Source organism: Mytilus trossulus, chromosome 5 (genome assembly GCF_036588685.1).
Source record: "Mytilus trossulus isolate FHL-02 chromosome 5, PNRI_Mtr1.1.1.hap1, whole genome shotgun sequence".
NCBI classification, from domain to species: domain Eukaryota; kingdom Metazoa; phylum Mollusca; class Bivalvia; order Mytilida; family Mytilidae; genus Mytilus; species Mytilus trossulus.
The window spans coordinates 32,238,666-32,382,844 of NC_086377.1; the positions used below are offsets into that span (position 1 = coordinate 32,238,666).

General features: G+C 32.1%; 2 protein-coding genes across 6 annotated transcripts; both read right to left on the minus strand.

The window, feature by feature from the left end:
- Positions 1-10,349: 10,349 nt before the first annotated feature.
- On the minus strand, positions 10,350-107,316 carry LOC134718764 (NAD(P)H-hydrate epimerase-like). Of its 5 annotated transcripts, XM_063581463.1 has the most exons (6): positions 107,255-107,316; positions 105,427-105,541; positions 22,422-22,530; positions 20,761-20,871; positions 13,025-13,286; positions 10,350-11,522 (listed from the first exon to the last, which is right to left on the minus strand). In XM_063581463.1, the coding sequence occupies exons 2-6, from the start codon at positions 105,531-105,533 to the stop codon at positions 11,293-11,295; spliced, it is 819 nt and encodes a 272-aa protein (XP_063437533.1). In that variant the 5' UTR covers positions 105,534-105,541; positions 107,255-107,316; the 3' UTR covers positions 10,350-11,292. The 5 variants fall into 5 exon arrangements, with proteins under 5 accessions (XP_063437533.1, XP_063437535.1, XP_063437534.1 ...); XM_063581465.1 differs by lacking the exons at positions 105,427-105,541; positions 107,255-107,316 and adding an exon at positions 85,266-85,363; XM_063581464.1 differs by lacking the exons at positions 105,427-105,541; positions 107,255-107,316 and adding an exon at positions 83,320-83,452.
- A 20,161-nt stretch (positions 107,317-127,477) lies between these two features.
- On the minus strand, positions 127,478-140,615 carry LOC134719583 (GATA zinc finger domain-containing protein 14-like). Its single transcript, XM_063582578.1, has 2 exons — positions 140,490-140,615; positions 127,478-128,801 (listed from the first exon to the last, which is right to left on the minus strand). Exons 1-2 carry the CDS (start codon positions 140,571-140,573, stop codon positions 127,962-127,964), a joined length of 924 nt encoding a protein of 307 aa, XP_063438648.1. The 5' UTR covers positions 140,574-140,615; the 3' UTR covers positions 127,478-127,961.
- Between the last annotated feature and the right edge of the window lie 3,564 nt (positions 140,616-144,179).

Sequence of the window (144,179 nt, forward strand, 5' to 3'; positions counted from 1 at the left end):
GTTGAAGACCGTACGGTGACCTATTGTTGTTAATGTCTGTGTCATTTTGGTCTTTTGTGGATAGTTGTTTCATTGGCAATTATACCACATCTTCTTTGTTATGTATTATTTATCTAACAAAAATTATTCAAACAAATATGAGGTATGCAATGATCTTTTATTATTTTGTTTATCTACTATTTCAGCCATTAAACAATAAGATTTTGGTCTTTATCATCACCTTAAATATAAATGTCAATATTACTGTGTTGATTAGATAAATACTTACAAGATCTTAAGTGGGTCTGATTACTTTGTTATAGTATACGGACAATAAGTAAAACTAAATGTTGATGAGTTAAAGCAGCAACCATTTGATTTTCTGCGGGGGGCTATGGATTTTTTTGGAATAAAAAGTTTGTTTCCAGTTTTTGGAGAAAAAAAAATTTGTTTTTGAGTCTGAGAGAAAAAAAATGTTTGTTTCACCCTCAGCTGCTACTTTATGTAATTTTAAAATTGAAAGGAAAAAAAATGGTTTTCGACTTGTCGCCATTGTTCGTTATTTAAATTTTCATAATAAAAAAAATCAAAGTTGGTATCATGCAAAATAGAAGTCATAGATGAAAGCAATTAAAAGACATGCAGAAATTTGTTGTGTTACCCCTACAAATCTCTTTAGAGTGAAAATTAACAGGCCACAATCGTCAGAGTATAAACATACGTCATGCTTTTGATTTGTCTCGTACATTTGTACATATAAGGCATACTTGTATAATACATTTATAAGAACGAACTTCGATTATCTCCCGTTTTACATAAACATTGACTGAATGCATTATGGTTACAAGAGCTCAATTTTTCGTAATGCATTTTCCATAGGGTACCAGTGATGTCACGTATTTTTTTTCTCACGAAAACTGAACAAACTAGGAAAAAAACGGGTAGCAGTTCCTGCTACTAGAATGCCAGTGGGGCATTACAACCAAAACCTATTGTATGTTCATGCGGCAAAATTATCTTAAAATGCAGTTAAAAAACATCGTCTTTTATTTTTTCTTAATAAAAAAGAAATATTTTAAATGGATTCGACGTGTAGAAGTGGAAGATATTTAAAGTATTTTGTTACATGCGAATCTGATTTTCAAGATTTTTATAAACAACTGAATGGGCTTTTGATTAAAAGTCATTCCAATCCTGTATCATCGAACCAGAAGCCGTATTCTGAGTACCATCTTAAATCAAACAAATAATTGCGCTCTTGAAACCTTATAAGTTTGTCTGATTGGTCGTAGATAAGTTAGTAAAGTATAACAAACAAAAACATCCGCAAATTGTAGTAAATTTTATTTTAATGCATTTAGTCTTAAGTCTCATATGGACTTTTTTGCACCTGTCCTAAGTCAGGAATCGGATGTACAGTAGTTGCCGTTTGTTTATGTAATTTATACGTGTTTCTCGTTTCTCGTTTTGTTTATATAGATTAGACCGTTGGTTTTCCCGTTTGAATGATTTTACACTAGTAATTTTGGGGCCCTTTATAGCTTGTTGTTCGGTGTGAGCCAAGTCTCCGTGTCGAAGGCCGTACATTGACCTATAATGGTTTACTTTTTTTAAAATTGTTTTTTGGATGGAGAGTTGTCTCATTGTCACTCACACCACATCTCCCTATATCTATATGCATAGACACAATGAATCCTACTTTATAATATATATATATACGTGGCTGTATAGGTAAATGAAAATAAATGCACTACAGATGGTCCAATATTTGACCCACTACTTTATTAAAACATCGATTATCACAATCCAAAATGATACGGAGAATAATTCCTTTGTGGTAGTCGGCTTCATTATTAATATACCCACCACTGCATTAATTTCTCCTCGGGATTCCGACCACTGTCCGAAGTCAGAACTCATTCGGACCACTGTGTGTGTGGTGTCAGATCCGGATACCCGGTGATAGTAATGCGTGGATTAAACTTTTTTTTTTTTATCAACTTCTAGTTCCAACTTGCATCTTTCAAATTGAAAAGATGATCAAAAGTGAACTTAAGATATTAGATCATGGGTGTTACATGTATATTTGGTAATGCTTCATATTTACATCTTGTGGGAAAAAAATGACCATAGTCCCTGCATTTATTTGCAAAAAAATTTTAAAAACAATTTATCTGAATTAAAAAGTTAAATCCAAATGTCTTTTTCCTACATTTTTTTCAAAAATCGAAACAATTTTCAAATATTTTTTTTTTCGATTTTTATTTTTTTAAAATGGACGCGTGCACATTTTATATTTGGGTATGGGTTTATAAACAATAACTCTGACCGGAGACTATTGTCTTACTGCATAATTAGTTGTAATGTGTTCGGGGATTGAATTATAGACTAGAATTACAATGTATATATCAAATAATGTCCATCTCCCTCTGCGAGTTGATACAAAGGTCTCTTTCTCCCAATATACGTGTGTAATAGCTGAAAGCTATAATAAGTAAATCCTTTAACATAACAAATTATAAATTGTTATGTAAATACGGCATGTGGCTAGGAATCATTATGGATAAATGACTTCCGCCGGCGGCATGTTGCCTATCTTGTTAATAAAATGATTATCGCTAAATGAAATCGATGTAAACAATACATTGTTCTTTCTATGTGAAATTAAAAAAAAAATGAAATATCGATTTCCATTCGAAAGAAACGCGTTTTTGTCTTCATCAGGTACAAAAGAAAGCAAAAAAAAAAGAGTTTACAATGGTAATATTCAATCATTGGAGAACTAATTTACGGAACGATTACTGGAGGTATCGGTAACTACAAATGTAGTAGTCCAATATCAGCAATATACACACAGCAGGAGTAAAACGTATAATGCAGGAATTAAATTGTCCGAGATTACTCTGACGTCCAATGGCTGTTTTTCCAGACAAGCTGTGGCGTTTTGGAAGAGCTATACATGTACCATCACAAGTATTAAACATATATATATATACGAAACACTTTAGCCACCAGTGGCAAGTATTTGATATACATTGTAGGACGTAACAGAGGGACGAAAGATACCAAAGGGACAGTCAAACTCATAAATCTAAAACAAACTGACAAAGCCATGGCTAAAAATGAAAAAGACAAACAGAAAAACAAAATTACACATGACACAACATAGAAAACTAAAGAATAAACAACACGAACCCCACCAAGCTTACATGGTGACATTATTTTTACGTTAAACTCGTTGGCGTGCCCCTGGATAGCCTCCTTATGGTAAAGCTTAGCACCTTTTCTATACATCCCTACATTTGTATTTAGTAAGTAGCAGCATAGTATTTCGTGATTCGTTGTATCGTCCCACTTGGTAAAAACAAAGTTTTGGATTTATGTTTTTAGGTGGTCCCTAACACTACAGGGAGATAACTCTGTAAAATCAGCAAAACGTTTTAATTACATTGTGTTGTTAAGGGAATATTAAGCTTCTCAATGATCAAAATTAGTGTTTGTCAAACTGCTATATAACCAGTGTATTTTTTCTGATAAAACGGTTGGTTCAAATTTGTTCACATTTTTATATTTTTGTCAAAGGGTCAAAGTAAATACTTTGTCGAAATTTTAAGAAAATTAAAAGAGCCAAATCAATTTTAGTTAAAGTGTTAGGTACCACCTTAAACATGAAATATAACATTTGCCATTGGATGGTGTAGACATATTCACAGATAATTAACATGCGCAATATAAAACAAATACAAATTGAAGGTAGAGACATTGATACACCGGAGATTCTAGGCATTCATTAATTATTCAACATACTTAGCAATATAGTTACATTATTATCTTTGTTTAGTTGTGATGGATTGTTGTTTTTCAAACGATCGCGCGATTTTGACATTTCAATTATTTGATCTGTGCTTTAAAATATTTTTTTTTACGTTTGGCAATCACGCCGAACATTCCAAAATGTAATGAAACTTGTCGACAATATCACCGACTTTGGACACGAACACATAAGAGTTAAAACGAGCCATAAACGTCATCTTCACGTTAGACATGTTTTTTTTCCATTCAAAACACCTGTATATCAATTAATTCGTAATCGCTAATTCTATTACGTTTACATACAAACATGCAAACACACACACGCACATACAAATGTCGACTGTCCTCTATTGTTATATCATTTAATATATAACAAGTCGTACATACTGTTAATTAATGATTGATGCTTTAATAAGGACAAAAAAAGTCATGCCACGTGTGATTATTAACATAGTTTATTATGTCATAATCCCGGTCAAAGTCCGCTGTTGTCTAGACGACTGTACATTACATGATTGCAGCCTCTGTACAAAACAATCAGCCTCAATTCTCCCTAGTAACACGATTCATTATCATCATATATAAACACTTGCGTTCAAATAAGGAGATAATGAAGTTAAAATCTAGATACAACTGGACACTGGTCAATCAACTTTGGTATATAAGGGATGGAGAAGGCGATTGATGTATAATGACGTCTATAATTAATTATATATATACAAACGACAAACGCAGGTTTTTGAAATAAAAAGCGTCTTGTAAACTTTCCTTTGTCAACATCAATGAAAAATATTAAATTAAAAGTTGTTTTCGTTTTAAATTGATATGAGAAGATGTGGTATGAGTGGCAATGATACAACTCTTCACCTAAGTCCCAATTTATAAAGTAACGGCTTCTTTACAAGTTAAAAACTTTAGACTGCTTTGTTTTATCCTTATTTTAAAGGGTAATGTGTGTGCACGTGGTTGTTGATCTAGTATTGAAAATGTAGTACATTTAAGGGTGCAATCAACAGTTTTTTTCTATGACGTTATATTTTGAGGGACCATCTATAATTGACCCTTAGTGGTGTTAATGTTAATGAAGATACTTGTATAAAACTAGATATTGTTAGAATCAGAATTTTCTCTAGTTTATAATGAAATAAAAATAAATTGTACTTTTAATAGTACCAAAAAGTTTTATCCAGAGAAAATGGGAAAAACATTGCCTAATCTATGCATAAAAAACATGAAATCAGGCCATGTGCACACCCATGCAGACATGATACATGCACATTTTTCATATTCAAAACTGTATGAATTTCATAGGTGTTTACCTGGTCTTTCTAAAAATTTAAGCTTCAGGCTACGTTCGCCTGCTCCGAAAAGAGCTACAGTGGGTGCAAATAAGTTTTGCACTTTTCACTGCCAAAAAAACAGGATGTTTACAGTTTGTCTCCCCTTAAAACATGTGTATTTAATCTAATTTTTAAAAATTATATTTTAATCATTCAACCTGTTTTAATTGAAGCTAATTAACTTATTTTTACAATCAAATATAAAAACATGATACTTTTTTACCAATTATGTTGATAAAAAGGGACTTCCCTCCAAGTCTATTTTTAGTCGGGGAATAACCCCTAGTTTTTTTTTATACGAAACTGTTTATAGCACCTTAAGGTGGTACCTAACACTACAGGAACATAACTCTGTAAAGTCAGCTAAACGTTTTGACGACGTTGTGTTGTATATGTAATATAAAGCTTCTCAGTGATCAGATTTGGTGTTTGTCAAACTGCTGTACAACCAGTGTAATTTTTCGGATAAGATGGTTGGTTCAAAATTTTAAAATTCTTAAATTTTTTGTAAAGGGTCAAAGTAAATACTTTTAAAAATAAAACGAGTCAAATTAATTTGAGTTAAGGTATTGGGTACCACCTTAATTCGATGTAGATGTAAAAGCAAAACAGTCAGAAGCGGATTCAGAACTTTTCATAAGGGGGCCCGCTGACTGACCTAAAATAAGGGGGGGGGGGCTCCAGTCATACTTCAGTGATTCCCTATATAACCAACCAAATCCCCCCTTGAGTCCGCCTATGAAACTATTCGTAGGAAAGCTTGCGATTGCTATATATATAATTTGTCGTGCACTTGCATTCGGTGTCGTCAGGGCAGTGGCGATTGTAGAAATCAGCTTACTCATCACATTGTATAAAATATAATTGCATTACGATAAGGATGATGGTTAAACTATAAATGTCAATGCCCAATAATTGAAGTTTTCTGTTGTAAGTGGAACGTAAACTCAAAAAACAAAACAAAACAAAACAAAACAAAACTAAACAAAACAAAGCAAAGCAAAATAAAACAAAACAAAACAAAACAATAATAATAATATTGCTAACAGTGTCACAGTGTTACATAAAATTTAATGTTTTCTCAAAGCATATTTTTATGAGAAATAGACAAAAGTTTCAAAATACTGATATGCATGTACCCACAGTTAAATAACCATAACATGTATTAAACATATATAAGGTGTGAAAATCTTTACATTCTTTAAATATTTAATTTTACATGAAATAACAAATTCCTATCCAAACAGTATGCAGGACATTCTATAAGGAAATGAAGTTCATCTATCACTTTATTTGAATCGCATTTTGTACAAATTATTTGATAAACTTCACATTGAGAGTATCTTCTTGTTTTAATCTTAAGATAAAATCCTGAATATTGGAATAGCTTTTCTCAGATAAAGTTATTCAATATATTCAAATGATTTTCTTCATACAGTGATGTTTTAATAGATATAGGAAGATGTGGTGTGAGTGCCAATGAGACAACTCTCCATCCAAATAACAATTTATAAAAGTAAACCACTATGGGTCAATGCACGGCCTTCAACACAGAGCCTTGTCTCAAACCGAATAACAAGCTATAAAAGGGTCCCAAAAGTACTAAAAACCACTCAAACGGGAAAACCAACGGTCTAGTCTATTTAAAAAAAATCAAAATAATTATAAAAAATATTCTTAATTTTCCTTGATTTCTTCTCGTAGGATACTTTTTGAACTACTAGGTAAACAGTTTTTGCATTTGAATTTAAAGTTACAAGGCAGATCAATAATTTTTCATTGGCGTCTGTCACTTTTATATATTAAATATTATGATGTTTATACTCTAAATCTTTTGGTGTCTGTATGCTTATACTTCTGAGAATCGTGTTTGTTTGTAATTCACATAATTATGTATTTCAATTGGCTTTCAAATCGATTTGAGTCAAGTCTGTTACATATTTCATTGTTATGTTTTGTTTTATAAAAAAAATTGGGAGCACAAGTTCTCAATATGATATTGTTCTTGTACTGCTTGACCTATTTCCATAAACAATACTTCATATATACTATCGCTTTCGTGCTTACATTTCTACAACAGTATACTGTATTTTATAGTGTAACGTTCTTTAGGGTTTAAATAATCAGTTACAAATTTCATATCTTTTAGATAGAAATCTAGGATAGTTTAAGAAAAATTGTTAAAATTTCAAAAAATTCAAACCACAGAGTGAATGTAATGTTTTCTGGCAGAAAAACACTAAGTCCATTTATAAGAAAAACACAGAAAACAGGATTTGTTTTTTTTTACGAAATTTACTTCTTGATACTATCTAATGATCATTAATAAGCTTCTGTCTAAGTTTGGTAGAAATCCGGGATGGTTTAAGAAAGTTATTAAAATTTCAAAAACTTTAACCACAGCTTGCATCTTTGTGGACGCCACCGTCGACGACGGAGTGAAGGATCGCGATTTCTTGTTTTTTTTCGACAAAAGCCGAAGGCACGACAAAAAAAATGCATAGTATATATTTCTGCTGTATTTTATGTATGTTTTATATAAATTGACATCATGTACACGTCTGTGTTTGAGGAAAATAAAGAATGTGTTGCTATTGTTACAATCTGTAGACCCTTGGCATAACTTTCACACACCTCACATCCTTATGCCCACGTCACACTGTCCCGATTTTTACGCCGATGTCAATACGTTTATGGAAATTTTCCAGATCAGGACTGATCGTATCCAGATTGGGTTATTTGTAGTGCCATCTTTAACCATGGTAGAACCATCGGCCACTTTTTCTAGCCTTCGAGGACAACTTCAAGAAGGTGCGTCCGATGTTGAGGGTTCGTATTGAGTTCGTATCACCATCCTCACCATCGTGATTTCACCTGGAATGGATATTTGAACATCGTATTGCATTCGTGTTTCCATCATTTCCATCGGACAGTTTTGACATTACGATGTCTTCACGAATGAATCACGAAGTTACCCGATGGTCTAACGATGGCGACACGACTTCATGAAGACCTTGTAATCCCGTCGTGTTGCCATCAAATAAAAGTACGAAGGCGACAAGATGGCATTACGACGGCAATAAATCCAGCTAAATGTAAGTTAATTTTTGCGCTTAAATACATTTAAAGTGCCATGCGCTATATTCAAGGAGAAAAAACAAGTCCATCTGCATGACCTTGACCTTTGGCCTTGAACGTAAAAAATGTCAGATCATTGCAAGGAGGAACAATATACCAAATGTGGTTAACATCGTTTGAGGCAGAAGAGTGTTCACAAGGGTGCCTTCGGCATATAATTTAAATGCATCGTAAGCTGTACACGACGTTTTTAGACATCGTATGGCCATCGTGCCATCATCGTAATCCATCGTGTAGCCTTCGTAATCCATCGTGTAGCCTTTGTGATCCATCGTGTAGGCTTCGGCTGAGATATTAAGCTTAAATAACCTTCTTCGGTTAACCTTCGTATGTCCATCTTTTAATTGCTATCGTATATAATTTCGGCACCATCCTATAGACTTCGTTATTCATCGTACTTGCTTCGGTCACTTTTTGGTATTTCAACGAGATCGGGATCAACTTCGTACGAACTTACAATTTTCGCATTCGGGTGTCCATCGTATATAAAAATCGGGACAGTGTGACGCGGGCAAGGATGTTCGCTCCTCTGTTAAAAAATAACAAGCTTTTTAAAAGACTATAATTATAAATTGATTGTATATAAATAAAGTAAAAAAAGTTTTAAAAAAATGAAGGGTCCGAATGCTTGTTTTCGAGATATAAGCCATTGAAAATTTGGCGGGAAATAATTCTATATAGACTTTTCATATATTTAACATTGGCCCCTTATTCATTGCAAAAACTATGAAAAAATAACAAGAATTTTATAAAATTTTGAAAAATGGCCTTTAAAACTTTATGTATTTAAATTATGAAAAGAAAAGTAGGGGTTAGTGGGCAAAATATTTTAATGACAATACATGGATAAAACCAGAGGATTCCGAAAATCTGGCAAAAAATAAAAAAATGGAGGAGCAAACATCCTTAAATATTTCTTCGCTTATACATAAGATGCTCCATGATCAATACTACCGTCATTTCAGTTCATTTATAATTGTATTGTACATCTCACACGCTCACTAATTGCACATCTTATTAGGACAGAAAATCATTTAATTCAATTGACGGCCTTTAGCTTAAGTGGGATATAAAATGATACAGTGAGAATTCGACATGACAATTTTATTAACTATGAAGTTATTCTCAGTACTTTATGCCAGAAGTGATATATAAACCAATATATAAGAAGAATTAAAAAAAAAGTGCGGATTGCTTTTTTTAAATTTTATTAGTGAATACTTTTGATTGTAACCATTCGTTTTGTATTTGTATATGATCCAGTCTCTTCGTATAATCCTGATGGTATTGTTAATATAAAAAAAGAAGATGTGGTATGATTGCCAATGAGACAACTATCCACCAAAAAACAAAATGACACAGACATTAACAACTATAGGTCACCGTACGACCTTCAACAATGAGTAAATCCCATACCACATAGTATGATAATCTGAAATTGTTGTATCTTCTTAGATGTGACCTACATTTAGAAGTGATTTTTGGATGATCGTAATTTCAGTTGCGTGCGTTCTCTTTTCCTTCTCGTACCTCTCTTTACTTTTAATCTTATTGAATAAATTTAAAAGTTGGGTTTTGTTGTCTTCTGTAAACGACCAAACCTCGCTTCCGATATCTTGTTCGACTTAAACTTTCGAGTTCCAATTCAAAGTCCGATTTTTTTTATATAAAAAAAAATTTTCCACCATCAATCAATGTTGAGACATAGCAAGAAATCGAGTTTTACTGTAGAGCATTGATGTTTCTAAAGTGTACAATGTTAAGAATGAACCGATATCCCCTGTAGAGTGGACACTATCTCTGATATATTGATCATAAAAAATGGGAGTGAACCCAGGTGCTACAAAAAGCGAAGTAGGTTCTGCATCTATGTGGCATTCGTCGTGTTACGGGTAAATATAGGTACTAGGGTCGTGTAATAAAAACGATGCGTGTAATATTACTATATCTTGCATTATATGAATCAAATAGAAGATATAGCTGTAGACTTTAATTTTTATTATTCTTATCGTTTATTCATCATTTTAGACCAGTTAAAACAGAAACGTAGGCAATATTGGTAACAAATAAGGTAAGTGGTCAACGAGAAACATGTATTTATGAATAACAAAAATCAACACAAATGTTTACTGAAAAGTGTCAACAATTTTTCTTATAACATAACTGCAAAAGCCAATGTAATGTTTACTAACACTGCTTTCTTTAAACATATGGTTATACACATGCCCATTGATTTTCTACTTTCAATATTGGGGTTAATGTTTACATCGTTAACAGTGTTAACGGTGTGACATGTTGAAATGTTCAACATATTGCACTGGTAGAGATGCGGCTTGAAGATAAACTTATGAAAACTGTTCAGTCCACTCCCATACCTGCCAACTGTTCGAAATGCCCATGGGGGTTTTGCGTGCAAGATGGCTGACTTAGTTTTAACTTCAAGGGGGCCTGCAATTACATTTTAATGTTGTTTTTTAGCTTCTTCATACCTTTATAAGCCTAAAATCATTGTAAAATTAATTGTTTTGTTTAAATTGTGGACAAAATTGCTCTTTCAAAACTTCAATTTGGGAACCTCCATGAGGGAAATCTCCCGCTAATAGTGACAGTTGGCAGGTATGCACTCCCACACCCGCTATACATCAAAGCTTATAAAGATGTTTCTTGAAATAATGCAGTTACGATCATCACGTTGACGCCAGTAATACACCAAACAGCTTAGTCATGTCAAAATATACTTCGCATTAATTCTTATCTCACAAAGTAAAATATATGACTTATAGAATTAAAAATCAGACTCCATCTTATTTCTGCATTTGATTTATAAACAGAAGATGGATGAGATATATGGTGAGTATATTGTACAAATATTACAATTACAATACGAAATTTTGATAAAGGCATAAAAATTTCAAAGGGATGCCGATTAAGCAATGCCAGCACTGAGTTATTGTACTGTCATATCTCAAATCAAAATACATGTATCATTTCACATAGTATTTACGAATTATAGTAATAAATATCAGTCACTCCCGTTTATTTCGGCATTTGATTTAAGTTCCACCACACATTCTGTACCGGGGTAAGGTGGCAGATTAAGTTCATATTTCTGAGCAAGAGATTTGGGTATAAATCGTCCACCAAGATAATGTGTCTTTCCGTTAAACATTTTAGCACACAGCTTTGGTGCAGTGAGTGATATCAATAACTCTGGTTTCAATCCATCTTCGCACCCTTTCTCAACATCCCAACCTAAAAAAACAGGAATCATAAAAATTACATCTATTTGTTCGCAAAATACAGTTTAAAACTCGTTAGTTTTCCCATTTGAACAGTTTTACACCAGTAATTATTTGGAGCCCTATAAAGCTTGCTGTTTGGTGTGAGCCAAGCTCCGTGTTGATTGCCGTACCTTGACCTATAATGTTTTTTTATAAATTGTTACTTGGATTGAGAGTTGTCTCATTGGCACTCATACCACATCTTCCTATATCTATAAGTACCCGTTTCCTACATCGTTACAGAACACAAAGCCTAAGGTTATGTAGGTATATAAATTGATTTAAAAAAACAATTATTTTGTATAAAAATCTTGTCTTTTATGTATCTTTATAGTCCAAATGTAAGTCTGCCTTTTTACCAAAAACGCTAGTAAGGAATAACAATGCGTTGTAGAATAATGATGGGATATCCATAAAGCGGAAGCGGAAGTAATATGTTTGTCGTTAAGGAAGTTAATGTCTAGTTGGTTAAATCGCTTGAAAATATCTGAATTCTGAGACGGAATGTAAAGTATTCTTCAATGTTATTACGAGGATTGTACAATGAGTTATATCCTTATTTTAAACTTTAATCAATATTGTCAATACTTTGATCATTATATACTGGTAAGAAAAGTATTTCGACCTGATGTTAATCTATACCAAAACATCTATTAACATGTTTCGCTTTGTAAAATCTTTGTCAAATAAACTCATTATAGATACCAGGACTAAATTTTATATATAAACCAGACGCGCGTTTCGTCTACAAAAGACTCATCAGTGACGCTCGAATCCAAAAAAGTAAAAAAAAAAAGAAAAAAAAAGCCAAATAAAGTACGAAGTTGAAGAGCATTGAGATTCAAAATTCCAAAAAGTCCTTAAATGTTACTGTTTGAAAATCGAGCTGATGTAAGAACCCTACAAAAAAACCTAACTTTTACGTATGTTTCGTATTGTAATATTACAACTATCATTAGCTATATATATAGCCGGACAACACAAGTTGTGAGTTTAAACACCTTTTCGGTAAGGTGCGCTAAAATTGTCTGATTCATGCAGAAAGTAAGTAATTTTGTCTCACTGACTCACTCACAAATTCAAACTGGTTGCAATGATAAACACCACCAATAATTTAAATATATATACATTGTACACCTGTATGTCTTGCTGTTCGGTGTGAGCCAATGTCCGTGTTGAAGACCGTATTTTGAGCTACATGTACAATGGTTTACTTTTACAAATTATGACTTGGACGGAGAGTTGTTTCATTTGCATTCATACCTAGACTTGCTACATGTCCCTTCCTAATGATGTTTTTTCTTTTTTTTTCAATTTTGCCCCTTTAATAATTTTACTGCAATAACTAGGAGATTACAGTTATACTGACATCTGTATTTCTCCAAGGGCAATCAATAGGCTGGCACTTATCAGTAAAGGGAATTGTAGAAAGTCTAACTCATACCACATCTTCTTAGATCTAGTTATTCTTACCAGATGGAACATCTATACTAGCTATGGGTACTTCAACGTTCTTGAGTGTTTCTAGTACGCTGGCAAAGTCTGACCGAGGTGGCCCTTTAAAGCTGAAGCCAAACAGAGCATCTACTACCAAGTTGTATGAATCACTGATCAGAGAAGCTTCGGATGGCAGAAATGATAAGAAAGGCATATCCATTCCCTCACACTGCTTAACTAAGCTTTGGAATAAAGGTTTGTTTGGACGTTTGGGGTAAAATATCGACGGTTTATATCCCTGAAAAATAAAAAAAAATGATCAATAGTTAGCCTGGCTCTTTCTTTTATCTAAAACTTTTCAAGGTAGAATATTGTAAACAGTTTTACCTTGAAAGTCAGTAGACTAGCAGTTCTATATTGTTTATATATGTCCCGAATATACATATAACAATAGTGTTACATGTATCAAGTAATTGTGTGCATAGCAGGAAGACTAAAAGTTTCAAAAACTTGTATGTTCATCTCACCAGTATTCACCAAGCTTCAAATAAACTCATAATAGATACCAGGACAAAATTTAGTATATACGCCAGACGCCGGTTCGTCTATAAAAGACTCATCAGCGACGCTCGAATCCAAAAAAAAGGCCAAATAAAGTATGAAGTTGAAGAGCATTAAGAACCAAAACTCCTAAAAGTTCAAAAATGAATTATGTCCTATCGAAGCTAACAGTTTTGAAAACCTGAATTCTTTCTCGTTGGCATTCATCTCATATACTGCAACCATTATAATATATTATGTAGACTTCATCCAGTTAATGTACAATCAATCAAGGCTGTATTTTTCTCTAGGGCTATTTTCATATCTTGCAACAATTAAACTGTATTGAATATACTTCATGGAGTTAATATACAATAACTTCAAGTTGTATGCGATGAATTTGGACACTTCGTTGCTGTATTTGGCAATATAAAACAACGGGCCATCAATTCAATATAGATTATTAGTACGAATGCAAACACTCGTCCGTCTAAATTGACAAGATATTGAATTTTTCTAACTATAACTTCCATATCATAACACCCAAACATGCGATGATTTCTTATTATTCTTCCCAAATGAAACATTAGTATTGTTAATTATCTCACACAAACAAAATGAGAGGAGACATTTGTAATAATGTTGCTTATCTTTCCTCTTTTTATTGTCAATTTGTATCTGCTTCTACCGTACCAGACAGTACACGGGGGCAAACAGAACGGATATTGTTAATAATTCAAGTAACCTTAATTAGTATGGATGAAATAAGGTTGTAATTTGTATGTTAATTTTAGCCAATAAGTCGGGTTTAATACAGGTTACTTATATCTTATATATCTTAATTATTCATATAACTGACTATTCTATCAGTTTAGATAATTATCTAATTGTGTTTCTAATCAACCAGCAGTTGTCCGCCCTCACAAACCACAAAACACCCTGTTTGTGACTGTTTCATTATGAAATGTCAAAACTGGTGCATGACATTAATTATCGAAAGCAGCACTAAATCTTTTACATACATATGTTTGGTAAACTAAGAACTATTTCATGCATGAACTCTATAGGAATATTTTTTGTTTAACACTTTTTACAATGTAAAAGGAAGATGTGGTATGAGTGCCAATAATACTACTCTCCCCAAAAATAAAAATGACAGACAGAAATTAACAATACTTATTATAGAATGCAATTAAAGTCTCACCTTTTCTTGCGTTCTCAGTTAAAAGGGGATATGTTGGCCATAAAGTGGTCAGTTCTCGAAATATAATTCGAGAAACGTAGGCAGATAAAGAAAACTACCAAATTCGTTTGTAACAAACGTTTAATTAAAGTCCTAAGAGCAGAAGCTTTCAAAATATACATATACAGTATGGTGCTCTACTGATTGAGAAACAATTAAAGCACACTTAGTAATTTGGAAATTTGTCATGAATAATAACAGAATTATCCCTATGTTGAACAGATATTTGTTTACAGGATCGAGTCTTTTTTAATGCAATTCCCTTGACGACAAAGTAACTGGATTATATGCGTTGTACATTAATGTAACGCTTCTGCAAAATAAGGGTAAAGGTAAAAACTTGTCTTTAGAACTAACACATGAGTTGTTACCTGAAACGACGATTTTTAGTATTTAAATCCTCGATGGAGTGTATGCTATTTCCTAGCTAACACAACAACCACTTGACAAACGAAATGCGTGTGTCAAACACGATCCGTGGGGTTACGCTCTTAATGGCAACATACAGTCATCAATCACAGACATATGTCCTTACAGTATGCCAAGCTGTTAAGGCTGCCGAGTATTTTAAAAGTATTCATAAATAAATCATGACGAGCATACATATGCCATCAACATCAAATAATACAATTTCCCTCCAAACATAAAATTTTATACAAGACAAAATTAGCTGTCTATTAATTTTGAAGTTTAACATTTTAAAACTGTGAACGGTGCAATGAAAACGAGATGCCTTTTAAAATTCATAAGTCAAGGAAAAAGTGACAATATCGTCGCCGTTTCAACAAATGAAAGAGTATGATAAATAGAACAAAACACTATATAATGAACTAACAATTGAGCAATTCATCCCTATCAAAAGCAGAGTTAACTTAGGTGAACATGAAGCACAGTAGTGATGTTCAAGCAAGAACAAATTTGATGACAAGTCTCATTCATTGATGTAACAATCGACGATTAGATGACGGGACGATATTAGGAATTACGACAAATTGCACATCTCCGTGATACACTTGATCAAAGTTATTATTTCGATTTAAGTAAAATGCAGTTTAGCATATAGGATTAAAATGCAGTTTAATATGGGATTATATTTACGACAAATTGCTCATATTCGTAATGTAAATTATCATAGTTTTGTTTCGATTACCATCATATAAGTGCAATACATCATCGTATTTATCAAACATAATTTATATATTTGATAAATAATCTATGGTTGCCATATTTTGAGAATTGATATATTCCACTTAACTAATATATTACATATCGGTATCAAAGGAGATTCAAATTAAATGTTCATGGTATAGAATAAAAATTCTGTCGTGACTCAAATTCCCCAATGATTGACTGTTTTTCTACTAAATATTCTGTTGTAAATATGAAGATTTAATTTGTCTGGCAAACTATGAGATGATTAGAAACATCAAAAAACTTTTGACATATGAAATCCACTTCTGACAAATTTGATACCATGCAGAAATTGGACTGACAAACGTTACATCACTATCTCAATGAGCATCCGTTACTAAAATGAACTTTTGTATATATTTTGTTTTATTTGTAATTTCTTGTTATTATATTATATACATTAGAAGATCGAATAGCATTGTTTAAGACGAAATGTATCTTCAAGGCGTCGTCTTTTCATTAGTAAATCCCAATTGCGGAAATAGTTCATGACATAAAGCAAATTCAAAAAGAAAAAACAAGTTGCTTTCTTTAAAAAAAGAAAAGCAATACATGAACCTAAGACCGCTCACTGCCGGGTCATCAAAAGATTGTTGTTGAATTGAAATAATTGACTGTGAATATAAGAAGCCAGTTGAAAGGATATATTTACAGCTTCTATTTGAATAGTTATTTTAAAGCTCGACTATTTCATTTATTACTTGGGAATGTACATAATTTTTCCGATGATAACCCTTTGGCAAATCATAATTACTACTAACCGGATGACTTACGCAAATTGCACAAACCTACTCAGTTTGCTTTGTACATTTGTAATGTGGAATTCTGGATGCATTTATTTTATCTATCATATCTTTATATTTTTTCCTACATGAATGCCTTTATATTCTCAACTCGTATTTGAAGCTGTCTTTACTCATGGAAGATGCTGTATGCGATGAAACCTGTGGCATGCAATAGATTTGGACCTCTTAATATGAAAGACTAATTTTGGTCTCATAAAAAAATCTCAAATTTTAAGGATTTCCTGATTTTACTTAAATCAATTCAAACATTCTACTGGGAAACTTAGTTTTGCCTTCTTAATTCAGAAGTTTATGAATACCTGTACATACTTTCAAAATAAGTTTTAACCAAATTATATAAAAAGGTATGTATATATAAAAAGATACCAGAATTAAAATGATGTACGCCAGACACGAGTTCAGTAGATACAAAAAAAGCATCAGTGACGCTCGAATGAAAAAAGTTAAAAGGCTAAATACATTACAAAGTTAAGGAATCTATTCATTGGGTAGACAATCCTTTAAATTGGCTTTTCGAAAAGGTCAAAGTTAATAATAGGACAGTGACTCAAAAAAGAAACAAAAGAGAAACAACTCGAGGTCAGAATACTGTTAGAAATGATCACCGTTTCGAAAGTCACATATGAAGCTCTTTCTGCCGTGTCCTGAATTTAGATAACAAAAACGAAAATAAGCTATCACGAGTGAATTTAATACTATTTTATACTAAAACGGTATGAAATAATCAACATTATGGTTGTAATTAAATTTTGTTGTGATTGTTGTAAAGTTGTGAGTTGCAAGGATTTAAAACCATGCTTTATGAATTGAAAACACACAAGTATTTTTATTCACGACTGTTTAAAATTTAGATATTTACTTTTATCTTATTTTCCGTTTTATGGATATATTACAAAACAAAAAAATAAATAATAATTACTCATAAAACCTAAATACTAAAATGGTATGAAATAATTAACGTCGAAATATAATGATTAATTGTTTATAAACATTTTTTTGTAGGTTGAAGAATTTATTAAGATTAAATTTTTATGTTTCCTTTACAAATGAATTCTTAAAAATACCAAAGCAGAGTATCTTGTAATATAAAATACTTATTTCTTAATTGCAACTCTGAAAATATTATGATTTTAATCATGATTGTTAGTTTCCTCAGGAACATAAATACAGTTTATATTTTGCATATATTTCTTTGATTCTGATTGAATTGAATACTTTTGATAAGATCATCTTTCTGTTTTTCGATCAAATATCAATATGTTAACCAGATTCTTCTCTCCCGTAAGTCTATGATGAAATACACACTCAGTATCCCGTGGTTAAATCTTCAAACATAATTAATTCACATGTTATTGAGACAACATACAGTACCATGTTATAATTGACCCAGATACAAACAGTGTACAATGGTCGTTTTAAAACAAATATAATTGCGTCGTCATGGGTCATCAAGGGACCATATCAAAGACGTAGCTACATGTAACAACCTGTTAATACCTGTATAAATGACCGAAAACTTTCTAGACGTTCCGAGAATTTTATTCTGACTTCCGGCCGAGAGATATCGAGTGGCCCATAGACACATCCAAAACTCACCAATATATAAGCATGAACCCCTGAGGGGGTTCATGCAAAAACAAACAAATAAATCACAGCGAGGTAAAGTAACGTGATTCCAATTTACAGACAAACTGTAAAACCAGTCGTTATAATTCTTTGATTTTAGACACAGTGTGAATGCGAATCGTCAAATGAAGTAACTTCAAAGCCAGTAAACATGTCATTTTGTCATACAAATGCTGGCAATTATTGATATATTCTATACAAAACAATATGTTTTGTAATAAACTAAGGAATAATAGTCACAAAGGATTTCCGATCTAATACACACGATACACACAATACAGCTCTAATTTCTGTAATGTATGATGTATGTTAATTTGTGTAGTGATATATTTGTTATTAATTGTATTGTTCTGCTCGTGTCTTGTCTAACTGGGAGCATTCGACAGATCTCATTATTCTAATGAATCCCAGGGTATTGGAATACAATCAGCTGCTATTTTGATCACATAAAAAGAGACCCATCCTTATGCATTTGTATTTGTAGCTTCATTACATCTTCACATAGATAAAACGTTTATAAAGCATAAGTAAATTAATTGTAAAGCATGGAATGATCCTTTAAGAAATATCTTTCATTGAAATTCAAAAAGATCAACACAAAATCAACAAGAGTGCACACACTGAAATGTCTCGCCTTCTTTACTAATCATTGATATTATGTTGATAGTCCTAAGTATAAAGCTTTATTACAACTGTCACATAAACTTAACATTAACCAAGACAGCTTAACAAAGACTAATGAACCATGAAAATGGGGTCAAGGTCAGATGAACCATGCCAGGCAGATATGTAGAGCTAACAATGCTTCCATACATTAAATATAGTTGACCTATTACTTATAGTTTAAAAAAAATAGACCACAACATAAATACTTATCACTGTGCAATGTGCCGTAAAATTAAGGTCATGGTCAAATAAAACGTACGGGACATATAGATCATAAAATATTTCCATACACCAAATATAGTTCACCTTTGGCATATAATATTAAATGACATCTGCCCGCTAGACATATACACCTTACAATCATTCCATACAACAAATATAGTAGACCTATTGCATAAAGTATAAGAAAAACAGACCAAAACACAAAAACTTAACTATAACCACAAAACCATGAAAATGAGGTCAAGGTCAAATGAAATCTGCCCGCTAGACATGTACACATTACAATCATTCCGTACAACAAATATTGTAGACCTATTGCATAAAGTATAGGAAAAACAGACCAAAACACAAAAACTTAACTATAACCACTGAACCATGAAAATGAGGTCAAGGTCAGATGACACCTGCCAGTTAGACATGTACACCTTACAGTCCTTCCATACACCGAATAAACTAGTCCTATTGCTTATAGTATCTGAGATATATGGACTTGACCACCAAAACTTAACCTTGTCCACTGATCCATAAAATGAGGTCGAGGTCAAGTGAAAACTGTCTGACGGGCATGAGGACCTTGCAAGGTACCCACATACCAAATATAGTAATCCTATTACTTATAATAAGAGAGAATTCAACATTACAAAAAATCTGAACTTTTTTTTCAAGTGGTCACTGAACCATGAAAATGAGGTCAAGGACATTGGACATATGACTGACAGAAACTTCGTAACATGAGGCATCTATATACAAAGTATGAAGCATACAGGTCTTCCAGCTTCTAAAATATAAAGCTTTTAAGAAGTTAGCTAACGCCGCCGCCGCCGTAGCCGCCGCCGGATCACTATCCCTATGTCGAGCTTTCTGCAACAAAAGTTGCAGGCTCGACAATAAAATCATTTGTAGTGAAAATCAAAAGGATAGGTTTGGTAGTTCCCAAATGTGTCTACTCTCGGCTTTAACGTGTATTTAATTTATTATGCTGTTATAAAGTGGTTTCGCTCAAAACGGACTTTAAAAACTAATTGACACATTCCTTCCTAATTTCCATTCTTATTTTTATTAAAAAATAATATTTGCTTTTATTTGTTTTGTTCGGTATATCATTTCTCTAAATGTAGCATTTGTTATATCTCATAATTTTATTGAGTTCCAGGGTATTGGAATAACATTATCTGCCGTTCTGATCACATAAGCAGAAACTCATCCTTATAAATGAGACTTGTTTTCAAGAAACATTACTGAATCCAAACAAAAAAGAAAGCCAACTATGATAGGTGAAAAAAATTCGCAATGAGCAAAGTTTTGTGCCTTCAAGGCCAGGGGTAATCAAACATTTTCTACATACAAAAATGTCTGACATTGCATTTTGCTTAGGGACTTTTCCTCGTTGCTCGATATTTTTTTTTTATTTTTCTCTTTGTTGTGCATGTTGTGTAATAGTACAAATTGTATACATTTATGTATGTATATATACGTACAAAAAGCTTGAGATGTCGGGCTGCCACCAAGCCGTCACCACCATTGTTTCCGGGTCCACAACACACAAGTATGGCACCACTATCTCTCGTCATTTTTTCTAAGGCAAAAGTCTGTAAAATAATGTGTGACAATTGCCATGAAATTTAAAAAACAACATATTACAGAAATACTTATTGTATATTTTGATATTGGATACAATTTGATTTGAATGTCTGTAACAAGTGTTAAACAATTCGTATTGCTCATCTTTTAACTTTTCTGAATTGTTGTATATGACTAATAATAATTACATGTTGTTTTGCAGGTGTTTTATTTCTTATAGTCATGTGTCCATTCGACTCATTGTTTTCTTTGTTTTTAATCACCGTGTTTCAGTATTGGTTTCAATTCAATAAGTTGTATAACACTTGTATTCGTGTTGTTAAATCTTTAAATTTCAGTGAAATGATTTGTTTTTGTTCATTTCGGTTTTTTTACTTGGTGCCATGGTGTTTGGTATTTTCCTCCCGCGGTAAATTAAAACATAATCCTTCTTTTTTCTCTTTGTTTTCAATGTATCAAAAGTTTGATGTAAAATATCGTATTAAACAGTCAAATTGAGAACATTGTCCCATTTAATTAGGATCAAAAGATTACTTTTTCTCATTTTGTTTTATACGTTTCATTCTGTTAAAATACTAATAAATCCATACTTGAAAGACTTCAATTTTATATAATAGTACCACGTAATTAACCAACGACTCCTCGTTATTGTTTTTTTTTATTTGTAAAACTTCATCTCTCAATTTACAATACGTAGTACTGAATCGGATTCAACATCGGCCTCAATTAATCAAGATTATACGAAGACAAATACGATTAAAACTCACTGATGAAATGGAATATGTAAATTTTAAATCACGTGTTAATTGTCTTGACATTTTCTCGATGCTGTAAATCCAGACTCCATAGACATGTTGGTTAAATGCTAGGTATAATAATATTGATTAAGTTCTTTTTGAAGAGGGTAAATGCCGCAACACGTGAGACGGAGTTGAACAATGAAGAATTAAGGCAAAATGTCTACAATGTTTTTCAGAACAATTAACACTGTTGACATAATTCTCTTGCAAATCTCTCGTCAGAAGTGCGCATTGCGGTAAATGAACTCATTACTACATGTACTTATACAGTCTAAACAATCTGTTCGTTTGAACGCAATACCCCGTTTTGTCAACATAAGACTGATCAGTGACGCTCGAATAAACAATAACATCAAAAGTCATATTAAAGTAAGAAAATTTAAAAACAAACTATTTTCTCAATTAATATTGTTAGGGTTTACAGAAAAGAAGATACTGTAGTGTGATTGCAATAACTACAATTGTAACACAACGGTTGTCACATATGGAGCAGGATCTGCTCACCCTTAGGGAGCACCTGATATCACCCCAATGTTTTGGTGGGGTTCACTTTGCTTAGCCTTTAGTTGTGTACCATCATTTATTTGTTTGTCTTTTTCTTTTTACCATGACTTTGTCAGTTTAATTTCGATGTGTGAGTTTGATTGTCTCCTCTTTCTTTTTTTAAATAAAGGAACTATTAGTTGTTTTGCTTTGGGTTTTTGTGTAAATGGAAAACCAAATTACCATTTATTCATACAAATCGTAAACTCACTAACCTTTGCTATCGCCACAGCACAACTATACCCAGCCAGTTCCATTAGCTGATCCACACTAAAAGCATACTCTGTAAATAATTCCTCATCAATTTGCTGTGCTTCTTCTTGACTGTAAAAAAGGACTGTATAATTTAAGATAAATGTTAAATGAAACCTAAGTTTATTTTTTACAAAGGAGGTTACATAGATTGAAATTCTATTCTTACATAAACAATTCTTAAACCAAAGACTATATGAAAGGTTAGTCAGACATGTTCAAGAACGGACAAAGAACACTAAATCAATAGTCTTTTGAAGATAACATTTGACCATGTTCATGTTGACAAACTCTAAATTAATTGCAGTCTAGGGATAATAAAAATATCTTTATTATATCTTTTATTTGTAATCATCATCATCAATATTGTGCTGATATTATGATTAAGTTTTTTTTAATTTGAGATACATGTATATAACCAATTAGTCGCCGATATGTCGTTTAGTTATGGTTAATGTCATGAATTAAAGTCTTTTTCTAAACTTAACAACTATTGCCGTGTTAGCCAATATTGATATGCATATAACTTTCAGTTTGCCGTAGTATGTTGAGGCAAATAAGTTCAAAGAGCGTTACATATAGAAAAAAGTTGAATAAACAAATCCTGCCAATATGCACATCTACATAGTTTGTCCTTATTATATAAAACGTTTCATGAATTATGTTGTTTGTTTTCAGAGAAGTTGCGATGCCAATTACAGGACTAACGAATTGACGAACAGACATAGAGACAGATATATATACAGACGGACAGACAGATGTACAGACGGACGGGTTTCAACATTATACCCGACGTTGGGTATACAAATCTTTGGATGAAAAATATATAATTGTACACTGAAATATGCGTTAAAGTTGAAGGTTTGAAACCATACAAAGATTAAGATTGACTGAGCAATGACATAGACATAGAAAAAAAAACAACCAAAAAAACTCATTAGTCAAAAAACGACTACGACTTACAACAGTTTACCAAAACATACTTATGTCTGAGCAACACAAACGCCTCAATAATCGGAATGACATTATGAGCTATGGATAGATTAGCAAACTTATTTCTCATAATAGATGGTCTTTTGACATTTTGGTTAAGAAGGAATATTCAAGATTATGTCAAAATCTATATGAACAAAACTAAGTTAAATATTCAAATAAACGCTTCAAAACTGCATAATCAAATTATATTCGTTATTCATTGATTTGTCATACATGTCATAAAGGAAGTAGTTTTAGCACACATATTCTTAATTTCATGATATTCAAATGTTCTGGAAGTCTAACATCAATCATTTTGACAGTAATAATACATTTCAATCATGTACATTGATGGTGTATGATTTGCAATAATATGAAAATAGTCGCAGCAATTTCCACAAAGTCGCAGCCTAATCTCAATACAATGAACCATACTGTCTGCTGAGAAACTGTTAGTCTCTCGAGAGTATCTTTAACCCATAACCACATTTTTCGGTACTGACATGAAATTCGGATATTGCTTTTCTCCAAGTTTGCTGTTAAAAAATTTCGAACTTATTTTAAATTAAGGGATGTATCTGCGTCAACAATAGATTTGTTTCCTTCCTCGGATATGGCTTGAGTTTCTGTCCTTTTTTATTCCTCGAAAAGGTTCATAACAGCTTTTGAACTTTAAAATATGTTGGATTCCAAAATTAATTGATGGAAAACGCATCTGTTACAATAAATTAGTACCGTTAATGACAGTGTTCAGAAATTAGTATGGCGTTCATTATTACTGAACTAGTATATATTTGTTTAGGGGCCAGCTAATGGACACCTCCAGGTGCGGAAATTTCTCGCTACATTGAAGACCTGTTGGTGACCTTCCGCTGTTGTTTTTTCTATGGTCGAGTTGTTGTCTCTTTGATACATTCCCCATTTCCATTCTCAATTTTATTAATGCATGTAATGATTAAAGTAACAATCTTCAAAAGACGCTTTTAAGTTCATGATGTGGAATAAAATATCGGAATCACTTTTCTAAAAGCTAAATGAGAGTTTAATCAAATTATACTATACTAAGAGAAGACACTTAGGCAACACTATCTTCACATGAAGTAATATCGATGTGAGAAAGACTAAAACAGAAAGAGCGAACGTTTTGATTTTTGTTTTCTTTTTATTAAGTCAATATAGTAATACAAATGGAAAATCTTTAAAAAAATAAATCTCTAAAGGAACTTAGGTTGTCAAGCGTGTATATCTGATTTTCAACTTGATTATTAAATACAATCACGTCTACATTTTACTAATATAGGAAAGAAGTACAAAAAAGGAGTAAAAAAGGTAAACAAAACAAAACCTTGTTGGTTGAATTTATTAACAGTTCATTTCGTAGCAACATCATGAAGTTTAATGATGCAGTGAAGTTTTTTATGGTATTCATCATCGACACAAATAAGAAATAAATTCAACGTAAAAATCATTATAATAATAGATATCAAATATAAAGTTTTAGTGAATATCACTTGTTCATAAAATCCTCAACCGATGTTCTACACAGCCCAGTGTAGAATAACGTAATTGATATAGCCCAAAAGACAACGACACATAAGGGAAACATAAGTATTGGTGCGATATCATTTAAAAAAAAAAACATATACCCAATCTGAACATGCACTTGTCTCTGGAAATAATTTCTTATAGCGACCCATTATACTTTCACTTCTATAACAAATTTATGAGAGCTATGCTATGATGTATTCCTGACTATCTATGTCTAATGCAAACCTGAAATAAAGCGACATAACCCAAGGGCGGTGACAGTGACGTTACCAAAATATTAACTTGATATTTGTTAGATAGTATTCATCACTGTGCATAACTTACACCGAGTAAAGTTGAGGAAGAAAAATGATAAATTGAGACAACGGTAATTTCACAATTTTTCCATTCAAATAAGCCTAGTTTTGTGTTGACAGATTGAATATTTGGTGTTTAATGCAACTTCAACACTATTGTTCTATGTTGCGGCCGTCAATTCTGATTGATGGAAGAAGCCGAAGTGCTCGTACATATCCAACGACCTATGACAGGAAAACTGATAATCCAAGTCAATTTAAATTGAAGTCGAGTGCACCTGGTACGTGAGGGATTCGAATTTTGACTGGCTAGTGATAAAATAGTCCCAATACTTAGACCACTTGGCCACAGAGGCCCCTACTATGGGAAACAATTGCCCAATATTTGTCAGTTGAAATTGTGCGTTCAAAGAATAACATTACTATGAAAATATTATAATCATGTGTGTCTTACCTTAAGAATGTAGGCCCATCATATGAAAGTGATTTTTCTAATCCCTTTTCAGTATTACATGTATATTTGCGTCGAACAGACAGTGCTTTTAAATAAAATTTGGAAATGTCCATGTCTGTTTTTCTATTATTCCTTATCAATGTTTGATATATTTTTTTGATGACTGATCAATATAACTACCTTGCAGCATTATTATACATTTATGATTTTTCATTTGACGTCAAGGATTTACGGCGTATTCATTATTCTACTAATCAGTAGTTAAGGTAATACGATAGGAGAATACCTAACAAAAGAGTATAACAGGCGACAGCAACACATTGTCAATAACTTAGAGGACAAACATAGAGCAAGAACAAACAATTTGAGGCTCTGAAAAACATTATCCCTGAACTAGTACATACTTGTTTAGGGGCCAGCTGAAGTACGCCTCCGGTTGCGGGAATGTCTCGGTACATTGAAGACCTGTTGGTGATCTTCTGCTGTTGTTTTTTTCTATGGTCGGGTTGTTGTCTCTTTGTCATATTCCCCATTTCCATTCTCAATTTTATGTTGATCAACTTGACAAGTGTACTTAAAAAACAGATGACTAGTCTACCTCAATAAAGACGACTAGAATATATTTCATAACTAAGAACATGATGTACAGTAGTTGTCATTTGTTTATGTAATATATACGTGTTTCTCGTTTCTCGTTTTGTTTATATAGATTAGACCGTTGGTTTTCCCGTTTGAATGGTTTTACACTAGTAATGTTGGGGCCCTTTATAGCTTGTTGTTCGGTGTGAGCCAAGGCTCCGTGTTGAAGGCCGTACTTTAACCTATAATGGTTTAATTTTTTAATTTGTTATTTGGATGGAGAGTTGCCTCATTGGCACTCACACCACATCTTCCTATATCTACTTGTATATGGGATATACATTTCCAAACTAATCCGGTATTAAAGATTTTGCATATGCATAATATGGGATATACATTTCCAAACTCATTCGGTATTCAAGATCTTGTATATGGGATATACATTTCCAAACTCATTCGGTATTTAAGATCTTGTATATGGGATATACATTTTCACACTCATTCGGCACTTAATTTTTTTTGTGCATATGTATGATATGGGATATACATTCCCAAACTCATTCGGTATTCAAGATCTTGTATATGGGATAATCATTTCCAAACTCATTCGGTATTTAAGATTTTGCATATGCATGATATGGGATATACATTCCCAAACTCATTCGGTATTCAAGATCTTGTACTAGTATATGGGATATACACTTCCAAACTTATTCGGTATTCAAGATCTTACATCTGCTATTTATTAATTGTAAAACGTCACCAGTAGCGGAGCAGAAAGTTGATGAACCAGGGTTATACTAAAGAACGTCTCGTCGTACTTAAAGGTTCAACGGAAGATACCAAGATATTGTTGATAAATATTCCGTAACAACATCACGATTACACACAATGGTCTTGAAATATAGATTCTAGGTATCATCTTAATAAAGTGAGGTTTTGGTTAATTTGTTTGTTTGAAATTTCTTTCTTTCAAGGTTACCAGAATGTTTTGGAATATCCAACTGCGGAGACGTAAAACGCCGATTGCAAGTTGCAACTCTCATACAAATGAAAGGTTATCTAGTTATGAAACAAAGTTTAATACACCAATTTGAATTTTTATCGGAGTTCTTTATTTTTGTTATTTTACTTTTTTCACAATGGGGAGATCTTATCTTTGTTCATAGTGTTGCTGTGTAAAATTTTCTCTTTTTTAACAATTGCCTTTGTCAAACCCATAAAACAAGGTAATGCATCGTTATTCAAAGACAATAACTCCTTTAAGATGTCTACTAACAATATCATCCAAGTTGTCTTATTCCTAGATGTTATCTTTCCCGTCGTTTATATGCTTCTAACATTTCGAATAATATTTTGCTTAATAGCAATTAAATTTGAAAACAACAGAATCATATATAATAACACTTTAAAGGTAGACATTTCAGCTAGGGTTACCTAACACAGGATTATATCTGATTGTTATTTTGGCTAAAGTAAAGTCCTGAGTGTTTGTGTTAATTTGTCCTGTGTTTTTGTCACGTAATGTTGTCAATTTAGCTGTATTTTTAATGTTGCCATATATGCGACAGATTTGGCACACCATATAACCAAGTTCAATCCATCATTTTTTTCTTCTTAAAAGTCATGTAACAAGTCTGAAATATGATTTTTTTTATCAAATAGTCTGCTTCTATTTATTTTGTTGCAGTTCAGTGTTTCTGTTGCTACGCTGTTTATAGTTGGTGTGTTTCCCTCGATTTTTTTTTAATCCCGATTTGATCTTCACTCAACCGATTTAGGACTACTGCACTTTATACTAGCATTTATGTACTATACAATACAACTTTAACTTTTATGTACTATAAAATACCACTTCAACCTGTTTGTACTCTCTAGATGATTTAATAAGTACAAATGTAAACAGCAAACAAATAATATTTTTAGTACATGTACGTACTAATGAGTTGTTTTGTATCGCTAAATTATCTTGTTGTCCAGCGTTTTTTATAGTTTCAATAATACAGACTTTTCAAACCATAGTCAAGTGTGAATATTAACAATCAACTATTTAGACCATTTGATATAATTAGTTTTTGAACTGCACAGATGTTCGTCGTATATAATATAACCATAACATATTTGTATCAGGTATTGGTTTGAGACGAACTGTTTCCAAATCGCTTACATATATTCAACCCAATTAATGTATCAATATATTTAATATTCTAACATGACGTCCTTCAAACGCTTTGAGTACATACCCGTAGTAAAATATGAATATATTGTTTGGGCTGTTCCGATCGCAATCCCACGTCATATGTTTTTTTATGAATAAGGTAACCGACTTCATAGAACGATGACATTAGAATATAAGCATTTTACGGGAAAATACACGCTTATGAAACCGAAAATCATCACAACAAGGAAACGTAAACAAAAAATGCTAAAATGTGGTATAGCCATTTTTTATACAGATAAGATATATAAGAAAATTAACATTTAAATTCTTCAAAATCTATCTTAATACGTTATTGTAAATAGCTTAAACATGCCACTTATTTAGTTTGCTCCGTTCTTTTACGCCAATTGAACAGTGCGTTTATTTATGGGAACGGCAAATATGTGCCTCTACCTAAGGTAGCAATAAACAGTTAGGAAAAAATACAAAAATTTGCCCTTATGAATTTTACCATTCCCTTTTCATTGCTTTCTTGCAATATCAAGCTTACTGTTTGTGTCATATATGGGCATATGTATGTAATCAGAATCTTCCATAGATTTTATTTTCAGTATATAAAATGGTAAAATATAATTTCTTTTTGGTGTAACCATGGCAACAATCTGCATTTATTTGTTATAAAATATTGCAAAAAGGGGGGGAAAGATGTCACATATTTCCCCAAAATTTGACTAAAAGTAGAATTTCAATTGCTTGAAGTAATACCTTTTCTGAAACTGTGTACATATATCATTCTGCAAATCCAATGAAAATCATGTGTCTTTCATCTCATTTTTTTGTAAAATTGCGTCAAAAACTTCGTGTAGAAAAAGAGTGTTTGTAAACAGTACATTAATTTCTGGACCGATGGCCGGTCTAGCTATGAAAATACGGACTGTCAAACAGAAAACAGCCCATAAAACATGTAAAAAATAATCTTGATGCTCTTATAAACCACCTTTGAAGGCTAAATTAGCACTCATCTGTCTAAAAATGAATTTTATTACACAATAACTTTCCTATTTGAAAAATCCACAGGGGCCATAATGCGAAACTAATCTCCTAACTGTGTATTGCTACCTTAATAGTAAATATTTTTTTCAAATTCTCCCTTTTAACTTATTTTCTGAGTTCTGCTAGCTAAAACGAGTAAAATGGCCTTTTATTTTTTTAAATTGGTTGAGTAATGAATATTTTATGAAGGTTAGCAGTTGACACTGAAACGCGACAAAAACTGATTTTAAGAAAGGTGCCAAGTCAAAGTGTAAAATCTTGTCTCTACCTCAAGTTTTAGCCAAATCTTAAAAACTGTACCTCTTTTGTCAGTTTTTTAATGTTGAATATCATAATAAGATCTCTGATGATGCACCATTGTACAAAATTGAGCAATTTTAAGCATAAAAATGTTAATCTTTATGCTTATTGCATACCAAAGACTTGATTAAAAAACTTGGTGATAGGGAATCAATTTCTTACATCTGATTTAACTATACATCTAATATATGCCAAAATGTAACATGAAATCTTGATAAAAACAATAATATGATATATTCGCAAGAAAAAAACCAACGCGTTCAATACTTGGGCTACTACATGCAGCCCAATCCATCAGAAGCAAGCGTTAAATCGATAGAGTACAAATATAAGCCTAGTGTCAAAATGTCTAATTTTGGTTGCTAAGGACTGTAAACAATAAAATTGACTCATAATGTCATTGTTAAACACTTAATTTACTCAGAAGTTGATTTTGAATCTAAATATCAATAGATTTATTGCATGAAAAGTCTTAAATTGTACAATTCTGAGCTTGGTAAGTATGCCATAAGGTAGCAATAAACAGTTAGGAAAAAATACAAAAAATTGCCCTTATGAATTTTACCATTCCCTTTTCATTGCTTTCTTGCAATATCAAGCTTACTGTTTGTGTCATATATGGGCATATGTATGTAATCAGAATCTTCCATAGATTTTATTTTCAGTATATAAAATGGTAAAATATAATTTCTTTTTGGTGTAACCATGGCAACAATCTGCATTTATTTGTTATAAAATATTGCAAAAAGGGGGGGAAAGATGTCACATACTTCCCCAAAATTTGACTAAAAGTAGAATTTCAATTGCTTGAAGTAATACCTTTTCTGAAACTGTGTACATATATCATTCTGCAAATCCAATGAAAATCATGTGTCTTTCATCTCATTTTTTTGTAAAATTGCGTCAAAAACTTCGTGTAGAAAAAGAGTGTTTGTAAACAGTACATTAATTTCTGGACCGATGGCCGGTCTAGCTATGAAAATACGGACTGTCAAACAGAAAACAGCCCATAAAACATGTAAAAAATAATCTTGATGCTCTTATAAACCACCTTTGAAGGCTAAATTAGCACTCATCTGTCTAAAAATGAATTTTATTACACAATAACTTTCCTATTTGAAAAATCCACAGGGGCCATAATGCGAAACTAATCTCCTAACTGTGTATTGCTACCTTAATAGTAAATATTTTTTTCAAATTCTCCCTTTTAACTTATTTTCTGAGTTCTGCTAGCTAAAACGAGTAAAATGGCCTTTTATTTTTTTAAATTGGTTGAGTAATGAATATTTTATGAAGGTTAGCAGTTGACACTGAAACGCGACAAAAACTGATTTTAAGAAAGGTGCCAAGTCAAAGTGTAAAATCTTGTCTCTACCTCAAGTTTTAGCCAAATCTTAAAAACTGTACCTCTTTTGTCAGTTTTTTAATGTTGAATATCATAATAAGATCTCTGATGATGCACCATTGTACAAAATTGAGCAATTTTAAGCATAAAAATGTTAATCTTTATGCTTATTGCATACCAAAGACTTGATTAAAAAACTTGGTGATAGGGAATCAATTTCTTACATCTGATTTAACTATACATCTAATATATGCCAAAATGTAACATGAAATCTTGATAAAAACAATAATATGATATATTCGCAAGAAAAAAACCAACGCGTTCAATACTTGGGCTACTACATGCAGCCCAATCCATCAGAAGCAAGCGTTAAATCGATAGAGTACAAATATAAGCCTAGTGTCAAAATGTCTAATTTTGGTTGCTAAGGACTGTAAACAATAAAATTGACTCATAATGTCATTGTTAAACACTTAATTTACTCAGAAGTTGATTTTGAATCTAAATATCAATAGATTTATTGCATGAAAAGTCTTAAATTGTACAATTCTGAGCTTGGTAAGTATGCCATAAGGTAGCAATAAACAGTTAGGAAAAAATACAAAAAATTGCCCTTATGAATTTTACCATTCCCTTTTCATTGCTTTCTTGCAATATCAAGCTTACTGTTTGTGTCATATATGGGCATATGTATGTAATCAGAATCTTCCATAGATTTTATTTTCAGTATATAAAATGGTAAAATATAATTTCTTTTTGGTGTAACCATGGCAACAATCTGCATTTATTTGTTATAAAATATTGCAAAAAGGGGGGGAAAGATGTCACATACTTCCCCAAAATTTGACTAAAAGTAGAATTTCAATTGCTTGAAGTAATACCTTTTCTGAAACTGTGTACATATATCATTCTGCAAATCCAATGAAAATCATGTGTCTTTCATCTCATTTTTTTGTAAAATTGCGTCAAAAACTTCGTGTAGAAAAAGAGTGTTTGTAAACAGTACATTAATTTCTGGACCGATGGCCGGTCTAGCTATGAAAATACGGACTGTCAAACAGAAAACAGCCCATAAAACATGTAAAAAATAATCTTGATGCTCTTATAAACCACCTTTGAAGGCTAAATTAGCACTCATCTGTCTAAAAATGAATTTTATTACACAATAACTTTCCTATTTGAAAAATCCACAGGGGCCATAATGCGAAACTAATCTCCTAACTGTGTATTGCTACCTTAATAGTAAATATTTTTTTCAAATTCTCCCTTTTAACTTATTTTCTGAGTTCTGCTAGCTAAAACGAGTAAAATGGCCTTTTATTTTTTTAAATTGGTTGAGTAATGAATATTTTATGAAGGTTAGCAGTTGACACTGAAACGCGACAAAAACTGATTTTAAGAAAGGTGCCAAGTCAAAGTGTAAAATCTTGTCTCTACCTCAAGTTTTAGCCAAATCTTAAAAACTGTACCTCTTTTGTCAGTTTTTTAATGTTGAATATCATAATAAGATCTCTGATGATGCACCATTGTACAAAATTGAGCAATTTTAAGCATAAAAATGTTAATCTTTATGCTTATTGCATACCAAAGACTTGATTAAAAAACTTGGTGATAGGGAATCAATTTCTTACATCTGATTTAACTATACATCTAATATATGCCAAAATGTAACATGAAATCTTGATAAAAACAATAATATGATATATTCGCAAGAAAAAAACCAACGCGTTCAATACTTGGGCTACTACATGCAGCCCAATCCATCAGAAGCAAGCGTTAAATCGATAGAGTACAAATATAAGCCTAGTGTCAAAATGTCTAATTTTGGTTGCTAAGGACTGTAAACAATAAAATTGACTCATAATGTCATTGTTAAACACTTAATTTACTCAGAAGTTGATTTTGAATCTAAATATCAATAGATTTATTGCATGAAAAGTCTTAAATTGTACAATTCTGAGCTTGGTAAGTATGCCATAAGGTAGCAATAAACAGTTAGGAAAAAATACAAAAAATTGCCCTTATGAATTTTACCATTCCCTTTTCATTGCTTTCTTGCAATATCAAGCTTACTGTTTGTGTCATATATGGGCATATGTATGTAATCAGAATCTTCCATAGATTTTATTTTCAGTATATAAAATGGTAAAATATAATTTCTTTTTGGTGTAACCATGGCAACAATCTGCATTTATTTGTTATAAAATATTGCAAAAAGGGGGGGAAAGATGTCACATACTTCCCCAAAATTTGACTAAAAGTAGAATTTCAATTGCTTGAAGTAATACCTTTTCTGAAACTGTGTACATATATCATTCTGCAAATCCAATGAAAATCATGTGTCTTTCATCTCATTTTTTTGTAAAATTGCGTCAAAAACTTCGTGTAGAAAAAGAGTGTTTGTAAACAGTACATTAATTTCTGGACCGATGGCCGGTCTAGCTATGAAAATACGGACTGTCAAACAGAAAACAGCCCATAAAACATGTAAAAAATAATCTTGATGCTCTTATAAACCACCTTTGAAGGCTAAATTAGCACTCATCTGTCTAAAAATGAATTTTATTACACAATAACTTTCCTATTTGAAAAATCCACAGGGGCCATAATGCGAAACTAATCTCCTAACTGTGTATTGCTACCTAAAGCGCTTCGATCCAAATGATTTGCCGTATTGTTCCTATTAGAATCGAAATAATTCATGGGGGCTTGAATATATCTAGATTGTACTACGGGTTGTCCCTTTATGCCTATATTTTACCCCTCGCTATCGCTCCTGGTAAAATATTTGTCATAAAGGGCCAACCTTTATCACGATATGCTAAAGCCCCCATGAATTATTTCTTAAGAAGAACAATTATTAGGTGAAAATTACAACGATGTCTATGACCAATTATTACAAAACGATAGACCATGCTTGTTATGTTATAACATACAGTGGAGATCAGTTCTAACCTCTCATTAAATCTGTCAGAATCTGTCAGGAGAACTGTTCTAGAACAGTACGTAGAACTGTCAGCCTGACACCTTTTAGTCAGTTCTAGGTTAGAACTGTTCTAGCTAGAACTGACTTGGTCAGTTCTAGCTAGAACTGATTTGGACAGTTCTACCTAGAACTGATCCTGACAGTTCTACCCTAGAACTGATCCTGACAGTTATACCTAGAACTGACCAAATCTTTGGTCAGTTCTACTTCTAGAACAGTTCTGCGGTTAGAATTGATTACAAATTCTACGGCTATAATTGATTTATAAATTCTACGGCTAGAATTGATTTAAAAATTCTACGGCTAGAATTGATTTATAAATTCTACGGCTAAAATTGATTTATAAATTCTACGGCTAGAATTGATTTATAATTTTTAAGAAATCTTTGACTAAATATAAAGGCTTCGACAAAATAGCGATTAATATTATAAAAAGTTTTGCTATTTTGCCAGTTTTATTTCAAATTTTTCGTCGGCAAGAGAACATTTTTTAAGCCGCCATATTCTGGATGTATGTGACTGTTCCAAGTCAGGAGCCTGTTATTCAGTGATTTTCTTTTGTTGATGTATTACATAAATTATTTGTTTTTCTTTCATTTTTTGAAGATGAATTAGGCCGTTAATATGGGGGGGCATTGTTATTTCAATTGTTTTACATTTGTCATTCCGGGAGTCAGGATGGCTCGTTTTAAATAACAAAATTATCTGACCATCTATAATGTAATACTAATACGTTGTTCCGGCGGATCCAGCAGTTTTAAAAGGGGGTGGGGGTTGGGGGTCCCAACCCAGGAAAAAAGGGGGGTCCAACTATATGTCCTCATTCAAATGCATTGATCGTCAAAAAAAGGGGTCGCCCCTCTGGATCTGCCATCGATCCACTATAAACTTAAACTGACCATATTTGATTTCTTCATATAAATCTATATACATTTAGCTGCACACTGCAGGAATCCAGTTTATTTTTAGGCAAGGATACCAATTATATTGGCAAACATTAAATGATTTCAAAATTTTATTTGCAATCAATTTATAATACTAGCATGTCATCTTTTAATTTAAAATAATGAATCTTAAACAAATGTGATATCTGTTTACAAGTAGTTTTCATACCTCGGACGGACCTGTTATACAAAAATCTTTTGACCGCATCAATCTAAACTGACCTTATTTGCTCTTTCTATCTGCAAATCTATATAGCTGCACAGTAATTCAGTTATAATTTTAGGTCAAGAGGGACTGTAATATACAAGTTACAGCAATATTGGAAAAAAATGACCTCAAAATTTTGTTCGCATGAATTTAAAGTGCCAGCATGTCCTCTTTAAGACTTTTTATTCAAAGTATTGAATCGTTAACAAATATCAGTAGTTTTCATACTTCAGACTGAGTCGGGTTATAAAATCTTTTGACCGCATCAATCTAAGCTGACTATGCGGTATGGGCTCTGCTCATTCTTGAAGGCCGTACAGTGACCTATAGTTGTTAATGTTTGTGTCATTTTGGTCTTTTGTGGATAGTTTTCTCATTGGTAATCATACCACATCTTCTTTTTTATATATAAACTGACCTTATTTGCTCTTTCTTTCTGCAAAGCTATATAGCTGCACAGTAATTCAGTTATAATTTTAGGTCAAGAGGGACTGTAATATACAAGTTACAGCAATATTGGAAAACAATGACCTCAAAATTTTGTTCGCATGAATTTAAAGTGCCAGCATGTCCTCTTTTTATTCAAAGTATTGAATCGTAAACAAATATCAGTAGTTTTCATACTTCAGACTGAGTCATGTAATAAAATCTTTTGACCACATCAATCTAAACTGACCTTATTTGCTCTTTTTTTCTGCAAATCTATATAGCTGCACAGTAATTCAGATATAATTTTAGGTCAAGAGGGACTGGAATATACAAGTTACAGCAATATTGGAAAACAATGACCTCAAAACTTTGTTCGCATGAATTTATAGTGCCAGCATGTCCTCTTTTTATTCAAAGTATTTAATCGTAAACAAATATCAGTAGTTTTCATACTTTAGACTGAGTTGTGTAATAAAATCTACTGACCGCATCAACTAAAACTGACCATATCTGCTTTTTTATGCAAGTCTATATAGCTGCACAGTACTTCAGTTGTAATTTTAGGTCAAGAGGGACTGTAGTATATAAATAACTGCAATATTGGAAATTAAAGACCACAAAAAAAAAATCATGATTGAGAGTGCCAGCATTTCCTACTTTTATTCAAAATATAGCATCAGAAACAAACATCGTTAGATTTCATATCTGAAATTATTTGTCTGCATCAATCAAACCTGACCATATTTGACAGCATCAACCAAAACTGACCATATATGACTACATCAGCCAAAACTGACCATATTTTCTCTTTTTTATGTAACTCTTTTAGTTGCATAGTAAATCTGTTATATTGTTATATAAGAATTGATTGTATAATACAAATGATAGAAATATTGGAACACCTAATTTCTTTTGCATCAATTAACAGTGTCAGCGTGTCCTCTTTTCAATAAAAATATTGCATCATAAACAAATTTCAGTAGTTTTTATACCGAAGACAGACTGGTATAACAAAATTGTGTGTCTGCAGCAACCAAAACTGACCATATTTACACTTTATTATGTAAATCTTAATATATAGATAATTATATAGCTGCATTGTAAATCGCTTATAAAATTGAGAAAGGAAATGGCAAAAGGTGTCAAAGCGACAACAACCCGACCAAAGAGCAGACAACAACCAATCACGATGGATAGTATAATTCAAATGACAGCATGTCCTCTTTATATTCAAAATATTGAATTGCTAACAAATTTCAGTAGTTTCGATATATCAGACTGAGTTGTTTTAATAACAACATTATTTGACCGCATCAACCAAAACTGAACATATATACTTTATCATGTAAATATATACATGTATGGCCTCATTGTAAACCAATAATATTTCTATGTCAGGATAGATACTGCATGATAAAGACAAATGAAAGACAATACCAAATTTCAAAATAGATTTTAAGCGCGCCCTTATTTCCTCTCTGTATCGATAATATTATTATTTATTAAAGAAATGACTGTAATATTTTTTCTGTCTATGAAGAAATAACATAAAAAATTTGGTGCACACTGAATAACGTGGGTAGCAGGTTTTTTTAACAGTGTGCATGCACCACATTTTTTTATGTTATTTCAAATAGACAGAAAAAAATATTAGTCATTTCTTATAATTTAATTCTAACTTCCAATTTAAACCTTGGCAAACCATGAAAAAACGTTGATGACGATACGGTCACATGACTAACTTTTATCTATGGGCTGATAACAAAATAACGTCAGCCAATCAGAGACCCGTTACATCCAAAATTAAATTATTAAATAATGAATCGTCACAAAAGTGACTTTTTAAGTCAGTGTAGTTCATGATGGTTTTTTTTTAAAACAAAACTATTTAAAGGCATCATCCAACACTACATGACTGATTCATATACTTTATTTTAAAATGAAAAGTACATGTATGAGAAGTTCTCTTCTTGGAATAATTTGAAGGAGGAAAAAGATTGGTTTTGTTTGTAGCCTAAAGTCCAGTGGCAAATGTTTCATTCATGTTCACATTGAGTATATTTTTCTGACGTTCCAACTTCCACACTCCCAGATTATTTACGATATAATGCAAATGTAGCCTACATAGTTTTTTTACGTTTAACAACACTTTTTTCGTTAAAATAATTATAATATCCCATTATTCATCCACTGTACAATTTTCGTTTGAACATTTGTCAAAACAGAATCTTAAATCATGAATGTAAATCCAAGGTAATCAAGGTAAATTAAGATTAAACTTTCATGAATCAAATGCAGAGTTTTATGAAGAGACTGTTAAAGACGGGGAACGAAGAAACGTAAACAATGATGTTTTCTATGCAATCTTATAAAAATGTTTCTCCGATGAGTTGGATAACCTTCAATTCACTTCTATATATTTGTACATGTAACGTTTGATTAGTAAAAAATATAGAAAATCTGCTATTAAATAGCAAAGTAATTGGAAGTGATTTATTTCTTCTAAATTCTAAAGTGCCCTTACTGAAGTGACGTCATTTAGAACTGTTCTACAGTCCTGACTGATTTAGTCAGTTCTGCTGACAGTTCTACGGTTAGAACTGATTTGGACAGTTCTACCTAGAACAGTTTTAGACAGTTCTACCCTAGAACTGATCCTGACAGTTCTACCTAGAACTGATTTAGTCAGTTCTACCTAGAACTGATCCTGACAGTTCTACCTAGAACAGTTCTAGGGTAGAACAGTTCTAGCTAGAACTGTTCTAGGACAGGTTAGAACAGTTCTATGACAGATTATTCTGACAGTTCTAATGAGAGGTTAGAAGTGATCTCCACTGTAACAGCTGTTATTCTAATCGATAATCCTTGTTTGATCGAGAGCTTCATCACATATTACACATTTTTAACATGAGGAAAACTACAAAAAAAAACAAAATTGTATGTTTAAAACAGGGATCGTTTTCTTCATTTGACAATGCACGATTTCAAAATGGTGGTTTCAAACGTCAAAGATGGAAATTACATGTCTTCAATGAGGTAGTCGATGTTGATGTGCTATTGAAATTAGAAAAAAAAAGTAATGAGTTTAAAACGCATCAAATATTTGTTATTAGAATTCCACAAAACATCTCATATCTATAAAAAGAATTCCATTAAAAGCATTATAAGTTTGATTTAAATGAAAGATTTTATAAAAATATGTACAAGAAGCTATGACAAAAAACCCAATTATTTCTAATTATGTTTAATAAAGTTTAAGGTTGTAGTTAGGTCAGTTTAAGCCACACCTTTGACTTTTCCTACGATACAGGTTAACAAATATACCCCATGTCACCCACTTTTGTTTTCTTAAAAGACTTCAATAGCCCATTACAAAGCCAATTCGACAAAAAAGCGGATTCTAAATTTTTTTTCTTACGATTTCAGCCTCTAATCAAGCCAATGCAAAAAGTAAGTTAAAAGTCAGAGACAGCCTTTTCAAACCATTTTTGCTTGACAGGCTGTTCTCAATAACCTGTCCATTTTTTGTTAAATTCGTTTGGTAGCAAACATAATTATGGATTTAAAATTAATAAAGTATTAAATAAAAAAGCTGTTTTTGTGAAAACTAATATTGCTCCGTCTTTATTAACTATAATATTGTATAGTACGCATATCTCGCTCTGAGGGCCTTTGCCAATCGCTAAGCATTGATAAGTAAATTAAATCCAAAACGGAGTTATTAGATTACTAAACTGAATTTTTTCGTTCGTTTAGTTAATTCAGATACATTTACTTTCTTTATTATCTCGATAACAAAGGTAAAACTGGGAATAAACAACTCAACAACATTATGAACGTAGTTGCTTCGGCAACAATAGACATAACTCTCATAAGACTTATATTTATATATATACTAGAACACACCCGTGTTGTCGCGGATCTGTGACTGAATTATAGAATATAACTATGCGTAAGCCTTATTTTAGTAATGGTATTGTCATCTGATAAAGTCATGTCGATTAAAAGATGCAGTTTTCTCTGCTTTCAACATCTTTCTGTTTGAACCCGTCGACCTGGAACTTATTAATTATTGATATTATTAATTTTATATGGAAAACAAAAGGACCTGGAAAGGAGTATTTTTCAATCAACAGCATTTCCTTTATGAGTTATAAATAAAGTTGAATTCTTTGATTCGCTGTTTTACGTCATTCCGGCAAACACATGAACTGTACATGCTGTACCTATACGCCTTATTAAGTCCAGATTTTTATTATTCGTATTGTCATCTTAGAAAGTCATAATGATTAAAATACTACAATCGGGAACAATGTGACAATGATTGAATTAAGTAGAGTAAACCCTGTAATTACGACCCGTGTATATAGCAAAATCCTAAATACAGCGTTTTGTGGTGCGCCTGTAAGATGCGGAACGTACAGATAAGGTAATAGTAACAGGTGAATATACTATTGGTATCGGTATCGGTATCGGATTCGACCCGGAACTTCTTAATTATTGGCAATAATAATTATGTGGAAACAAAAAGGTCTGGAGTGGTGTAATTTTTAATCAACAGCATTGTACTATATTAGTTATATATAAAGATGAATTCTTTGATTCATCGTTTTTACGTGATGACGGCTGACAAATTGGACCTCGTAATTTTAGTATTATAGATATTCATTCTACAACTATTAAAATCTAATAAATATCGCAATATGATATTTATTTTTCAAGTATACATAGAATATTCAATACACATCACACACTTCAAATCGTAGATATCTGAGAGATCTAGTATTGAGTATAACTAATTATAGATAATAGATGATATTCAGCTTGATTTGTTCAGTTTCAACCAGTTTACTGATTCAGTCAGTTCGGACTAGTGTTAACCAGTATTTTGAACTGGCAGAACAATCTGGCATGTATGTGTTCTAAACTAGAATATTTTCCGAATACGATAAATATAAATCAAGAAGATGTGCTATAATTTTCGATAAACAATATCTAACAAAGAACATATGACGTAAACTTAAATGTCAATAGCTAAACTATCATAACAGATCTAGTTACCGAGGTAGTCAAGTGATATTTTACTGTGAATTCATTCTAAATCGTGAGATACTAATTTCGTAGATTTCATGGGTATATGTGAACCACGAATTCACCTGTTCAACGAATTACAATTAATTACTTGTATGAAGATCTTTGAAAAGCCACGAAATTAAATATCAACAGTTTTCTATTCACAACAAATGGAAAACAATAAATTAAAGAAACACGTAGTAATACAAGGACTTTCTCCTGATTGGTTCGTCTATTACAAACTGTTTTTCTTTGATTAATTATGGCTCTTTTCAAATATGCAGAAAACTAAAATACGATCAAAGGTTTACAGTATTCAGATTAACCTCGATCAATACCGCTGACTTCTTGGTAGGCTGGCACCCTATAATACAGTTGACTTCCTAGTAAGTTTTAATGTTTAATTTATGGTCTCTTAAGACCAGTTAAATTGAACTGCCATTTATAAAATGCCATAGACGAAAGCATTTACTGCAATTGTATATATTGATTGAATATAATGATGTCGTGTGTATAATGTTCATATGAATCATTGAACTTGCCCATTGGTTAAGATCTACATCATAGAAAAAAAAGTAAAAATCACAAAAATACTGAACCCCGAGGAAAACTCAAAACGGAAAGTCCATCAAACGCATGGATAAAAGCTGTCATATTCCTGTACTAGTACAGGTATTTTCTTATATGGAGAAATGTTGGATTGAACCTGTTTTATTTAGCTAGCTAAACCTTTATGATAGTCGCATCAAAATTCATTATATTGACAACTATGCGTGAACAAATCAAAATGACATTAAAGGTAAAAATGTCAATAAAAATGTCAATAATACAGCAGTCAACATTGTTCTATAAACCCTAAATACACATACCCGTTATAAAAATACACATACCCGTAAAAAAAATACACATACCCGTAATAAAAAGTTTTTGAAACCAATATGCATTTAAACAATGCTACTTTATCATGTTTATGAACTTTTTCATTATTCTTAAGTGTGATATATGTTCATTCTGTCAATTTAACTTTCTTAAAGCAAAAGCCAAGTTTGTTTTCTCTGCTTGTTTTGACAAAGCATTCAAATCTATAGATTGTAGAAACACGAAATATGAATTGAAGAGTGTATTTCAAAATAAGCCATATACTATATAGCAGCCGAGTATCCTCAAAATAAAGTAAGTTTACAAAAGAATGTACTTCAAAAAGTGGCTACGAAATTCAGACAATATCGAAACATTGATTATTCGAAATAAAAGACAATAGTTATACAAACACATTGACCTTGAGGGTCAAATGGGGAAAAATCTTTCGAAACAGAAAGTTGATATCAGCTTTTAAAGTGTCAAGTTTTTATTGCTATGTGTCAATATACCAACAACGCTTCTATATTGCGAATAAACTTCAGGTAATACGATGATTTGAGCTTGTGGTTTCTTTAGTGGTGTCCTTAATAGACGATTTCACCTAACAAGGAGGGTATCATACCATTGGGTCATAGTTTTAAAGCTAACAACAATGAAGTGTTATACAAACACCATCACCCTTTGGTTGGCAATGTTATACTGGAGTCACAGATGATCACGAATATCTTTAAAAAAAAAATAACAAAACAAAAGGAGAATAAAACCTCATTAGTAGAAGAAACACAGAAGCAATCATAACAACTAGTAAAAGGCGATACATGTCTAACAGACGAAGCAGACGGACAAGGGTTTATCATAATACGTCACGTAAACGGGCGTATAAAATGCTTTGCTTTAATATCAAATCGCAATATTCAAGTTAGACATCTTTTTTTTCCATTGTTATCTGGTTTTTGTATATGTTGAAATCTTTAATAAATTAAATTTTGACTAAAACATTGTAAAATGTCAGTTATTTTGATAAATACTTGTAGATAGTGAATTAAGATATGCTCGAACAAAGGTAAGATATTTCAACACTCTATATGGTATACAAGCATTACATAATTCGATAAACTCGGTAGTACTCATTCTTTTGGCCAGCAGGTAACACAGTAAGGTCAAACTTGGTGTATATCACATATTGTCAACTACCTTTGTGTATACATTGTTATAGATCTGAATAGTATGTACTTGTAAAAAGTAAACTCACAAAAATACTAAACTCAGAGGAAAATCAATTCGGAAAGTCCATAATCACATGGCAAAATCAAATAACAAAAAACATCAAAAACGAATGGACAAGAACTGTCATATACCTGACTTGGTGCAGGCATTTTCAAATGTAGAAAAATGTGGATTAAACCTGGTAAATGAACAAAATTCATGAAAATTACAAGACGTTCGTCAAGAAGTAATTTTGCATGAAACAATTTCATTAAAATAAGCCTAGACCAAACTCATTTTTACATGTAAGCATTTACTGCAGGATAGACACGTTGTGATGTTTTTGAAATTCAAATACGATCACGGAAAATTTCTGCTCGCAGCAATTTTATCTTTACGAAAGCTCTAAATAACACGAATTAGTAGCTAGAAAAAACGTAAATAAAACAAAAGTTGTTTTCTCTTGAAAAAATATAAAATATATACAGGGCAAAAATACAGCCCCTTATCATATGTATTGCGGTGTCATGCATTAGTGAATGTTTATTTAAATACTGTCATACAGTTAAATGTCCTACCTCAAGTGAGTCATCTTACTGAAATCAAAAGCGTTTTCCTTGGCTTCATCCTTTTTCTTATGACTACCTTTTCGTCGGAAGGAGAACCGATTTACTGTTATCCTTTCCATTCTTTGTTATGTCAAACGTCCATACACAAAACACTTTTAATACAGTATGATAAGATTAAATTAGTCAATTCAATTTCTCTATTAGATATCGATGAACACATAAAAATATATATTTGTATCACTATCAAACTTTGTTAATAATATTAATGTTTTATCTAGTAAGGAATTGTTTTACAACTTGTCTGCACACTTGTTAATTATTTATACATTGGAACAATCCTCGATGTTTAATCTAACAGAATTATTTCGAATGTCATACTGTCATGACATGTGCATCTAAATGCGTCCAGTTGAACCTCAAATGCAGAATATATATTCAAATATACCATCCACTATGTACGTCACTATAACGTTAATGTAATACTTTTTGATCACATCGGAATATATAAATGCAAACCGATTAACAAGTTCATATACAAGATAACATTTATCGAATTTCTATTATTTCAAAGTACTAATTACACAGCTCAATACTTATCCACCTTGTGATCGAGACTTCTAAATATCTTAGAGATACGAACTTTTATATATCTGATTCAAATAATGAAACTTTACAGAAGTTGACTACAAAGCTCAATCCCTATCCACTCTGCGATCAAAACAACTAAATATCTTAGAGATAAGAACTTTTATATATCTGATTTAAAATAATGAAACTTTGTAGAAGTTGATTGGTTTAGCTGATGTAAGCGATTGTCCTGGATATTGGTTCTGTGTTAATGTATGTACAATACAATACGATGGATTTTGTGTTAGTTATTACAGTATAAGTTATTACGCCACAGGACCTGGCTTCTCTTGACGTTCGTCCCATACAATTATCAGTATTAACTTTCGATTAAAATTATTGTTTATTTTATATTGTCATACAAGGGCTAAACAGTGACGTCATTTACATAGTGAATTCAGTGAGAGCATTTACTGCAATTTTATGAATTGACTCTGAAATAAATTATCATGATTACAGATAATCACGAACTTGCTTACAGGTATACCAAGTCAAATAAGATTTTAACAATAAGCATTTACTTATTATCGAAAATTATCTGAACTAGGTTGAATATAATACAACGTATGTCTAATACAATACTATGGCTCGTGTGTTGGTTATTACAATATACGTTATACCGCCACAGGATCTGGCTTCTCTTGATGTTCATCCCATACAATTATCAGTATTAACTTCCAAATTCAAATTATTAATTAAATTGAGAATGGAAATGGGGAATGTGTCAAAGAGACAACAACCCGACCGTAGAATAAAAAAAAAGAAAAAAGCTGACTATAACGCATACATAGATGGGTGCAAATTCGACATTTCTTTTAAAACAATGATTAAATGATTGTTCAAAACTGAATACGCCAATATAACATGTTTCTCTTATACTAAACTCACTTATTAGATAATGTGTGCTTTAGTTTGGTCATAACCATCAAATTTAACCGTTTAAATCATCATTAGTACCAAAACGTAGAACGCCTCCGCTTTATATCAACGTTCCGACAATAAAACTTTTAAATTCATGTTCTGGGTTCAGGTTACTTATCAATTTCAAAAGACAATTCATTTTGCAGCTATCTTCAAGGGACGAATGGAAATATGGTGAGACACTTTTTCATGATTTTTAGTTTAAATTAAAATTTGAGTATTTCTAAATGTGTCTCGTTTTATTATCTTCAATGAGGGTAACATTAAAAACATAGAACGGAAAATTTTGGGGATTCGTTATTTACTTCCATAGGCAACATGAAAAGACCAGACATTTGCTGTATGTTAAAAAATTCAGAAAAAATAACAATTTTGTAGAAAAATAAACATGTACAAGGAATGTTTTACATCACATTTATATTTGTACGAAATACTAAGAATGCTTTAACTTTGTAACAAATTGCTGTAGTTGCAATTGGTAAACCCTTTCGGAATTCTTTGGACCTCAATTTTCTTAAAAGTTCGTACCAATTTTTCTCGGGTAGATTTTTAAGTCAGGTATATTCGACGAGTTTATGACTTTATGTTGTAGACAATGTTCTTAATATACTCAATTAATATGAATAAACTATGCATTATGTAAATATTACAGTAAGTATATCTCTTAATAAGATTACGAACTTGCAAATACTGTTCACTATAAATACATGGAATATGCTTAAAGTAAAGTTCAAAAACTGGTTTGCAATTAAGCTGCCTGCTTTTAAGTAAAATGGTCTTTTAAATGAATTTGCTCAAATTGGCCAAAAATACGATGCTTTAATTGAGTTTCAAATATAACAGCTGAGGACAAAACAGTCACATGTGGATACAAAATACAATTAATGAAATATCAGAAAATGTGCGGATAAGAAAACGCGTTTTGGAGATTTTGTTTAAATTTCATGTAAAATGCAATTAGTCAATTGAAATTTTCAGTGCATGAGATATACTTTATTTATTTCTTTACATTTGTTGTAATCTGTATTCATTTAATGTAAAGGAAATGTTCAAAAAGCATTTAACTTCCCCAAAACAATCTTTTGAATAGGACAGAACTATTGTGTACACAAATAAATATACCAAATGGCACTCTATCATTCATCGCTAACTTAATAAACTGTTCTAATTTGTTCTCTTCAGTAATTATAACTGGAGAATGTAAAGAGCGTTCATAGAGGGAAAACGTTCTATTACAGTTTTGGCGTACATGTATATCGACATATAGACAATTTTCAGAGCTCAACATTCTGAAGATTTTCTCTATTTACAAAGACTTTCAAAATAAAAGACACAACTTGATTTTGCGCCTTGTTGTATTTTAAGCGATGTCGACCATCTTGGGTGGCAGGCGAGATCATCGGACACATTATTCAAAACTGAATATACAAATGATGAGAAAAGCTCACCTGGCCAGGTAAACTGAAAACACATATTTACAAGCAGCATGTTAATGAACCAAAGTTTTAGAAGAAATATGTTATCTGTGAGAGTTGGGCCGTGTTCACACCAAACGCCGTGCACAGTAAACATGTTTACATTTGGTTTAGTGTAATGTTCAGATCTATACACCTTGTTTAGTTACCTGTACATAAGATTTGTTCACATTTTTAAACAATATGTCATTTAAATGTTGATTACGTAGAACCGAATTCAAATTTACAAACAACTGTTTTAGCAGTTAAGGAACGACCATTTGACTTTAAAAAAAAGGGGGGATGGATTTTTCTACAATTTGAATAAAAAAAATCGGGTCATACAGATGATTAGAATGAACAAATCTTTTGAATCCAAAGTTTCCCCATACAATATAGCGTTGAATATTAAATTGGTACCATCGGAAAAAAAATATATAAAATTTCGCGCGAGAAAAAATTCGGACCCCCCTCCTCCCTTTTCTTTTTTAAGTAAAGTGGTTACTCCTTTAAGAAAGTCATTTTGGTTGTTTTGCAGTAGTTTAAAGATGTCTCGATTACGCATTAAAAACGTACGCTGCATCACCGTGCTTACAGACAAAGAAAAAACAATTGCGATGTTTTAAAGAGGATCACTACATTTCTATCTTTCCGTTTGTTTTAAATAGTATTTTTTTTCTCCAAGGAGTATTTGGCAAAAGGAGGGGGGGATTGTTTTATTCTAATTGTATTTTAACGGATCTGAGATACTACACAAAAAATAAGTTAACCTCACCTTTTTCAGTATTGCATTTATGAATGAATCGTTGTTTGAGTATAGAGCAGTGGCAAATATTTCTGTCAGTGTGTATGTCCAGTCGACTCGGGAAGACCTTGTCATATGAACTATGTGTTCGGCAATGATGAATCGATGGATGAGTCTTACTAGAGAAAACAACACAAGCGACATAAGTATCTACTTTATACGTTAAATGTTACTTAACAATGGTATTTGTACGTAGGAAGCGTAAACTTCATGTTATTTATACCTTCCAAGCGTCATTTCAAATACATTATACATATGTAAGTGAACATTATTAATTTGGATTGTCTTTCTTTTCCCCAAATCATTTTTAGACCGTTAAACAGGTGAAAACGTACATGTATCAATCACTGACTTTGCATACGTAAGATGGTAAGCCCGTGATTGTTTTTACAGATTCATATTTTTTTTGACAGTAAGCTAACAAATAGGATTTTTATAGATAAAATGAAATATATCAGTATCTTTTAATTTAAGTTGTCATATTTGATACCTTTTTTTCCAAATTGATTTATTAAAGTTTTCGGTGAAGACGACATTTGTATCTTTACAGTTGTTATGTTAATGCGCAATGTTATTTATCAACATATGCACACTTATTTAGATTAGTAGAAGATCTTTGTAGAGTCCTCAGTCATCAATTCCATTTTTTTAATGCATTGCAGCGCATACTACAAAAATCGAACAAACTTTGAAGTTTATGCAAGGAAATAAATCAAGATTTTAAAATTATAAGGAGTCAAAACAGATAAAAGGAATTGTAGCTGATGGCTGCAAATTTATTTTTTTATTTTCTGAAAGTTTATTCTCTTTCATGTAGAAATAGCAAGAGCCATTACAACATATGTAAAGTAAATTTCAGGAAATTTAGTCATACACTGGTACGTACACACGATTTCATATTACATTCATTTTTTTATAGTCTGAGTAAAGCCTTTTTCAATTAATATTTTATAGTGCGTCTTTTCTGTTTGAAGTGTTAATATACTGCTGTATCAGGTTTAGGGGAAGGTTGGCGCCTGTTAAAACGTTCAAATCCGCTGCATATATTCCTAAGTCAGGAATTTAATTCAGGAACAGTGCTTGTCGTTTGTTTGATATGTTTGATAAATGTTTCTCGTTTCGGTTAATAGATTAGACCGTTGGTTTTCCTGTTTGAATTGTGATACAATTGTCATTTTGGGGCCCTTTATAGCTTGCTCTTATGCTCATTGTATGTTGCTGTTGCTTAGGGATAGTTATGATGTTGCTGTTAATTTGCTGCTTTTAAGAATCAAATAAAGGAAATCACATTCAAACTCATTGAATGATTTCTTTTATTTATTTATATGTTTATGAATTTAAAGAAAAATCCCCTCTGTTCGTTCTTCCCTCAAGCAAAAGCAGCATAACCACTTAGGAAGTGAAATGAGAACGACAAAAGTTGCAGGAGCATTGAAAACAGTTTATTAAAAAAATCTTAATATGAGCATTTTAAGCAGCAGCAACAACAACAACACTCTTTCCTCAAGTAGCGACAGCAACGACACTCACAAGAAGGAAGTGAGCACAAGAGCTGTAAAGGAAGTAAAAGCATTACATGGAAACACCTTGTATATGAATCAACATGAAGCAACAGCAGCAGCGGCAATACTTTAAAGTGTGAAATGAGCACTACTACACTAGGCCGATATTTAATAACACAACTTGAAAACGTCACAGAAAGCACCCAAAGTAGAATTTTAACCTATCAATATAAATAAAAAGATGTGGTGTGAGTGCCAATGAGCAATTTTACATCCTAGTCAAGTCCATATATGAATTTGAGAACGTGGACTTTATAGAATAGAAAGCACCCAACCCGTAAAGCCCTGTCTCGTAGTTGTACCGTTATAATTAAACTCCCAACATTGATCGATTCTGTTTCGGAACTACTTTAATTTACTCCATCTTCTAGTGAAGAGTTGGCCTGAGCTGGAACTGACAGTGATATTGCATTGTAACCCAAGATAAAAAAAAAGCAAAAAAACACCTAGAACTATTTCTATACAAATCTAAAAATTGTGTCCTGCATTTTTTTTTAAAGTTGTATTTCAGTCCTGCATTTTTATTTTATTTGGTCCTAGGTTTTTTTGCCCAGTTGCTCATCCTGCATGTTTTCAATCGAAACTCATGTCCTGTATTTTTTAAATCAAAATTTCTGTCCTGCCTTTTTTTTTTAATTTCATCTCACCGGAACTTGTACAACCTTATCTAAAAAAATATAATGATGAAACAAATGTTTTAAGCTCTTTAATGAAACAAATGTTTTAATCTCATTGATCAAATCCGTTTACATTGTGTCAACAAAGGGGTATAAAAGCGTCAAAAGGGGGATATAAATAAAACAAAAAGTCATATAGAAAACTATTTCTTATAGGAAATTGTAGTTTAAAAACAAATTACATTCTTGCTTCGTATCACTAGTTTCCAATAAATTCTTATCTGTCAAGTTCGTAATCCAGTCGTAGCTATATAAGTTAAGATTACATGAACCGTCAATGAATTGTAGTCTACGCCTTTTATCTGCAATATAGTATTATGCATTTTCTACACAAAATGTAAAGCTCTGGATCGACTCAGTTGTGAAGAGACCAATAATTGTGATAGACTCATTTTTTAAAGATTAACAATAAAATATTAAAATCTTAATTAATGTACAAAAAAATGAACGAACAACAAATATGCAACACGGCACCAAACGAAAACCACTGAATTACAGGCTCTAGACTTTGGTACTGTCTGTCTGTCTGTCTGTCTGTCTGTCTGTCTGGTGGTCATGTCTGTCTGTCTGATTGGTGGTCTAGTCTGGTTGTCTTGTCTGTCTGGTGGTCTTGTATGTCTGTATGTTTGGTGATCTTGTCTATCTTTCAGTTTATCTGGTGTTCTTGTCCGTCTGTCTGTTTATCTGGTCTGTCTGTCTGTCTGTCTGTCTGTCTGTCTGTCTGTCTATCTATCTGTCTGCTTGTCTGTCTGTCTGTCTGTCTGTCTGTCTGTCTGTCTGTCTGTTTGTCTGTCTGTTTAGTGGTCTTCTCTGTCTATCTGTTGGTATGGTCTGGCTGGCTAGCTGAAGGGTTAACTTGTCTGACTGTCTGTGTCTCTTTGGTGGTCTTGTTTGTGTGTCTGTCTGGTGGTGGTTTTTTTTATGTCGGTCTGTCTTTCTGATGTTCTTGTCGGTCTGATGGTCTTATCTGTCTGTATATCTGTCTTTCTGGTGGTATTGTCTGGCTGGCAAATGTCCATGATTAAATCCAGATCAAGTTCGAATATGTTTGGGTCTTATCAGTTTGACCGTGGTATTCTTTATATGCTGGATACAATCCACGCTAGCCTGTGTCCACACTTGTTTCATTCGATATTTCATAAACGTGTTTGCAAGAAGTTCTTCCCCCCAAAAAACTTCGTTATTTATGTGTTCAACCTTACTGTAGATACTTGTTTAAAGAGATGTTTGGTACACTATAACCAGGAGATTGCCACTCAGATCTTCCGTTAATTTTCTTTCTAATGTTGACATCATAGAAGGGACGCACAATCTTTTTATTTGTTCAAAAATTTGGTGCGGAGGGGCATTGTATTTAGTACAGACAATTTGATGAAGTATATATGAAGCAATAAGGAATAAAACTTTTAAAAAATCCTTTGTTTAACCACAAAAGATGAATGGTCGATATCTAACAGTATAAACAATCAGATAGCTAACTACGAGGGGGAGTAATGTTGTTTTAAGCAAATATTGGTTACCGTATGACATTCATTATTGAGCTTTAGTCCAGACCCAGGGCTCAATTTCAGATTGCCTTAATTATGTACTGACGACAATAAACAAACAAGAACTATCTTGATATAAGATATACGACACATGTATATGTTGGCGTGAAGTTTTGTATCAACCTTAAATATTCATCTTTAGATTTTTTTATGATTTCACACATGGTGATTCTGACTTCACTATAAGGTCTATCTGACCAAAATACTAGTTATGATAACTATACGCCAAACAAAACTTTACGTCAAACACAACTTTAAATTAAAGATACAACTTGTTCTGGTGTGAATATCGTGGATATCGTCAACAAAGTGAGATGCTATTTGTATTTTGAGATTTTTTTATATCAATTATAATATTATAATAATAATATACTTTGACTTAATCATTAACCCTTGACATTTTAAACAAAGTATAACAGATGTATAGCAGTGTCTTCAGTTATTGAATCCTAAACTGGATATCAGCTCTTTATACCTTCCTTTGCTTCCATTAATTACGATTATTTTTCTTGCGATTTAATGGTCAATAATTTTAAGTTACCAGAATCAATCTCTTTTTTGGAAAGGGAATTAAAACGAGAAAGCAAACAGGTGCAAACCAAACACAAATATTATAAGCAGCAACTTAGTCAAGCACTGAGTAGTATATGACCGAGCATAAATTATGGCGATGGACAAACATGTTGACCGACTCAAAATTCTCTCCTAAGTTTACAAAGCGACGCAACAGCAGTCGGTAAAATCAGTTTGAAAAGACAGTTGCAACAATTCACAACAAATAACTCTTTAACGATCTGAGATATTAAAGCCCGGGATTTTTGATCGCTTTGTTTCTATCAAACACAAAAGACTAACACGTGCAGTTTCAACCAACAAAAGATTGTTTAATTGTCCAATGTATTTATGATTCCCTAACTGAAAATAAACGTTGTCCACTAAAGTTGTCTCAATTCAAATATCCTAATTAGATTAAGGGAAAATATGGGGATAAAGGCGAAATTATGGCTGAATGCATTTCGGAAAAAGGGAGATAATTCAATCTCAAATATAGTCTTTATTTTGATTTCTTACGTATACTTTATGTATGACGTTAGTAAAGTGAGATATCGAGAATTCTCTAATAAGGGGTTAATAATGCTACGTTAAGTGTTTTTATAACAAAAAAATATATCAAGTTTAGAGAAATATTTCTGTAAATAACTTTATGAATAAGTGTTATATAAGTATCAATTTAATATAAAATTCGTTTCTTTTTTAAATAAATGGGAAAATTACAGTTCTAAATGCCTAGTTTTGTGTACACTTAACCTACACAAGGCCTACATCGACTATCGACTGCATGTAGACAAAACACGATTTAAACAACATGTAAACATTGAGTTTTATCAATGGGAACGTAATTATGTTTAGTTTATTAGTGAGTTAAACTAACACAACACCGAGTTTAGGTCAATGTGAACACGGCCTTAACCTTTTTTGATACAATTGATGTAATAGTTATACACCGAGGGAAAGGTATGACTAGATAAGAAACCCCGTCGGCCGGAGGCCGTAGGGGTTTCTAATCCAGACATGCCGTATCCCGAGATGTATAACTAACTTACACCCCATTCTAAACTCTATATTGTTAACATTGATTATCAAATGAAAAAAAAACAAAAATACCATATATTTTATTGACAATATCAAACCATGATTTATAAGATTTTATTGTTATTACATAAAAACCCACTAGTAACCTTTTTTGGTTATCTTCGTTCACACTTTGACACGTGAGTATGTTTTACAAATGTCAAGGTTGTTTTGCATATTCCGAATAAATCCTTGGGATGATATTGATCAGCATGTCAAGGTTGACCGTATCGTGTATTCATATTAAAAACAAAAAATACGTCATGCTCCTTGTATGCAGTTGTCAATATGGAAGGGTATGAGACGGACGACATTTCTTAGCAAGCGTTGGATTAGGTAGATGAGACTAATTTAAAAGATAAAGGCAATATTATAACCCAAAGTACTTACCTGTATCAGTTTAATAAAGGTAATCATAACTATATTTTCTATCTTAATACGGTTTTATAGGAAAAAAAAGCCCCCCTCTTCTCGAGAATGAATAAACATTCATATTCGGACCTACAAAGGGATAAGTGTGTCTGCAATAGAAACCCGACGTCCAGGCACGCTCAGCATACAAAGATACAGATTTTATTTTTCGTTACTCTCTTTTGCGGAAGAGGGGCTGATCCAGCTGGGGTTCCCAACTCAAAAGAAAGGGGCGGGGGTTCAAATAAGTCAAATACATTGATCTTTTAAATTTGGTCCTACCCGCGGAAACCTATACCGGATTGGCCGCTTGATAACGGGGGGGGGGGGTCCAATGTTAGAATCCCCCTTTTTTATAATAGAAACATATGACTGGGATAAAAAAAAATATTAGTTTCAGCAAAGGAGTAATTAAAATGTTTTTTTTTAATATCTTGAAACAATTTGTAGTGAACACTGTTAGTAATTTCTTGTGTTCATGCTATTTAAAGAAGAATCAATTTCTATTGTTTCGAATAACAATGGACTTTGTTTGCGGGATGTAGAAGCAGGGGTTTCCAGAAACCCCGCTTGGCACAGCCTGTGGTCAAAATCCATTGTTATTCGTAACAATAGGTCTATTCAATTTACACGTGTTTCAAAAATAGAAACTATGAAGTATAACAATAGAGCTGGGGTGTGACAAATGTAATGTTGTCACGTGACTTCCTGGAAATACCAACTTTATGCACCAAAACAGAGCATAATTTTAGCCGGCAAGGAGATGATGGTCTGCTGGAAGATGATAAATCACTTGCACAACGGAAGCTGAATATATAGGTGCATTAATACAATAGTGCATATATAGGCAACTGAACAACTTTTTTCACGATCAATCACAATTGGTATCACGTATTGGCACGGAACACGACTTTAGTATCATAAGGCGACTTTTTGAGACAAGCAACATTAACCGTAAGAATGTAAAACGTTTGATTCATTGTCTGTTTGGTATATATTGCCTCCATTTACTGTAAACCAATACTGTGGATTTATTTATTTTCGTGGGTACCTCTTTTCGTAGATTGAGAAAAACTTCGTTTTGGTGGATATATAAATTCGTGGTTTTGGGAAAGTTTGCATAAATTCCCTTAGGAAAGGTGTATTTCGTTGAACATTTAAATTCTTGGATCTCCTGTTCTCACGAAAGCAACAAAAATTGGTATCCAACGAATATTAATGAATCTACAATATGCATTTTGACTTTTATAGTTCGTCAATACGAACAGGGGAAAACGTATGCCGGCACGCTTAAAATTGTGGCGATTTACATTGGATGGATTCTTGCATGTACGTGTGTGGTTTGATCTTACAAAATCATATATGACAATGTAGTTAAACTGTCTCGTTTATTACACAATTGAGGCCCCGAACAGCCAAAGAAAACAATTGTTTATTTTACAAATATATAGAGAAACAACACAATCACATAAAAAACACACAGACTAAATAAATGCACAAATTACACAAGGAATTGATAAAGGATTATTTCAACATTCTATGTATAGTCTAGGATAGACAGAGTGTATATTAAAATAACAATTAAATAATTTTTTTTATAAACGAACAACTCAAGGGAGTTGAAGATTTTCAAATTAAATGATGTCGTAATAAAATAACTATAACAAATATAAGCACCAAGGTTTGAAGTGTGACAACAAGATATTTGACGGTTACTTCATTTTATTATTTAGTCAAGCTGTGTTCTTTATAAAACAAAAACAATTTAATATGATTATAATTAACAGTATCACGGAAACCATCCATTAAAAAGTATATTGGTGTCTCCATATAGAATTCCCTAAAAATTAATCCACACCAATTAAATACATGAATAACAAGACGTTATATTGTACACAAAACCTTATGCAATAACACTCTCAGTCTCTTTAGTCGTAAACCCCTTTTTAAAGGAGCAGCAGATAATCATTGATATGTTATTGTAAGACCAGCTTGATTTGATTACAAGATTTCATAAGAAGTTTTTGAGGTCTTTATAGTAATTGCAACTGTTAAATTAATGTTGCGACGTACTAAGGATTTTCTATCCCTGGCATAGACTACCTTAGCCGTATTTGGCACAACTTTTTGAAATTTGGTTCTCAATGCTCTTCAACTTTATACTTGTTTGACATTTTATCTATTTTGATTTGAGCGTCACAGATGAGTCTTTTGTAGACGAAACTCGATTGTGGCTTATCAAATTATAAGGCTGGTACCTTTGATAACTATTGTCCATCGGCATTTGACATGTATACCACTTTTTTATTTCATTTTCATTTATTAAGGGTTCAATATCTATGTAAGATGTTTATCACATACATCATTGGATTCTATCACAATAAATCAAGCCTTCAATATCGAAACCAAAATGGCACTGCTTAATGATTAAAGTACCCAATATGTTAAATTCTGTTTGGTGCTTATGAATTACTAGTTCATTATACCTGGTATAGTGCAAGAACATGTAAAAGTACACCAATTAAATCACGTAAATACCATGTTACAATGTATAAAGAGGTAAGAAAAATGTAATGCTTAATATAATGTATTTATTAAAAATCATTAAATATCAATTTCAACTTACACAAAAGAGCATTTGAAGAGTACAACATAATTACACAGTAATTACTCTTTAATGTAAAATCTAATCAGGTGGGTAAATAATCCATTACTTCAATTACTAGTAGATGCAATCCAATCAGAAATTAGATATGTACAAATAAATTGGTTATCTTAGAAAAGCCCTAAATCGCCGAGGAAAATGAAAACATTTTGAAAACAAATTGAAAGCAACCACACTACTGCACTTTTGATTATACTAAATTCAAATAAAGTCGACGTCCAATTAGTTACCGATAGATAAGATTAATTGGGTTTGGAGCTAACACTGTTGTATTTGACATTTGACAACTCAATAATTAATTGCATGTTACAACATTCGATTGTGACATCAATTTTACACTTGGAATACGCGAGACAGGTTTCACTGTAAAAACGAACCTCTAATCATCAAACAGGGTCTCTATATTCACATATACTGACAGGTTTCACTGTAAAACAAAACGATCAACAAAAAGAATCTCTATATCCATATATTATATTGGTATTTCTCTAACATCTGGTATTTCTATTATGAGTGCATTTTAATAGTTATCAAAGGTACCGGGATTATAATTTTGTACGTCAGCTACAGCTTTTTCAAAACATAAAATGGTCACTGACATATATTCTATTCTCCTACAATAATTTCTGCAATAATGAGGTTGTTGAACTCTATATTTATATTTTCATCGTCCTATATATAACCTAGTAGCCTTTTTGTGCTGAGGCGGAGTTGAGGAACCAATACTTTACAAATCGATCAATGAATTTTACAATGTGATGTATTGAAATGATAATATGTTCATTTTGGTGGTCAATATTTCGTTTGCTACTGTAATTTCTAGGTAGGAAAACGTCATTGCAGACTTCCTTTCCATATTTAAGGTCTTCAACTTATCATTATAATTGAAATATGAATGCCACTTGCGAACCCAAAATTGCATTTGTGAACAATAATGTGTCATGTGACTTTTCTGGGTCATGTAAATCGTCAATAATGCCACCAAAAGGCAGGACGGTTCCTCCTCCATAGTTTGACGTGTATTAATTCCCATTATCTTAAAACTGGTATTATGCTTGCCTTTACCTATCATAATTTTGTTACAGGGTTGCATGTACATCGCCAATTAATGACATTTTTATATTGACCTACTGGAGCATGGACATATATTTAATATATATTTTAAAGATTCAATCATATTAATGAATAATAAAACTGATAAAGACTGCATTTGTCAATTTTGCAATATCCATACACAACACCATAATTTATCACAAATGCCCAGTTCGTTAAAAAAAGACAATAAGTTTAATCTGTCACAACTTGAATGTATACCGAATTGAAGGCGACATGATCCAATATTTATCAACACTTATCAAATAAGGCTCTTTCATATAACCAAACTACCGTTGGTGTCGTGTTTGGTCAATTCGATAACTAATTAATAGTGTTTCTCGCTTACGAAACTATCATTAAGGGGTACAGGCAACACGTCGTCGCCTAGAAGTAAATGCAATTGTTTGGTTATCTTGATATGGTTTGAAAGATATAGTATCGTGTAAACTCTTTTACATTACCATGGTTACAAATAAAGTTATGTATGTCGGTATTAATCAAAGCCAGGACAATTCTCATATACAATTGACATGTTCTTGTTCTGCTATTTTTGTTACGTTTGCCAATGGAAAATTTATTCGAATCCAACAATAGTCAAGCAATTTGAACTGATAATTTTTTTTTTCGATATTAACATTATTAATGTCACTTATCATATCATTGTTTTCATTGTTAATGTTAGTTATCATATTTCGTCATTAAAATGCTTTTTTGCTTGCTTATCGTAAGATTATACGTTGTTTTTTTGTATCATATATAGATATATTTGCATATTCCATTCATATCAATGAGAAACCTATTTCCTGACATGATGTGCAAGACATTAACTATTTTTACGTCATAAAACACTTGGTATACATATTTTAGAAAATACAGTTGACCTAGCCATAACACACGACACAGTTAGATTTGCAAAATTAGCAAAACTTTCAATTTGAAACATACTTGCGACATACCAAATTTCAAAAATGAAAAATCCACGAAACATTGTTTTTCTGTTTTGGGAAATTTTTAAATATGACATACAAATAAAGAAATCAAACAATAATAGTTTTAAGTACGCTTCATATTGAAATACTGTGTTGACACAACAAGGCGGATTTCAGGTGAGACCTTTGTTAAGTGTGTTGAATTGTGAGAAAGTCACTCACCAATAGTTTTCAGAAATATGAAATTAGATGGATTCCTTTTGTAATGGTTAGGTTATCTGAATGTTGTAAACCCTAAATAGGTTATTCAATTAAAAAAAATCGGAATTACAAATGCATGGTATTATATGTGATCTCAAATAGAAGACTCCTATCTCAATATAACGTTAAAAGATTAAAATGCGAGGTTTACAGGTCAGACTGCAAAAACACAAAGGCAATGAGGTCAACATGGTCATAAAGACATATACAACAGAAACATTTTGTTATTCACAAAGAAAATTTACATAAGCTATTAGCTAGATGACAAAATGCACTACATGTTGTTAAGGAAATAACTGCTTAAATATCGTCAAGGCACTTTACAAATTCCAGGAATTTGTTTTATAGTTTCCGATCGATTTGTTCTTGAGTTTATAGTATTGAACACTCTAAATCAAAGACACGATAATACAAATGTTCATTATAGTGTCAATACACAGATAAATGCAAACACCTTTTAAGTACTGATGTAAATGTTTGTAATTTCTGGACGTGTAAATGTAAGTAAAAAGATTAAAAGATTAACTGGAGTTTAACGATGACAGAGAACATCTTTATATTTTTTTAATGTTTTCAGTTCGAAGTGATATTTTAGATAAACTTTTATCCGAAAAATATAAAAATCATCTAAGGAGATGTAGGACAAAATCTGATTAGATATTGAATATAAGGGATTATGGGTAGATAATACAGAACATAATTTTGGCTACCTAACAATGAATTGAATTATTGATCAGCCATAATTTCCTTTCTTTTTTCTTCCATTGGTTACATCAAAGGTCGTCAATTTACCTTGTAACCCGAACATTTATATTTGGTATTTTCTCAAGCTCTGCAAAACAAGTAGCTTCAAAGAGAACAGGCAACCACACGCCGACTCGATGGCCAGTGAGGGTATATGTTTTCCTGTGGCTAGTTACTTTGCGAAAGGAAAAAATCCAGCTTAGATAGTTGGTCCAGTACAACGCCAGGTGTATATTCATATCGTTCAATCTCGCCGTGAATCTGCATTATATTAGCCGCTGGCCATTAAACATCATCATTATCAGATAACATCACATCTTGATTGATTGAGACTTACACTCTGTTGTTGTTTTATACTCGAATTGTGAAATTAAAATTATAATCGATTCTCTCAGGTGTCAATTATGGCTCTAGGACAGGACAGCAATCTATGTACCAGTTAGATAGATGCCTGTAGTTTTTCTATATTGAGGTACACAACCAAAGGCAAGCACAATCGGTAATTATACATGTTATTAACAATGTATGATTGGTATTTACGGAGTAAGGCAAATATCTTACTTGATGTTAAAGCAATTTTTCTGGTGTTGCTTTCAATGTTTCTTTTTTAAAATAGGTTGATTTACAATTAAAACGAATCATTGAAAAAGAAAAGAAATCTGGCGAAATACCTATTTTCATAAAATCTAGATAGGCAACGGATTCCAATACTTTGATTGCTTTGTAAATATTGAGCAGCTGACATTTGTTTTATTTATAAATATTCAATGATTTATGTTCAAACACTCACTTGCAATTAAACTGCAACAAACTAAGGAGCTCGGGATAGTTTTTCTTTTAAACTATATGGTATAAATGGTCCTTATCCTATCATTGAACTGCAAACATAACACAGCTGAGGAAACACAAGTCACATGTGGCATGAGACAAATTAAACAAAATAAGTGATAAGCGGCAAATACACAAATTTTCATCACACTAACATCAAAATTTTCCTAGCAATCCTTGAAATATGCTTCCCTTGAATACACAGGGAGCTCGAGCATTCCGAAAATGATCTAATTTCAACTACCAAATGTTGATTTAATAATGCGATTAATTAAAACAAAATATATCATTCACTGCTATATATCTTTCATTAAATTTATCTTCATTCAACCGAAATAACACATTATATGATGAAGATGATTACCATGATGATGAGAACGACTATCATGTAATGTTCGTATGTTAAAGACATTGTCCTATCAAAAGCGTCAGGCTAAATGGCTGTCAGGTGTTCAAAGTAACTGGTGATTTTGTTTAAAGGGGCACTAGCTGTCAAATTCATGGTCACCAATTTGACTCAAATTCTCATATTTGATTAATAACAATGTAAAACATTTATCCCATCTATCAAACGTTTAAAATAAACAGTTTACAGAGCATGGGGTAGATGACATTTAGGTTCGTTTCGTGTGTATTTAAATCCAGATGCCATCTAATTAACTATCGATTTGACCTCAGATGACCATATAAGCGATGTAAACACAAATAAAGATATGAATAGGTTAAACCAGCACGTGCAATTGGATCTTTATAGGTCTGTTTGATTTGAATTTTTAGATTTAAAATATAAATTTCTCATTGTTTTCAACCGTATAAGAATGATTTATGTGGATCGAATTAGTAATCAAATGATTTACCGTAGTTTCACTTTCATTGTTGACATTTTTTTCTTTAAATAACCAGTTCACGTACAATGCATGCGTTGTCAGTCTCTAGCTAGGGGGTTAAATTGAAGTTCACATGAATACCGGTTAGAATGATGATGACGTATTTACTTGCAAGTGAATCAGTCAAAAATTATGTATAATCGCTTATTTCAACAAAATTAAAGCAAATTGATTGCTAAAAGCAAATTATTATTTCATTATTCCGATTTAGTTAATGATTAATCAAAAAAAAATCATACTTTATTTTTTTATATATATCGTAGCTAGTGCTCCTTTAAGGAATGACTTACAAATTTATTTTATTGGAATCTTATGGAACCCTTTTTGTGTTAAATTGGTATCTCCGAAATCTCCTGATATCTAAAATATCTAAAATAAGACGTAACATTTTTGGATCCTATGGTAATTTTAATCGATACATTGCTGCTACTAACACTTACCATGCTTATAGGAAACTGCGAAGAACAAAAATATACTATGACGCCTTTAACTTGCCTATACACACAGTGTGTGCGTCAAGGCTGGAATTATTCTGTCGTTTTATTCATTCAGGTTATCATTAACTTGATTTTCATAAAATTACCCTTAGGAGAATTGCATCCGATTCCAGAGTTAATGGATGCCATTATAAATGAGTTTGAAAAAGACAAACGTCAAATATTGAAGTGAAATATTGAGGTATGGTTCATTTCAATATGAATCAGACTACTGTACATTAAAAAAACAAAATCAACCTAACATGATGATAATTTAACATCACATGCAAAACATCAATTAAATTGTAGATTAGTGTCTCGGTATCAAGCTAGATTGCCAATGCAAAAGTATTAAATGCATAACAAATATGAAGTTATTTAATCCACACAGCCTAATACATTAACACTTTCCATTTCTATTGCCTTAATATCATAAAGTTACATCGGCAGACAATCATAACAAGTTGTTGTCTGTGCAGATATATTTGATTACGAATTTCCCTGAAAAAGGTCATCTGACTAAAATCATAATCTCCACTTTTGTTGTCATTTTTTCGTTTGCTACTTCCTTTTCTTCGGAATGAAAATCTATTTACAGATATCCTTTCCATATTTTACGCTATACAATTTGACTTAAATTCAATCTTTTTATTTATATAGATATAGTCTTCCGATATAGTTTCAGTATGAATGCAAGCACAAGTTGCAAGTCAGCTTGTCGTTTTTCGCTCACCATAGCTTGATGTTTCTTGGAAGTTCCATCTATTAATTAGGTTTCGACTGAACAGCGATTACTGCTATTTTAAGATAATCTTTATTCATCGGCAGACAATCATAACAGGTTGTTGTCTGTGCAGATGTATTTGATTACGAAATTCCCAGGCGAATATGTTGTGGTTCTCATTGTTACCAGTCTAGATGGTGTTTTGACTATATTTATTGCTAGTAGCATGAGTTATGATTAAAAATAGGTCGTATAGCCTTTTTGAAAAACCGTGTCGATCTCTATATATAGTTTTGTTTTGTTTCAGTTTTCATTGACGTATACATCAACTATGCAATATATACTTGTATTGAATTGAAAACTCATAGAATATCTCCTATCGCATACAATGTCTTACCTAACATAATATGTATTTAAGGTGTCTTTTCAAATTAGAATAAATCAAAGGTGTTCCATTAAAAAAATGTATATTCAATTAAGTAAAAAGTAAATTGAGGAATTAAGCTGCTAAAGGTCCGTTTTGTTTCATATGGTACGAGGAGAAATTGAATCAGTGCATCAATTCAAAGCTAAAAACATGTTTCATGGTTTGTTTAGCTGACACATAATTCTCTATATGATATGCATGCCTTCAAAACATTTAAAATACTAAAGTATGCCAATATGTATATGATCTGAACTGCATGACATTTTCAATTATTCTTTAGTTTTCAGGGGTTATTCTATCCAGTTTGTAATTAGTCCAGCAACATATTTTACGGCGATATTTTATCTAATCATTGCCCAGCAATGTAAGCTTGTATGTGTTATATTTAGTTAGTAAAGATGCACAACTAAATACTGTACGGTAAAATGAAAATATTTGTAATGCAAATTTCAGTAAAACACAATTCTGCACTTTTTGAATAGACGAAATGCCAATACAGCCGTTGTCCAATTAGTTTATAGTAGATATGATTAATTGAATTTGGAAATTGCGTTGTGATTGGCATTTGACATCTTCACAATGAATTACATGTCACAGTTTTCTATTGTTACATCAACTTTGTAATCAGGGACTATGCAGGACAAATCCTTCTCTAAATTGGGAAACCCAAGTCATCAAACAGGATCTCTTTTGTCATTCAACTGATGTACACTAATGTATGTTATTATCAATTTGTCTGAATTCTATTATTGAACCCAATTCACTGTTTGGATCAACACATTTAAGGTTTATGACCCCTTCTGTAGCCATTTTTCTACGAATTTTTCAAACTTCAATTGTATCAAAACTACAGATATAATAAACAATAGAGATACATGAGATAGGCAATATAATACATAAACCAAGGGGAAACTTGATGGAAAGCATTATTATTTACTGTTTCATTGTATTTAATAGATAAAGGGTACTTTGTGGCAAATAAACCAATATTTAAAAGAAAATCCACAGTGTTTAATACAGAGATTTCCGTTATAAAATTTGAAACATAGATTACTAACTTGCTTTTTTATGATGCGCTAGTGCTAATTTTCAAGAAAATGTTCTAACCAACCTATCAATTCCAAAATATCTCATACTGAGTCACTAAAGTCGAGCGCACTCTTAAAGGTGTACTTGATTCGGTCCATATTTTTCTTTGTTTTAAACAATAACTACATTAATAAACCTGTTTTTAGGAAATCATATTTTTATTTGTTTTAAACAATAACTACATTAATAAACTTGTTATTAGGAAATGCATACAATAATCTTAAATATATCAGTCATCAAATTGGCAAATATGAGAGTGCAAAGATAAGATAAATGCTGTGGATGGATTTTCTTTCAAATTTCAATATGTTTAGCATTGAATCAACACAAGGGTATATAAACCTTAAAGTTGGCGGCGTTTACAAGGTATAATAAATGTTACTCACATATAACATATACGAAACCGTCATCAAATGTTAATGACACTGAAATATCCACCACAATTAGGACCACGGAATTAGTTTTTTTTTCATATTGTCTAAATTTTAAGATATGCTTCAGTTCTTTTTCAAAACAATTCTGACAATTTTTATAAAAGGATGTTTCTTCCTAATTGACACGACGATAAATAATGCATAATAAACATATGATTTACCTGAAAAAGGTCATCTGACTAAAATCATAATCTCCACCTTTGTTGTCATTTTTACGTTTGCTACTTCCTTTTCTTCGGAATGAAAATCTATTTACAGATATCCTTTCCATATTTTACGCTAAAAATTTGACTTAAATTCAATCTTTTTATTTATATAGATATAGTCTTCCGATAAAGTTTTAGTATGAATGCAAGCACAAGTTGCAAGTCAGATTGTCGTTTTTCGCTCACCATAGCTTGATGTTTCTTGGAAGTTCCATCTATTAATTAGGTTTCGACTGAACAGCGATTACTGTTATTTTAAGATAATCTTAATTCAACCTGATTATGCATTTACATGTAAAACTCCAAGCGTAAAAACCTGTCACATACTTAAACTTGTTAAATCTTATAACCGTCATTAAAAGCCCATTTCAATAGTAATTTGATCAAAAACGCACTTCTATTTATACAACAAAAGGAACCTTAAGTATGTAACATTATGTTTTTGTGTTGATGTTCATAGCTGGCTATTGTTAATATCTCATTAGAAAAAAATATTGATGAAATATCGATATTTTCTAAGATGCATCATTTAACTTGAAACAATGCATATCTTTGAGAAGTATGAAGAAGATGCGAACAATTTCCAACTCATGGGTCACACAAATTCGATAATTTTCAATGATTATCAAATTCATTCTCATTACTGACAAACGTCGATTTTGTGTCTGAGAAACAGATTTAACAAGAAACAAGAATGTGTCCCAGTCCACGGATGCCCCATCCGCAGTATAATTTTCTATGTTCAGTGGAAAATCTCTAATGTGGCATTCAAATTAGAAAGATCATATCACAGGGAACATATGTATTAAGTTTCAGGTTGATTGGACTTCAACTTCATAAAACACTATCTCGACTAAAAACTTAAACCTGGAGCAGGACAGGCGGACGAACGAACGAACGGATAAACAAACGAACATACGGACGGACGGACGCATAGACCAGAAAACATAATGCCCATAAATTGAGCATAAAAACATAACATTAAACAGTGAAACATAATCAATGAGCAGATTGCTCTGAGGGATACGATTGCCATTGTTTTCATTGACACATGTAAGTAGGCTACATTGTAGCTGAATAGTATTATTTTCAAAACTAATTCAACTGCACAAGTCATGTAGAATATAATTTACGAAATCTGAATAGTTATAAAATAGCCAATCCCAGATACAAGTGTATGAACAATGAAACTACTAGGTCTTTCCACTTTTCTGTGGAAAGACCTATTGTTTTTGTACTGATTATTATTATTATTTTCTTCCGCCAAATTTTGATCTCACGTTATATTTTTGTTTCGCAGTATGTCGCTAAGATATTTCTTATATAGTATATCATACAGCTTATGTGGGTTTTTTCACCGATTCTAAGTTGAACAATTTCTTTGTAAGAGTTATCTCCCAGAACACTGTTTTATTCTGACAAAATCTACTCCGTTACTGTAAAAGAAATTTATTTTATAAAAAGTTTTCGCCAATTTCACATTTGGAACTATACGAAAAGTGATATAACTCATTTAAAATACATATTAAAGACCAGTGATCTTTTGAGGTCCTTGGATTATGACCTTGCGATTGAGGCCAAGTTCATTGGTTGATTGGACGTTCTAGATTTTGACAGTGGCCTATAATTCATATTTATACATCATACAGCATTATGGACTTACAATTTAAACTAATATCGAAATATATTGTAAGTGGTGGAAAGACCTTCGATTGATCTCTGAACAATTGACTTTTTCATTTTTGTACTATCAATTCAAAGTTTACTTTCCACAGCAGTCAATGAGAAGAAGGCATTTCAATTCGTATCTTATCACCTATTTTCCGACGTTAATTCTAGGAGGAACCCCATTCCTAACTCTTTAAATATTTGATTTCCTTTGGGTCAGTGGCCATGACTCCTTTCCGTACACATTCCTCGGTTTAAATTGCGATCGTGTTTAAAATAATACGACGTTTATCGACAGAACGAGTTAATTTTCCTCGACGTGTCGGATCGTATTTTGATTCAGAATTAACGGAAATTACTTCCGGAAGGGAGACATTTCGAAACGATAATATGGAAGACTCCATTTCGGCTGAAGGGGTGTTGTAGTTCCACCTTTACGATGTGGACTACATTGACTTTAATTTAAATGATGCATATGATTTAAAATTATGCAACAACAATAACCCCTTAATAATAGCAGACATACATAGAAAGGGTCCCATGAGTTTCAAATTAATCAATGGAGTGGGGAACCCAGAGCAACCATTCATTATGAAATCCCTTGACGTCAAGAAAACTATACGCCGGAGCACAATTACCCAAACAAACCCTGGAGCAAGAACGTATATTAAATGTTAATTAAACGACCTAGATGGTTCTCTTTTTCTTTATGGAAGTACAATATCAAATATCAGATTCATTACGGTGACAAAATAGAAAAAATCCACTTCAGTTATTACATGTTTATGACAGAAATAGATTTATCGGAATTCAGAGAACTCTCGCATCTTATCACAACTGGGGAATTCCCACGACGTGTTTCTAAATTTATTAAAACACTAAATATTAATACTAATTAATTCTGATTTTCCGTGTTGTTTAAAACACGCATATAGGTCAAGGGAAATATCAAACATGAAGATTATGAAAAGAACATTATAGGAAAGTTGTTTTAGTTCCATCATTTTGTTTGTTTTTACCTTTTAAAGCAAGACAACCATAAGAATCTGAGATGTTCCTTACTGTTAAGAATAAAACGGTTGACGTGAGGGCATGGCCCTGAGTCAAGGGTATAATAAGACAGATTGCTTGAAAGCAATCGTATCCCAAAAAATAGGTTAAGGTCAGATGAAACCTGACAGACATACAGACATGTACACCTTGCAATGCGTCTATACGTCAAATATAGTTCGCCCATACCTCTATTGTCATAAAAGAGGGCAAAATAAATGCATCATATATACCATAACCAGTCTTTTCTATGTGTTTCGTCTTCACAAAACCTCATCATTACAGAGTAAATGAGTTCAAATACGGGCGGTACCTGCCGTACAGATATATACACCTTCGAATCATTCCTTTCACAAAATATGGTTGACCTATTGATTTAATCAGGCAAAAATACAAAGTTTTCTTATAGACAAATTATAAACTTATTAACGTAAGGTCAGTCAACACATTATATACGGACATGTACATTAATTCATAACACATACATTAGACATACTACAAATCGCGCAACTACAACCTTAGCCACTGATCCACGAATAGAGGTTGAGATCGGTTTATTGCTGTCCAACGGTCAGGTTAACATGGCATATATGTAATTATTATATCTTATATCACCGACAGGCCACACACTTTGAATCAATGTTAAAGGGCATATTTGCATTCCTGCATTTCTTAAAATCATTATATTTAATGTGTTTCGTACTTTTCTACAATCGTGCAGGCTTTTTAAGGCTGGTGATTAGTGCGTCGTGTCGATGCAGTTGCATATTCCATTAGTATCAGTGAACATACTATTTTTTGTAAAAAGGTAATTAACCTTTAAGGATAAAATCCGGAACGAAATGTACTACAAATAAATAAATAATCCACTTACAGCCAACACAGAATATTTCGAAACAAAGAATAATTGAAGAACAAGGTTTATCTGCTAAAAGCTAAAACAAAATAGCAGCAATTAGAAAAGAGGCCATTAAATAATTAAGGTATTTATAAGAATACTGTATAATGTTGACAATAAAGGGATATCAAATGCAAGGAGAACATTTATTTATTAGCAGCTAATTGAGTTGAACTAGATTTTAAGAAACTCCAACTACTTTTATATAGATATAGGAAGATGTGGTATGAGTGCCAATGAGACAATTCTCCATCCAAATAACAATTTAAAAAACTAAACCATTATAGGTCAATAAACGGCCTTCAACTCGGAGCCTTAGCTCACACCGAACAACATGTATTTTGTGTCTTACTTCTTTACACTATTAGTTGTACGTTGTTACCACCAGTCTGATTACATGGTAGGGATGAGGTTACATTCTAACGTTGTGTTGCTGTTGTTTCGTTTGTTTCCTCTTATATGTGAGTGTGAATTCACATTAATATAAGACGTGACAAGGTACTTTTCTATCCCAAATTCATGCATTTTAGTTTTGATGTTATATATGTTATCCTCGTCGGATTTTGTCTAATGATAAGTTCGTGTCTGTGTGTGTTACATTTTAATGTTGTGTCGTTGTCCTCCTTTTACATTTAATGCATTTCCCTCAGTTTAATTTGTAACCCGGAGTTGTGTTTTCTGTCGATTTATGAGTTTCGAACACAGCAGTATACTACTGTTGTCTTTATTTAAGTTATTTTTTTCATAAAATTTAATGATTTATTTTTTATATGGATACATTTTTTTATATATTTTTGTATGAATCCTGTTGCCTTTATTTAGTGCTCAATACCGTGTATTTTGATGAATAACTTTCATACTCCTTAGTTCATTTTGTGTTTTTATAGAGAATTTTGGAAACTAGAGGTTACAAAGTTACACAAGCTTAACAACGGGTTAAAAGCGAGGATGAAATTTGATTGGTTAACTTCGTATGATGGTTATTTTCTTGTATGCAATAACATATTATTTGAAATTTTATCTACAGAATAGCTCAGGATAAAACTTAACTCTTGACAAGTATTTCTTCATTTTAATCAAGGATAAATTCTGCACAATTTCTCAAAAGTGCAAATTTAACAAAGATTAAAACGGAAAAATCATTGGTGGTATTACTCCTTAACATTGAATTGTCAGTTTGATTTCATCTTACCCGTTTGAATGTATATTTCGCCTATCGTGAACGATTCCCAAAATAACAATGCAATTATTTTCTGATCAGTATAAATTTCACAAAGAAGACTTCATTCTTTTTTCATCAATTCACATAAAATAAATTGCATAAATTTGATGTAACCACATGAACCAAATTAACTAAAAATAATCATTTTAAATACACAACATTAACTTAAAGACAAACACCGGAACAAAAATAAACAGCTGCGCCATGAGCGCATGATACGCCCGTCGTCTTGTGTGAAAGTTTTATGCAATAATCATAAATAGTTTCTGAGAAAGATTTAAGGGATAACCATATATTGTTTTTGAGATACGGAGGGACATATGACCCCCCCCCCCCCACTCTCTTTTTTTGACGGGCATATCATTAGACCAAAAAAGTGTTGGTATTGCATATAACTTATATCTCGTAACACCATAACAATTCTAATGTACGCTTGAATGTATAAGTTATTCTGAAACATAGTTATGGAAGAAAAATACATTAATAAAATAAAAATAAAAACAAAATTAATCAAATTTGATGTATATATGAATCGAATCCCTGAATAGTGACACTTTTTTTAAACTGATACATTTTTTGTACTACTTGCTTTATTCCATTAACCAGGAATTACAACTAAAAATAAAATATAATTCTGAATGTGATCTCGATCTCGATAAACATATTTTATTTCTAGATTTTTTATCCAAGATGAGATTTGTATCCGTAAAAGCTTTTCGATTTAACATAATCAATACGATTTCTAATTTAAAAAAAAATGTCTACAACAATTTTACATTTAACAATTACATTTTGTAGATCGTTGTTTCCGATTATTACATAATGGCATTCCCAAAGTAATACATATAGAATAAATAGTTGAGTTTTTGATACTGACTTTATCATGTGGAATATCTAGACCAGCCCGTTAGGGCGAGTTAAGATATTCAACATGATATAGTCAGTATCAAAAACGAAACTACCTATTATTCTGTTTATCGGTAATTATGACGTCACGCAATGTTATGACATCACGCAATGTATTGCCTTATATTTTCAGTGATACAGCCCAGTACGATGATACTCGAAAATATAAGGCAGCAAGATCAAAGGGAAAATATTCGAATTACCGATAAAGAGCAGTATCTGCTTACCATTTGAAGCAACTGAAATCATTGCGAATTTTTCTTGGGTTTGTGTTGTCTCAAATTTGCAAGATTTCAATTGAGGGGTAGTTATCATGCAATGCAATTTCAAAACACATATACACATTTAGATTCGGATAAACAGGTCTGGAGCCTGTTTAGAAAATATCATAATTAAATGCAAAAATCCGGCTCAGTTTGTCGGACAAGTACAAAGCAAGGTTCATATTCATATTCTCATTCTGAATAATATATATATAAATGTAATTTACAACTGGGTATTAAACAGTCTTCAAACATCAACAACATAACATAAATGAAGTTAGAGTATCATCATTTCTTCTGATATTCAAAGCTCTATTGAAAATTTATACATAATACAAAATAAATACAACCATGCATCAATAACATCATCGCGGAGAAAACATGCTAAAAATAAATCAATACTAATTAAGGTGGTACCTAACACTACAGGGAGATAACTCTGTAATATCAGCCAAACGTTTTAATAATGTTGCGTTGTGAAGGCAATATTACGCTTCTCAATGATCAAAATTAAAACTTTCAAAATGATTTAAATGTGTAATTTGCTTAGTGATGACTTTAAATATTTTCCGCATTCTAAGAGATCCTAATCAAACACAGTGAATTAATGTCCGGATCCGTGACATTTCCATACACATCGTTTGTGGTAACGGCATAGCAAAGATATAATGGCACAAACATTATTCACCGACTTATCAAATAACAAATTTATTCCGGATTGAAAGGATAAAAACACATTTACTTGATATATCTATAATAAAAGATGATCAAATTAATGAAGATTTCCCTTAAGTATTATTACAGCTTCATAGATAAATAATCATCCTGATGGTGTAGGGAATGCCATTTGACAAATATTTTGTGGGTTACGTAAATATCAAAATTCTATTTTGAGTATGACGTGTCAATGAAAGTCAATGAAATATGATATGAAAATAAATATCAAAACAAAATCATGGTGCTGAAGTGCAATAAAATTGAGAATGGAAATGGGGACTGTGTCAAAGAGACAACAACCCGACCATAGAAAAAACAACGGCAGAAGGTCACCAACAGGTCTTCAATGTAGCGAGAAATTCCCGCGCCCAGAGGCGTCCTTCAGCTGGCCCCTAAACAAATATATACTAGTTCAGTGATAATGAACGCCATACTAATTTCCAAATTGTACACAAGAAACTAAATTAAAATAATACAAGACTAACAAAGGCCAGAGGCTCATGACTTGGGACAGGCGCAAAAATGCGGCGGGGTTAAACATGTTTGTGAGATCTCAACCCTCCCTCTATACCTCTAACCAATGTAGAAAAGTAAAATGCACATATAACATTGCTAAAACAACATAATGCGTTCAACGTCAAATTGCCTGATTTGATTATTACGTTATGTACGTGTGATAATTGCTAGACAATATCAAAACTGTTATACTTCTTCTTAATATCAAATTTACACGAGTTTTGTCTAAATAGAGAAATGTTTATCTACACAACAACAATATTAATAGTAATCATGTAAAGCCTACAACAAAAAATGTTTCACCAATTAAAATTTGACCTCAAAAAGTGATTATTAAATTGGAGCATTGCAGTCTGTACAAGAAATAGATATCAGTTTTATGTTTGCTGATATCACAACTCAATTTTTCCCTTTTTCCTGACTTGAGTCACATATGCAAATAGCACTATATAACAATAATATTTTAAACAAATAATTGAGAATAAAATGGCCAAGCAAAAGTCAATCAAACATGATTAACACGCTTAATTTTCATTTTAATTAAAATGATTGCTGTAACGTAGTTTCGCTTTGTAATTTCAACTAAAATGCCAACTAAGCACACTCTATGTATATAGACATTGACTATACATAGAACCAAACACATTATATATGTAGAAGCTGTTTTAAAACAAAACGCTTAATTGGTACAGATTGACATAAACCGTACTACCAGCTGTTTTATTAAATACCTCTTCATTATTTCGAATTAAAAACATTACTGATATATTTATAGTCATAGGAGATCCAATTTCTAATGTTGTCATGTAGAGAATTAATATAGTCTTTTCAGGAAACGTGTACAAACAATTATGATGGCATACGGATTTCTTAGTCATCAAAGCTTTGAATTGCCTAAGTCTCAATTAAATAATTCATTTTAAAATGGAATGGCCATTATAATTCAACGATTTTGTGTTAGAGAAAGTTATCAATTAAAATGAACAACATGCATACACGGTATGAAACAACTAATTTACAAACACAGTAGCAACATACTTAGACATGGGTAAGGTCACTGATCTGGCTAAAAATGATATATAAGTGCTGAAACAATTAACTTTCATTAGCCTTCAATCAAAGAAGAACAGTTATAATCCCTCTTTAAAACAACCGACATAAGCTGTCACGTCATATAAAGATTCTAAACAAAAGTTAGTCTTTCAACATTGGTTCAGGGAATAAACTGTCCAAAAACATCTCTAGGTAAACAGATGTAAGTAGAACTGGTATGTACAGTTTAAGAATATAACTTCCAAAATCTGTGAATAATACAACTGTATAATAAAACTGTCAAATTTATCTTAAGGTGGTACCCAACGCTTTCCCTTAAATTGATTTGGCTCGTTTAATTTTCATAAAATTTATTGAAAATAATATTTTATTTTATTTTAAACCAGATGCTCCGCAGGGCGCATCTTTATACGACCGCAGAGGTTGAACCCTGAACGGTTGAGGAAAGTATGGACACAACATTCAACCTGGATTCAGCTCTAAATTTGGATTGTGATTAAATAGTTGACACAGCATAGGTTTCTTACACAGAATGAATGTGGTCTAATGAACTTAAAAAAAAAATTTGCCTTTGAGCAATTCCCTATGCTGTTGAATAATAATCCTCTCAAAAAAATATTTGAAGAAATTTTATTTTTATTTATGAAATCTGAAATGAGAAAACTTTCCCTTATTCCAAAACTGATCTCAATTCAAATTTCTAATGGAGTTTGCAACAATAACTGCTCATTTAGATACATCATAAAATATTAAAATGTAAAATAAAAGTGCTTTGTTATCAGTAAATGGTAAAGATTGTTTTAATTTATCAGTTGGTAGTAATGGTGAAAATACATTGATTATTGTATAAAACAATGATTTAAGTTGATTCAACTACTATTCTGGACAAAGCAAGATAACTAAGATTTACAAAGAATATTGAAAATATCTTGCTTTTGCACAAATATCTATTCTGGACAAAGAAAGATAACTCCAATTGAAAATTGATTGCTATTGCACAATATTGTGAAATTAAATAATTTCTTGCTATTGCGCAATACTGTCAATTGAAAATATCTTGATATTGCACAAATATCTATTCTGGACAAAGAAAGATAACTCCAATTGAAAATGTAATGCTATTGCACAATATTGTTCAATTAGATATTTCTTGCTATTGCGCAATACTGTCAATTGAGAAGATTTCTTGATATTGAACAATACTGTGTAATTGAAAATTTCTTGCTATTGCACAATACTGTGCAATTGACAATTTCTTGCTATTGCACAATACTTAATATAATAATTTTGAATCCTGTTTTGGACCAACTAGAAAACTTTGCCCATAATCAAAAATCTAAGTACATGTTTAGATTCAGCATATCAAAGAAGCCCAAGAATTTAATTTTTGTTAAAATCAAACTTAGTTTAATTTTGGACCCTTTGGACCTTAATGAAGACCAATTTGAAAACGGGACCAAAAATTAAGAATCTACTAACACGGTTAGATTTGGCATATCATAGAACCCCAATTATTCAATTTTTGATGAAATTAAACAAAGTTAAATTTTGGACCCTGATTTGGACCAACTTGAAAACTGGGCCAATAATAAAAAATCTAAGTACATTTTTAGATTGAGCATATCAAAGAACCCCAAAGATTCATTTTTTGTTAAAATCAAACTAAGTTTAATTTTGGACCCTTTGGACCTTAATGTAGACCAATTTGAAAACGGGACCAAAAAATTATAAATCTACATACACAGTTAGATTCGGCATATCAAAGAACCCCAATTATTCAATTTTTGATGAAATCAAACAAAGTTTAGTTTTGGACCCTTTGGGCCCCTTTTTCCCAAACTGTTGGGACCAAAACTCCCAAAATCAATCCCAGCCTTCCTTTTGTGGTCCTAAACCTTGTGTTATAATTTCATAGATTTCTATTCACTTTTACTAAAGTTAGAGTGCGAAAACTAAAAGTATTCGGACGACGACGACGACGACGCCAACGTGATAGCAATATACGACGAAATTTTTTTCAAATTTTGCGGTCGTATAAAAAGTATTTATTTTACCCCTAAAAATATTAAGAATTCAAAAAATTTGAACCAACCAGTTTATCAGAAAAATTACACTGGTTATACAGAAGTTTGACAAACACTCATTTTGATCATTGAGAAGTTTAATATATCCTTAACAACGCAACGTAATTAAAACGTTTAGCTGGTTTTAGAGAGTTACATGTACCTTCCTGTAGTGCATAGATGCCAACCCCTTTTGAGACAATCAGTAACAAACTATCAAATTTTCCGTATTTTTGAAAAGTTTTCAGTAATCATTCAAAAACTTGCATTTACCAATAAAAATTACTGACGAGTGGTTGCAAAATGATGTGCACTAAAATTTGTCGTTCAACATGTTGTCTGTAGTATGAATTCCATTCATTAATTGTTTAGATGTTCTCGACTCGTACATTTTCGTTTTGTCAAGGAGAAGTAGAGAAAGGGGGAAAGCTACTTCATAAACAATCGTAACTACTCGGCCATTCTCGCTACGCAGTACATTCTTCGTGCAACCAGAAAGGCCGAGTTGTTCCGATTGCTTCATAAAATGCAAGTTTTCCTCTTCGGAAGTCAGTTAGTTCTCATCAATAGGTTGATAACTCCCGAGAAACCGGAAACATTACATTGTCGTTTTCTAAATACCGGACTAGGACGGAAAAGTAATGATAAAAATCCGCGATTTACAAAATTGAACGGCGATGATTGGGAATCCGTAACTATTCAACTTTGACCGTAATAGCGTAGTTTGTATCGCAAAATCGGAAAAACTACGGAAAAATCGTAATGGTTGGCATCTATGTGTAGTGTTTGGTATCCATTTGTTATATTTGTTTGAGGCTTTCATTTTGGAATTTGATTATGAACTATCCGTTTTAAATTTTCCTCGGAGTTCGGTATGTTTGTTATTTTATTGTTTTCTTAATGACGTAAACAATTCAGGACAGTTGAAAATAAGGAGAGGAAGAATATAAACAAATAAAGTAATAATTTATCTAGTACTAGTATACAAATTTATAGATCGGTCCTACACTTCATTCGGTACTTTTATTTCGAAAACAAATTACATACTACTTTATCAAGCCCTTGATTTGTTAACGGTTAAAAAATACTGAACTCCGAGGACAATTCAAGACGGGAACGCATCAAATAGCGAAATCAAAAGCTCAAACAAATCTCAAACAACTGTCATATTTCGGACTTGGTAAAGACATGTTTATGTTGATCATGATTATCCTGGTTTTGTAGCTATCTTTACCTCTGACTTGTATGATAGTTATATCAAATTTCATTATATTGACAACAATGCATGAGCAAAAACAGAAATAATAGGTAAAAATATCAAAGATAGGGGGATAACAATATATACTTAATTTCAACATACCTTAAATAAGTTAACCTTGAAAAATCATAAAGTTTGGAGGATACTTCCTCTTTTTTCCTGTTACTTCCTTTCCTTCGGAACGAAAATCGGTTAACAGATATTCTATCCATTATTTTTGCTCAATATAAAATTTATTTTCACTGCTATTGCATTGCAACTTATTTCAAACGAAATTCAAGTCAGTCCATGAGGACGTCGTGTCTGATAAGAAATAAAACAACTTTTGCGTAATAATCCACAAATTAGTTACTTACTAGAAGGACAAAAGTCCAACCAGTACCCATCAGACACTTCAGATTTTATTATCTAAATTAAATAGCAATCGCGCATTACCTGTCAGAGTGATAATGCATTAGTTGACAGTTCAATATTACATTTATCAACGGTCAATAATATAGTTATTGACCGTCAACATTATTCCCGAGGAAAGCTATGTTGTAAAATTGCAATCTTTACTTTTTATTACTTTGTAAGATGAAATTGGTTTTCGACTGTGCAAATACGTAATATCAGTAATGTCAGAGGTAATATTTTTTTATTATTAACTCTTTATATTATAACAATAGAACACAATATTGGGTCAATTAAGTCAATTATCCTTATATAAAGTAAAGAAACTCTTATTAAACTTTACCAAAGCTATATATGCCAGATCAAAAAAGAACTACATTTATACAAGATATCAATAGGCTTCTCTAAAAAAAATTCAACAAATCATCGCACAGTACATTCTAGATAGTAAAACATGCATAAGACCTATACGCACTTGACCAAAGGCAAATTGTAATTTTCATCAAGGAATAAGTCGACTGTGCCGTTAATTTCACAACGTATTGTGAAAATTTAAATATATTTTAACGTAATTTTTTCTCGCAATATTTCAATTTTTTGTGAGTTGGGATCTTAGAAATTAAGCAGAATGCAATAAGTACACACTCATTATTTTAAAACGGAACATAAAAAGTAAAATCACAAAAATACTGAACTCAGAGGAAAATCAATTTGGAAAGTCCATAATCACATGGCAAAATCAAAAAACAAAACGCATCAAAAACGAATGGACAAGAACTGTCATATTCCTGACTTGGTACAGGCATTTTCAAATGTAGAAAATGGTCTATAGTCTTTCATGTACATGTATGTCCTTTTAATCTATGTATTGTGAAAAAAGTTGTGAAGATAATGCACACGTAACCTGAATTCCATTAGAAGTTTTTTGTCTCTATTTCAAGAATTATGATACTGTGCTGAATCATTTATATGTTATGATGACGATTGATGTCGTTAATGTCAACAACAAAAAACAAAAAAGAGTATGAGCAAACTGTTATCACGAAAAAGGCTAACCAAAACGATTACAAACTAACAGTGAGTACCGGCATAGCATAATTATATTTTTTAAACAAAATTATATAGACTTAGTGTAATTGGGATGCGGAACTTTTCTTTTGAACTGACGCTTGAAACGTGAAATGACAATATGTGTACTATTTTGAAATTGAGAATTTGTCAAAGACAAAACATCCCGATCAGAGAGCAAAAACATCCGATGTGCCACCAACGGGTCTTCAACCAAGCGAGAAAACCACGCACCCGGAGGCGACCCCTACCAAAATGTGTACCAATTGTCTTCCTTAATAAGCGACTAACTGATTATCATCCTTCATGAGTTTCTTTCACTTCTGGATCTTTCACACTTCGTTATATCTTTTGGCATACTATTATAAAGCCGTCGAACATAAGACAGTAATTCAATGAAGTTTGAAGTAATGAGAGTGCTCTTCGCAATATATCATCTACTGATCCCTCAAAAAAAGCTCACAAGGAACTCTGCAAGTATGACTTTGTGTTCATATCCGCTGCACACACGGACAACTAAATGTAGTTCACGAATACAACCACATAATCAGCCCAACGCTATTGATCCTGACCGCAGAAGTTGAAAACTAATTCAATAATATACCTTTCTACAACTACGTTAATTGGCAATGTTTTCTATGGGTTCTGTTACACATGTAATACTTGAATGTTAAAAGATTTTGATTAACGTGCTGACAAAGAAGTTATACGTTGTCCGCAGCACAAACGGACAACTAAATGTAGTTCACGGATACAACCACGTAATCAGCCCAATGATATAGATCCTGACCGCAGAAGTGGAAAACTAATTAAAAAAAAATATACCTTTCTACAACTACGTTAATTGTCAATGTTTTCTATGGGTTCTGTTAATACTTGAATATTAAAAGACTTTGATTAACGTGCTGACTAAGAAGGTATACGTTGTTTATTTGAACAATAAAGCCGGTATTGAGAATGAAACATCCGGTAAGACCACTAATATAGACAGGAACAAACTTCATTAGGCTGGCCATTAATCATTACAATCGACCATATTATAGCTATTAAACAAAAATAGGGTTGAACAAGATGGTTAAAGTTGTATGTTGAATAAGAACATGCACCCAAATACATCTTAGCAGCAGAGACGAGGTTTTCTTCTAAAATCACATTTGAATATAAACATTTGGGAAATATTGAGAAAATTGATTTACTAAATAGCTGTGGAAAACTCACGTAAGGAATGAATATAACCATAATAATCCAATTATCACATTTTTTTCGGAAATGTGTAAAGCATTTATGTGTTCCTCTTTATTATAATCAGGGTATGATTATACGAAAGTAATTATAGCAATAATAATTGTTGTTTTTGTTGTGTATGTTTTGTTACTTGTTTATCTTTAAAGTAATGTTGAGGACAAGTTACAACTTTTTCAAAACATAAAGCAGTAATAATATAAAAATAAAAAGATGTGGTATAATTGGCAATGAGACAATTCTCCAACGGACACCAAATGACATCAACGTTAACAAATACATGCAATTATACAGTATTCAACAACGAACCAAACTCATACCACATAGTCAGGTATAAAAAGATGTGAAGTGCCAATCGATAATCAATTAAAAGATAAAACTTACTGCTTGATACATGAATAAAACTTTAATCGAAAATCAAATATGACAAACAGGAACAAAGGTCAACAACTGAGTGACACGCTGTTGACTTCGAACATGCCGTTACAGGAGTAAAATATGCTGGCGAAAAAAACCACAATAAAACTGGGACAGAATTGTAACAGGACAACATAAGATCAAATTTACAAATCAATTAGAAAGGTTTTAAGGTGGAACCTAACACTTTGCCTAAAATTAATTTGGCTCGTTTAATTTTCTTAAAATTTTGACAAAGTATTTACAAAAATTTTAGGCAAAGTGTTAGGTTCCACCTTAAAACCTAACACTTTGCCTAAAATTAATTTGGCTCGTTTAATTTTCTTAAAATTTTGACAAAGTATTTACAAAAATAAAAAAATTTCAAAAAATTTAAACCACCCGTTTTATTAGATAAATTACACTGGTTACATATCAATTTGACAAACACTTATTTTGATCATTGAGAAGCTTAATATTCCCTTAACAACACAACGTAATTAAAACGTTTAGCTGATTTTACAGAGTTATCTCCCTGTAGTGTTAGGTACTACCTGAACTCGTCGCATCGATACAAAGCAGACACACAACTTACAAAAACACAGATCGGACGTGGTGGGACAAACCACAACAAAAAAAGTTACCGAGTAGAGATCTGAGAATACTCCCTGTTACTTGGCGCTAGTTTGAAGCAACAGACACCTAACAGAGAAAAGGCATCTTAAGTGATAAAAAACATGTATCAAAGCATTCCATAAGGAGTAAAAAGTAAAATAACAAAAATACGGAACTCCGAGGAAATTCAAAACAGAAAGTCCCTAATCAAATGGCAAAATCTAATTCTAAAACCTATCAAACGAATGAACAATAACTGTCATATGTTATTAACTTAACCAGGGTTACAGAGCCGTGGTGTAGTGGTTAGTGCATCGGACTACTAACACATAGGTTCCTGGTTCGATTCCCGTTCGGGATGAAGATTTCAGGAACTAAATTTTAGGCTCCCCTTTGACACCATTTGCGAATATGGTCTTAAGGAAACGATGTGATTCCCCCGTCGGAAGGGGGCGATAAATTGCTAACACGTATTAAGAGAAAGCCATATCTCTTGCACGTTAAAGACACCCTTGTAGATTTCGAAAAATAGTAGGCGGCACTCGCACCCCAAAGTGGAAAGGGATTAATATAAGTTGCAAAACTTGTTTCCCAATCCACTTTAAATAAATATGTTTAAACAAACCAGGGTTATAAAAACATAAACACAAACCTGATGAAACGTAATATTCCGGTTTTAACCAAAGCCGAATGATGAATTTCTTTTCTAGTATGTCTTTTCCGTGAAAGAATTCTATTCATAACTACAAAGTTAACTTTCAATATGGTATGAACTGGAAAAACGCAAACAAACAAATTTTAGACCGGAATATTTGTCCCGTCTGTTTTCCTAGAGGCTATAGATACACAAGGCTAACTACAAAGTTGTTTTAACTCTCAATATGGAACGAACTGGAAAAACACAAACAATCAAATTTTAGACCGGAATATTTGTCCTGTCTGTTTTCTTAGAGGCTATAGATACACAAGGCTAACCGAATCAAAAATGTTGCTTCCTTAGAGTATTTCTGTCAAGTCTTGATAATTTTCAAAGAAACGAATGAAAACCCATGATACTAGAAGTAATGAAATGACAAAAGGATATATTCATCTATATACTATGGAAGTCAGACATATAGCTTATCGAAAACAATAAAGTCTTAAGAAGATGCCGTATCAATGCACAATGAGTGTCAAAAATTGAATAAAACAGACATATGTGTTTGTTTGTAATCAAATAAAGATCACAAGAAGAATGAACATATAGTTAGATTGAACATCCAACAATAATATCCTAGCCATACACTATAACGTAGTAGCTTGTAAGATAACACAATCTCTACCAACGTATTTCCATCAAAATAAATATTAATAAATAAATAAATTTAGAAGGCAAAACATCGTCGTCCAACACACATCTCGATTGCTAGAATAAATTATGCAAAACGCCATGACACAATTTTGTTTCTTAGTGATACTCAGGATGAACACCAATTATAACCAGAATAATGAGGACCGGTAGGGATGAATTAATGTATTCAACTCCCGGGGGGGTATATTGTAAATAAAATAAACAGCTGCGCCATGAGTGCATGATACGCCCGATGTCTTATGTGGAAGTTATATGCAATAAACATCAATAGTTTCTGAGAAAGTTTTAAGCAATAACCATATATAGTTTTTGAGACACGGCGGGAAACCCACCCTGGTTTTTTTTTTTACAAAAAACTAAATATCACTAAAATAAAATTTTGAATCAAAACCAAAAAGTATACAGATCTTTAGATTAATATAACAAAGAAGTGTGTAAAGTTTTAAGCAATAATCATAAATTATTTTTGTGATACGGCGCAACATGTATAAAAAAACTCCCCTGTTTAACAAAATACTCAATAACTCAAAAATAAAATTTTGAATCATCACCAAAAAGTATACAGATTTTCAGATCAATATAACAAAGAAGTGTGTAAAGTTTTAAGTAATAATCATAAATTGTTATTGAGATACGGCACATGTAAAAAAAAAAAAATCCCCCTTTTTTACAAAATACTCAATCAATCCAAAAAGAAATTTTGAATCATCATCAAAAAGTATACAGATCTTAAGATTTATATAAAAAAGACATGTGCAAAGTTTGTAGCAATAATCATAAATCGATTTTGAGATATGGCGCGACATGTAAAAAAAAAAACCTCCCCCTTTTTTACAAAATACTCAATAACTCAAAAACAAAATTTTGAATCATCACCAAAAAGTATACAGATATTAAGATTAATATAACTAAGAAGTGTTTAAAGTTTTAAGCCATAATCAAGAATCGTTTTTGAGATACAGTGCGACATGTGAAAAAAACACACCCCTGTTTTAGTTACAAAGTGCCGTAAATCAAAAAGTGTAAATCTAATTTTCACCAAAAAGTATACAGATCATTTGACTATCATAAGAAACAACTATATTAGGTTTCATGAAATTTGGATAAGTCGTTCTCAAGTTACGGTGCGACATGTTTACGCCGGACAGACAGACGGACAGACAGACGGACGGACGGACGGACGGACACCGGACATGTGTATACCATAATACGTCCCGTCAATATTTTGACGGGCGTATAAAAAGCTAGAAACTTAATTAAGTCTTTCGTACGTTGACATAAAATAGTTTCCTTTTCAAATTGTCACTTAGAATGAGGGTTGTGTCATTGGCTCTTTTACAACATCTTCTTATATCTACTATTGACCGATCATTTTATGCATTGTATATAATGCATATTAACATATTACGTAAAGCATATGAAAAACAGAACCAAACTTTATGTGGTTAATGAACGATGAACTGAGCTCAAGTTGAGTTAACACAAAACCACAAAAAGCGTACAAGATCATATTACCATGCTACCGTATAGCGGGTTATTTTCGCGGAGTGTAAATTTTCGCTTATTTTCGCGGATAGAACAAAATCGCCAAAATAAATTCCGCCAATTTAAAAGTGTACATGCAAAGGTATTGATGAAAGTTTTAAATCCGCCAAAATAATAACCGCCAAAATATTTCGTATACCTTATTCAATGTAAATCGCGAAATTTTACACCCGCGAAAATAACCCGCTATACGGTATATTGAAAAATGTTACACTTTGCAATCACTCTGTACGTTTAATGTACTTTTTATACATCGGAGAATAATACGTTTTGGATTCTTAATAAAGATCTTCAAGCACGAAAAGAAGTGAAATAAAATTGCAAACTCGTGTTTCACAGACCTGACCGTGTGAAAACTAAAAGTACACTTGTCCACTATTCAGATGATGCTATCGGTTTTTACATTTGTCATGCATTCCTGTATTTGATATTGAAATGGACAAACTATATGTCAATCTATAAAAGAAGAATACGTCTTGCTCTGAACGTGGCATTTTTCACATTTGCACGAGTTCATTTCATCGTCTATTCATCATTAAAATAATAAATCGCTTACGGAATAATGACAAAAAAGGAAATCAAACCTATTGTTATGTAACTTTAATACAGGTTTCAGTCCGCAAATTATCTGCGCAAACAGCTTTTTTTTTTCAATTAAAACAAATAATACGATATAAGATTACATTATTTTACCGTATGTAGTCTTCTTACGATTATTATATGAATGATCGATAATGTTATGAATGATCAAGAACAACCTGATCTCTTAAATAAAACGAATTAAACAACAAAAGACCGTTTGCGTAGGATTGATATTGCAGACAAATTTTCAATATTAAATCAACAACTGACTTCGATTGGATAATTGTGTCTGAAAATATGTAAGGTTTTTGACTATTAAACATTGCCTAAAACAATATGGTAGCAGTACTAAACGTATAACAACTTATAGTGTAACGGCATTGAAAATGTGTTCAAATTATTTCGAGGAGGGGCAACACAGTACCAAAATAGTTATCGAAGATTCAATGATTATAATTTTAAATGCCAGACGCGCCTTTCGACTACATAAGACTCATAAGTGACGCTCAGGTCAAAATTGTTATCAAGCTAAACCAGTACAGAGTTAAAGAGCATTGAGGACCAATAATTTCAAAAAAAATAGCCAAAAAACCTGAAATAATTTGAATTGGCCCTGACACGTAAGTAAGCTGCAATTTTTCAGAACAAAAATGTATTTTAACGATACCTTATATAGCAGTCCGTTGAGAATGATGACGACCTCAAGGTACAATTTGGTTTATCCAATGAATTCTTACTCCGACCAAACACTCGCTTCATCCTTCCTTACCCGAAGTACACAACTTACTTTGAGAAATCAATACGCAGAAATAAGTTCACACTATTCTGCTCAATATTTCCAGGAGTGTTTAGTAAATTACAAAATATAGTTTAAACTTCGTTATTAATTTAAACTGAATGTTTAAACAGCAGCAGATTAAAATGTATAACGATAGTCTCGTGAGAAAAGACATTTCGTAGAATTGTGACAAAGGCGTCATGCCTGAATGCTTTGAAATAGTAGAACCTGTTGAGGAATAAAGATTAATAAGTAATTGTTAATTTCCCATGAGTATGTAAGATAAACTGCGCTTAAACAAACATGACAAAACCGTAATTTGGCCAAATCAAATATGGTTAACAAGCTTTACTCACAAATGTGACGAGAAAATGACAACTAACATGCAACATATGAATAAATTTTAGATTAACGTAATGTTCCGTTGTTTGAATTGTACAGTAATAATAATATTGCGAGTAAAAAGGTATTGCATCCGTAGGTTTTACGAATCCTATGCATTTCTCCTCTAATCAAATATGTACATGAATCGTAATGGACTGTGATATTATAGATGAAACTCAGGAAAAGGTACCACTTATTAATATAAAAAAAAGAAGATGTGGTATCATTGCCAATGAAACAACTGTCCACAAGATACCAAAATGACACAGAATTAACAACTATAGGTCACCGTACGGCCCTCAACAATTAGCAAAGCCCACATTGCATAGTCAGCTATAAAAGGCCCCGATAAGACAATGTAAAACAATTCAAACAGGAAAACTAACGGCCTTATTTATATAAAAACAAATGAACGAATAACAAATATGTAACACATAAACAAACGACAACCACTGAAATACAGGCTCCTGACATTGGACAGGCAGATACATAAATAATGTGGCGGGGTTAAACATGTTAGCGGGATCCCAACCCTCCCCCTAACCTTGGACAGTGTTATAACAGTACAACATTAAGGCTACTTTCTCATGGAACAGTGTGCACCGCAATACGATCAGCATAAAACAAAAACAAAAATGACAAAATCGTATTAAAGCATGTTAGTCTTAATTAGGTCAACGCATGTTGTAAACTTTTCTATGAACGTACTTAGTCAAAATAATTTCGAACTATGACCTTGTAAGTGTTAACCATTGCAAAATAATAAATACTCAATTCCAATTGGCTGAAATCATTCATAAAATTCTATCAATCTTTAGTGACTATTATTGAATTATCAAAAAAGACTATAGTCAGAATACCATGTCAATAAATGTTTATCTTGGTAATTAAAACATGAAATTTAAATTGACGAGCTTTTGAGTAAAACGATTTTACAATTCAATTCGTGTGATATTATCACTTGTATCTGAATGGGATTTGATTAGACCTAATTTTATATAAGCCGACACTGGGGTCAATTCTGTATTCACTTTTGTAGCTCATAAGGTAAAAGTCCAAATGAAAATTAAACACCCGTCTAAGACACAGCATTAAGACACAGCATTATGACACAACATTATTACTTGCTTGGTCCGTTTCTGTGTGTGTTACATTTCAGTGTTGTGTCGTTGTTCTCCTCTTATATTTAATGCGTTTGCCTCGGTTTTAGTTTGTTACCCCGATTTTATTTTTTGTCCATGGATTTATGAGTTTTGAACAGCGGTATACTACTGTTGCCTTTATTTACGCCTAAATACTCCACAATTAGCGGAGCTGCATCAAACACATATCGTTAAACCTTTGATTTGAAACAGACGCGGATGTAAATCCTCGATCACTCGAAATAAAGGCAAGGACTCTGCTATTGTGTTAATTGTGAAATCAAAAAGGCGCATGTAAATTTTAAATACCTGATATGTCTTACTGGTGTCTCTTCTGATATACCAGTCGACTCCTCTATTCTGTAAATTGATCGAGATCGCCGTATAAACATCCGATTCATGGACCCAGAAAGTATTCCAAACCAACTAACATCGTTCATGTCTAACATATACACATTAAGTATAAAATAATTGTATACCATTTATCATACTCGTTATATTGGTGAATAAACAGAAGTTTATATCTGTTATCCTTTTATTCATAAGAAATATTGAATATACAGGAGCATGTATTATATCTTATATAAAAGATGTAATTTTATATTCCCGATGTCTTCAATTTCGTTTCAGGGCAATGTGCTATAATCTTTTCATCATTGTTAATCGGCTTACCTCTTTCACTGCATATGAATATCGTTAATTTTAGCTCTAGCTTCCCTTGGTAATAACTTTAATGTCAATTCAAATCATTCCCATAAAATCAATACAATTTTTTCATCATATGATATTGAAAATGAAGTCAAAATTAATGACAACTTTTAATATCTTCAAATAGGCTTTTCATACGGTAAAGTCGAGCACAATCAATGAAAATGTCCTTGCAGCACTTAGTGAATGGATAAAACTAATGTATAACACGTTGGTAAAATAAACTCATCATAGATACCAGGACTAAATTTAGAATATACGCCAGACTCGCGTTTCGTCTACAAAAGACTTATCAGTGACGCTCGAATTCAAAAAAAGTTAAAAAGGCCAAATAAAGTACGAAGTTGAAGAGCATTGAGAACCAAAATTTCTAAAAGTTTTGCCAAATACAGCTTATGTAATCTATGCCTGAGTTAGAAAAGCCTTAGTATTTCAAAAAATTCAAAATTTTGTAAACAGTAAATTTATAAATATAACCATATCAATGACAATTCATGTCAGCACAAATGATTACATGTATCTCATATAAAAAGAAGATGTGGTATGATTGCCAATGAGACAACTGTCCAGAAAAGACCAAAATGACACAGACATTAACAATCATGTTTGTTTATCAATTTGATGAAATATATAAGTGATAAACAACAAAACAAACTAATAAAATTGTCACTAAACAAAAATAAAGTTATAGCTGACATTCATGTTTAAAACAACATTACAAGCACAGCGTTCCTATGTCTCTTATCGAAATCAGGGGCAATAACTTTTTTTTTCCATCAATGTCATTCCATACATGTAGGCGAGTTGCCGAATACATTTCAATTTGTAGTTATATGACATATATTTCAAAAGGCATAACCCAAGTTAAAAAAGACAATTGGCAGATAAACGAACTCGTCAAACACTTTGAATACATAAATCGTTAGCATCTATTCCATTAAAAACAACAGGTGATATCATCTTGCGAGCGCTTTTATTGCAACTTTTCATAAACTATGTAGTGTTATTTCCAATGGGAGAAAAAAACCGCAAAAATCGTGCATTGACACATTTTATCAAATCTTTCCAATACTTTGCTAAAATGAATCTTGGACACAAATTTGCGATTCAGCATTTTTAAATGAAACGTTCTTTTTTTTTAACTGGATCTTGTCAAAACAGTATATGAATTCTGCAAAGAATAAAATACTTCAAATTTAATGAGGGTCTTGATGTGTGGTTCTTCATTTATTCATACTTCATTTTTGTACTTATTTGAATATCATTTTGCCCATCATTATCTACATTCGTTATATTTCATCATTATTATCGCTTCTTTGTAATTTGTCTATGTTCCCTTTCCTTTAACTTATTTTGCCTTTTACTATATAATTATGTACTTTTTAATAGTTCACTATTCAATTAATCCCACCCAGACCATCTGAAGGCAGGAGTGACATTATGATGAAAAAAAACATACGTGTAATCCGTATACTAGCTGGTTAATCTCAACAGTCAAGATGTGTCACTTAGACATAATATTCCAATGGTATAAGCAACTGAAGTATAATTATAAGGCCTTAGAAGAAATTCAATGAAATATCAACATTTACTGTCAAAATTAAAATTCTTGGCGAATCTGAAAATCAGGAGAGCAAATAACTGACCACTCTGATATATTATTTTAATTACAAATATTTTATATTAAGAAATATTTGCTTTGATCTTGCATGTGACTTGAATATGACAAGCCTATGCAATGTTCACATGCTTTCATGATTTAAATCAACGCAATGTTACAACCTGAAAATATCGGTTCCAATATTTTGAAACGACCAAAATGTTAAGCAACAAATGGTATTGAGAAAAGGCTAATTTTTTTAATTTCATTTTAAATATAACCAAGAGTTCCTTTCAGAAGTTTTTGTTTCTGATTCTTAGGAATACGTAATCAAATATGTCTGCTTCCCCCTTGTATTACATCGAAACCTATGTATTGCCGATGCATTTCATGTAATTACATGTATAGACCATTATCAAATAGGGTTTTTCTATTTGAACTTTGGTATTCTATTTGTTGAATCTACAGTATATCCCTAGGCAATTCTATACAAGAATTATAAAAATATACTTTAGAATAAAATAGGACATCGGTCAAGATGACAGCTACTCGTTTCCTTACATATCCGTTCTGTATTGATGAATGTAATATGACAAAGAAGATTTTGACATTAGTAATCAATCTTGCGACTGCAATTTCCATAAATATTTCAATCTTCAATTCTTATATATCTCTTCTTTTGTTGTTCTATATAGCAATTTATTTGATAAAACAGCTAATCTTCACAGAAAATGTTTTCTATAATCAAAGTACCATTAGGGTAATAAGCTAATGTCCTTTTAATATTTATACATTCCCTCATGGTTACATCGTCTCTGACAACAGTGCTGAGTAATGTTGTATAAATGGTATTGAGACAACTTATACGTAAATACGTTGTATCCAACTTTAGACGTTTTTTGCAATACTGTCCCTTTGCAAAGATTAGAACACTAAAGTCTGAGAATAGTTCCGAGTTGGTTGATCAAATATCCCACTTAGGCTTATTGGTTCCTATCCGAACAGAAAAACCTCAAAAAGCATTTACCATTATCAACAGATCTTTATACTAAATGCGTATCTAAGTAGCAATCATTTCATTGAAATATAGTTGTTTGATAATTTATACTCAAAGGAAACCCTAAGATATATTGTGTCATCAATATGGTCATACAATATAATAGGAAGGAATGTTTGTGAGGAGCAAACTTGTGAATAATTCATATTCAAGACAAATATTTCTTAAAACTGTTCTATGGATAGAACTGACTATATTAATTCTAGCCGTAGAACAGACCAAATCAGTTATAATCGTAAAACTCTTCTACTAGTAGAACTGTTCTAGTCGTGGAACTGATCAACGATATGGTCAGCTCTAGGTAGAATTTCTAAAACTGCTCTAGGAAAGAACTCTCAGGATCAGTTCTAGCTAGAACTGTCTAAATCAGTTCAAGGTAGAATTGACAAAATCAGTTCTAGCTAGAACTGTCTAAAAGGTTTCAGGATGACAGTAACTCGTTTCCTTGCATATCCGTTCTTTATTGATGAATGTAAGATGACAAAGAAGATTTTGACATTTGTAATCAATCTTGCGACTGCAATTTCCAGAAATATTTCAATCTTCAATTCTTATATATCTCTTCTTTTGTTGTCTTATATAGCAATTTATTTGATAAAACAGCTAATCTTCACAGAAAATATTTTCTATTATCAAAGTACCATTAGGGTAATAAGCTAATGTCCTTTTGATATTCATGCATTCCCTCATGGTAACATCATCTCTGACAACAGTGCTGAGTAATGTTGTACAGTGAAACCTGTTTAAACCGCAGCTCTTCGGGACTGAAGATTTTGTTCGATTTGGGCCGATGTTCGGTTTTATCCGGTTCACAAAGCATGCAATCTGATATGACGGTGCGTAAACACATGTTTGGTTTAGACAGGTTTTCGGTTTATGACGGATTCGGTTTAGACAGGTTACACTGTATAACACAAAGGAATTATAGTTTTCCATTCACAATGACAGACACTGTGTCTAAATTTAGACGATGTTAAGCACTATTGTCTCATTGCAAGGATCAGAACAGTAAATTAATAGTCTAGTTTCGAGTTGTCGAGATAACATCCCACTCAGACTAATTAGGTTCCTACAATGTATCTGGTATGATTTAGACATTTCATTTGAACATGTTGAAGATGCAAGAAATCATATTTTTTCAGAAATCAACAGGATATCCTACGGCCGTAAACATGTACAAAAATGTATGTATGGTTTTTTTTTAATCAAGCACAACCCCTTCTGTTAGAGGTTACGTATCTTATCATCATAAAATATATGAGAACATAACCCAAATCAAGCTAACAGGTGGTTTTAGAATAATTATGTTTATTTCCGATGCAAACACAAATATGCTATGCATAATGACCTGAAAAAAGTACCGTCAATTTATTCCTTCTGATAGATTTTATTAGCTATTGAAGTAATGCAGACATTTTTGTGCTTTGTAAAGAATATTATCATAAAAGTTTCGATGTAAAATACCATTATATGTCAAACAAGAATGTGTCCCCAGTACACGGATTCCCTACTCGCACTATCATTTTCTATGTTGAGTGGACCGTGAAATTGGGGATCAGAACTCTAATTTGACATTAAAATTAGAAAGATCATATCACAAGGTACATATATACTAAGTTTTAGGTTGACTGGACTTCAACTTCATCAAAAACTACCTCGACCAAATACTTTAACCTGAAATGGGACAGACGAACGAACGGACGGACGGACGAACAGACGAACGGTCGCACAGACCAGAAACCATAATGCCCCTCTACTATCGTAGGTGGGGCATACAAATTAGAGCTGAATATTACCCCACTTACGCTTGTTACCAGGTATACAAATGATACGGTGAATTTCCTGATTCTTTTCAACTGTAACTACTAGTAGTAACGAATTAGTATTTATTTAAGTTAATATAATGATTAAGCGTAACTACTTGTACCCAGTTTTAAGAATATAGTTATTAGTATCTATATAAGTTGATATAATAAATACAGCATGTACAGTGTGTAACCATTGTACCCAGTTGTAACCCGTCACAAGGGCACTGTAATTATATTTTAAAATTAAAAGAATAGAAATTAGCATTTTTACCCAATTGAAGCATTTATTTCATTTTCCATTAAATGACATTCCCTGTACCTATGTGTTACTGGTTACAAATAGCAATATCCAACAATAAATGAACTAATTACTTGCCATATCTATCTTGTACCATTGTTAACTTTATTAAATTTGCGTTAACTGAAACAGAGGACTGATAAATACAGTCGAAACAGTACCAGTTCAAGTAACAGTTTAACAAGTCCAAAAATGCATTGAAAAAATGAAGGTTTCAAGTTTCATTTAAATTTTGCCTTTTGTACTAGGTTTCTTACAACTAGTGCATACATATATATATATTTCCCGTTTGAATGTTTTATTATATCACTAGTAATTTGTGGGGCCATTTATGGCTTGCTGTTCGGTGTGAACCGCAAGGCTCTGTGCTGAAGGCCGTACCTTGATATATAATGGTTTACTTTTATAAATTGTTACTTCGATCGGGAGTTGTCTCATCAATTTGGTGTCCTCCAACTAACATCAATCCTAGCAAAAAAGCTCAAAGCGATCATATCGCAGAAAGTCATTAAAACTCTCATCGACGGATGCATATACTCAATACTTGTCTAAATAGCAAGCATTTCATTGAGATATAGTTGTTTGATAATCTATATTCAAAGCATACCCTAAGATATAATGTGTCTTCAATATAGTCATACTGAAAGGAATGAAAGGATTCTCACCTTGCGACCTTATATGAGACCTTTAAAAATTCAAAACAGCAATTTTATGTAAATATTTTATTTGCTTAAACATGATTGGTAATTGTGAAACCTAATATAAAGAAGGTACCTTGTTGAAGCCCACTACAATTAGTATAAAGTAAGGAATGTATCTCCCTCATGCAAAGCTCTCATTCCTTTCACGGATTTGGCTATACTTTTTGGAACTTTTGGATTATAGCTCTTCATCTTTTATATAAGCTTTGGATTTTACATATTTTGGCCACGAGCATCACTGAAGAGACATGTATTGTCGAGATGCGCATCTGGTGCAGAAAAATTGGTACTGTTAATTTTATTAACTTAGTGTTCTTATGTATAATTCTTCCCTCTTCTGATTATCAAACTGATCATTTAATTATAGAAATGTTTCATCGGTCATCTTGACAGTAATCAGTTCTCTAGTGCTCCTCTTTATCACTAATAAATGTAAAATGGTACTATCAACTCAAAAATATCTCCATCAACTCAAAAATATCGCCATCAACTCAAAAATATCTCCGTCAACTAAAAAACATCTCCATCAACTCAAAAATATCTCCATCAACTCAAAAATATCTCAATCAACTTAAAATATGTCCATCAACTCAAAAATATCTCCATCAACTCAAAAATATCTCCACAATATCTTCATCAACTCAAAAATATCGCCATCAACTCAAAAATATCTCCATCAACTCAAAAATATCTTAATTAACTCAAAAATATCTCAATCAACTCAAAAAATATCTCAATCAACTCAAAAACATCTCAATCAACTCAAAAATATTTCCATCAACTCAAAAATATATCATCAACTCAAAAATATCTCAATCAACTCAAAATGTCTCCATCAACTCAAAAATATCTAAAAATAAATCCATCAACTCAAAATATCTCCATCAACTCAAAAATATCTCCATCAACTCAAAAATATCTCAATCAACTCAAAAATATCTCAATCAACTCAAAAACACCTCAATCAACTCAAAAATATCTCCATCAACTCAAAAATATATCCGTCAACTCAAAAATATCTCCATCAACTCAAAAATATCTCCATCAACTCAAAAATATCTCCATCAACTCAAAAATATCTCAATCAACTCAAAATATCTCCATAAACTCAAAAATATCTCCATCAACTCAAAAATATCGCAATCAACTCAAAATATCTCCATAAACTCAAAAATATCTCCATCAACTCAAAAATATCTCCATCAACTCAAAAATATCTCAATCAACTCAAAAACATCTCCATCAACTCAAAAATATCTCCATCAACTCACAATATCTTCATCAACTCAAAAATATCGCCATCAACTCAAAAATATCTCCATCAACTCAAAAATATCTCCGTCAACTCAAAAACCATCAACTCAAAAATATCTCAATCAACTCAAAATATCTCCATAAACTCAAAAATATCTCCATCAACTCAAAAATATCTCAATCAACTCAAAATATCTCCATAAACTCAAAATATCTCCATAAACTCAAAAATATCTCCATCAACTCAAAAATATCTCCATCAACTCAAAAATATCTCCATCAACTCAAAAATATCTCAATCAACTCAAAAACACCCCAATCAACTCAAAAATATCTCCATCAACTCAAAAATATCTCAATCAACTCAAAAATATCTCAATCAACTCAAAATATCTCCATAAACTCAAAAATATCTCCATCAACTCAAAAATATCGCAATCAACTCAAAATATCTCCATAAACTCAAAAATATCTCCATCAACTCAAAAATATCTCCATCAATTCAAAAATATCTCAATCAACTCAAAAACATCTCCATCAACTCAAAAATATCTCCATCAACTCACAATATCTTCATCAACTCAAAAATATCGCCATCAACTCAAAAATATCTCCATCAACTCAAAAATATCTCCATCAACTCAAAAATATCTCCGTCAACTCAAAAACCATCAACTCAAAAATATCTCAATCAACTCAAAATATCTCCATAAACTCAAAAATATCTCCATCAACTCAAAAATATCTCAATCAACTCAAAATATCTCCATAAACTCAAAATATCTCCATAAACTCAAAAATATCTCCATCAACTCAAAAATATCTCCATCAACTCAAAAATATCTCAATCAACTCAAAAACACCCCAATCAACTCAAAAATATCTCCATCAACTCAAAAATATATCCGTCAACTCAAAAATATCTCCATCAACTCAAAAATATCTCCATCAACTCAAAAATATCTCCATCAACTCAAAAATATCTCAATCAACTCAAAATATCTCCATATACTCAAAAATATCTCCATCAACTCAAAAATATCGCAATCAACACAAAATATCTCCATAAACTCAAAAATATCTCCATCAACTCAAAAATATCTCAATCAACTCAAAAACATCTCCATCAACTCAAAAATATCTCCATCAACTCACAATATCTTCATCAACTCAAAAATATCGCCATCAACTCAAAAATATCTCCATCAACTCAAAAATATCTCAATCAACTCAAAAACATCTCCATCAACTCAAAAATATCTCCATCAACTCAAAAACATCTCAATCAACTCAAAAATATCTCCATCAACTCAAAAATATATCAATCAACTCAAAAATATCTCCATCAACACAAAAATATCTTCATCAACTCAAAACATCTCCATCAACTCAAAAATATCTCCATCAACTCAAAAATATCTCCATCAACTCAAAAACATCTCAATCAACTCAAAATATCTCCATCAACTCAAAATTATCTCCATCAACTCAAAAATATCTCCATCAACTCAAAAATATCTCAATCAACTCAAAAACATCTCCATCAACTCAAAAATATCTCCATCAACTCAAAAACATCTCAATCAACTCAAAAATATCTCCATCAACTCAAAAATATTTCCATCAACTCAAAAATATCTCCATCTACTCAAAAATATCTCCATCAACTCAAAATATCTCCATCAACTCAAAAATATCTCCATCAACTCAAAAATATTTCCATCAACTCAAAAATATCTCAATCAACTAAAAAACATCTCAATCAACTCAAAAATATCTCCATTAACTCAAAAATATCTCAATCAATCTTTCAATTTGATATCCATTAAAATAATGCTCGCTGTTTTTTTTAATTTCAGGTCCAACGTGTTTTTACTATTTTATTTCACGTTTAGAGGACGGTTGCCTCGTTCAACGTGTTCTGCTTATTTAATTTTACGTGCATCGTGATTTTCAAAGTCTTATTTTGCGTTCGCGGTATTTTTCAAATAAAATTCAAACCCTTGGCAGGGATCGTCAAGAAATACTTTTTTTTTAAAGCCGTAAACCAATTATATCATAAATGTGTAAACTAAATCGGCTATATCAATTAAGTAAAACAAAGAGTTAATATATACAAGAGGAAAGTGACTCAGTCACAAAAAGTTCACATAAAAGTATTTATTTTTCGTGCAACGTGAAATTATGTCTTATTTCACGGTTTTTTTTTCATGCAAGCAACCCCCCTTTACCACCCTCCTCAATGTTTCTATACGTATAGAACATATAGAACGAGACGTGCGTTTTATATATGTGTCTATCCAAGTACGAGATGTGAATTTAATGTCAATAAGTGATAGCAAACCAACAACAGATATAAAATTGAGAATGGAAATGAGGAATGTGTCAAAGAGACAACAACCCGACTAAATAAAAAAACAACAGCAGAAGGTCACCAACAGGTCTTCAATGTAGCGAGAAATTCCCGCACCCGGAGGCGTCCTTCAGCTGGACCCTAAACAATATATACTAGTTCAGTGATAATGAACGCCATACTAATTTCCAAATTCTACACAAGAAACTAAAATTAAAATAATACAAGACTAACAAAGGCCAGAGGCTCCTGACTTGGGACAGGCGCAAAAATGCGGCGGGGTTAAACATGTTTGTGAGATCTCAACCCTGTTATATTACTTGTTTATGATATGGTATTTATTCAGTTATGTAATGTTAGCTTTTTTATGCTTTAATATTCGAAATTCCAGTTACTTTGTATTCATGGCTTTTATATTAAATCATGAGTCCATGTGCAAATCAGTCATTAATCATGCAATTAGAAATAAATTGTTTAAGTTGCGATATTCTTTTAGGACGTACACGTTTTGTTTTTGTTTTTGTTTTTTTTTTCACAATGAAGAATCAACGGAAAGATCAAATGCATCTATGTGTATTGTTTGTAATCTCTAGGTTTTTCACTGATTCTTTTCATTCCATATAATCTTTTTTTACCTAAAAGCTTTTGATATAACTAGGTTTTTTTTATCAATAATTGATGGTTAATACTATTGTATATCCCTTAAATATATTCATGTTTTGCATTGACAGCCTTTTATTTTGCCCAGTATGGTACCAGTCTAAAATTGACAAAGAGAAATAACCTGTTTCAAAGGTTTGTTACAATAGAAACAAATCAGTTCTATTATTGTCATTTTTTTTATTTTCTTTGGTTACATCTTCTGACATCAGACTCGGACTTCTCTTGAACTGAATTTTAATGTGTGTATTGTTATGCGTTTACTTTTCTACATTGGTTAGAGGTATAGGGGGAGGGTTGAGATCTCACAAACATGTTTAACCCCGCCGCATTGTTGCGCCTGTCCCAAGTCAGGAGCCTCTGGCCTTTGTTAGTCTTGTATTATTTTAATTTTAGTTTCTTGTGTAGAATTTGGAAATTAGTATGGCGTTCATTATCACTGAACTAGTACATATTTGTTTAGGGGCCAGCTGAAGGACGCCTCCGGGTGCGGGAATTTCTCGCTACATTGAAGACCTGTTGGTGACCTTCTGCTGTTGTTTTTTTATTTGGTCGGGTTGTTGTCTCTTTGACACATTTCCCATTTCCATTCTCAATTTTATAAAAGGCAAATCGACTATTAAATGCACAAAAAATTGGATAAAAGTATCATTAAAGGGAATATAACTTCTTGTCAGTTGACAAACACGGACATTACGGCTAATTTGTAAATCGTACTGTGCTAAACAGATAAGTTCAGATAAGTTCATTTGTTTACATAAATAAAGCCGTTAGTTTTCTCGTTTGAATTGTTTTACATTGTCTTATCGGGGCCTTTTATAGCTGACTATGTGCGGTATGGGCTTTGCTCATTGTTGAAGGCCGTATGGTGACCTATAATTGTTAATGTTTGTGTCATTTTGGTCTTTTATGGATAGTTATTTCATTGGCAATCATACCACATCTTCTTTTTTATATAGCATGTTTATTACTTATCTCTATCTATTATAGTTTTTGCAAAACTTCAAAAAATAGAACAAGTACATGTCCATAGTACATGGATGCACACCTATTATTTGCTATGCTCAGTGGCCCGTGACATTGGGGTGAACACTCTAATTTGGCATTACAATAAGAAATATCATATAATAGGGAAAATGTGTATTGTGTTTCAAGTTGAATAGTCTTCAACTTCATCAAAAACTACCTCGACCAAAAACTTTAACCTGAAGCGGGACAGACGGACAAACGGAAAATGCGCATGCGTGGGATTGGAAGGGTGATTTTTTGAGCTGCTAAAAATTTTTCGTAAAACTTTGTTTATTTGAGGTTCACATTGAAACTGTTTTGACATTTTGTATTTTATACATAAACCCTCCCATATTTATCATAAATCCATCATATGATCTCATAAAATCACACTAAATACAAAACATAATAATCACAATTTTTTGACACTTCAAGCTTAGAAACATGTAAACATCCGGTCAAGAACTTCCGGTTTCTACGCACTGAAAAAAAATCCTGTACTTTACAACGTTCTTACTAACTTGGCTATCTGTCAACCTAACCTGTAGCCCTGAGGAGCCCAGGGAACGAAGAACTAACACATCTATGAGCTAACAGGTACTGTGTAAATTGTCCTTGCACTTGAATTCTAAACACGTGCACCCTTTATCTGTAAATAAATTATAATTTTATAAAAGAACCATATCTGACTTCAAAAGTTGTAGTCATGGCCTATGTATTAACACTTCACATAGTCATACTATCAATACTATTCCATAAATTGTACAACCAACCTGTACAAATGAACACACCAGCTGACTTAATAGATTCTCTTGGTAATATGCATAGCATATCATCAGTGTACTTTACAAACCACAGAACTATTACAGATAAATCACATCAAAGGTACATTAAACAATCAAACACATACTTATGTTTTCTAGTACTTGCATTATCTGGAGACACTGAAATAAACCCAGGCCCCAGAACACCTAGGTGGCCCTGCGGAACATGTGGAAAAGCGGTCACATGGAAACAAAAAGCACTCTGTTGCGATTCATGTGATGTTTGGTATCATGCAAACTGTCAAGGCATGTCATCTAATGTATATCAATGTATGGATTCATCAAATATATCTTGGGCATGCATACAATGTGGTATGCCAAACTTCTCCTCATCCATATTTGATCTTACCATACCTGAAACATCTAACTCATTCGCACCATTATCAGAACATTCAGTAGGAAGTCCTGGCTTACCTAAAGCAACATCGTCACCTATAAAACAAACTTATATCAAGAGAGCTCAAAAGAAAGAAACACCATTGAAAATATTAACAATAAACTTTCAGTCTATTAAAAATAAAAAGGCTGAACTTGATGAAATTATTTCATCTGTACAACCAGAAATAATATTGGGCACTGAAACCTGGCTCAGTAGCGATATCTTATCATCTGAATTCTTTCCAGCTAATGATTATACAGTTTATAGGAAAGATCGCCCTCCATCCAATAATAACCAAAGCTACGGTGGTGTCCTCATTGCCATATCAACACAATTACTATCCAATGAAATCAGAGAATTACAAACAGACTCTGAAAGTATATGGGCAGAAATAAACATGACAAATGCAAGAAAACTCATACTAGGCTGTTACTATAGACCACCATCAGATAATGGCATATCACTTGAAAATCTTAACATCTCACTTAATCGCATCAATAATAATACAAAAACCACTGTGATGCTAGGTGGCGATTTCAACCTCGGCCACATTGACTGGGAAGTACCATGCATTATTCCAGGCAAACCAGAAATTAAATTGCACACACAACTTTTAGACATCATAAATGACCACTCTTTAGAGCAAATTGTAAATAAGCCTACTAGAGGTGACCGAATACTCGACCTCCTACTCACAAACACACCAAGTATAGTTAACAAGACAGAAACTATGCCCCCTATTGGGAATGCGGACCACGACATTGTCTATTCTGAATGTAATGTATCTTTAAAAAGAAACAAAAAACAACCTATCAAAGTTTTACAATATACCAAAGCCGACTGGAGCAAAATAAAAATAGATTTAGGAACACTCTTATGCAAAATTAAAGAACAATTTAAAGAATCCACCTCAAATATTCTATGGAATACGTTCACAGAAGCTCTAACACAATCAGTAGAAGCTAATATCCCTCACAAAATAGTTACAAACAAGAAAAAACTACCATGGGTAAACAACAAGCTTAAAATTGACATTAACAAAGCTAAACGACTTCATAAAAAGAGTAGAAAAAATGAACAACTGAAGAAAAAGTACAAGCATCTCAAAAAATCAATTCAAACAGATATGAGAAGATCCTACTGGAACTACATCGAGAACATGATATTTGATCTCCCAGTAAACGAACCAGACAATCCCATATTTAAAAGACAACCTAAAAACTTGTACAGCTATATCAAAAACATGAAAAATGACAGTTCAGGCATTGCAGCATTAAGAAAAGATGGCATTTTAACTGATAACACCGAAGAAAAGGCCAATTTACTAAACAATCAATTTCAGAAGGCATTCTCAACAGAAACATCCAGCGAAACAATACCGGACATGGGAATTTCTAAACATCCTAAAATGAACACCATACAAATTTCAGAGAAAGGCATACAAAAACTACTAGGAAAGATTAACCCACACAAGGCCACAGGGCCAGATGGCATATATGGGCGTGTGCTTAAAGAACTAAGTACTGACATCGCACCCATAATAACATTAATATTTGAAAAATCCCTGAACACCGGAAAAATACCAACTGACTGGAAGCATGCCAACGTCTGCCCAGTATTTAAAAAGGGAGATAAACACAACCCTATCAACTACAGGCCTATATCCCTAACATGCATCCTATGTAAGATCATGGAGCATGTATTAGCAAGTAACATCATGGCACATCTAGAAAATAACAACATTCTATACGATCTACAACATGGGTTTCGCTCCTCAAGATCTTGCGAAACCCAGTTAGTGTCATTCATACAAGAACTGGCAAAATACAGCAATGATAAAATCCAAACTGATGTAATTGTGATGGACTTTGCCAAAGCATTTGACAAAGTCCCTCACAAAAGACTACTTCATAAACTTAAACACTATGGTGTCGACAACCAAACACTGAACTGGATAGAAGACTTTCTCTCACTCCGCACACAAACGGTATTACTGGAAGGCACCAAATCTGAACAAATACATGTCACATCAGGGGTACCTCAAGGAACAGTACTTGGCCCCATTTTATTCCTGGTGTACATAAATGATCTGAATGATTACATAAAACATGGCACTCTTAGACTTTTTGCAGATGATAGCATCATATATAAAACCATCAAAAATGAAAATGACTCAGAAAAATTACAAGAAGACCTAACTGCAGCATCAAAGTGGGAAGAGGACTGGCTCATGTCCTTCCATCCGGACAAGTGTTCCGTCCTCCAAGTAACAACAAAGAAAACACCTCTCCCATATGACTACATCTTACATGGGCACACTTTGCAACAAGAAACATCTACCAAATATCTTGGCTTAACCATACAAACTGATTTAAAATTTAACAAACACATAAATAACATCACAGCAAATGCAACTAAACAACTAAATTTTATCAAAAGAAACCTTAAAGTCAGCTCGCAGTCAGTTAAAGAAAAGGCCTATATCTCACTTGTGAGACCAAAGCTAGAGTATGGTAGCTGCATCTGGGACCCACATACAAAATCCCAAAAATCACAAATAGAAATGGTCCAAAGACGCGCAGCCAGATATATATGTAATCGATATCATAACACCAGCTCTGTGACAAACATGCTTAACCATCTTAACTGGCCAACACTTGAAATTAGAAGAATAAGAACAAGGCTTATATTTTTCTTCAAAATTATACACCACCAAGTAGCAATATACCCTACGAACTTGTTAATACCATCAGACAATCGAACAAGACAATACACTCATAGTCACTCATTCAGGCACATACAGGCAAAAAAAGACTCATATAAATTTTCATTCTATCCTAGGACAATCGTCCAATGGAACCTTTTACCAGTTACTGCTGTCCAATGCACCACAGTTGAAACATTCAGAGAACAGATTCCTATATCTGTTCTCAACCAATACTACACCATGTAATGTAACACCTTGTAAATAGTTTTATCTTATATGTACAGTGAAAACCAAAAACAAGTTATTATTTCTTTATTAAATTTTTGTTGTTGATGTAAATATAAAATTGTAAATTTTACCCACGCATGCACGGCACATAGTCATCAATATTATGATGGAGTGCGGAAACTAAAAGAAGAGAAGAACGGACGGACACACACACCGGAAACAAATTATCTTTAAATGACATGTTATTTCTCTGAGGGTTAAGTTAACCACTTCAACAATATTCACACAGGTCTTATTTTGCTAACCATTTTTGTTTATAGTGGTGCTCTCTATCTAGGTATAGGAAGATGTTGTACGAGTGCAAATGAGACAACTCTCCATCCAAGTTACTACAATCAAAATCAACAAATGGTTAAAAATAGTAATTCAGGGACAATAATTCCTCCAAGGAGCCAACAGAGAACAAGACTGACGCCAATTGATGACAAAAGCTCAAATACATTATACGTTAAGAGAGCTATTGACATTTTAGGTATACTTTAATTAGATAGCAAACAAGCCAACAAAAGCTAAATAGATATCTGAAAATCTAAACGTATAGTTTAAAAGTCTCGGGGCATGCCTTCCTTGCTCTATTGTTGAAGATGAAATGCATGTCATTTTAAAATGCCCATTATATGTGGATCTAAGACAAATCATGATACATGAAGCTTTACATTTTAATGAACATTTTAACCTTTTATCAGATAATGAAAAATTTATATTTTTATTTAGTAATGACAATGTTGCTGCTATAGTTGCCAAAACCTGCAACAATATTTTATTTAGAAGAAATAGTATTTTATTTCACTAGTTTTTAAAGAAACAAATGTTTTAATATCATTTAGTAAAAATGTATATTGTGTCAGAATTTTTAATTTTAAATGTGTAAAAATATGTTTATATGTATATAGTATATCTTAAAAGTCTCTCATAAATCTTTTTAAGATTGGTACATGCAATGCAAATGTTTTAATGTTTTAAATCTATGTATGTGAATCTCATTCTATGTTTGTATGTGTTGAGACTATAATAAAATATTGAATCTTGAATCTCTTCCATGTGAATTTAATCTTTTTTTATATCAAGACAGACAGAATATTTTATTATAATGTCATATACCAATACAGAACAATATCATACATCAAAATATTAGTATAAAAATAAAAATAAAAATTTAAATCAAAGTTATAATATCCGTATACAGCCATGACTGACTTATAAGTGTTGGTTTATACTGATAGATAACAATGGATAAATTGCCCACCAAATGAATTACATTTCAAACTGTTATATGCAACTGGTAAATTACATTTTTTAATATAAAACATGTCATTGATATTTTTGAGGAATATATATAGCGTAATATATGTAGTAAATTTGTAAAAACGAATTGGACAAAAATATAAAAACAGACAACAACATCAAACTGAACATGTGTGTTATCTTTGAAATGACCCCGGTCATTGTACAACTTGAGTAAACAATACAATCAGTAAAAATAAATGAATAATTTCCTTTTTTGATGGAGATATCTGGATGATGTAATACCATAATAAATCAATTATAGATTGATCTGAATAAAACTACAAGAAACAATGAGGCATATACGAGGGTTTGGGTGGGGTGTACAGAATACAGAATTATGGACAAAGATTAGAGAAACAAGAATGTGTCCACAGTACACGGATGCCCCACTCGCACTATCATTTTCTATGTTTACTGGACCGTGAAATTGGAATAAATTCTCTAATTTGGCATTAAAATTAGAATGATCTTATCAAAGGGAACATGTATACTAAGTTTCAAGTTGACTTCAACTTCATCAAAAACAACCTTGACCAAAAACATTAACCTGAAGTGTAACAGACGGACGAACGAACAGACGTACGGACGGAGGGACGGGCGGGCGGACGGACGGGCGGACGGACGAACGAACGGACGAACGAATGAACAGACGCACAGACCAGAAAACATAATGACCCTCTACTATCGTAGGTGGGGCATAAAAATGGACTCAAAACATAAAGAATAGAAAATAACAGAATCCTTCAGGATGTACGCTACTCTGTTTCAAAATAACAAGCATTTTAAAAGACTACTATAAATTGATAGTACAAAAATAAAGGAACTAAAAAAGCAGAAAAAAAGTTAAGGCTACATGTGCTGTGGTGGATCTAGAAACTTCATTATTAAAGTGGGGCCCACTGGCTGCCTAAGAGGGGTCCCGCACACGTCATGCTTCAATGATTTCCTATATAATCAACCAAATTTTTTTCTCAAAAGGGAAAGCCCGCCCATCCCCCCCCTAAATCCGCCTCTGTGTGTGCTTGTTTTCAAGATATGTCCAATTGAAAATTTTGCAGGAAAATAATATCTCTAGAGTTTTCATACATTAAAGATTGGCACCCTTTTACTTCCAAAAAATCTGAAAAAATATCAAGGATTTAATCATTTAGGATTATAAATTTTGGCTTGTTAAACTATATTTAATCAAATTATGAAAAGAAAAGGATGAGTTCATGGGGAGGTTTTTTTAATGGCACTCCTTAGATAAAACAAGAGGTTTCTGAAAATCTGGCAAAAAAATTTAAGATGACAGAAATTCGTATCCCTCTTCTCCAGACCCTCATATGTTTATTTTGCTGATTACCATCTGTCAATCGATAACAAACAGATAATTTAATTCTCTGATAATAGTACTTAGTATTCTATTTAACAAACTCTCACTTTGTTCAATCATTTGGCAAAAAATGTGATAACCATTTTACTATATGTCGTATTAATTCCATACAAAAATAGTTTTATTCAATATTGTAACTTTTAACATAAAAAGACATCAACGGGTAACAAATGCACTTTGAAAATTTCACTACGAAGAAAATGTGTTTCCCATTCTTTGAACATGTATATATATTTTACAGAAACTCATTTCAAATTGTCAATACTGATTTTGGTTTGATTATAGTGTTATCAAAAAATAAAACCCTACTACTGCATCTAAAACCACCCATTGTTTGGCATCCATCTACATGTATATGTCCACATTTGAATGCATTGATAGTAAAAAAAGGGGGGAGTTCCAACCCTCACAACTTCCCCTCCCCCTGGATCCACCACTGCCTAATGGAGGGATACAACAGGTGGCATAGGATCTGCCTAAAATGCCAGAACACATAATATCGCCCTAACCCATTTTAAATGAAATTTGCAAAAGTGATATACATTAGATCTGTTATTGACTATATATAATTTTGCCTTTACTACCGTATAGGGGGTTATTTTTTGCGGGTGTAAAATTTTGCGATTTTCATTGAATAATTGGTATACAAATTATTTTGCAGCATTCAAAATTTTAATCTATCCCTTGGATGTCTACTTTTAAATTGGCGGGATTTATTTTGGAGACTTTGTTCTAAATGCAAAAAAAGCAAAAAAAATTACACAAAGCGAAAATAACCCACTATACGGTATATGTTTACAATTTTACTGCTCAACTTATCTGTGGTTTATGAATTTTTTTTTTTATTTCAATCATAAATTTTATAAATGTTAAGAGATTTTACTATTCAGGGGAGGATCCAGCCATTTTAAAAACAGGGGTTCCCCAACCTAGGACAAAGGGGGAAAAACTATGTGTCCCCATTCAAATACATTGATTGGCCATAAAGGGGGTTCCAACCAGCGCCCCATCCCCCCTCCCCTGGATTCACCAATGCTATTCCACAATGAACTTTTTCAATTAATGGACAAACTATTTATTTCACATCTAAATGTATAATAAACAAAGCTTTGTTGTGACTCAGTCAGTTGCTTGTTATTTGTTTTTAAGACTGAAAAAAAAACTAGGAAAATTGTAATTAGAGAAATATATTATATACAGAATCCAATGATTTAAATTTTGTATAAGCAATAGCAAACAATTGTTTTTATGATATTCCATTTTGTTTGATTTACATAACATGTGTTTTCCATTATAATGATTATCACAACAATCAAAAAAAAAAAATATATACTGTGAGGATTCAAGATACAGTACCATGGGAGACAACTCTATTTGTTCAGCTATCAGAACATAGAAATTAAAAACAGTCAAACATAAAATTTAAGAAATATTAATTTGTTACAACTCATTTATTGCTTCATTCTTTGAGTGAATGTATTATCATTGGCCATATGTATTTTATTTCTCAGATTAGCATAGTTTTTAGACTTTAAACATTTTTTTTTCGGCAAATGAATGAATATGCCATTCTGTCTCTCCTGGGCTTGCTTAAACGAAAGACATATTACATTTTCCAAAAATGAGATATATGAATGATAAATGTTAAATGATAAAAAATAATTGACTTTCAAAATGCAGGAGCATTTAACATGTAAAAATTTAATGCCACAATGTAGAAAGAAAAATCTGAAACAGTCTGACTCTACTCTATCATGTTCATATAATTAAATCTCCTGTTCTAAAACCAATATTTTACATCAATTAAAATCAAAGATTTAAAAATGTTTAAGCATTCAAACAATGGGCTGGATATAAAGGTTCAGCCTATAACAATCCTGTCTATACAAGATACACCATTTAGTCTCACAGTGAGTCAGGGGAGGGAACCCTCCCTCAACTTACAACACCTAGATTATACTTCAACAACATTTAGTATAGTAAGTTTCATGTCCTGTCCCCTTAATCCCAATCATCAAGTTTCAAATCCATCAAATTTTCTTTCCCCCATATTGAATACAAGTTCAGAACAACCCTGCAACCTCATATTCCCACATAGAACAATGTTTGTTCAACAACAAAAAATGCTGGAACAGAATTTAATAAATGTACCATTTAACTTACCCCAGAAACTTTAGGTTCCCAATCTGAGTGGACATTGTTCTGGATACTAGTTGTCTAAACACAGTCAAGCTGTGTTGTATGACTGTACCTGTCAGTAAATTTGGCATGCAGATTTCTGAAATAAAAATATAACAGTTTTTCAAATTTAAATCATTTTATAGAATTTTATAAAAGTTATCATTCTTTTTAATTGTTCCTATTTTATTACGGTAACTGTCATAATCAGTTAGGGGTCAAAGACCAGCCACACAGACTTCTCTTGAACTGAATTTTAATGTACGTATTGTTATGTGTTTACTTTTCTACATTGGATAGAGGTATAGGTGGAGGGTCGAGATCTAACAAACATATTTAACCCTGCCGCATTTTTGCGCCTGTCCCAAGTCAGGAGCCTCTGGCCTTTGTTAGTCTTGTATTATTTTAATTTTAGTTTCTTGTGTACAATTTGGAAATTTGTATGGCGTTCATTATCACTGAACTAGTATATATTTGTTTAGGGGCCAGCTGAAGGACGCCTCCGGGTGCGGGAATTTCTCGCTACATTGAAGACCTGTTGGGAACCTTCTGCTGTTGTTTTTTTCTATGGTCGGTTTGTTGTCTCTTTGACACATTCTCCATTTCCATTCTCAATTTTAAAGTAAGTGCTACTCACAATTATTTTTTACATGCCCTTACTAAGTCTGTTATTAGATTGTATAGTTACTGCTCTAATTAAATATAAAAGTTAGTACTTTTTGAAATTTCATGAAGACCTACAGTATAATATTAGAATTTCATTAATTTGTAGCGGGGTTGCTTCCCCTTAGTACAGGTAGAACATATACAATGATATATAGCCAGTTTTAATCAACTGAGCTAGGGAATTGATTCTTTGGCTCAGTGGGTTAAAGCACTGACTGTTACCCAGACGACCGGGGTTCGAATCCCGGTGGTGACGATATGAAATGTAGAGTAGATACGTGCTCTCCGCTTACATTTGGCGCCCGACTAAAAAATCCACGATAATTATCTGGAGTACAGCCAGGGTTTGTGTTGTCAAGAGTCATATATGAAGATATGATGACTCTTGTGGTGGGGGAATAGTGTAGCGGGTTGCTTCCCCTTAGTACAGGTAGAACATATATAGCCAGTTTTAATCAACTGAGCTAGGGAATCGATTCTTTGGCTCAGTGGGTTAAAGCACTGACTGTCACCCAGACGACCGGGGTTCGAATCCCGGTAGTGACGATATGAAATGTAGAGTAGATACGTGCTCTCCGGTGACAATTTTTTCAATTCATATCTTGTAATGCTTGTACACTGTATATATATATATTATTCATGTGTCACTTTTGTATTGCAACTTTTGGCAGATCTGATAGCATTTCACAGTGTTTTTTTTGTTTTGTTTTTTAAAGTACTGTATTAGTTTATATTGCATATTTATGTTATTAGACTGTTAGAAGGAAAATGAAGGTAAATTATTATAACTATTAAAAATCTCATTACAACATGTCATGTACAAGGTGTATTTTAAGGTTTAATACCTAGGATGGGAGCTGTGGTGTAGTGGTTAGTGTATAGGAGTGATATTATATATTATTTATATATTTTTATTCAAAATCTAAAGCATGAGAGTTAACAGGTAAAGTTAAAACTGTAGTCAGAAAATCGGCATACGAGGGCAGTCATGGCAGTGCCGTGGACGTGGTAACATTTCCGTTACATTTTGAACATTTTGACAGTCTAAGTGGAGCTGATCATTCGTAGAAAAACAACTTTCTCAAGGGTAAAATTAGGACAAAATGTTGATTTTCTTGTTAAAAACGTTAAAGGCCTATTGTTTTACCAAAAGTTTGCCGGCTCTGTTTGTTTTTATTTTTGGCGAGAGTAAATGAAACCCAACTTCGGTATGACCACAAAATAATCCGAATTTCTTCTTTATTCTTTACTCCAACATCTGGAGTACCACAACATTTCTTAAGTGTAGTACGGATTATCAAGTTTTACAGTAAACAACTATGTGCTTATTCAGAGGCGAATTTAGGTGGGCAGGGGGCCTGGGCCCCCCTTTTCTGTGAAAAATTTGGTTGCTTATGAGGGAATCACTGAAGCATGACCGGAGCGGGCCCCCTCTTAGGCATTCAACGGGTCCCCACTTATGAAAATTTCTGGATCCGCCACTGTTGTGTGCAGGTTTAAAGTGAAAATAACCGGTGCACAAACCATATATTATATAGCTAGTATTATTAAGGTGCCTATAATAAACACTGCCTGGCGTACAAAATGTACCAACCACCAAGTTAAAATCGCAACGGCAGTTTGTCCGAGGCTCGTTCAATTAGGATATATGCTAAGGACTCTTTCTTAGCTGGGTGCACAATTAAGATCATATCAAAAGTTACTGAATATAGTAGTGAGACTATAACATATATCGAATCTATATTGATTAGTTATAGTATGATTTTCCTTATACTTAACTAGTACATGTAGTAAAAGAATATAATTTCAAAGGGTTTTAAGATGGTCTACCTATCTCACTCCATATAACAACTTGACCATTTATATAAACCTTAGCCTTCATCCTTACGGGCTGAAGTATTGCAAAAATAAACTTTCTGGTACAAAGAAAATTCTTAACGATTAAATCACGAAGACTCTCTGTTTTGGACCAAACAGTTTGAGTTAGACGCAGTCCATTGGCGGGTTTAGAAGAAATAGTAGACGTAGACTGTAAATGGTTAATTAAAATCTTAACTTTTATTAAAGAAGTGAGGTCTTGAGTGCCGTAATCATGGTAATGTGACCGTATATTAATTATTGTCAATTTGTATTTAATTGTCCTGATATTTACTCTAAACTCATGTAAACTGTTGCTTATTAGTTTATGTATAAAATAAAACAAGATGCAGGCAGTTTTAACATATCCAAACCTGCATTGAACTAGTCTATTGACGTTTAAAAAAAAAATTCTATAAGCTTAGCGTTTCAGATAAATAATTCAGAACTATTCAGTTTTCCGAGCACCATTTATTTAGGAGAAACAATGAAAACAATGCGCATAAGGCCGTAGGCCAAATAGTATGAGGGTTGAGTATGTACAAAATGTATATATATATATATCTTTTCTACTGAACGTTTACCAATAAAATGGCCCTATACTTGATTTCACTTATGTTGTTTTGCTTTACGACTTCTTATTATCGGAAATCATGTCGGCAGATAAAATCATTGAAATTCAGTTTACATTTTGAACGATTAAGTTTACCTTCAATCAACTTTTTGGTTCTTAATAAATTACTGGCTTTCAAATATTTGGCTTTGAAAGTTCCTTTTGTATGTAGATCCAGAAAAGGCGCTTCGGTCGCATGCAATTTTTAACGTTTTATTTTCATTTTTGTTCGATACATATTGATAGTGTATTGCCTTTCATCAATATTGATTTCAGTTCAAAGTTTTCTTCGGATTCGGAAGAAATTTTAAATGTATGGTGTCGCAATGAACGTTGTGCTAGCCACGAATGTTGAAGGTAGTTGATATCTCCTTTGCACTGCTATAGCTATACACACTGCATGAGTGTGAGATCAAATAGTAGTAGCTTAGATCCAGGATCCTGTTATTACGTATCTATACACAAACTCGTCATAGATATATAACAGGATGGACACTTTGTATTTGCGAAAAACGCGCATTTTGTCTACAAAAGACTTACTAGTGACACTCGAATAGATGTTAAAATGGCAAATAATAGAAAACGTTGCCATCCAACTCATCGTTCTGGTTTTGAAAACGCTCAATACATTTATATCATATAAACGTAATACTATATCATTAACATTATTTTCATCCTGCATATTTATGTAATAGTTGCCGTTGTATATTAAGCGCCCATTTATTTATTTGTAGGTGTCAGCATTTTGGAAATTGATTTTATTTATTTTTTACTTCAACAATAAATTGGTAATCTATTTCGGAATCGGAAATATGAATATATTTTAAATAAGGTGACTTGGATACTTCCATGAGGGGCTTCAATTCAAATAATGGTACATTTTTCAGGTGCTGATTTTGAAAAGGTTGGGGGTAGACAGGGAACGACCATTAACTTTCAAAAGGGGGACAGGTGTTTTTTTCCTAAAAATATTCTGATCCCAAATTTAATAACGAGAAAAAATAATTCTGAATCCAGATTTCCCCCATATCTTATAGTGGTCAATTTTGAATCAAATAATTTGATTGATAGCGTTAAAAAGATAAATAAAATTGTTCGCCCATAGCGCGAAAAGATTTGTTTTCACTTCAACAAAAACATACCCTGTCCCTATTTAAAGTCAAATGGTTGCTTCCTTAGACAACATTCGGACTAATGCTTGTAAAATCAAAGTACTGAAGTACTGAACATCAGAGGACCTCAAGTTGTGTTGAATTATTGATAAATGACAGGTGTTTATATTATACTTGTCGGACAGATATGTTCACCTTACAATATAGTACATATAACATTATTTGCTATGCTATAAATATATATCATATCTGAGATACTGACTTGAACTAGGATACTTAACTTTGTGAATTATCAATGATTATGTGGTCAAATGAGAACTGTTGGATTGGCATTATGACTATATAGTTGCACACATACAAAAATAGTTAGCATATAACATACAATTATTCAATAGTTTTGTTGTGTATGATTTACAAATAGAAAAATAGAGATGGCAAGACCTGAAGAAGGCCGCCTGATTCTTTTAAGTGACATACATGTATGAACAACAGAGTCGATGTGGGGCCACTAAGCTTAACTGCCCGCTTTGCACCAGCCAATATAAATGAATGCCTAGGGTGGGAATCGAACCCACATACACCAACTCTGTTGTCCCTATATTTTTAAATGAACAAAAAATTATAAAAAATAAATTTAAAAAAATGTATAAATTGGTTAAAATTTAATTATCAATTTATACATGAAAATATTTATAGGATGATTTTCTGTGATTCAGATGGCTACTCAGATTGTAATCTTATAGGCTCTAATGTACAGCTACATGAATAGACAGCATAAGAGTGTTTAAAATTGCTAAGGCAGACTTTTGGGGGGAGGAAGGAGCTTAAGGCATGCTTTTTCGAGGAGCTCCATGTATGGTTAATGGGTAGTCCTTTTTTTATAAAGTTTTACCCAAAGTGTTGACTTGCTAGACCCCTCCCCCTTTAAAACTCCTTGATTCTCATCCAATTTGATAGAAATCTAAACTGCTTTAAAACAAGGTTGTAGGTAATAACAATTATGTTTGGGAATAAAATAGAAAGGTTGCTTTAAACATGTTAAATGTTGCTGAACATTTTGTTTGAATTATCTAGAATATACATGTCATTTTGGTCTTTTGTGGATAGTTGTGTCATTGGCAATCATACCACATCTTCTTATTTATATGTACTTGTGGTTTTAATTGTGGACATTTTAAATCCATGTTAACTTATGCATGACTCTGGCCTCTGGTACAAATTAGAACATGGAATTATTCATGCAAACTCACACAAAGATTCTTGAGATTTAAATTTCCACAGAATAATAAATAAACAAAAACATTAAACATTTTAAACAATTAACATACTAAAATTTATGATAAAACATTTAACATACTAAAATTTATGATAAAAGAGATAACAATCCATTTTTAGATCGTGAAGCTCCCTTGTCACCTACTTACAGTGTTTATATATCTCAACTTGTATGATTCTCTCGTGTATGTACACAATGTAACAATGTTTTAGATTTTAACGAGAGAAATTTATGTATTACTGAAAATTATTACACCAGGGTTTTCCATATCACAACCAAGTCATTACATTTACTCAATTTTATCAGCGGTATAAGGACATTATTTATCCAATATAGCTCAACATGCAGACTTCTTAAACGTTCAGGTATTTCACATCCAATTTTTTATGGAAATATTCTTTATAAAGCACACAGGTGTCAGTATTCACCTCAGAAACTAACAAACCTTTGAATAGACTTTTTAAGAAGGAATATAGTAACGATACTGTTATCAGGTCGTTAAAGATTGCATATTTTGGCGTTAATATCGATTCACTTATAAGGTCTTTGCATTGGAACTAAACACATTTATTCAAAAAACAGTTGTTGGCCTGACACTGGTTATGTTCTTATATATGTTATGATGGTATGATACTAAACCCCAAACAGGAAGAAATGTGCTTGATATTCATATGATGAAATCATAATCTTTCAGTCAGTTTTATTGAAGTCTGGAGCTGGTATGTCAGTTAACTGCTAGTAGTCTTTTGTTTTTTATGTATTATTGTCATTTTGTTTATTTTCTATGGTTACATCTTCTGACATCAGACTCAGTCTTCTCTTGAACTGAATTTTAATGTGCGTATTGTTATGCGTTTACTTTTCAAAATTGGCTAGAGGTATAGGGAGATGGTTGAGATCTCACTAACATAACCCGCCGGATTTTTGCGCCTGTCCCAAGTCAGGAGCCTCTGGTCTTTGTTAGTCATGTAATATTTTAATTTTGGTTTCTTGTGTACAATTTGGAAATTAGTATGGCGTTCATTATCACTGAACTATTATATATTTGATTAGGGGCTAACTGAAGGACGCCTCTGGTTGCATGAATTTCTCGGTACTTTGAAGACCTGTTGGTGACCTTCTGCTGTTGTTTTTTTTTCTTTGGTTTGACAGGTTGTTGTCTTTTTGACACATTCCCCATTTCCATTCTCAATTTTAACATTTTGATAAAATAAAATAATACACTAACCCTTTGCAATGTTACATCAACTTTTAATCTGGGGTTCCAGAAAACTTTTAAAATATCTCTTGCAGTCATATGCAGGGTATACATGGTATAGCGCTCATAGGTTTGTCTCTCATTGTCTCTATAAACATGACAAAGATTTGCTAAGTTTACTCATACAGAATCCCAATATCGCTCTCATTAGTATATAAAGATACATGTGTGCTCAAATTACCATTTGAATTAGTCTCAAAATTGATATATCTAACTCAATTGAGTAGATCTAGCTCAAATTTTACTCATAAATGTAAGTGATCATATTTGCTCAATTTAAGATCTCATGGGTGCTTGTAGTGATTGGAAACTGATTGTATTTGCTCAAGTACTCATGTATGCGTGAACATATGTCTTATTCAAATACCTAAAATTTTACATGGATTACACAACTTAATAATTTTGGCAATACATGTACATGTGACATGTATGGCATGGTCCAAAATTATACAATACTACAACAGTTAATCTATATTTATACCTCTAAAATTGTAGGGATTCTTCAAATATATCTAGAGGCTAGTAAATGGTACGGACAACGCCACTTATTGTAATTCAGTAAATGTGATTTACCCAAATTCTGACTTTCAGTGTAAAATAAGACTCTTGCTTTTACGAGCAAGAGTCAACATTCACACTCAAAAATAGTCCATCTCTATTGGAAGAAAACTCTGAATATTACGTACATGTAAAATACAATTATTTCAACCAATAATTATATATAAGAATTACTTACAAATTCATTAACAAAATCCGCTTTTTTTCTAGTCAAGGGACGTAATTATTCAAATATACTAATGCAAGTAACTAAGTCGGAGATGGAGCGAAAATCCGAAACAGTACCTTAAAAAACAGAAAATAGTTCAAAGTGTGTCCAAGGAATCCATGATATCTCGGCCTATAACAAAATCGGACTATAACAAAATCGGCCTATAACAAACTCGGCCTCCCAAAATCGGACTATAACAAACTCGGACTATACCAAACTCGGACTACTAGAAGAATATAAGTATAATGTTGGTTGTTGTTGTTATTGGAAATTAATTTTCAATTCTTAATTTAAAATGAATTTTTATCTTCAATTTATTAAATAATTTATTTTTGAACATTTTTGAAGGGGATAAAAAAAATACGTTTAATAACAAGATATATTTAACAATAAAAACACCAAAAAAAATCTTTTTGATATTCATATATTGAAAATTTACCACTGATTTGTCTTTGTAGTACATTATTAATTGTAATAATGTCCCTCTCAGAATAAATTGTAATTATATGCAAATCTTAATTGATTATGACATCATGCCACGTGTATAGTTGACACCTTTTTAATCACCATAGGTTAAACAAACAACTGGCACATGTACTGTTGACACCTATCTAATCACCCAAGTACCTGTTATTACACGAAATTGGGAACTAAATATCCAATTAAATGTGTCTTGTCTTGTATTTGCTATAACTAGACTTCAGTTTTTATTAAACACAATAAAAACACCAACACACGCCAATCATTAAAATTTCTTTTGTCAATAAACATCATAAATCACAATAATATTTCAAGTATAAGTTAATTACCCTCATTTAAACATATCTAATTCAACTGATGTAACAAATATTAATCCTTTCTATATACGATCTTTTTTTTTTCAAAAATATTCATTATTATCTCATAAATTCGTATATAATTTTAATATATAAGATTTTTTTAACAGTAAAAAAAAATCAATCTTCTAATCGTAGTCCGAGTTGGTTCAATATATTTCTGCATATGAATAATGGTAGGCCGAGTTTGTTATAGTCCGAGTTATCCAGCAGCGTGTCCAAGTGATCAATCTACTTGTTATTTACGAAGAAAAGAAATTTAACTTAAAAAATTGTTGAGATCTTTAAAAAACCCACAAATTGTTGCATTTAAGAATACAAAGAAAGTAACCTTATCTTTAAGGGCCTTGCAGGTTCTTGTTACTCCTACCCAATCTGCTGGTATTTTCAAAATGGCTGCGGGGGACGCGGCCTGAAAAATGATTTTAATATTGTGTCAGATTAAATATTCCTGATTTTGCTACGTTAATATTATAGACAAATATGCTACAAACGGTTTAAAGATGTTACTCTAAATCAAATAATTGAAATATAATTACCTTTCTGTGTGTAATTGCGTGAATTGATTTTCTCTCGCTCGCTCTTGCTCACTTGATGAATATGCATTCGTGGTATTCATCCGCAACAACAATTTTTCGGTATATCATTGATATTGAAGATCGTTTGATTAATATACGAATATTTCTAACGACAAAACATTTTCATATTATTAATTTGCATTTAAAAAAATCAAAATAATCTTAGTATCCATTGAAAACATGAATTTAAAAGAAACGACAAGGAATTTTGTTCTGCACTATTGTCCGCGGGTTCATACGGTTAATTTCCCAACACGAATTATATATGTATTTCTTTGATATTTGAAGATCTTTGAAAAGTAGGCGATGGCAATACACCCGAGGCCCCTCAGGGGCCTCTGATGTAAAAATGATATGCATTTATCATATATGTAGCTCCATTAGGGGCGGATCCAGCCATTTTAAAAAAAGGGGGGTCAAAACCCAGAGTAAAGGGGGGTTCCAACTATATGCTCCCATTCAAATGCATTGATCATCCAAAAACAGGGGGTCCAATCCCCGGACCCCCCCCCCCTCCCTTGGATTCGCCAATGTCCATTAGGGTTCCTGCATTTGCCACTGTTTCTAAACAGCCAATAAAAGGAACCAGGATTTTGTATTAAGGGATAGTTCAGTATTTGTAATGTGTGCGTTTTTAAGTTATCGCACGACAATCAACTTTCATCAAAGTAAAAGTACTCAGTGAAGTGTAGTGCACTTTAGGACCCCTGCAGTAACTTGTTGGTTTGTTGCAAGGGAATATTTCTATCCGGCATATCCAATATACCCTCATTTTACAGTGGCATATATACATATCCTGATCATCATCAAGAACGGACTCTTACATACTCTACCAGTTGTATATACATTTGTATTGTTAATGTGTTATCGCCTTAAACATACATGTGAGTATTGTTATGCGTTTACTTTTCTACATTGGCTAGAGGTATAGGTGGAGGGTTGAGATCTCATAAACATGTTTAACCCCACCGCATTTTTGCGCCTGTCCCAAGTTAGGAGCCTCTGGCCTTTGTTAGTCTTGTATTATTTTAATTTTAGTTTCTTGTGTACAATTTGGAAATTAGTATGGTGTTCATTATCACTGAACTAGTATATATTTGTTTAGGGGCCAGCGACCTGTTGGTGACCATCTGCTGCTGTTTTTTTCTATGGTTTGGTTGTTGACTTTTTGACACATTCCCTATTTCCATTCTCAAGTTTGTATGATATATTTGCCACTAGCAACCAACAATTAATAATTTAAGATAGGTGGTTTTACAAAAAAACTTAGGGTTAAATTCCTTTGGGCAAAATAGCCTTGTTCGGTGTATAAGCCAAGGCTCCGCGTTGAAAACCGTACCTTGGCGGTTTACTTTTACAAATTGTGACTTGGATGGAGAATTGTCTCAATGGCACTCATACCACATCTTCTTATATCTACTTAAATGAAATTTGCTATTTTAACTTTCCTTTGGGCCAATTACCTCGTTTTGCATTGTCGTGATTTTTCGAAAGCAACATATGACCAAAATGACAAAATCCATCGTGGCACTTTCTTTACACACTCCATTCTGACTGGACGTAGCTGCGTAATGTACTTTGCTCAAAATTGATTGTCGTACGATAACTTAAAAGTCCAGCTTCGCAAGTCCTTGTAACCCCCTCCTCCTTCCCTCCTTTGGAATTTTCTGACTGAGGGCTTACCACCAAAGCGCTTTTTTCTGGATCTACTTTCATTAGAAACGCTCAAAACCCGAATATCTAAAGGCCAACAATTTAAACAAAAGAAATAATTGATAAAATGTAAACCGAGATGATCGTTCAATGATTTCATCTGACGACATTATTGCAAATACAAAGAAGTCGTAGAGAAAAACAAAATGATTTTTTCTTTAATTGTCTAAAGTGCAGTAGAAGATATTAACACACTTAACCTTAGCTTTTTGGCCTGAAACGATCAGCTAATATTGGAGATTTTTTTCAACTTTGATGCCGGTTTAAATAAAAACAAATCAGTAGATGCAAAACCTCAAAAAAATCAGGAGACTGTTATCTCATGTGATGTCCAATTTGTTTAAAAAAAAAAACAATAAGTCTTCTTCTTTAAATTATAATTTATTTTGCAATTAAACATGATATGATATATTTTGTGCCTTTTATTCCTAACAAAGATTGATCATAATCAGAAACGTGTTTCCTGTTTTAACATGAATTCTTCGCTTTTGATAAATACTTATTTTGTTATGCAATTTTTATCGCTTACACCTGCCTTTCTCCTGTCTTTTTATACATTAATTTTAAGTAACAGTAACTGTTCATTTCAATTTGTTTCGTTTTGTACCGCTTTAATTCCGTTTCGAAGTTTCGAAACCTATTTTCGACCCCTTTTCTAATTTTGATATTTTCATAAAAAATTAAAAATCAAACTTTCAAATATCAAAATAATTAAAACTGCACGTTAAGTTTGGTATTTTTAAAGTTTAATCAAATATCCTAACTTTCAAATTTAAAAATGATATTTAGAAATTTAAAATTTGAATTATTTAGTCAAAATTTCAAAATTTCAATTATTTGATCAACGTTTCAAAATTTCAAAACTTTAAAAAAAAAATGGAATTTTTAATTTTTTGAATTTTGACCAATTATTATAATATTTGTTGAAAACTTTTTCAAATTTGGAATTGCTAAGTGTTATACGGACCAGGAATGTTTCATCGATTTATTTCCAAAAATAATAAAAGAGCCTACCCCTGTTATGAGATTAGGAGCATCGAAATAAACCAATGAATTCCTTCCTAAATTTAAAGTCAAAATAACAATAAATGATAGGATTAACTACGTGGTTTATAACATAGAATCTGTCCAAAGTGAAATAGATGTTCATCTCTTCTGTAGAAAGATTGTACCAGAAGTCGTGGTCACTCAACTTGCCGATCAAGATGAAAATACATGTTGGTACATATGAAATAAGATAAAAAATCATAATTGTCATAAATATCATGTTAAAGTTAATTTGGCTGGCTCTGTATGCTTTCTTCCGAGTGAAGGCTACCAGGCTTGGACCATCGACTGGTTTACCTTCTGATGTAGAGTCAGATGGTGCAGATGCCATGTTTCCATTGGTCGTTTGTGTTTTCCTGGTATGTTTGTATATCTGAATACCAATCGGAATGTACAGCAACGTAACAATAAAAATATTTGCAACGACAAGGAAAAAGAAAAGTGAATAGTAAATTCCTTCAATCGTTGGGTATTTCCCGGAAGTAGGATAACAGCTCCACCCAGTAACATTCATCGTATGAACCACTCCTTCTACTTGTTTAATCCCAGCAAGAACCAACACTGGACAAGACCAAACAATCGAAATAATGATAACCATCATTAAAGCTGTTTTTCGTTTTGATTCGTTCATCTGGTTCCCAAGTGGCTTACAGATTTTAAGGTATCGCTGAACTGCAATCAGAAGTAGTAGTAGCCCGGATGTAGACGACGAACCAGTCATCACAAAAAACAATCCTATACAAAGTGATTCGGATGGAAAAACAACAAAATAAATGGATTCCAAAACGAAAAATATTGAAGCTGATGTGCTGGCTATTAAATCAAACACCGACAATATAGGAATGAAATAACGGTCATCCCGGTTTTCCTTCATGCGAAAGGAATAAACACCAAGAACGAAAATGTTTCCGATAAGTCCTAATACCAAGATTACACACTGAACACAGACTGTTGGATCAAGTTTTAAGCGATACTCCTGGTTCCATAGTTGAGTTAAATTATATGCCATGTCTTACATGTGCTTTAACAAGTGTGTTATGTATTTGTAGGTTTGTACTCAACGAGGAAGTAGACAAAAAGTCATGTGCATTTATAAAGCAGGGTTTGTATAAATTGAGAATTTCCAAATTAAGGAAAAAAAAAACGGAAAACACTTTACAAACCCATAATTTGTTAATTAATTAAACTTTAGATTATAAAATTAAAGTATTTATTTCCTTGTATATATCCTCCTTTACATTGTGTAATTGATTAATCATTTTAGATGCGAAAGAACGATATCAGACTCCGGATGGGCTTGACAGAATAGATAATCTAATGCACAAAAAAGTAGAATAAAGGGGGAAAGAATACGTAAAAAAAACAAACAGAATAAATAATGCAAAATAAAAAGATACTTAACTAATAAGAATATAGAATAATGGGCAAAACACAAAAAAAACAACAATAGAAAATGGTCTATAAATTTTTAAAAAATAAGGAAATATAAGACTTCCCACCCAGACCCCCAGATTTTACGCATCTTCAATGTTAAGACTCCTATATTTAACATGGAAACCTCAAATCAATGAAACTGGAAAACCAACTGAACTCAATAGTTTAAAATATATATTTGACAACTAACTTGTAGGTTAAGTGTACAGAATAGAAATAATGGGCGGGGGGGATAAAGAATAGAGAAAAATATAAAATAGATAATAATGGGATGGTACCATATAAAGAATAACCGCAAAAATAGATTTTTTGGGTTAAAATGAACTGATTACAGAAACAAACAATTTTCGGAATTCAGTAATCAGGTATTTACAAAACAGCTACATGTATTATTTTAAAAGATGACAAAGAATGAGCGAAATTATAGAACAAAGAAATGAAGGAAATAAATCGGTAAACTATTCAAAATATGGTTACAGCAGTCATCACTGTGTTACAATCTCATGACAAACAAACATTTACAAAAAACACAGAAGACAGCTTCGTAAGTCGCATATTCTGCCTTTCCTCGTCGGCTTTTATATTTAGGATTGAAACACACTTTACATGTACATTGGCATGCTTTCCAGACCAGCTGTTTTTGTCAATAACGGCCAAGTGCGACTTCAGTTTCTAGCGATAATTTTTCATATCAATCTACTATGTCTTGAAAGGAAAATATCAGTCTGTAAGATCAATTGAAAAGTTCGTAAAGCAGCAATAATTGTATGTGGTAAAGTACATTTTATACATAAACAATAAAAACAGCAAGTCATGCTATCTAACAAAATATGTTTGCACCATATAACAAGCTATTTATTATATTCTTCTTGTTAATGCAAAACACAAACATGACCACTGTCGCATTACCAGAAAAAAATGTCCTTGTATATGATAGAACATGGTATTTAATTGATACTTTCAATTAACCGTCACACTGGAACACTTCACCGTGAGATACATAGGTGGCTAATTAAGTTGTCCATCCTTTGATGTTGTATCAAATACTGTTATTTTTCTTGTTTATCAACATGTTTCCATCAATCAGAAATAAACTTTTGTCTAGCACGTCTTGTCTATTTGCAGGTGGTCTTTTTGTTGTCTGGATCAGCAGAAACAGTTTTCAAACCGGAAACACAGAAGGATATATGCTACATTAATAATTAGGTTTCATAAGTGTTTGCTTCGTGTACTATCATTTGTCTGTTTGCCTTTTTTTATTTTTGGGGAAAGACGGCTTCAAGCCGTCAATCCCCTATGGGGTTGACCAGAGTGACACTCCCTCACATCATTCAGTTTGTTTTTATAAATGTTATAGTGTGGGAAAAAACCCCAACAATTCTTACTTAGATTGAAGAGAAGGAGACCCAGAAATGAATAGTTTGACTTTAAACACTTTTTTTACACATTTCCCTTCTGTTTCTCACGAAATTATCGTATCTTGAACTCTCCTTTACACTATTTACGTTTATTTTACAATCCGGAAAAATTAGTATGACGAGATATTCTAAATATATCCAACCTACATTGTATTTTATAGTGACGTCATTCTTGGAAGAAGCAGGGATATCCTTCACCAGTTCACTGGTTATTTAAATCATTCTTAGAGATCGTGCACTAATTACAAATTTGTATTTGTTAAATCTAAACATAATATTGTTTACTGTAGATAATATAAACATCAACATGCAATACTTTAATTTGTAGGTCAACAACTTTCAAAATAAACAAAGATCGTGGGGTTACATGAGACAGGGGAAAGAAACAATTTTATTACTTTTTTTTCGGGTCTCACTAATTAGAGACAAGAAGCGTCAAAAAGCGACAAGAAGCGTCAAGAAGACTATTTACCGACAAGAAAAAAAGTATTCTTCTTGTCGCTTCTTGTCGCTAAAATTCTTCTTGTCGCTAATTTGTGAGACCACTTTTTTCTGTAAAAATTCAGAGAATCTTCCTCCAATTCAGGAGCACCTCAATTGATTATTAATTATCCACGAAAATAAAAGTTAATGTATTTAAACACTTCAAATGTGACATTTCATTGGATTAGTAGTCTTCTATTAAAACTAAATTTTTGTGTACCTACATAATCATTGTAATGGTAAAAAAAAATTAATATAAATTTGCATTTTGTAGCCTGGTTTAAACATATTTATTATTTACAAATATTTCAAAATTAAGATTTGGAAACAAGCTTCACACAGTTTACATCACACATGTTGTTTTTTATTAGTACCTGTTTCCCTGTGATGAGAGTTGTAACTCGGAACTTTAACAATGGAAATTTAAAACTGAATAGATTTTTCAGTCCACACTTTCTAAAGAAAAAACTTTAAAATCCATGAGTACTGTCATAAAAAATGGAAAATGGCCCTAGCCTGCAGTTCAGTGGTTCACAACCAAGATTTCAAAAAATAATGTAGTTGTTGTGAAATGACAGAATTCAGTTGAGTTATAGATAATTAGCTATCAACTTAAATCAAATGTTTAGATTCAGAAGATGCAGATCTCTTCCATTGGTCCAAATTGAATCCTAAACTAAGGAAATGAAATTACATAAACAACAATTGATTTCAATATTGTCAACCTTTCTACATGTTCTAGCTGTTCTTTTTTTCATTCTTCATATGAAAACTATCAAAAGATACCCCCCCTTTCCAAAAACATAATTAAATAGAAACAAGGGCCGTCATTCCCCTCAGAGCTATTCAGCTCTTTGATTAGACATGCCGTTGTGAGTTTATTTTATATCTATGAGTTTGACATTCCCTCTAGTATATTTCGTCCCTCTTTTATATATAAACTTTCATTCTGTGTAGATTGCTCGTAAATTGTCGTTCATAGTGAAAGGCTATACAGAGAACAGTGCATGTAGCTATATGTATCAAAAAAGAGAAGAAGAAAAACTTTAAGTTAGTTATTTTGTTGTATAGTTTAAATTCATCACTGTCCCAGGTTGGGGAAGGATTTGTGCCATCAAACAAGTTAAACCCCGCCACATTCTGTATGTGCTTGTCCAAAGTCAGGAGCGTGTAATTCCTGGTTGTGGTTTGTTGCGTTGTAAAACATATGTTGTTATTTTTTTGTACATAAATTAAGCCGTTAGTTTTCCCATTTAATTGTTTAACCTTAAAGGCTTTAACATTTCGGTAATTTTAAAGCTGACTATACGATATGGGCTTTGCTTACTATTAAGAGGCCTTAAGGGGGCCTATAATTGTTAATTTCTGAATCCTTTGGTCTCTTGCGGAGAGTTATCTCATCGGTAAACGCGCGTGCACGGGTAAAACATTTTCCCTGCTGTAAATGTTTTTTTATATTTAATTTTTTATTAGTATATCACATTTATTTAACTGCAAATAAGCTGATATCCACATAACTGAGAACAAAAAATATATTGAAATGTTTTCAAACGTTAACAGTTTCTAATCTTGATCTCTAACCAGACGATAAGTAAGCAGCGCCCAATCAACAAATGTCATTTTGGTTTCTCAAGTGTTAAACTACACAACACGTCACTAGAGTGTACCTCAAATATCGTATGTAGTATAGTATCGTGCTCATTTGACACAATTACCCGAATGGTGTGTTGTGTTTCATTTCCTTTAACGTGTTCTTTTAGCACTGTGCATGGTGTTTTTTTTGTTGTTTTTTTTTATTATTAAATGCTTAAATCATCTAGATGAGAAAAGAGACGGTCACGGGTGCATGCATAAGTTAAAAAGCTGGTTAAAACCATGCGTTTGTACTTGTACCAAGTCGGGATATCTTTGTATACATGTTTGTATATATGGCCAGCTAAAGGACGCCTCCGGGTGCGGGAGTTTCTTGCTACATTGCAGGCCCATTGGTGGCCTTCGGCTGCTGTCTGCTCTATTATCGGGTTGTTGTCGCTTTGACACATTCCCCATTTCCATTCTCAATCTTATTGTTCATGGTTGGTATTGTCTTTGATGTATAATGTTATTGTAAAGGCTTAACGAAACCTCTTTTATTTATTCAAATAAAAGAGGAGCAAAAGATACTTTCAAACTTATATGTCGAAAGTAAACAGACAACTCCATGGCTATAAACAAGGAATCATCAAACGACAAACAGTAAACAGACAACTCCATGGCTATAAACAAGGAATCATCAAACGACAAACAGTAAACAGACAACTCCATGGCTATAAACAAGGAATCATCAAACGACAAACAATTTTTTTTATATACAATTCAATATAGAAATCTAAGAGACTGTGCAATGCGAACGCCAATTTAACTGGGGGTGATGTCAGGTGTTCCGAAATGATAAGAAGATCCTGCTTTTCTTTTTGAAATAAAAGAACGCTTCGAAAACATTTTTATATATACTGTTTAACCCCGCCGCATTTTTGCGCCTGTCCCAAGTCAGGAGCCTCTGGCCTTTGTTAGTCTTGTATTATTTTTATATTAGTTTCTTGTGTACAATTTGGAAATTAGTATGGCGTTCATTATCACTGAACTAGTATATATTTGTTTAGGGGCCAGCTGAAGGACGCCTCCGGGTGCGGGAATTTCTCGCTACATTGAAGACCTGTTGGTGACCTTCTGCTGTTGTTTTTTATTTGGTCGGGTTGTTGTCTCTTTGACACATTCCCCATTTCCATTCTCAATTTTACTGTTATACCACTGTCCCAGGTTAGGGGAGGGTTGGGATCCCGCTAACATGTTTAACCCCACCACATTATTTATGTATGTGCCTGTCCCAAGTCAGGAGCCTGTATTTCAGTGGTTGTCATTTGTTTATGTGTTAAATATTTGTTTTTCCGTTCATTTTTTTACATAAACAAGGCCGTTTGTTTTCCCGTTTGAATTGTTTTACATTGTCTTATCGGGGCCTTTTATAGCTGATTATGCGTTATGGGCTTTGCTCATTGTTGAAGGCCGTACGGTGACCTATAGTTGTTAATGTTTGTGTCATTTTGGTCTTTTGTGGATAGTTGTCTCACTGACAGTCTTACCACATCTTCTTTTTTTATAATATCAACATGTTTTATTATCACTTTCGACCATGTGAAGTTATTCTATGACGCTATATAAAGTATACATAAACATGTACATGTATGCATGTGGACACATACACATCGCAGTACGAAAAATTTCTTAACAACCGCACGGATGATGGTAACCATCTAATTCACAAGGTACATTCTGTATGTGTAATTTAAGTCAGGAGTTCACATTGTAGAGGTATTTTGCTGCATACTTGTATCAAATATACATTTCGTTTATTTTTCAGTTCATTAATCAGGCAGTACGTTTGAATGGTGAACATACATGTCATGTTACGGCGTTTTATAGCTTGATATGCGGTATGGGTTTTGTTCATTGATGAAAGCCGTCTACTTAATTTTGTTAGCAAATCAATTTAATTCCTTGGTTCTAGTGCAGACTTGTCTCATTGGCAATCAAATTACTCCTTTTTTATTCGATTCTTATATGGGTTTTTTTTATCCAGTTTTTTTTTAAAATTGTATCTTGGGCCACACCAATTTAATTTCTTGTTCTACGGATTTTTGGACTCCAAAAATTGGGGCGAGCGAGCGATTTGAAAATTTTAATAAAAAAATATTTAATTTGCAAATTTTTGAGGCGAAGCTTAAAAAGTAAAGGCGAGCGATTATAATTTTTTTTTGTAAACATAAAATAGTAGGTTCTGACTATATTAAAACTTGATTTATCACTTGTACCTTGACATTTCTTTAATTTATGAAGTATTTTTTCCCTGTTCAACAAGAAATAATTGAATAATTAAATCTGGTCAATGTATGTGTGACTGACAATGAGACAATTCTCCATCCAAGTCATAATCAGGTTCAGAACAACCCCTTAATGTTATGAATATCCCTTTTATGAGGGGTCAAAATATTAAAGTTATAATATATTTTTTTTGTAAAAACACTTAAAGTACAAAAGGGCTTATATTTTCCCAAAGAACTATAATATTTGGTATTAAATGATCAAAACATGTCCAAGAATTATGTAATGTTCCTGGACTTTAACCATGTTTATAACACATTTACTTTAACAGTTTAATATTATTCAAAATAAGTGGACCTATCCCTCTTTTAGAAAAGTTGTTTAAAATATAATGTATTTCTCCTCTTTTTGAGTAAAAAAATTCTAAGTTGTCAAAGGTTTTGTATAGTAGCACTGTACAAATCCTTAGTATTTCTATTTTTTTTCTACAACAGACTGAACAGTAAACATGGTAAAATGACCCCTTCAAGGCCCTTGTCTGAGGGGAGGGGGGGTTAGTCCCAACCTGATAATAACAAACATAGGTCAAAGTACGGCCTTTTACACAGTGCTTTGATCAAGACCAACCAGCAAGCTATAAGGGACCACAACTTAGTATTGTACACAATTCGAACAGGAAAACCAACGATCTAAATTATATTTCCAAACGGGAAAATACCAATGAACCACATCAACAAACGATAACTGCTGAACGACAGGTCTCTGAATCAACCAGGACAGGTGCACAAACCTGCAGCGGGTATGACCGTCACCATACATTATAATTGCAGTTGAAGGCAAATCCTTCAGAAGTAATTTGTACATTATTTTAACAACGAACATTTTTTTTATAGGGAATATAAGTTAGGGGGAAAGAAACCAACGTTTTGTTCTGTACTGGTATTTCTATTTATATCGGAGCACTCCCGCGTGGAATAAATTGGTTTTATGCTGAAACAAATATTCTCGCAGATATTTACAGTGTTGTGGGGTGCTGATAGGTTTAAAATCGTTATATAAAGGCTAGACTGTGAGTTAAAAAAACAAATGTTGAGATCTAAATATAATATTTACACACAAAAAAACGGTGCGGGAAATGGACATGATTTCATTTCCGAATGCGGGAAGCGGGAATATAATAAAAATAAAAAAAATCCGTTTTGAAAAAAATAGGTGCGGGCGGGTCCGTCGAACAAGGAATCAAATTGGTGTGGCCTTGTGGTCGTGTAAATACATTAATGTAAGTGTTATTACGAATTACACAATAGATCATAAAGACAACAATTAATTTACTATTTATTAAAACCCAGAACTTGACGTTTTACTAGTACTTGTCTTTTGGTGAGGACAGTATGTTGTGTGACTTTTGATGTTTTTTTTTTTATCGTGTTCGAACTGATTTCCATCTCAATACGTGTTAAGGCCTTACCCATAACATTATATAAAATCGGACGTACGAAATTAAACAAAAACAAAAATGTCGGTTATTGATTTGGGGATGTACGGCGGGCAGCCGGGTGGCCGGGCGGTCGGTCGGGCGGTCGGGCGGGCGGGCGGGCGGCAATCAAATGTTGTCCGTGCATTAACTCATGAACCGTTCATCCAAAGCTTTTAAAATTTATGTATGTTGTTATTGACAACTGAATGAAGGTCAAGTTCAATAATGGCGATTTTGACTTTTACCGTTCAGGAGTTATGGTTCTTGAAAGATTGAAAAATGGTGTTTCCAGTCGTGTCCGTGCATTTTTTCATGAACCATTCAACCAAAGCTTTTCAAATTTTCAAATTTGTTACTGATGACAAAATAGAGGTCAAGTTCAATAATGACGATTTTGACTTTTAACGTTCAGGAGTTATGGTTCTTGAAAGATCGTAAAACGGCGTTTCCATTCACGTTGTTGCATTTACTCATGAACCATTCAATCTAAGCTTTTCAAATTTTGATATGTTGATACTGATGACAAAATGGAGGTCAAATTTGATATTGAGGATTTTCACTTTCACCAATCATCAGTAATGGTTCTTGTGATATTGCTAGGACACAAATAAATGTTAATAAATCCGGTTTGCTGTCGTTGTGACAGCCTCTTGTTTATGTATAGGATCACGTTTCATGTTTAGTAGCTGTAACTTGTAATGCTTTTGTTGTATACCATAGTTACCTTAATTATTTCTATGTATTTATGTATTTGCTCTGAGGACTATACAGGTATGCAAATAAATATAGGTTATAATAACTCAATTTGATCTTGCTGAACAGATTTTTATTTTTTCTTGAGGGGTCGTAAACGTCAAAGAGAACAAAACATTTAGAGTGCACGATGTAATTTTTAACAGTATATATAAACGATAGATAGGTAGTTTTACAATAAGACAAGCTCTAATGTGAAAGTAATGCTTATAAGATTAAACACAATCAACCTAAGACTTGCAAACAATCAACAAAAGAACCACGAGCTTGAAATATATATATATATATAAAAACAAAACATTTAAGATATTTCATAAGACAGCCATTCAAGATGTTGCTTACTTGGGACATAAATGTGAATATGGGAAGGGGTATTATTACTATAGTATTTGTCAAATGATCATTCCGCATTCATTTTTTTTCTATTACTTATATTTCAGTATAGTATATGTTTACTTTTAACATGTCTTTCTATTCTAGTAACAACGAAAAACACCAATAAGCAGGTTGCTCGTTCCACAAACATGGTACACTCAGAGATCTATTTTGTTGGTGTGGTTATTTTTCTTCATAGATTGTTTTGTTATGAATTAGGCTGTAAGTTTTCTCTTCTTAATGGATCTTTCTTTTTAGTTTACGTCGGCGCATTTTACAGCCGACTATACGCTATTGCTTTCTCGCATAGTTTGATTTTTCCACTTATTTGACAAATTGTCTCGTTGACACTCACACCACTTCTGTTTGTTTTATAGATTCACGTTTGTAAAACATAAACACTCTTTATTGTTACAAATAAATCGTGGAACTATTATGTTAACACAAAGCAAAAATAATAAAATAACTTAATATGTTTTATTTGTTTTGCCTATAATAACAAAAGTGGATAACAAATATAATACATACATCATATATCAGTATATAAAAATACATCAAAGAAAGATGAAATACTGAAATCATTCAACGTAGTGTTAACCAATTACACAAAACGCTGAATTAATTCGGTTTACTAAAATTAACTACACTACAAACTAAAATCTTACAGCATGGTGTAAAACAACACACAATACTGAAAGCGTCGAGCCTATTGTTAACAAAACCAAAACAAACAACAACAAAAAAACAACACTGAACTCTTATAGCGTATTGTAAACAAAAAATACAAAACACTGTAAACAGACTCAGACGACGGAATGAGCTGCAATCCTTCTCTTCGCGATAAATAGGACGAGATGTTATGCCTACTTTCAGAATGTGTACTGCTCGCGAAACTTGCAACCGCCTCTGCTGAACAAGAAATCTACTTGTAGAATAAGTGAGAGAATATCTTTTACGACATCTCGGAAATATATTTGTGTATAACTTCCTCCTATCACGGAGCTTCTATTTCTTCTAGAGGCGGTGGTGGTTTTGTAGATTTGTTATTTTTGCTTGTTGCATCAATTATAATTTTTGTTTCCCCGTTTGGACTTTGAACCTCTCTAACACTTATAGCACCTGTTGATTGAATTGTCAATGTACCGGGTAATTGTTGCTTATTATTACCTCCGAAATTTGGAAAATTTTGCTGCGGTCTTAGTATTTCTCTTGGATCGACGAAATTAGCTCCCCTTGCAGCAGGATCTTGCACATAACGTCCATTGGTATCAAAAAGTTGTTTTTTAATCAATCCTATCAAAATTTGTCTGGTAAGTAACTGTTGATGCATAAGTTCTCTTACAGAATAAGTAATAGGCGATTGTCTGCTAGAAGGAAGTGTATTAAACTGTGGATTTTGCATTGTTTGATGCTGAGGTGATTGTCGGCTGGAAGGAAGTGCGTTGAATTGCGGATTTGGCATTGATTGTAGCTGACGAAAGTTATCATTCATATTGATATTATTGTTGATATTATTGTTTATGTTATTGTTGTTATTGTTATTTAAATTATTATTTCCTCTTCCCATTCTGTCAGGTTCGTTATTAAATCTTATGTTGACTCTGCTGCCCTTTGGTTTACCATTTCCACGTTGTCGTATGGCTGAAGACGTGCCATGTGGTGATCTCGTGTTCGAATTTGTAAAACCAGAAGTGCCATGTGATGATCTCGAGTTCGAATTTGTAAAACCGGAAGTGCCATGTGACTGACTGGTCCTTTGGGAATTCAAATTTTCATTTCTCGTGAAAAGAGACTTCTGTGTGTTTTTCTGACCTCTACTATCATGACTGCCAACCTGAAAAAAGACCCAGTGAATCTTCAATAACTATTTAAAATATTGTATTCAGACAATGATTACTTATTGATTTAGTGTAGTGTCTAGGAATATGTATTATTGAGGCATGTGTTTGTATTTCTTGTCCTTTACGTCTAGATTGAATAATTAGATAAGACAATGCTAAAATTAGCATGGACAGTGCAGTTTCCAGACCTTATTTGTCTCCTACCCAGTACCAAATCAGGAAAACGGACAGTTGTTATCCGTTTGTTTGACCTCTCTCTTTTCATAAAGTATTTTGACCGACAAAAGTATAAGTCACTAATGCAAAAGAGATGTAATACAGTGTTACGAGTTTTCATTCATTCTCATATTTTTTGATTTGGCCCTTTAATAAGGGAGTTTCATTTTCGAATTATCCTTTGAGTGTTTTATTTATTTTTTTTACTTTGAATTTTTACTTTCGGACTTTAGTTTTAATCTCAATTTATTTTTGTGATTATAAACATTTGTTATAAAATAGCTATTTATTTCAATGAATCGTGTTATATGAATTCATTTCATTTTAATTCATCGAAAGATTTTATGAATTTGAGGTAAGTTTTTATGCGTTTTTCTGCATTTTTCAAATGTCAGGAGAATTGTTTATAAGACACAATACGACATCCTGCAACATATTTAATATGCTTAGAACGAAGATCAAATTCAATTTATTAGATAGATATAACATATAAACTCATTATTGCCAATTTAGAGCATTGTAAATGTGGATAAATGTGTCAAGTGTACAGAGATGGTAATAATTTCCATGTCACTTATTAGACGTTTATTAATGAGCGTCTGCCAAATAAGGTCATCAATATTCCGGAAGACACGTTTGCACTACATTTCTATAATAGGTACATTTTGTACAATTCATTTCCCCAATCTATTCTACATTGACTAGTTTATATATATTCAGCATTTAAACCAAATAGATAGTGCTGTATACCTTCTTTTTAATTATTATTTTTCCATTTTTTGTTCTTTTTTCGATTTTTGCCAAACTTATTTTTTCGTAATCTTGGGTACTTGTAATTCTATTAATTTTACTGGGATCTTTTGGGGAAAATAACCAAGCTGCGATTAAAACCGAAAATAAAACAATATTGACTTGGACCCTAATAAGGTTACTCATCATTCCGTTTAAAAAAATAGTTCCTACTACTGTGGATTCATTTATTTTCGTGGGAACCAATTTTCGTGGATTGTGGAAAACTTACATGTTCGTGGATATTTGATTTTGTGGTTTAGCCGAAGGCTGCATACAAGCCATAAGAAAATTTGTCATTCGTTGAACATTTATTTTCGTGGTTCAACTGTTACCACGAAATCCACGAAAATTGGTTTCCAATGAATAATAATGAATCCACAGTAAATAAAAAAAATATATAATTTTTTACTGGTTATATTAGAAATCAAAGCAATGTTAATAATTCAACAATGATAAGAATTATAACCTACATTTATTTCAAATTAAATATTAAATATTAGATACATTGGTGTTTGGCTAGTGGCAATTGTGTCATACGGGTAAAACAACATATTTCTTTCAAAACTTTATTCTGGATTGTCTTAGTATTTGATTTTGTGTTCCAACCACACAAACGATTCATACAAGAAGCATCTTAAAATGACATTGTTGTTTTCATGTTCCATTCACTTTAGTTAAGCCTTTGTGTTATTTGGTTGCTGTTTCCTACGCCTCCTTGTATTAATGAAGTCTGTTGACCGACACAAATATTTATCTTACCTCCTATACATTTCTAGGAATATGATTGGTTAAAAGCGACCTCGTGGAGACCATGTATATTCAATATTAGGTTAGTAGGGAGGCGGGGCTTATTTCAATACACAGTCAGTAGTGGATTTACGACTTAGACACTGTTTGATTATTTAAAAATATTGAAAGTTCTGTTAAATATTTTTATATAAGGTTATTGATAATAGATATTTATCGTTTACATTAGTTTTTTAGTGAAGAACTGTTGAAGAAAGTTCTTGAAATTGAACACTTTAATACAGAAATAAGAAGATGTGTTATGATGGCAAATAAGACAAATTGAGTCTAAATTCAACAAATAAAGATAGTCGGAAAGATAAATTCGTTACATAGTGTGCTAGTGACCTAATATGATATATACAGGGTAAGTAAATTCCATATGGGGTTCGAGCTCCGCTCTCACCCCATATGGAATTTACTGACCCTGTATATATCATATTAGGTCACTAACACACTATGTAACTAATAAACTCACTATTATACAATGTAATAGAGATATTAAACAGTGTTACTAGGTTTCATTCATACATTGTGACATTAATGAAGGTATTTCCAATTTATATTGTTTGTAGACAGAAATAAACTTGAATAAATTACCAATGATTGCATGATTTTATTATCATTATTCTTAAGAATGACACTTTATAACAAGGAAATAATATAATACACAGATATAATTATATATTAACTGCAATAAGTGATTCACACGAAAGACGCTGAGTACATCTTTGGTAAATGTTTTAGTATCATTATTCTTAAGAATGACATTTTATAACAAGGAAATGATTATATATATTAACTGCAATAAGTGATTCCTACGAAAGACGCTAAGTACATCTTTGGTAAATGTTGTAAAATTCAGAGTAAATCATACGGGTAACGGAGAAAACAAATTGAATTATGTGATATTTATCTTTAGTATTCAATGAAAGAAAACATGGCCAGTAATTGGTTTAAACATGCATCACATGTTAAAGCATAATCACTGGCAAGTTGAGTTTAAACATCTAAAAAACTTTAGTTTGGAATTTCAAAAAATGCGACGAACAATTCATACATACCATAATTGGTGTACGGCTAATCCGAACACGAACTTGCTAACAAAATTTATCGAAAATTCTTTGTAATTCACCGCTTATAAAACCTTGTAAGATACCATTGCTTATGATATATTTAAGAAGTTAGAAAAAAAGGCAAGTAATATTTTATATTCTATTTTTGAAAAAAAAAAGTACTGGTCATTTTCTGTTTTTAATGAATCTGCTTTGTTGGACTTCTACTCCTAACATCCGTTTTATCTATTATTTCTTTGTTTTGTTCACACATTGTTGTCAATATAATTGATTTGATGCGACTATCATACAAGTGAGAGGTTTATCTAGCTATACAACCAGTTGAATCCACAATTTTCCACATAAGAAAATGCCCTTACCAAGTCAGGAATATGAGAGTTTTTATCAATTCGTGTGAGGTGCTTTTGATTTTGACATTTGAATAGGGACTTTCCGTTTTGAATTTTCCTCGGATTTTGATATCTTGTTGTTTTTACTTTTTTTTATAAGTTTATCAGTCTTCTGAAATTATAAAGATTCTTTAACACCTTCACGATTCTTAAATAAATTTATCTTACCTCCTATAGATTTATATAGATTTGATTGGTTTAAGGAATACACGTGGTGACTATGTATATTTTATATAGGGTGTCCTAAACATATACGGTTAGTTACCATATTGGGTTCATTTTTTTAAAATAAATAAGGCCGTTAGTTTTCTCTTTTGAATTGTTTTACATTGTCTTGTCGGGGCCTTTCATAGCTGACTGTAATACTATGCAGTATGGGCTTTGCTCATTGTTGAAGGCCGTACGTTGACCTATAATTGTTAATGTTTGTGTCATTTTGGTCTTTTGTGAATAGTTGTCTCATTGGCAATCATACCACATCTTCTTTTTTATATTAGTAAGGAGTTGCTTGCCTTGCAAAACAAAAAGAGATGCCACAGCCCTTTATAAAAACAACTTGGTGTTGAGGAAAAATCTGAAAGGATTCAACAGACGAGGAAATTGATAATAAAGGTTGAAATAAGTTCAGTAAACATAATTAAAGAAACAAGTTGATGGCATAACGGAGTTACTTTTATTTCCAAACAAAAAAGGAATCTGAAAGGATTTAACAGACGAAGAAATTGACATTTGTAATGAACGATTGAAATAAATTCATAATATAAATTTAAAGCTAAGCAGATGTTTTTGTTGGCATTTGTTTTCTGTATAGACAAATGGAAGTAGAATCTTACTACTAAGTATTGAAAACTTGATAACTTAAATTTGATAAGCTGCTAGTAAAAATACCACATGTGAAGATAGTCGGTAGGAAACTTTCGCTACACGGTGTACTAGTGACCTAATACGATATAAATAGGGTCAGTGAACTCCATATGGGTATTCGAGCTTAATATATCGTATAAGGTAACTAACACACCATGTAACTGATTACATATTAGCATGCGTCATATATAGAGCATAATCGTTGCCAAACATAATTCTTGTAGCAGAGAGAAAATTTTGTAAGAATTTAACAAACACGGTTATTCGTCAGAACATCTTTGTTAAAAAAATAAAAAGCACACACGTCTCTTAAGTTATTGATACCATTGATCCTAATATGACGTTCTATTATCATTATGTAAACCAAGTCATGTTCTAATTCCAAGAGAATATGGGTACCAATGTGTAAAAACTTATTACTCTGATTGAGTTATTAATATTTGCTTTGCAAAAAAAAAACCAATATTCCAAAATAACGAACATATATCTTCTTTATCTAATTCCTTGCCGAATTTAGTGCTACTTTTTGTCTTTTCGGCCTTATACACTTTTTTGTACATACTTTTTCTGTATTTTGAAAGATTGTTATACTGAATCTGAATAGTCGAAAGCGTTATAATAATCGAAAAAGAGAAGACCTTGCACTTAAGTATGCATACTGCATGTTTGTCTCTATTGCCCAGTAGTAAGCACTTTTTGTGCTAACATGAATTGTCATTGATATGGTTATATTTATAAATGTACTGTTTACAAATATTTGAATTTTTTTTAAATACTAAGGATTTTCTAACTCAGGCATAGATTAACTTAGCTGTATTTGGCAAAACTTTTAGGAATTTTGGTTCTCAATGCTCTTCAACTTCGTACTTTATTTGGCATTTTAAACTTTATTGGATTCGAGCGTCACTGATGAGTCTTTAGTAGACGAAACGCGCGTCCTGGCGTATATACTAAACTTAGTTAGTCCTGGTATCTATGATGAATTTATTTGCAATCAGCTGAATGCTTGGTATAATAGCGTTTGACTCTTCTTCTTTTTTTTGTTTCTTTAAAAAAAACTTCATCTATTTGCTCTCTCAACTCATCTTATAGTAAATTTAACGGAAAAAATACATTTCTCATAATAAAACAGAATGTGTTTCTCTCACGCAGTCCTTCTTTCTGTGTGTGAATTTATTAAAAAAAAAAAAGACGAATACGATAAATATTGCATAAATGTCGTATTCCTTTACACTTCCCCATTTCACGTTAAATACAAGTGTGAACACTATACATCGCCAGTTATAATTTTCGATAATATAAGTCACGGCAGACATTAATAATCAACATATTTGCACGACAAATAATAAAAATGTGGATAAAACCATCAATTTATACATACAGGTATTAATAATGAAACCTTGAATCCCGGTAAATTACTGAAAGATATGTCATTTAAACGTTAACTGTCTGACCCTCTGACCAGTGTTGTTTGTATTATTATAATGGTTTCCTTATCAATTAACCTCTATTTTATATAAGTAACTGGTCCCGTATGCATAATAAAAAAAGCTACATAAGAGTGTATTTCTTTCTAACACAAACGATGCAAACGGCTAAGAGCGCACATGTTTTGATCATTTGTTTCTAACATACGTTTGCAAAATCCACTTAAATCTTGACTATCTATGCACTCACTATGAATGCGTCTACAGTTTGTCGTTCATCATCTGTGAGTACAAAGGCTACATGTGTCTAACTTGAGCCTGATTATACGCTGTATTTTTTTAATCATTTGTATTAAGTCTGTTTACCAATACCATGTGCATGTATTATTGAAAGTTTAAACAGGGTCAGTGAACACTGATTAAACGATGTATTTGTTTCTAATCTTGTAGCGTTTAGTAAACGATAACATACGGCACACAACGTTTACCAAATTTTGGTTGGATAGAAATGTACCCATAGTTAAGACTTTTTCCGAACGGATGCATTGTCTAACGAAACATTTGTACTAAATTTCTTAACTTAAGTGATTTTATGCATGATGTTTATTATAAACACGAGTAAAATGTAAGTGTTTAAACATGTCTTTATATTGTGTTCTCTTTCCTGTTTTTACATATAGACATAATCGGAAGTCGTGCTCCTCAGTTTGTTTCCATTTATGTTGGCGATTATTTTTGTTGCACTCATATGGTCCTGTTATCTCTTTGTTTTCCTCTTATACTTGCTGTGTTTCCCCCGGTTTTAGCATGCACAGATAATAAACGAAGACTTATTTCAACTCCGATTTTGATGACATGAATGTGAAATAATTTATTTAGAAGTAACTATTCATATATCGATATTGAAATAAAATGTCTAAATTTCTATTTTCATACTTAGCCTTGAAAATGAAGAATTGTATATGGCTATGTATGAAAATGGACATTTAATTTCAATATCTTTATATATAAATAATGACTTCTAAATAACCTATTTTACTTTCATGTCTTCAATTTTCGTCTCTAAATAAAAAAATATCAGAAAATTTACGACAATACATTTTTAGAAACTGCAGACATTTAAAAAAAAATTGGCTCGAATAAAAACCATTTGATTAGAAATTGTATTGAAATTATAAAAACAACTATATGACAAGTACTAAATGTATGAAAACACATTTGAAAAAGAAGACTTGTAATATTTCATCCCTTTTACTTTTGAAAAGTACTGGACATTATCATTTTCGATTTTTGGTGAATTTGAAAATGTCATTTTTCAGATTCCATACATTTTGTACTGATGTGAGTACATTAAAGCATGTCTGGACATAATGGTCAGTACCTTGTCATAAAACATTAGTCTAATTTACGGACAGCACTGGTCAAACTTAGATATTAAAACGAATATATATATATATATATATATAAGTAAGACATCGCTGTATAATATTTCCATATATCTTATAAATATAAATTCCAATACAATGATATCTGCATGTCAATGTTATGACTATGTCAGTATCTATGACGAAAACTGTTTCATGACTAAGAAAATACGTGAATTTGGGTGATGTATTGATTAACTCAATAGCATAAGCTCTCATAACCCACCCATGAAAGAAAAACAATACCATCAAATATTTATTATTGAAAATAAAAAGAAATATTGAACCTTTTATCTAACTCTCAAACATCCAATGACATAAACAATTTTTCTTGCCTCCCAAGCACTGTTCCAGATTAAATTTTATCAAACATGGAAGTTACATATTTTAACACAGGAATTGTACCGCTGCTGGTGGATAATAATTAAAATATGTAACAAATTAAGCAGCTTTAACTGTTCTGATGCGACCGTTTTATGCTCTCAAAGTATATCTATATTTACATCAAGTAGAAAAATTTGACAACGAAGGTAACATATGAGAGTTTTACCTAGTAACATGTGTTGTTAACACGGAAATCAAATCATTTTATTTTAATGCCAACGTTGTGTCTTTATTTCCCACAGTTGATGCTATACGTTTCTGAATTTTTTTTTGGTCATTAGTCTCCATACAACACATAAGTAAAACTCTTCTCTCACCAATAATAAAACGAAGAACCGAAATAAGAAAATATCATGTTAAAAATGTAATTTAAATGATGCATACAATCTGTTTCGATATATGTGTGATGCATATTGAATAGGCATCACACATATATCGAAACAGATTGTATACATCATTTAAATTACATTTTAAACATGATATTTTCTTATTTAGGTTCTTCGTTTTAGACATGTAAGATATGAATTGTTATTTTTATAAATACGATTTTTAAGTCAGAATACTAATACATCCATTTAAAGATTGAAAGGTGATGTTGATAATGAAGAAAACAACATTTAATATCAACAGTTTAGTTTTCTGTACCTATCAGTTTTAAGACAAAAGTTTAAGACATGATGTTTAAGAGCCTGAGTCGACTCCCAGTATCAAATTACCCAATAAATGAAAACATTGAAAAGGCTCATATACAGAACATATATATCGGAACAGATTGTATACACTCCCAGTATCAAATTACCCAATGAATGAAAACATTGAAAAGGCTCATATACAATATAAAAAATAAAGTATATGGTATGGTTGCTAATAAGACGACTAAGTTCAAAATTAAGTTAATTATAGCAAGTTAAAGCACTTGCACGTCATGTAACAATAAAAAAGCCATACCGTATAGTCGATAACTTATAATTATTAACTTTCGAAATTATCTTAATATCCCAACGTTTTTGCATATGAAAAAATATTTTGATAATAACTTCAAATTAAGCTGTTGTAAATCCTACAAGAGTATATTAACCGGTCATTTAATGTAACAAAATTGGAGGCGAATATGTAACATTTTTCAGGGAAAATAGTTTTTTTTCTGCAGAAAAAAGCACTGCACATGCTGGACAGACAATCATGAATTGAATTGACATACTTCTAGCTAAAGTATTAAAGAAGATATATAAATCTGTTGACATTATAATTTTTCTAAACATAGTTTAGATATAAGAAGGTGTGGTATGAGTGCAAATGAGACAATTTTCCAGTCACAATTTGTAATAATATACAATTATGTATAGGTATAAAGCAGACATCAACAGTTTCCATAGTAATATTGCTGATAATATTTCAGCTTTGTGGATATTCTGTTTACTCGCATCAAAGGATAAAGTTTATTTATTACTAAACAGTATCAACTGCTACAAAAAGACTGGAAGATTAAAAAAGGAATATAAATGTATTGATAATACTGATGACGATACGACAAGAAACACAATATGACGAGAATAACAAGGATATAATTTTGAAACATAGAACATAAAATATTTGAAAACAACGAATAACTTCTATGTTATCCTTGGTAAAGAGTTTTCTGATTTGCAAAGATGCACCACCTTTTTACTTTCCAAATAAACAAGAATCCACTTAAATCGAAGGTGATCTTGGATGATCCAATGAAAACAAATTAACAAGAGTCTTGTTTTCTCTAGCAATATTCAATGTTTCAAAATTATATCACAAAATATTGAAAAAAAAACGTTACTTTGATTTTCTAGCATTTGGTCAATATCGTTACTTGTTAACTACCCACTGGTATCGACTCCACTAAATCAGAAGTCAGTGTTTTTCCATCGGTATGATTAAGAACATGTAAATCTCACTTTCATCGCTTATAAATAAAACATTACGAAAAGGAAAAGCGGTGCGAAATATACCAAGAGGACATTCAAACTCATAAGTCGAAAAAATGTGGACAACGCAAACAAAAAAGAAAGAAAAATAACAAAACTAAGTAATGAACACAACTGACCAAACAAAGCACCCGGTGTGTCTCAGGTTCACCAAAAAATGAAGATCTACATGCAACGCTCGTGACTATTGTAATGTTCGAACTCCTACAGATTAATCTTTGTTAAATTGGCTGCTGTCTTTGTATAATTGTAATAGCTATTTAATGTTTTGATTTAAAGGTTTGTGATGACAGAATTCTACATAAGCCGTTTGGACACACAATTTACAAAGTGTTATATAGATATAGGAATATGTGGTATGAGTGCCAATGAGACAACTCTCCATCCAAATAAGAAGTTATGATAGTAAACCATCATAGGTCAAGTTACGGCCTACAACACAGGGCCTTGGCTCGACCGAAACAACAAGCTATAAAGAGCTCCAAAATTACTAGTTTCAAACCATTTAAGCGGGAAAACCAAAGGTCTAATCAATATATAATGAAAAAACGAGAAACACGTATAAATTACATAAACAAACGACAACAACTGTAAATATCAGATTTATATATTCATTTCCGAATAAACAAGGACCCTTCAACAGAACAGCCATATCTCTATTAGGTAAAACAATGCATCAATATTAAAAATTGTTTATAAATCAAATACAAACAGATTGTTAATTAGAAACAAAATTTGGATACACATATTGGATCAAAAATATTCTAAGATCTCCAATTTTAAACCAAAATTGTAATGGCAAACAGAATGCCGGCACCACGTGCTCAATATCAAATACATAATTACTTTTAATGAAAGACATATATCAAATATCTGTAGTCAGATAATGTCCAATAAGAAGGTGTCTTTCTCTTACTGTGATGATGATTGTTGTATTTTTTATTATGCATTTAAAGACAAATTCAGAAAACCAATACCGAAATTATATTGTTTATCGCACAGAACGGGTTTAGATGTTAACATTTTGTAGTTAAATGATACTTCAAACAAAAGATTCTTACTCGGTGAATGTTCATTCATTTATGAGTATAATGATTATTGTAATTAGTGATAGTGGTAAATTATTCGTAGATACAATATTTCAATAAATGTATTAATAAATTTGACTTTGTGTAATGTTTCAACTGGTTTTAGTACTTACCAAATTTTGAGATGTGCAACAATAAAGCCATGTTCTCGCATGAAAACTTATCAATACCAAACTTACTAACTGAAGTTAAGCTAACTAAACAGCGTTTTTACCATAAACTAACTTCGTAAATGAGTCTTCTGTTTGAATAAGTTGAGTGGCATAACAAAATTTTAAAATAACCTATTTTAATCTATTTAATGTATTAAGCATTTAGACGTCTGAAAACTTCATGTTCTACTTCCTAGTTAATAGCACCTACATGAGTTATATATCCAGTAGTAAGTTGATCCTTATGAACAGCAATACTTTACCGATATTCACATTACATAAGGCTATATAGATGATACAATCTTTATGTCAAGGAATCTTTATTATTGTATTTTTCAAAATTCAGTTACTTGAAAAATTAATATTTACAAATTAAGCTGTATCAAAAGGATAAGAAAGCAATACCCTTTAATAATATATCATTTTGCAAATAAAAAAAAAATTAAACAGCAAAAATGTCAAATTTCTAGGAAAATTAAAAATGAAAAAAGAATGCCTCTAATAAAGTAGCAAAATCTAAAGCTACAATGCGTCATATGAATGGAAAACGCCTGCCATTTTCCTAACTTGGCATTTCCTCACTTAGAGTATGGTGGATTTAACCTACATTTGGTTATAATTGTGTAACTATTTAGATAATTTAGACATGCAACATAATTTCATTCTTATCGAGCATTCAATTTCAATGTTTTTCAATACAAGTTAAGTATACTATGAATGATTAGCCTGTAGTTCAATGGTTTGATTCATGTCAGTCATCTTTGTGTTTCATAAATTGGTTTGTTATATTTTAGTCTGTTAGTTTTCTGACTGAAACTGTTAAACATTTTTCAGGTTTAGTATTTACTAACCGACAATAGGGTGTAGGTTTTTCTCAATGTTGAAGCCCGTACATTGTGTCTATAATTGATGATATGGACTTTAATTGAACTTTCGAAGATAATTGCCTCATACCAATCATACCATATTTCCTTATTTCACAAATTAAACCAACTATTTTGAATTTTGTTTTGAATTAGAATTATGTCTTTTGAACGTTGCACCAATAGAACTTCGATTATAATTTATATCTATATTATGTGAAAGCTTTAGCTTTAGATTGAATACCATATTTTGATGTCTTACCTGGCTCAGATGCAGACTAGCAACCCCCTGCACTGCAATTGCAATTATGAATGAAACAGTAACCATAGTATTACCAGTCATCATACTACAATGCTAACTTTCAGGTAGATCTTAGTGCGATCAGCGTTTTAACTAAATATGTATATTTTATGATAGACCAGAACATTTTGACCATGTTGTTGATCTAGTAACCAATGAAAAATTATCAGTGGCCATAAATATGTTATAATGTGTTGGTATACAAATTAGGCCAGACCATATATATTCACGACTTTTGTATTTTTTATGTATTCACAGAATAATATTAGGCTATCAGGGACATACGAGGAAAGGACATTTGATTTTATGTGTGACAATATTATTTAGAATATAATTACGAAATAATTATTTACTTGAGATTAATACTTAAATATTTTAGTTAATTTGATTTTTTTTTAACAATATAACATTCAATAGGTATGAAAGACCCGTTAATTTTATTGTATTAAGGACCGTAATCAAATGGCAAAATTAAAAGCGCAAACACATCAAACGGATGGATGAGAACTGTCATATTCCTAACTTGGTATAAGCATTTTTTTATTAACAAAATTATGGATTAAATTGATTATATAATTAGCTAAACTTCTCACTTTTGTGAATCTCGTATAATATGTTTTGTGATTTTTCTTTATTTCGTAGTGTAAATGTGCAAATGATGGTTATACCAATTTGAACGCGAGCATTTTGCGAGCTGTTGAAGAATTGAAGATATGTGTGCTTGGGTAACCTTGCATCTTTTTATGGTTGTCAGAGATGAACTTATAATTATCCTTTTTATTTCGATTTTTGTTTCGATGTATGTCTTTATTGGAGTATTATTTATTTTCACTGTTAATCCTTATGGTATAACAATTCCAGGCATTAACGTTTATTAAATTTAGTAGATGTCAGTTTTATTAATATTACAAGAAAAATCTACCAAACAAATTAACATTCAATAGTTATGGTACATTCGTAATTTTATTTGTTAAATGTAAAATAGCAAAAAACACCGAAATCAGAGTAAATTTCAAAACTGGTGGTACAACAATCAAATGGCAATTAAAAGTCAAAAGTTCAAACACATCAAACGAATGAATAAGAATTGTCATTTTTCTTTCATGGTTTATACATTTTCTTAAGTGAAATTTTATGAATTAAATTAATTCAGAAGAAGATAAACCTCTCCCTTGTACGTATACCGCATAATATTATTAAAGTCCTTCTGTAGTAAATGTGCAAGATAATTGGGTTATGCCGAATTGAACGCAAACATTTTTCGAGATGTTGAAGAATAGTAGAAGTTTGTGCTAGGGTAACTTTGAATATGTCTATGGTTGTCAGAGATGAACAGATACTTATTCTTTTTATTTCCTTTTTTGTGTCGATGCAGTTTGTTTTTTTAAGTTACAGGACTTTTTTGTTTTAACTATTATTCCCCATCAAATTGAATTTGATCAAACAAAAACGTTTATTAAAATAAGTAAATGTAAGTTTTATAAAACATTATTAGAAATATCTATTCAGAAACGATAATTGGCCTTAAGCAAGTTTAAGGTCCTATAGTATAGAATCATAAATTATATCTACTTGTAGCCGTCATATAGACGTTTTTATCGGTCCGTATAATCATTTATGTACAGAAGTGTGACAGTTTACAACTTATGTGTAATGTCCACTTTGATTATTAATTATTCTAAATATCTACCGTATAAAACAACAAGTGGTATATGATATGTATAGCGCTTCTATTTTAACATTTGTTTTCTTTATTATAAATTGATTTTTTTTAAATCTTTCAGTATAAAACGTCGACGGTAAAAATAATTATACTATAAATGTCATAATTGGTTATTTAAAAACTTAATTACATTCAAAAGCATAATGAATTATAGGTTAACTTGCGGTTTTTGATAATTATATCTATAGTAATTTACGATAAATTTGAAGATGTATTGTTTTGTTAGTTATATCTAATATCCTATGCATAAGAATAACAGATAAGGCATAACCGAGTCCCCATACGGCCTTTCATTTTTTATTTACATAAATAAGGCCGTTAGTATTCTCGTTTAAATTGTTTAACATGGTCTTATCGGGGCTTTTTATAGCTGACTATTCAGTATGGGATTTGCTCATTGTTGAAGTCCGTGCGGTGAACTATAGTTGTTAATGTCTGTGTTTGGTCTTTTGTGGATAGTTGTATCATTGGCAATCATACCACATCTTCTTTTTTATATTTCATAATTACAAAAAAATCATAAAGTCTAGTTAGCGATAAAATATCATGGCTCGATAAAATGATAAACAATTTAAACAAAACACTTACTTTTTTAATGTGTACATAAAACAACAAACGAAAAATAAATATGAAATACAGCGACAAAAGACAACCATTGACATTCGAACCACCGATATGGTGTATACTGAATCTGTCAGAATGAAAAATGTCTGCATGCATCAAACGCTTCGATCATTTGGGACAGAAGAACGAGTTATTCCCATCTTTAGCCATTTTTTGTACTCGACAAACTTGAATTTGGTATTTCCGATATGTGTTATCTTATTCTGTGATCTTACATTTATACAGAAGACATTTTAATCAAGTACTGCAGAAAGTTTGAAAGAACAGGTTTGTCAACTTCCTATTGTCTAATAAAGGACACAGGTCTGATAATATACGTACTATCGTATAGCGTGTTATTTTCGCGGGTGTAAAATTTCGCGATTTTCATTGAATAAGGTATACGAAATATTTTGGCGGTTACTATTTTGGCGGATTCAACATTTTTAACATTACCTTTGCATGTACATTTTTAAATTGGCGGAATTTTTTTTGGCGATTTTGTTCTATCCGTGAAAATAAGCGAAAATTTACACCCCGCGAAAATAACCCGCTATACGGTATTATATGGATTAAAATTAAATCAGCACCTATAAAATGTCCGCATAGTTGAACAAGAAATACATTTAAAACAGCTTTAACCTTTCCATACCACGATAGTAGGTTTGTGTAAATGTATTTTATTTTTTCTCTAAAACAATTTTTTTTCTCGAATTGTTTACACTAAAGGCTTCGTCATATTTTGCATTTCTATGTTATGCAGTTGATAATTTCTACAAACTTTCGTCTACGATATATAGTTGTCTCATTTTTGTCTCGCTATATGTTATGCAGTTAGTAACTTCTTTTGGATCCTTTTTGCTCTTCAACTTTGTACTTGTTTGGCATTATAAATATGTTGATATGAGCGTCCCTGGTGAGTCTTTTGTAGACGAAACGCGCGTCTGGCGTACTAAATTATAATCCTGGTACCTTTGATAACTATTCTACATACGTTCGTCGACGATAGATAGTTGTCTCATTTGTAATCAAGTCACGTATTCTTATTGATGAATGAAATCAAATAGGATCTTTTAACAACTTAGTGATAAATTTGAGATTAAGTGTGCATCTTGAAACCACATATTTTATTCAATACTGTCATTGCCTGTTAAATACGAATAATATTCAGATTGAAGCTCAAATCTTAGAAATATGATTGACATAATAGCAGGATTATTTTACTGTCATATGTCAAATAGATATAATAAGATGGGGTATGAATAAAAAGCACAACAACAGTCATATTGCTGACTTTATTCATGCATCATCAAATGTAGAAATGG

Excerpts from the sequence above, each read along its gene's own strand:
- LOC134718764 (XM_063581461.1), bottom strand. The coding sequence starts at position 25,844 with ATGGACATTTCCAAATTTTATTTAAAAGCACTGTCTGTTCGACGCAAA. Across the intron at positions 20,872-22,421 it reads GTGCTGTGGCGATAGCAAAG|ACTTTTGCCTTAGAAAAAAT; the intron begins GTTAGTGAGTTT and ends ATTATTTTACAG. Across the intron at positions 11,523-13,024 it reads TAGTATAGATGTTCCATCTG|GTTGGGATGTTGAGAAAGGG; the intron begins GTAAGAATAACT and ends CTGTTTTTTTAG.
- LOC134719583 (XM_063582578.1), bottom strand. The coding sequence starts at position 140,573 with ATGATGACTGGTAATACTATGGTTACTGTTTCATTCATAATTGCAATT. Across the intron at positions 128,802-140,489 it reads CTAGTCTGCATCTGAGCCAG|GTTGGCAGTCATGATAGTAG; the intron begins GTAAGACATCAA and ends GTCTTTTTTCAG.